The sequence below is a fragment of the Castor canadensis genome, chromosome 6 (genome assembly GCF_047511655.1).
Source record: "Castor canadensis chromosome 6, mCasCan1.hap1v2, whole genome shotgun sequence".
Taxonomy (NCBI): Eukaryota; Metazoa; Chordata; class Mammalia; order Rodentia; family Castoridae; genus Castor; species Castor canadensis.
The window spans coordinates 90,596,983-90,718,878 of NC_133391.1; the positions used below are offsets into that span (position 1 = coordinate 90,596,983).

The following is a 121,896-nucleotide window of genomic DNA, read 5'->3' on the forward strand; positions in this document are numbered from 1 at the left end:
ATTATTCATATGTGCATACAAGGCTTGGTTCATTTCTCCCCCCTGCCCCCACCCCCTCCCTTACCACCCACTCCACCCTCTCCCACTCACCCCCCTCAATACCCAGCAGAAACTATTTTGCCCTTATCTCCAATTTTGTTGTAGAGAGAGTATAAGCAATAATAGGAAGGAACAAGGGGTTTTGCTGGTTGAGATAAGGATAGCTCTACAGGGCATTGACTCACATTGATTTCCTGTGAGTGTGTGTTACCTTCTAGGTTCTTTTTTGATCTAACCTTAAATTTATACATTTTTCTGGATTTTTTGAAGCATTACATAATGATCCTCTGAATTTTGTTGGTATTTGTTGTAGTATCTCCTTTCTCATTTCTCATTTTATTCATTTTACTCTTCTCCCTCTTTTCTTTCAGTTACTTTTGCTAAGGGTTTACCAATCTTGTTTTATCTTTCAAAGGAATAATTTTTTGTTTCATTGATTCTTTGTATTGTTCTTTTATTTTTTAGTATCATATTATTGTACTGGGGGTACATTATGAGATTTACAAAAGTTCTTACAATATATCATAGATGGATTTACCCCCTTCATCATTCTCCTTTATCCCACCCCTATTCCTGGAATAGTTTCATTAATTTCTGTCCTGATTTTTATTATTTCTTTCTGTCTACTTCTTTAGGATTTGGCTTATACTTGTTTTTCTAAGCAATTAAGATGCATTCTTAGGTTATTTGGGATCTCTGTAATTTTTAAATGAAGACAGTCATTATAAATTTTCCTCTTAGCATTAACTTTGTTGTCTCCAAAAGGTTCTGGTAAGTTGCATTTTAATTTTCATTTGACTGTATGAATTTTTATATTTCCTCTCATTTCTTTGATTACCCACTGGTTATTTGAAATTGAGTTGTTCATTCTCCAAGTGCATATTTGCTATAGTTTCTCTTGTTATTGATTTATAATTTTATCCCACTGAAGTCTGATAAAATACTAGAAATAAGCTCAATTTTTCTTTCATTTATGAATACTTGCTCTATGTCCTAAGATATGATCTATTTTATGGAAGGTTCTGTGGGCTGCTGAGAAGAATGTATACCCTTCAGCTTTTTAGTGGAATATTCTGCAGATGTCTGTTATATTCACTTGATTATAGTGTTGTTTAACTCTGAACTTTGTTGTTTTCTATACTGCAAGAGTGATAGTAGTTTGTTAGGAAAGGAATTTAGTACAATAGGATAAAATTAGGGAGAAATGGAGCGTAGGAGAAGAGAAGCATTTCTTGTTCCTCATGCAGGAAATGGGAGTAGACTCTCTTGTCAGTTTTTGTACAGATGGCCTACACAATGTGTGTGGTAGTGGGGTTATTAAAGTTACTCACTATTATAGTGTTGAGTCCTACTGCTTTTTAATGTTCAGTAGTGTTTACACTGTGAAATTGAGTATGCTGATATTCAGTACATGTGCTTATAATTGTTATATCCTCTTGATGGATTGCTCCCTTCATCAATATGACCTCTTTATCTCTTCTAATTTTGATTAGAAGTCTGCTTTGTCAGATATGAGTGTAACTACTCCTGCTTGCTTTGAGGCTCCATTTGCTTCAAAACTTTTTTCCCATATTTTCACTCCAAGCCTATGTTTGTCTTTGCCTGTGAGGTGTTTCTTGTAGCAAAAAATGGCCAAGTCTTGTTTTTTAATCCAGTCTCCCAGTCTGTGTCTTTTGATTGGATACTTGAGACCATTAACATTCAGTTATTTTTAAAATATATGTAGTAATTTGTGGCATTTTATTTTCTAGTGTTTGATTCTTCCTTATTCCTCATTTGCTTATCTATTCATCCAGTGAGATTTATTATTGTCTGTATTTTCATGGTTCCATTTAGCTTCCTCTTTTGTGAGTATGATTTTTTAAAATATCTCTTGCAGCAATTGCGTAGAGGTCATGATTTGCTTTAGGTTTTGTTTTGTCATGGAAAGTTTTCATTTCTCCTTCAATTATGAAGGATAGTTTTGCTTGCTAGAGTAATCTAGGTTGGTGGTTATTTTCATTCAGGACTTGACACACATCATTCCATACTTTTCTTGCTTTTAATGTTTATGTTTAGAAACCTGGGGTTATTCTGATGGGTTTGCCTTTGTAAGCAATTTGGCACTTTTGTATGCCTAATGTTTTAACTATAATATAATATCAGAGGTTCTGGTCTTGTCTGTTTGAAGTCCTAAAAGTATACTGTACCTGAATGACCATTTCTTTCTCAAGTTTGGGGTGTGTTTTGCTATTGTTTTATTGAATATGTTTTCTATGCCTTTAGCACAGAAATGTTCTTTGTCTATGCTCATATTTCATACATTTGGTCTTTTAATGGTGTCTCAGAGGTCTTGCATGTTTCATTCAAATTTCTTTAGTTTTTTTTCTGTTCTCATCTGCATGTTCTAATAGATCTACCTTGTCTTTAAATCTTAATAGTCTATCTTCAATTTGATCACATCTTCTGTAGAGACTTTCGATTGAGTCTTTTATTTTTTTCAGTTTGTTTTTCAGATACGGTCTTGCACTAACTTTGTCCAGGCCAGTCTAGAACTGTGATCCTATTACCTCTGCCTTCTGATCATCTGATATCACAGGTGGGAACCACCATGCTCAAATTGTTTTTGGAATAGATTCTATCTTTTCTCTGGGCTTCCCTGGAACCATGATCCTACTTCCCAAGTAGCTGGAATTAAAGGCATGTGCCATACCTAGCCCAGAATTTTCTTAAATGGCCATATGAATGTCAATAATATACTAGAAAGGCTTCAAATATATTTGAAAAGGAAGATACCTTGCAATTGAGGAGAGGAATAATTATTTTATGGCAGCTTTTTGACACATTAATTATCCTTCCTTTCTCCTTTTATTCACTACTTCATTCTCCTACTTTTATTAATCCAAATTCCTAATGTTAGAACTCTACCATAAAGGGATGCCAAACATTAGGCAGAGTAGATATAAGTGGATAAAGGTCATGTACATTTTCTTTATTCCAACAGAAACACTGAGACATTCAGATGATTGCAAATACAACATATCACACAGACACATGTGAATTTGTGAGATTCTGCTCCCTTTCTCCCTATCAGAGTGAAGCAGAAAAAACCCTAGAACCTCTGTTATACTGCATTTCAGACAGGTGTTTTAGATGAGTGTTCATGTTGGGCCCTAGATCGTATTCTTAGCTTTATGAATCTTCCATGGGTAACTCTACTGAAAAAAGTAAAATATAATCTCAAGCAATTCAATTTTCTTTTAAGCATTTGATTATTGACTGCACACACACACACACACACACATATACACAGAGTTTGCAAAATTACTTCTTTTTTTAAAAATGCCTTTCCTTGGTAGGAAAATTTATAAATGCAATAGCTAGACAGAAAATCTGAGGACTTGCTAAATACTACCTTATACTAAACTTGGATTTAATACTATGATTTGTTTTTTTTTTTACAATTAGTGACATAGAATTTCTCAATGTTCTAACTGATGCACCATTGTACTTCAGAAAGACATATAGCATGTTGTAAGCTGCCACCCTTGAACTGTTTTCATAGTGAAAATATTTACTAAAGGCCAACTGTATCATTGGAGCAAATAACTCCTAAAAAATTGAAATTGCAAAAATGGCCATTCACTTTCTTCCTTGAGTTAACCTAAGTTGTACTCGTCACTTGTTCTGTGGTATTAAGGAAATAATAGTATTTTACTTTGGGCATGTGTTTTACAACTTACCAACAACTCTTCCACATATTATCTTATTGTTGCTTAGCACATGTGTGCATGTATGTGCTCACTCACATGCACAATCTGGCAAAGAAGGAAAAGTAGGTATTATTTCTAGCTTTACCAGTGAAGCAACTGAAGATAGAGGAAGGATGGCAAATGATCTGCCAGAGTCACACACAGTAGAGGATATGGAGAAGACAGATGGGTCTTTCAGGTTCTCATTCAGTCATACTCCCATAACCATACTAGGCAGAGTTGAGTTGTAAGCTGAATAAACTTTTTAAAATGAGCTATATTTCTTGAATGGAGACTCTTGGAACTCAGGCAAGCTGTCAGAATTTCTTTGAACTAATTAAAATACAACTAATTTTTAAAATATTTTTATTAGGATATATTCATTATACAAGGGGGTGCTTCATAGTGACAATTCCAATTAGACTTATATTGTACATTAGTTGCATTGCCCTTGTCATCTCTCCCTCTCAACCCTCTCTCCAACCCACTTAAAGCAATTGCAAGAGGTTTCTTAGTTCTATTTCATATAGGTATATGAAATCCATCAACCATATACCATCACCTTAATCTCCTGATTTATCATGCATTAATGAGGGTATTTCATTGTGATGATTATATACACGCATACAGTGTACATTGAGTAAGTTCACCCTCTCCATTATATTCCCATTTCCCCCTTCCTCTTCCCACTTCTTTCAAACAGAGTTGATTTACACTTCTTCAGCTAAATGTCCGAGTGGTCTGGCTGAGTTATAAAATAAGTCTACTTTTAGCTTTGTGAGGAATATCCATACTGATTTCCATGGTGGTTGCACTAAGTTTACATTCCCACTCACAGTGAAAATACTGCTTATTTGGAAAAATACATTTTAAACATTTACATCATGAATTACAAAAGCCAAATGATATCCCCTTAGAACTATACACACTTAGCAAGTTTAGGAAGTCAAAGAGAAAATAATAAGTTATGTATGTGAAAGAGTGAGCTAATTACTGAGAGATGTTTCTGTGTGGCAAAAGGCACAGGGGTTGAGCACCTGAATTCCTTTTCTAGCTTTGTCACTGACTTACAGTGTATCCTCTAGCAAACTCTCTGAGTAACAACTTCCATATCTGTCAAGTAAGAATAATGCTACATGCTTGCCTACCCTTCCAGGGCTCTTTGTAGAATTCAACAAAATAATTTGGGATGAAACTGAAAAGAATAAAAGGCCTGTAGTTGCATTACTTGGCTAGAGCTTTAGCTGTTTAAATATGTGAATAATAAAAAAGCTTAGGATATTTAATTGTGCATTTTATTTCAGTGAAAAATGCATGAAGTTCTGAAAATGAAATAATAATTTTGTGTTCCCTTCTGATATTCTAATGACTATACAAATCTGCTCAATGACTTTGCTTTTCTTTTTAATACAGAAAACATGAGAGGAAAGATTTATACTTGCAAACATATTTAATTTGAGAAGAATTAAGTAAAAATAAAAATTAGGGTAGGTTTCTGTCCAAACAGATTTTGTCGTATATTAGTCCCTTCAAACTGAAAACAGAAACAGAAAGGCTAGAATTCTGTGCAGTTTTGGAAGTCTGCTTTTTAGTAATACAAGTAGAACAATAAGTCAAGGAAACCATCCTCCCATTCATATGTAGTTTAAAGTCATTATCTAATAGCTGGCAAGATTCCAGAAAGGAATAACTTTGTATGTAGATTACAAAGAGCTGTTAGAGAACTCATTTTTATTATAATACCAATTGCTAAGCTCTAATTAGGTACAAAAAGCTCTGTTCAACCTTCAGATGCTTAACCTGATAAGTATATTGGCCAAATTTTCTTAAATTGCACAAAATTCAAAAATGCAGTGATTTCTGAACTCACAAAATTCTGTTACTTTAGTTTGATTCACTTAAATATTCCTCTAATTTATTCTGAATCTTCTCAAGATTAAAAGGGAATTCTTTTCTATTATGGAAAATAGAAAAAATATTAGCCATTACTAAAATTATGAAGTCATTTTTGTGGCCACCTTTTCAGCTCACTCAAACTTCACTTATGTTTAGAGATCTTGGCCTCTTGACCTATCAAGAAATCAAGAATCGAGTCCTTGTCCTGGCCAAGTGCTGTGAGTGCCTATTATAAGTCAGTCACTGTGCTAAGCCCCAATGATACAAATATGAAAAGTCCTCTTTCCATTTGTCAAGGAATTTACTTGAATGGATGCCATCCAAGTGGTCAAAAGCCATCATAAAGTCCAGGCAAAATGACATGGATAATTAGTTCTTTCATTCTAAGCACTTAGAAATTCTGGCTCAGGTATTTATTTTTGGAAATATAAATTATATCTGCTCAAAAACCAAAAAATGTAAAAGGCTTCAGAAATATAAAAGCAACAAATAGCTAAATCAAGATTAAAGGTAGTTCAACTCTTGGTATTTTAGGGATAATGGGGGATATAAATTGTAGCTATGGGAAGAGATAACAGGGGTTTAGGTATGGGTTATATGCATGGCAAGTCGCTAGACCTGGGTACAACTCATAAAGGATCTGCACTGTCCATGAACATAGCTGTAAATATCATGCCTGCTCATTATCTTGATGAGCCCTGTAGGTTCAAAAGAGGAGGAAAATGCCCAAACATACCATGGGAAAATGCTTACAATCCAGGGTATACACAATACCATAGGAAACCACATGAAAGAGAATCTCACAACTTAAAACAAAACAAAAACAAACTTGTAATTCCCACAAGAACATGTATTTTCTAAAATGTCATTTTCTAAATTGTACAAGATTTTTAAGATAAAATGATGTCAGGCTATGATCACAAAGGAAAAAATATCGAGTCATTTGTTATCCTATTAACCTAGTAAAATCTTTCATTTTTTCATATTCTCCTTCAGTTATTTTCCTGAGTCATCTTTATATAGTTGCAGTCATTGTACCATAAACATACAATTTTGTCTTTCCTAGGTTAATAACTCTACATGGGATGACATTGCCCAGGCTACAAAGTATTTACAATATTCAAAATTATCACCTTGCTACTTGACATTTTATTATAACTCTTATAATTAACATAATATGAGCACATAATCTATAAGGTCTAATGTTACTAAGAAATATATCAAGAGTTTCCAATTAAAAATCCTTTCTACTAGCTTTTTTGATAATATACAGTACATTATTTTGTTACCTATAGTTAGTTTCCTATGCAACAGAACACCAGAACATATTTCTCCTAACTTTGTACCCATGGAACAAACTTTTTACAACAAAGAAATGGTAAGTGTTTGAGAAGATAGGCTCACCTTGATTTGAACATTGCATAATATATACATATATTGAAACATCATATGGAAATCCTTAAGTATATATAATTTTATGTGTCACTTGATAAAAAAGCTTATTCCTTGATTTCTCTTTTCTTTGAACTTCACCCAATCCACTCCAAGTCCCATTTTTTAAAGAACTCTCCTTCCAAATCTGGCTTTTCTTCAGATACTTACCTCCACATTTCTATGTAGTAATCTTATATATGTATGCTTTGATCCATCAATATTTTTGGTGTTACTGCTAGACAAGTGATTTGATTCACCAAATTTTGACATTATCTATTGATTTCTTCTTATGGTAAGAATTTAATTTTGTAAATTCTACTTTTCTTCCCTTCTTCCAACATTATAATATTGTTAAATCATTAATTAGTGCTTTAAATATGGATGTGTAAATATTGCTTATTGCTGTGCCAAGTGGCACAATATTCATTTCTGCTTAGAATTGTTACATTGGTTTTCATTTAGTGTACATGTTTTAAGTTCTTCAGATTCATTGAAGATTCTGAAGAACAGAGTTCATTATTATTTTCAACATGACTGATAACCAATTAGTTCCACTTTTACTCCCTGAATAGTTCCTTCCTGTCACTTGTCAGTAGAATATCATTAGAAATTGGACCCAGAAAGTTAGAAAAAAACAATGGCAGATGTTCAAAAACCAATCCAATGTCATCTCATGATATTCTTAAGAGGTCCTACCTAAGAGGACTTACTAAGAAGGCAGAATTTATAATGAATGAAAGATTCATAAAATTCTGATTTTTAAAATAAAATTATATTTTTATAATTAGACAGGAGATATTTATACTTTAAGAAGGCCAAAGAAATCCAATAAATCATTTGGCCAATTAGATACAGGTGGTAGATTTGAAAAGTTATATAAGTAGACAGAAAGACTGATTACATATTCTGAACCTAAGGGATGCAAGTTGCAAAACAACCTTCTCCTTTGGACACAGTTTACACAGCAACCTAAAACAATGCATTTATAGTCTACACAGCAACATCCCCCCCCATAGAGATACCGGCTATAGATAACAATATTTTCTTGCAGCAGAAACATTTCTATAACTATATTTCATTTTATTTAGGCTAGTATTCTGTCAGTTTGCACTTACAATATCAACCTATATCCAGAACTGAATGCATTATGGGTAATAGTGAGAAGCTATTATGAAAATAAATTGAATCGTATTGATAACTTTCAACATTATCATTATAAATACTATAACACTAACTCATTAATTTAACCAAGTAAATTCCTTAAAAAAGCACTGGGGAGCCAGAGGGAGCGATAATGTAATAAGGACTATTACCTTTTAAAATATGCTTTGGACCTAAGTAAGTGTTCAAATGTCATTTGTTGGCAATATGAAAGAGGAAAATTGTGATAGCAGAAGGAATGGAAAAAAGTTCTTGAGTTCTGAGGAAGAAGAGTAGTAAGAACAAGTCATATAGATTTAGAAATGATGGAATCCCAGGCAATCCCTGTGGATCAGAGATAAAGAAGCTGGGGCCCACCAAAACATGGAGTATTCTAGGCTGTCCCAGATACACAGTTGTTAGAGCTGAGATCAAAACCATGGTCTTCTTTCTCCCTTTTCATTATTCTATTACAACAGACAACTGTGCTCTTTCCTGAAGAAACATTATTTTTTGTTTTCTCTCAAAATTTTCTTGTACTTTACCTATTTATTTTTATCATATTATTTTGTTCTAGGGGTACATTGTGATATCTACAAAAGTGCTCATAATATACCTTAGTTAAAATCACCCCTTCAAACATTCTCCTTTATTTCCCCTTCCCCCATTCCTGGGACAGTTTCAGTAAGTTTCACTTTTCCATTTATATACACAAGTACATAAAATTTCCACCATATTCATCCTCCTACAACCTTTCTTTATAACTCCCCCTTCCCACTGGTACCAATCCCCAGACAGGACCTGTTTTGCCTTCCAGTCCTCTATTTTAAAAAAAAAAAAAGACATTTCTGTTTAAGATATTTATACAGAGAGTTTCATTATGACATTTTCATGCATATATGTATTATATTCTGAATTGTTTCATCCCCTCCACTTTTTCCTTTCTGTCTGAGTCCTCTTATTATGGTGATTTCAACAAGTCTAAAAATTCCATATTCATTCTTGTATGGAAAGTACATCAACCTTGTTTATCTTCTTTACCTCCTTCTTTTATCCTCTCCCTTCTGTTAGTGTCCTCCCCTTAGCATGGCCTGTTTTTCATTCTTGTCCTTCATTGTTTAGGTGTGTTTGTTGTTCAGTGGACTTTTTGTCTATATATACCTGTACTTGCACTGTGCTTAAGTCAGTGTAACGCCCCCTCCACTGCACTTCCTTACCCTTTTCCCCCTATCCTGTGCTTAAGTTTTCAGCATATTTCCTTGTGTCTTGTTCCTACACAGATGTAATGTACTGTCTTGTTATTCACTATCTTCTTTTCCTCCTCCCTTGGTCTCCTCTATCAGGCCCACTTTTGGGTACATGCCCTGTATATATTTCTATGTATATATAATACTGTTCACATTTGTATTGGGTCTATATTCCACCTATGAGAGAAAATATGTGGCCATTGGCTTTCTGAACCTGGTTAATTAGATGATGTTCTCCAGTTCCATCCATTTACCTGCAAATGATAAAATTTCATTCTTCTTTGTGGCTGAATAAAATTCCACTGTATATAAACATCACATTTTTCTAATCCATTCATCAGTAGTGGCGCATCTTGACTGTTTCCATAGCTTAGCTATTGTGAATAATGCTGCAATAAACATGGGTGTGCAGGTCCCTTTATTGTAACCTTACAATCCTTTGGGTATATCCCTAGGTGTGGAATTGGGGGATCATATGGCAGTTCTATTTTTACTTTTTTCAGGAGCCTCCATACTGTTTTCCATATTGTGTATGAGGGTTTCTTTTCCCCTGCATCCTCACCAACATTTGTTGTTTGTGTTCTTGATGATAGCCATTCTAACAGGAGTGAGGTAGAATCGTAATTTGATTTGATTTGCATTTCCTTTATGCCAGAGATGGTAAGCATTCTTTCATGTGTTTTTTAGTCATTTAGACTTCTTTCTTTCAAAAGGCTCTGTTCAATTCATCTGCCCATTTCTTCATTGGGTCACTGATTTGGGGAGAGTTTACAGTTTTTTGAGCTCCCTGTGTTATGAATCCCTTCTCAGATGTATAGCTGTGAAAGATTTTCTCCCTTTCTGTGGGCAGCCTCTTCCATTTGGTGACAGTTTCTTTTGTTGTGCAGAAGCTTTTTAATTTCATGTAGACTTATTTGCCAATCCTTTCTCTTAGAGTTGAGCCAATTGAGTTCTACTTAGGAAGTTATTTCCTATGCCTACAAGTTCCAGTGTATTCCCTATTCTTTCCTGCACTAGCTTCAAAGTTTCTAATACTAAGGTCCTTAATCCACTTTGAGTTGTTATTTGTATGGTGAAAGAAAAAAAATAGAGGAAATCATCAGAGCCAAGCAGTTCAATATGAGTATTTTTACATTTATATATTTCACTGACAAAAATAGAAGTATCTATTCAGTGTTTTATTTTCTTGCCATGCTTGTGGAAAAAACATGGGAAGATTTTAGTCATATGATTTCCTTGAGTTTTGAACCTTTCAATTTTCACTTAAAAAAATGTATTTGCAGTTTCCCCAGGTGAAGCAGAGTCTGTTCTCTTCCAATAGCAGCACTATTGTGAGGTTCATTCTCTCTTTGTGGTTTCCCATCTATTCCATTGAGAAGCAAGTGTGGCAATGGTGCTTTTAAGGTTTCTGGATGATCAATAAAGAATCAGTTACACAAAATTGTCATAGAGGTAACCCCCAGATTTTCAAGTCTCATTTTGTCATGAATTTTGAGCATGGGTATTACAGAGCAAATAATAACTTCTGTGTAGAAAGAAAGACAGTCCTTCCTCACATCAGTAACGCTTTTTGATTAATAGTGGAGTTTGTGTTCTGTCATTCTGTCGAATCCATCTCACATTCTTTTGTCATTTTTCCATCCATCCATCCATCCACCCACCCACTTTTATCACTGAGCTTTTTATTCAGCATTGACTAGCTAAAGAAAATCAGCTTTTAAAAGCAGCAAAACACTTTCATAAGGAATATTTGTTCTTCGTTAAAAAATCATCCTTCCACATAGCAAGCACTCCTGAAGCACAATACATGGAATGACAAATAGTCTGCTAGCCTCCTCAAGTTACATCTTTCTAAGTGCTTTAAAATGGGTACCTAAAGTGTACATCCATTATCTCATGGAGTTGCACAATGGTGTCATTGACACTACAACGAGATTGGGAGTACACGCCAGCTTTACTTTGGGTGTGTGTGTGTGTGTGTGTGTGTGTGTGTGTGTGTGTGTGTGTGTGTGTGTGTGTTTTAAACACTGCTTTGAGAAGGACTAGATAATCTTAAAGATTTTTTTTAAAAGGAGAAGATGATCGGTTGGGAAGGGGGTCTCAGGTTGTTCCATTGGCAACACAGGCATTCATAGAGTTTGGGGAGCAATCTAGAATGTCCTTGGCTGTAAAAATGCTGAAATGACACTGAATAGAGAGGCTTCAGTGACATTTGGACAATATACAACTCTATTAAAAGAATACATACAATGCCTCAGATTTGTTCTTCACTATAGTTTACTAAATATAATTTTACTTGAATCTGACAATATACTACAGGTGGGAGTACCATTAATTTCACTACAAAAATGTAATTGTGATAAGCAATCTAGCCAAGCCTGGGCTTTGCCTTTTGTTCTTTATCCTCTGTTTCCTTCTTCCTGTCAAAGGATAGTAATAAAAAAAAAGCAATGCCCAGTTTGAAAATGGAGAAATAAGTTCTCAATGAAAACATTATCTCTGAATATGAAACAGAAATACAAAGTATCTTCAACAAAACTAGAAGGCACAGTGACCACAAATCGTCCTGAGAACGTACTGCCAAATGCTGTAAAGTTCAAACAGGAAGATGCCTGGAGAGAATGCTTACATCTTGTGATCTCCAGATCCCCAAAGTGATTAGATCAATACCCTCCAAAATAGATCAGTTCCTTCTCTGAAACCATGGAAATGGGTGAGGACAAATAGATTTCCTGAACACTCAAGGCCAAAGGAAATATAGTTATGCACACTAACAATGGGAATACATTCTGAAAAATGCATTGTGGGATGATTTCATCACTGTGTGAACATTATGAAGTACAATTACATAAACCTGGATGATATAGGTAAATCATTTGATGCAATCAAGAGACGTGATGAACATGAGATGTATGAAGCAACTGCTGGGGTAACACAGCATACTATTCTGAAATAAACTTTTTAAGTAGGACTACACTCTAAAATGGGTAAATACATAAGCCAGTAATAGCCATTTATTACCAAGTATTATGTAAATAATTGTATCTGCTATGCTTTAAGACTGGCAACTTAGTTGGGTTTATTAGCAGCACCATAGCAAGCACATGGATTATGCCATGCACTATGTCACTAAGTGGTAGGAATTTTTCAGCTCCATTATAATCTTGTGAACTACTATTGTGTATGTGGCAGGTTGTTGAGCAAAATGCTATCTTATGGTGCCTACCTTTGTCACATCTGCAGAAGCAGTCTGTAAATGAGACAGACAAGAGCAAAAAAAGTCTAAAGGTGAGTATCCCTGCAGTTCCACTCTGTTGTCTGAGGAGAGAACCACAATCCTGTCATAAGGAGCTTCACTGTAACCCAGGGAGCCCCACCACATGAATTCATATCAAACAGTAATAAATAAGAACGAAAATGCTGCAGTGTTCATACAAAAACACTCCAGGAAAAGAAAGGAAAGGAAGAAATGAGAGCAGATAAAAACCACTCACCAAATATACCGTCATATGCCAAAAAATGTAGGAAATTAAGAGTTCGTACAGATATTGGTAATCAGAAACAGCAGGCATTACACAAAGGAATCCATCATAAGCTAACAAAGTTCAGAAAAGAAATGGAAAGGAAAAAACTAAAGCCATTCCAGAAATAAGGCCATATTATAAGAAATACAGAGTAGGCAAACTAACAAAAGGCAAAGTGGAATGATTTCATCATCTTGATTAACTAGGGACTCAAAATACAGCATTTTAAATTATCAGCATGTAATAAAAGTATAAAAATATTTGTAGACACAAAAGTAAACACAAGAAGCAAGCAAATAACATAATAAACCAAAACTGTGCAGTAGTATACCAATTAGACATCGCTTATAGCAGGGAGTCAACAGATAGCATCTAAATTAAATATTTAATTCAAAATTAGAGTTAAGAAGAAAGCCACTAGTGGAACAAGCAAACTTATAGCAAAGATAAGATATGTAAGTGTGATTACTGTACACATTGGTGGTTACATGTCTATCTCCTCTTCTTTGCATTACTGATTTTGGTTACATATCCCTTTCTTCTCTATATAACCACGTGCTTTAGGGCAATGGTTCTTAACTAGAGAAAATTCTACCCTCAAGGAGACATTTGGTAATATCTGGAGACATTTTTTGACTGATACACAATTTGGGGGATGCAGCTAGCATTTATGGTGAAGGTTAGCGTGAGGAGACAACTCCAGCCCCAAAACCTATGTTTGGTCTTTTAGGCCCAACTACAGGCTTTGCCTTGATAAACTTCAAGGGCAAAGATGACATTTAAAGCATCACCAGTGCACAATAATCTGTGGAGAGACTGTAGACAAGGACTCAGGATCTTCTGAGGTGGTCGCGTGTCTTGCTGGATCCCTACCTCAGGTACCTCCACTCTGAGGTCTCCTTATGAGGAGGCCTTGACTCAGGTTTCTTTTCCACTTGAACATAAATTCTTTTGTATTCGCCTTCTTCCCAGGACACAAACTGGTAGGGACTTTTGTTCACTGCTCCTCAGCAATGGATTAATTTCCTGAGCCTGCACTGTATATGATGTGCTTGACCTGTGCCAATGTCTGTCCAGAGGGGTAAAAAAATGGGATGGAGGAACCTACACTACTTTCCTTTATGGTCTTTTGCTTATAATACAATCACAGTAAGTGAATGAAAACTTGACTGTTACTTTAATTTTGGCTCACTGTCCTAAGTTACCTCAGAGACAGATGGTGTTAAATATTTTGCAGTGCACAAGCCTCGCATGATGAAGAATTATCATCAGAACGAAGCCCATAATGTAAATATTGCTGAGGATTTTGGATAAACTGACCTGATCACCAGCTCCAGGGTCAGTAAGTTCATGGAATTCTCCTTGAATATTTTTTATGTAGATGGACAGATGACCAACTAAGTGGATGGAGCAAATCCCACCTTTTAGACCTTTAGAAATGGGTAATAAAAGTTTATGGTGTAAGCCAGTATTAATTGGTGTTTTCTTACTTGTAATAAAAAATACAGATGCAGAAAGATAAAAAAACTTAAAGGCAATAAAATACCCCAAGGCAATATACTAAATATTATACATAAATGTATATGAGTAGACTACACTATGAGTAGACTATAATTTAGTATTTAAATATTATTTAATACTAGAAGATTCATCATCGTATTTTAAAAGCTAAAACAGATAAGGAACAGAAATAAAAAATAATTTTAAGCCATTTAAGCCATTGATTCTAGAAAGAAAATACTTTAATTCAGTTCAACTTAAAAAATAAGTTTTCTTATCCCCATAATGAGCACATTAGCCACATTTTCACATATAGAAAACTTACATACATTCAACTGTTTACAAGACATATCACCATATAATACATTCATGAAGTATATGAACTTCCTTAATTGTATACATTTGTGAGTTCTGCATCTGATACCTTTTAAACTAACTTGTAATATAATTCCTAAAAGTCGTTCACATAAGATGATTTAAGATCAGAAGAGTCTCTTTTGAAGAATTATAGTAATTACATTCATACAGTGAAGCGCCAGTAAGTCTTCTAAACATAAGCTCCAAGACAAAGATTTACCAATTTCAGTTATGTAACTTATAATGCAGGAAAGTTTTAGCAGGTTACACTGTTTGGATTATTATTTAAGTCATTTCAAGTGGCTCACAATTATTTGTCCACTGGAGGCAAAAGCACCAAGGGATAATACATTTTTTTCACATCATAGATAAAGTCACAACACAATGACTTCACTTTCCCTTCAAAATCTAATCACTTGTAAAGAGCATATATTTCAAATACTCAATCTTTAAGTTTTCTCAATGAGGTCAATTGATACATCAACTGACATTAAGAATGGAAATGGTAAAAACAGATGCTACACAAACTACCTACTAGCTTAACGGAACTCAGTTTAACTGACAATTTCCATTTTTAAATTGAGTCTTTTAGATTTTAAAAAACTCTGAAAATAAGTATAACATTTACACACTTATTGGTTATATTTCTTAAAAAGAAACTCTAAAGCAATATGTAAAGCAAAAATTTTCTTGATGAACAAAGCACCTCTTCCAGGAAGGAAATATATAAAGAAAATATTTTATACAAATTAATATATAAGTTTATGTGAATAAAGGTATACTTCTCCCAACTGTATATGCTCTATTTTAAATAACTCATAATAAAAAATTTCAAAGCACTGATTGAAAAAATAACACATGTGCTTTACTCCAGTTTTTACATATTGCAGCATATATGTAACTGCAACAATTAAAAAAAATTTCTAATGTAAATGTTCAAGGAGATCCCTTTGGAAATACACATCTCAAAAAGTCCCCAATGTGTAATCTTTCCATCAAATATCACTATGCTAAAGGTTTTTATCACTAAGATACAATCTCATGAGAATACATATATGTACAGAGGTCACCCCATCAGACAGTACTTTGGTACACGCCAGCTGGGCTTTTATGCTCTTTTTCTTTACCAGAGGCACATAGAAGCATTACATGAACAATGACAGACCCTTATCACAAATTCTTCTACTCACAGAATGCTAATAAACATCATTTTAAACATTTCCGATCATGACAAAAGATCCTTACCTAAATAAAAAAAAATCCTTTAGATTTGAAAAATGTTTTTAAATGAATACAGAGAGGTATAAGAAACATAAATTACCTGCTTTGACAATTTTCAGCCTGTTTATTACATATCTGTTTCTACTGAACAAGTTTTTCTAAGTATCAGAAGTTCCAATTTCTGCTAAGCAGACTTCATTTTTTTTTCCCCGTGCTTTTCTTGTGTTCATCCACTTCTGTTTTGATAGTTATACTCTTTTTGCGAGATGAAGTATTAGTGACAACTGCACTAGAAAGTCCACTGGTAGCTATACAAATGAAAAATAGAAAAAACTTTTGCTTAGATTTACATAGCAATTAAAGTTCAAATACTGCTAGGTGACAGAATAATTCTTACAATAATAACAATAGGCTGTGTTCACAAAATAAATTTCTTACTCTGCTCTACATTCTTTCTGAGAAACTAAATTATATTTCATTTTTAAGTATTAGCATCATTATGCTAATTTCAAATTTATACTTGTGGTCCAGGGTTTTTCCCTTAACTCAAGATATGTATATACAGATGCCTACTTGTATTCTCTTTATAGATATCAGATATGAAATACAAATAACATGCTTAAAACTGAATTTGTCACTTTCCCTACCAACATCAATTTCCTCCTATGTCTTCCATCTCATTACTATCTAAAAAGCTAGGTTAGAAAGTTAAAAAGACTAAAAGCATTCTTGCCTTCTACACCCTCACCAACACCAAGATAAAATGGGTTATCAAGAAGCTATTCTAAGTGGAGTTGCATGTCTACTATGGGTAGGTATGTTCCTGTCAGATTAAGAGTTCAGCAGAAAACAAGTATACACTCTGCACAAACTACAAACAACTAACTAAAAACCCTAAAGAGTGACAAAATTAGGCAGTTTACTAGTTGTAAGAATAGAACAAGATGAAATATGAGTCTTCCCCTCTGTTTTTAAAGAGCTTTTAGCTTGAGAACAAGCCCTGATGTATACTATGTAGAATGACTAAAACTCTAACATAAAACCTAGTGTTACTAGCATGAGGAAGTAGATGACAAATACTGGGGAAAATACAGCTCACAGAAAGTAGGGTGAGAAATTCTAGAAAGGAAGAGACTATAATTCTACATATGAATCCTGATATATAAGGCATTAGTAGAGTAAGCTCAAAGCTGCCTCGCTAAGTCTACAATAAATAAACTGAAATTTGAGCTGTCAAGCCCTTTGAGGAACACAGGTTTGCAACTGCATTCAAGCAACATTAACTCTGCTTTAAAAATAAGCAAAACAATATTCTGTGGAGGAATATAATGGAAATAACAGAAGTCCAAGTTTCTACTACACATTATTCATAATGTCCCAAATTTACTCAATATATTAAGAAACAGGAAAATATCTTTCCTGTTAATAATGAGCAAACTGACAGAGACCAATCATTGGATAAGTCATTGACAGGCAAGATTTATTTATTTATTTTTGGCAATACTGGAGTTTGAACTCAGAGCCCTGTGCTTGTGAGGCAGGTTCTCTACCAGTTGAGCCATGGTCCCAGACAGGCAAGATTTTTAAAGCAGCAACTATTTGCTGCAGAAGGAAGGAAAATATGCATATAATGAGTAAAAAGTATAAGTTTCAACAAACTAAAGAATGGAATAAAATATTCGAAATAAAAACGGCTTAGCCTTAAAAGCTAAAGGAAGGGGGCAGGGAAAAGTGACCATTCAATAAGAATTATTACAAGAAAGAGAAAGAAAGATTTAGGCATACCATAATTGAACTGCTAAAAATGAAACATAAAAAGAAAATACTGAAATCAGGCAGTGAAAAATAAAGCATTGCACATATGGGAATGATTCAAATTAATTAAAACTTCTCATCAGAGACCTTGGGAACCAGAAGGCAATAGTGCATCTTTAAAACATGTGAAAGAAAAACAAAACAAACAAACAAAACAAAACAACCCCCAACTTTCTATCCAGAATTCTCTATCCAGCAAAGTTATCTTGCAAGAATGCAGAATAAAGACTTTTTCCATCACAACAAAATGAACAGAATGTGTTGCCAACAGCCCGGTAGTATAAGAAATCCTAAAGAACTTTTTGAAGGCAAATGAAATTAGATAGAAACATAAACTTTAAGAAAGGAATGAAGAACATCAAAAATGGCAAATGTGCAGATAAACACAGGACTTTTTTTCTCCTTTTCATTTCTTTAAAAGAGCTATGACTATTTAAAGCAAATATAACATTGTGTTTATAGTGTTTGTATGTAGAAGTAATACATACACATATGGACAACTATGTATAAAGGATAAAAAGGAAGACAGATGAACCTATAACTTCAAGCTTTTATTCCTTTAGGTGATACAAAATTAACTTTAAGTAGACCATGAAATGTTAAGAATATATATTTAAAGCAATCAATAAAATAATAAAAAAAAATTCATAGCAAAAAGCCAATGGACAAATTAAAATGGAATTCTAAAAAATGTAGAATACAAAATAAATCAGGAATGAATAAAGGAATAATAATTACAAGGAATAAACAAAGGATATAATAAAGTGACCTAATTCAAATATATCAATAATTACACTCATTGTTAATGGGCAATTATAAGCACTGCAATTATAAGGCAGATACTGTTAGAATAACTTTTTTAAATGCCAAATAAATGCTGTCTACAAAAATACACTTTAAATAAAAAGACACATTAATTACATACATTGAGCCTAAGAAAGTGAAACAGCTATACTCACATCAGCTAAAATAAACTTTAAGACAAAGCATTACGAGAAATCAAAGAGATAAATTTCAAGATGATAAATGAGTCAATACATCAGGAAGACCTAATAAATATGTATGAACTTAATAACACAGCTCCAACACACACAAAGCAAATTAAAAGAAAACTAAACAATTCCACAATTAAGATCATTCTTTATACAACTGAAAGAACAATTAGATCTTCTCCCTGTGCACAGTCCTACCAAGACATAGAGGATCTGAACGTTATCAACACTTTGAACTAATGAGTGATAAAATTATATCTATTTGGGTCAATGAACTATAGAGTAACTTTTTTTTTTTGGTGAGGCTGGGGATTGAACCTAGGATCCTGCACATGCTAGGTAAGTATTCTACCAGTGAGCTATATCCCCAGTCTCTAGAATATCTATTTTTTAAGTGTATGTGGAACAGTCAAGATATGCTTACTATAAAACAAGTTTCACATTTAAAAGAACCGAAAGCATAGAGTATATTTTATAATTATAATGAAATTAATGAGAAAAGGTAAAAATGATATCTACCCCCTAAGAAATTAGAAATAAAGGATAAAAATAAAAACCAAAGTAAGTAGAAGAGCAGAAATCATCAAAGAATACAACACAGAGAAAAACAATGAGATAAAGTAGGTCCTCTCCAAGGCAATACTGAGCAAAAAGATCAACACTTAGAGGTATCACAATATCTGACTTCAAATTATACTACAGAGCCATAGAGATAAAAACAGCATGGTACTGCCACAAAAACAGATATGAAAACCAGTGGAACAGAATAGAAGACCCAGATGTGACTCCACGCAGCTATGCCCAACGATTTTTGACCAGGGTGCTAAAACCACACGATGAAGACAGCCTCTTCAACAAATGTTGCTGGGAAAACTGGTTAATTTCAGAAAACTGAAATTAAACCTATGTACAAGTATCAACTCAAAGTGAATTAAGAACCTTAATATAAGGCCTGAACCTTTGAACCTAATGCAGGAAACAGCAGGGAATACACTGGAAGCAATAGCCATTGGCAATGACTTCCTCAGTAGAACTCAAATGGCTCAGCAACTAAGACAAAGGACTTAGTTGCTGTGACTAAGTCACAAATGGACTACATGAAATTAAAAAACTTCTGCACAACAAAAGAAATGGTTACTAAATTGAAGAGGCTGCCCACAGAATGGGAGAAAATCTTTGGCAGCTATACATCTGAGAAGGGATTAATATTCAGAATACAAAGGGAGCTCAAAAAATTAAACTCCCCCAAAATCAATGACCCAATGAAGAAAAGGGCAAATGAACCAAACAGAACTTTTCTAAAAGAAGAAGTCCAAATGGCCAAAAACACATGAAGAAATGCTCAACATCCCTAAAGAGAAAATGCAAATCAAAACCATGTTAAGATTCCACTTCACTCCTGTTAGAATATCTACCATCAAGAACACAAACAACAAATGTTGGTAGGGATGTGGGGGAAAAGAGTGAATATAGTGCAAATACTGTGTACACATGAGTATAAATGGAAAAATGAAACTTGTTGAAACTATTCCAGGAATAGAGGAGAGAGATGATAAAGGAGAATGATGGAGGCGGTGAATTCAAGCACTGTATATCTGATATATTGAAAGAACTTTTGTAAATGCCACAATGTACCCTGAGCACAACAATTTAAAAAAAAAAAAAGTAGGTCCTTTGAAAAAAGGCCAACAAAATGAATAAATCTCTAGTAAGAACGATCAAGAAAAAAAATAGAATACAAAATCTAGTATCATGAATGACATGTTATTAACACATTCGTTAAAAGAATTAGAAGTTGTCAACTTAGACAGAATGAGTAAACTCCTTGAAAAATACAAGTGGAGGCGTGGCTCTATCTGGTAAAGCACCGCCTAGCAAGTGAAAGCCCCTAGTTCAAACCCCCAGTACCACCAAAAGAAAAATAATTTTTAAAAAAAGCAAGTTGCCAAGTCTGTTATAAAAATGAAACAGAAAATTAATTATATTAAATATGTAAAGAAGAAATAAAAATCTTATAAGAACACATTTAGAAAACAGAAAGGAGGAAATGCTTCTCAAATCATTTTAGGAAAATAACACTACCCTCATATCAAAACCTAAAAAGGATGTTGCAAAAAAAGAAAACTACAGATTCATACCCTTCACAAAGAGACAAATAATAATTCTCAAAATTGAATCAAGTCCAGTTCATTTTTTTAGCAATTTTGAGGTGTGTCAAAGCACCTCAAGCAGGATAAGGTTCATCTTAGGAATGAATGATTGGCTATTTGAAAAGTCATTTAAAACATATAACATAATTTTAACTTTACTATTTAAAAATGCTCATGAAATAATGGGTTTATTATGTGTTTAAAATGTAAAGAATAACAATGTGCTACGATTCAAAGATACGGCTGGGGACATAGCTCAGTAGCAGAGCACTTGTGTAGCATGTGTAAGACCCTGGGATAAATCCTCAGAACCACAAAACACAAAACAAGAAAACAAACAACAAAACACTTTAGCTCAGACTGGCCTCAAACTCACTACCTAGCCCGGGCTGCCCCACTGTGTCTTGTTAAACTGTAGCTTTATATCCTGATTAGTTAGAATGTATAAGGTTCAAGTTCTTATTTTGATAATCACATAAGTACATCATCGATAGACATGCTGGGTGAGGTGTTTGAAGGATTGAAGAACTTAAGAATTTCAGGAGAAAAAAGAAGCATGAGCGCTAAGCAGATTTATTTGGGCAGAAGTAAGTAGTTTGGTGATAGTAAAACAGTAATATTAGTAGTTACCATTTAGTGAGTGTTTATAATGTGTGTCTAGTACTTTATATATCCTTGCATCCCCAATAACTTTATGAAGGAGGTACTATTAACTCTGATTTTATGAGTATGAGACTAAGGATTAGCGTAGTTAAGTAACTTACCCAAATTCATATTGCTAATAAGTAGCAGAGTTGATATTTTAATGTAGATGCCTGTGGTTCCAAAGTACAAACTCTTTATCAAAAGAACATCTGAATACATTAAAAGTAGGAAAATATGACAGCATCTCCCATGTGGTTACAGTGAAAAACACTGTAGCCATATGGAATTCTCTGAGGAAAAAGGACATAGGGCAAGAATATATGAATAGGGTTATAATATCCCTATCTGGGATAGGAAAGTAGAAAGAAGAAGGATCATCAAATAAAAAAAGAATTAGAGAAAAGTGGAAAGAACATCAAGATAGAGTAATATATTAGAAGTCAGGGTAAGAGAAGGCTCAATAATACAATCAAATGTGCCAAGAGGTTAAGATAAAAAATTCTGGTAAAAGACTGCTGAATTTGGTAGTTTTATCGACAGACTGAGAATGGACAGATTAAAATCTTTGGGAAACAAGAAAAAATGTTTCATATAAAAAGATGCCTTAGATTCAACAGAAAAGTAATTAAAGAAGAGAGTCTACAATCTGGTTTGGGGAAAAGTGTGAGTATGAAATATATTTCATTAACAAATGCAAGGGAGGGGAAATAATAGAGACAAAAATGGGGTGGGAGACAACAGAGACAAAAATATTCACAAATAGGTTATGATAATAGATTTTGAACTAGAAAGCACAAAAATGAACAGATCCTACTTAGAGATTTCACATTCAAAAAGCAAACTATTATCACTCCTGTAATTGCTGTGCAGAATCAGACACATAAATATATCCCTGACCTGGCTTGCTGTTTGCTTTAGTACTCTTTAAGGTAGCTGGTGGTGTTGGGAGGATCTTTGCAGGTGTATAGGTATTTAAAGAAACTTTTCTTCTCATTACTGGACTGGAACGTGAGGTTGTAAAAGCTGCAAAAAAAAAAAAAAAGGTAATTTATTAATTTTCTGCCAATTCTCTTATTATAACATAATCTAGTTATTAACATGCATAATACTTAATATAAACAGTAGTAGAAAATAGACATGGCAAGGTTAGAAGAGTAAATTCAGCAAAATTATCATTCTTATAAAAAGGGAGTTCTCTCGTGGTGATATCCAAACACATTCTTTTTATATTGTAAATACAAGCAATTTAACATTTTACACCAAAGGAATGCCAACAAGAATAGAGCAACAGAGTTAATATTATCCTGCCCTGATAGAAACTCAGGCACTTATAGGATGGCAAAGAGCTGATGGCATAGTTTTACTGCCTGTTAACAGTAATTTTTAAAACAAAGAGTCCCAACAACAAATGGAGATTCAAGGAATAATTGTCTACAAACACAATGGTCCACTAAACTATCAATTTAAGAATAAACTAACTAGATTATTAGCAGTTAAACAAATCAGATTGTTTTCCTATATTACCCAGCTGAGATTTATCTTCACAGAAGCAAGGGAATTTTGATGATGTTCCTCTTTCCCCCAGCCCACCTTTGTAATCAAGATGAGAGATTAGGTGGCAAAAAAGAAAATTAGAGAACTTAGTTCTTAAGTATATAGTCCTCTGGGGAAGGACAGGCCAAAGTGAGGGGAAGTACATGAAAGTCCTTGATATGAGCTTCTGAATTCTAAACAAAGGAAGATGGAAAGATTATAAGAGCCAGATTTGCAATTTTACAATTTGTGGAAAGGCTCTGATAGCGTGCTTTTGAAAAACAATGTGTGGACCAATTACAACAAATGTGCCAAGCAAATGAATGTAAAATGTCAATGGCAGAGCTCAAGGTAGTCACCAATGAAATTAATATAAGTAACAAATAAAGATGTCTGTAAAGCATCATGTAAAGCACTACATCCTTACTTAGCTCTTTCCTGTTTGCACACTTTTACCCTTTTGTAGTGTTAACCTCCATCACTAATAGTAAACTTCCCTGAAATAAAATCTTACATAAAAATGAATCAAAATAGATACTCTGGATGAAGCAGCTATAGAAGACAGCTCTTCATTCTAAGCAAGGTTAGCCAGGCTCAGAAGTCCAAAAATCGTATGTTCTCCCTCATATGTGGACATTAGATCTAGGGCAAAAGCAGCAATGTGGTTGGACTTGGATCACATGACAAGGAGAGAGCACACACAGGAAATATAGGAATAGGTAGAAAACCCAAAACATGAAAGCCTTGATGTCCCCACTCCAGAGGAACTAATACAGAAACCTTAAGATGACAGAGGTTATCATGAGCAGCGGATCAGGAACCAATGTAAAGATCACTGAGTTAGAGTTGAATCAACATGGGTCGTAACACATGGGTACATGACAGCAATAGTAGGAATCTCCCTGTATAGCTATCCCTAACTGAACTAGCAAAAAACGCATTGTCTTCCTTATTATGCTTATGTCATTTCTTCAACAAAATTAGTGATAAGGGGAGGTCAGGACCTGCCTGGAACTGAGGCGGGGAAGGGGGTAAGGGTGGGGAAGGGGGGCAGGATGGAGAAATGACCTAAACAATGTATGCACATGTGAATAAATGGGAAAAAAAAATAAATCAAACCGCTTTTGAAAAAAAAAAAAAAGAAGGAAACTAATATCCATTGCCTCAATATACCTCAATAATACACTCTGATGAATGAATTCACTAACCACAAAAATGTAGCTACCATAAAATAACTTTAAAAGATTACCCTTTTATAAATATCCCACTAAAATTCTTTTCAAAACAAACAGATGTCATTATTCTATTACTTTCAAGACATTCACTGCAAATCTTCTAAAATTAAATAGCACTGATATCTACTCTAAGTCCTTATTTACTTATTGGAATCTTTCTTTAATTTCTATTTCAAGATATTAAAGCCCCATCTCAGGGAAGCAATGAAACATCAAGAATAAGGTAAAGGTGCAAACTAGCACTGTCTATTCTGTTAAGTTAAAGACAACATAAAAGTAGATGAATTCCCTTTGTTTTCCTGACTGTCTTTATAGCTGCTATTTCATTTGGAGTATCATCAATGCTTGGAATCAAACACATTCATATACAAAATTTGAAATTAAAATCTACTTTCCAAAGCCATACCTAAAATGAAATATTTTAATCTCTTTTTTCTATTACTGACCTCTACTACCAGAAGTGGAAGAAAAGGGAAAAGCCACTCATTGCCTAATAGAAATGAAGGGGTACCAGTTAGAATAACACGTGAATTATGCTGTTGAATTATACAATGTGATAGCCCAGGAATAACAGCAACACATGAAAATGTCACTTATTCCAAGAACTATCATACTGCTTGGGCAAAATAAATATATTTTATAAAATGTATACAGCACCCCAGAAAAGAGAAAGCTATGTAAATAAAGTTTGTGGTTTCCTGAGGTATGGGTAGAAGAACAAGATTCTTATCTCTAAGAAGAATACTCTCTCCTAAGACTAATGTCTCCCACACTGCAAATTCCAACATACTTCTATTGCTGGGTCTTAGACATTTTTTTTCCTTTATGCAAGAAAAAGATTTTGGGGAGGAATCAAGAAAAGTTGTACATTACCCATTACACTAAAGAATTACTAATAATGTCACTTTATACATCTTTAGGTCCTAAAGTTCTATTCACTATTACTGCTACTTGAGTTTACATTTTTTATAATGTTTCTACTGCCCAAGAATTAAATATGAAGGTAAATTTTCCTACACATTTCAGGAATCTTGTCTAGAAGTTCACTGGATGGAGAAGCAATGGAAGCAAGAAAGTCATCCACTTGTTTTAAGGATAGGGCATTGTGAAGCGTTTCTAGAGGACAAATAGATGGTACCATGGAATACAGTTCAAAGCCTGCAAGAGAAAAAACAAAGACAAAGAAGTAAAGTTGGGTATTTTAAAAATTGATTATTAAAAAGGAAGACAATTGTTGTTTAGAACTGGAAAGTTTAAGTCTTTTCAATGTAACACATGCAAACACACACGATTTCTCAAGTCATGACACCAGATGCTATGCAATATGGAGTTGAAACAAGATGTGACAAAGATTTCATTTTAGATGTAATCACATAGCAGAGCATGCACATAATTTCCTTCTTTATTAGTAAAATGTAAGGATAAGACTTAAGAAAATCTGGGAGGGGAGGAAAAATACAATTTTTCTGTTTTCATTTTATTTATTTATTTATTTATTGGGACTGGGATTGAATCCAGCGGCCTTGCAAATACAGGCAAGCACTTCACCAATGAACCACATTCCCAGCCCTTTTGGTTTTATTTTATTTTTTATTATTGTTGTACTGGGGGTACATTGTGACATTTGCAAAAGTTCTAACAACATATCATAATTGAATTCACCCCCTCCATCATTTGCCTTTATCTCCCCCTCCCCCCATTCCTGGAATAGTTTCAACAGATCTCATTTCCCAGCTGATTTTGAAAGATTTTTTTATTTTGAGACAGGTTCTTGCTAAATTGCTCAAGTGGGTCCTGAACTCAATATGTAGCCAAAACAGATCTCAAGCTTGTGATCTTCCTGCCTCAGCCTCCTGAGTAGCTGGGATTACAGGCATTTACTATAATGCCTGGTTCAGTTTTATCATTTCAAGTCAGGTCTACTCAATAGATGAGTAACCTGAAGCCCTATGTATCCCTCATGCCAGGATGCTAAAGGTAATTTCTTATCAAAAAAAAAAAAAAACCAACAAAAAAACAGTCATATAATTAATTACATGTGAAGAATGAATTTAAAGAATTTTCTAGACATGCCAAGACAAAAACAATACTATCCTATGTGATCCTAAAACAACATTCATCCATAATGGACTTAAAATTCCAAAACATATTTAACCTACCTTTACTGAATTAACACCAATAATCTATTATTAGAAATCACTTGCTGATTGATTAGGACAATAAAAAGCAATACGAAATACAAATACATTTATGTTTAACAATGGCACAGAAATATAAAACTTTCAATGAAATAATCATGCAGCTATGTATTAATACTATCAATGAAACAAAAGCACTTAAACAGTTTTTTTATATAAATAAGAGACTTATTCACTATTAAGAAGAAATTCATTTAAACCTTATTCGACTGAATGGCTTTAAAAATTGCTTTCATATACTATTAAAAATATCAAGTCTTTCTGCATCCACTCTTCTAAAAACTCAGACTAATTCTCTTCCAAAAAATACTTTCAATACTTAATTAAGCTTATATAAAGTCCAATATCATTAGCTAAAAAGTAATTAATTAAACTCAGACTGCAAAATAGACTCTGCTTCAATAGGCATGTGATCACTTTTTAAGAATTCAGTGCTATTTGATTCATTTAAATATTGAGAAGAAATATTGATCCATGAATTGCTGAAATTTTCAGTTGTTATAGGGAAAAATCTGTGGTTAAAAGGGGATCTAATCTTTCTATGAAAATAACCAAAAGATTTAAAACTAGTATGTCTGATTTTTTAGGTACAAACCAAAACAGGATAGAACATTATTCATACTTCAAAACAAAACAAAAACTATAATGTCATAGTAGCAGTTAAAATACCTCAGTTAAGTACTAAAGGAATTAGACTTGTATAATTGTTACACTTTTTTTAAAGCACAAGATTCATGCAAATAAGCGCAAATCCTTTCTTTGCATTTCATTAATCTCAACAATGTTTTTCTCCTTTCCTCACGATGTTTGTCTTTTGTAAATAATGATTTTCTTTCACTTGCCTGCTAGATTTTATAACAAGCAAATGACAATAGTGAAGTTACTCTGTACTGCATTTTTTCCCCATTTATCTTTAATAAACTTTTAAATGCATAATGAAAGGGTTAGCGCAGCAATTAAAAAAGCCACCCTGCTGACACATTTAGAAGCTATAAAAACATACCACTGGAGCCTAGAAATTTCACAGAGGAAATGGACCAGCACCTATAGAGGTGTGGGTGTTCTGCACAGAGGCCCCAGAAAATAAGGTAAAGCACTGTCAGAAGATACTTGTTTCACCATGTTCCTTGAACTAAAGATGAAGGGAGGGGTAAGTTCATGATATGTGTTAAAGATGGAAATAACATGAAAGTTATAGGAAATAAAAAGTGGAAGAGTTAAGTGACAATTCATAGGACAGATAAAACAACACAGCATTAAAAAAAAAAGAAATCTTGAAAACACAAAGAAATATTTCTAGAATAGAAAGAAATGCATTAAGTTGTATAACATATGGATAAGCCACATTTTTAAAAAGGGCTAAACCAAAGGAATATAAAACTACCCTATTTTCTGTTAAATTTAACATATTTATTATTATTATTTTATCTTCAGTTAAATACAGACTTCTAGATAAAACCTGTAATACTAGCTTTAGACCTATAGTACTTGGTACAAAAACTTGCAATATCTCTTCTTAGAATGATATGACTTCTGTTTTTCTTCTTAGAGGTTCTTATGCATGTGGGATCTTTAGAAGCTGCAGTTGTATCAAGCAAGATCATTTTCTTCAAAAAGTAGCATTTAAATAGCCACAACTGAGGGAAAGCGTGCTATATTTTAAGGCTAAATTTCCACTTGAGGATGAGATCTTATTTCACCTTCAACAAGTATTAGTGCACTGTTATGGAGACATGTTGTTAAAGGCTCTAAAAAGAGGAAAATGACCACAAACCTGTACTGAATCCTTAGGTTTCATAAAAGTTTGAGTTTTTGAAAGACTTATTCACAGTTAAAAATAAAAAAGTTCCAGGGATAAAAGTACTTTTATTCAAAATAAGAGCAAAAGTCTGTGAAAATTCTTGGTCCTGAAGTATTTGAGAATGATCAGCAAATATTCAGCAGGAAGCTGTAATACTGCAGCAATTCAGCTTATAAATAATCGTTAAGAAACACTTTCTATTCAACCTTAAAGACTGAACACAACTGAATTGGGTATTCAGAGTTTAACTTGAGTCTTCTTCCTACCAGGAATCCTTCATAGTTTAAGAAAAAGCAGCGGTACCAGAAGGAATTGGTTGATAACAGCAAACCATATTGCCACTTGAGGACAAAGTAAATGCTGGACAGTTTCTGACCAAGTCCAGCACTGCTTTAGACAAACAGCAGGGATAAATGACATTACACAGAGGCCTATGTATCAGCAGGTTCCCTGGAACTTTTCAGACAGTTCTCATTTGGCTCTTTTACATGGGTCGCTCTGTATTTTGGTTAAATATCTCAGTAAAACAAACGTGATCAGGAAAGGAATTTGAAAGAAAAAAAACCCATTAAAATTATTAAGAATTAAGAGCAAATTAAAAATACTAAGTGTATTATAAAAAATTTTGCAAACTGATCACTTAAAAAATTAGAAAGGAGTTTTAGGTGTTAATTTGGATTAAAACTCATCATCACTGTAGTCATTTAAAAGTTTGACAAGTAATGTCAAATTATTATGTAAATTACAGCTGAAAAGGGAGCTAGACAGTATCAATAATTTGGTTGAATAATAAATTGGAATTATATGCCAATTAAAATTAAGGATGAAGAAATGAATGATACTGTATACCCCATATCTTGAAATAAAAGAAAAATTAAAAAGGGATGAAGCAGGGGAGTATCTTTTAAAATAAAAGCAAAACGTACCATTGGTTGGGTGTCGAGCAAATGAGATAGAAAACCTTTTAACAGCAGAACCACGTGTGGCGTCTGAGAAAGAGAAAAACAGGTACCTGAAATTTGTAATAGCTGCCAAAAGAAGAATACTTAAAAAAAAAATAAAAAAGAGGGGAAAAACGAATATATGAGGTTAGAATTAGGTGACATGCAGAAGGGATGAGAGAAGTAATACGCCAAATACTGGTTAAAAGCAGTAAACTGGCTCAAGGATAGAGGCAAAATGTTTAATGAAATATACAAAAGAAAGAAAGGCAGAATGAGTTGGCAATTCTGGTAATCCATGTTTTACTGACTAAATAAATTTGTGAACATATGAGCCAAAATTTTAAATGAAAATGCTAATTCTAAAAGAGCTAAAAAAAACCTTACTTTTAGGAAAAGGGACCACCTTCCATGAGTCTCAAAGGCATTCTGAGTATCAAAATTCAAAACTGAAGCTACATTAGCAGTAGCTGATTTCCCATCAGCTAGGAGTTCTAACATATCCTGTTCATTTATATTTGTCTATATTAACAAACATCTCATTTACTTTAGTTTGTCATTGTCAATAAATAAAATAAGGGTTAACAATAAACAATAATTTAAAAGATAAAAGAAAATTTATTTCTATAACATGGATTATTAGTTATCTAAAAGAATATGCATGATGCAGCACTAAATTTTCCATTTTAACAAACTATTTACTGCACAAGTACTACAAGTCTAACTATAATGAATTCCTTGATGAAACATGGAGCGAAGCTTTGGATAACAGAGAACACTGATAGTCATTTAGGAAAACTGTACTAAGATTCCACTTATGCCCTTTGGAGAAACATTGCTCATGGGTGTGTGCATGGGTGTAGGTATGAATCTGTGTGTGCAAGTGTGCACATACCATCTATGCAGCCAGAAGAAGTCAGCTTTTTACGATGAGTACGAGCATAATCCTGTAGGTTAGGTGCGCTTGAAGAACCCCCAAGCACTGAGGTGCTAAACAGGCCCGGACAGTGAGACCCTGATGGGAGTTAGAGAAAATATATACAACAACGGGAGTTCTTCCATTCACATTGGGAATTCATGCAGCATGCAATTAACATGGCTCTTACCAACACACAGGCAGCCTTTGGCAGTGCCTTGAACAGGCTTACAATATGCTTGTAAATTCCTAGTGGTACCATTTTTAATACAATGCTTCTAATAAACACCATCATTGATCAGTTGAACAAATGGGATAATTTACACTAAATAAAAATGTTATTACTGAGGAAATAAATATGCTCACATATTAACTAGACATATACATCCTAAAAGTACTAAAACCACCACCCATAAAAACAATTTAGGATGAGAAGGCATTCTGAAAATCAATTTGTTAAGAGCAAAGTTATATATAAAAAAAAAAACCCAAAAACTCCTAGCACAAATTAAGTTATGTTAAATTAATATTTTTAATGTATTCAGGTAAAAAACACTTTTCTGATACCCTGAATTAAGAACTGTCAATCATTCTTATAAAATAAAATATATTAAAGCTTATTTACTTGTGAAAACAGGCAAAATAACTTTTCAGTCACTCAAATTAATTCACTTTAAATTTCTAATACTTAACAAATAACTTAAGATCTTACTCCATAAGGCCGCCAATGAAGCACATTATCAACATGTAAAACAAGCCAGTATAAATTGATGCATAATTTATAGCAAAAGACTTTATATCCAAGCAAGAATTTCACCATCATGGTAAGAGTAAGTGAATTTCTAGCAAATATTCTATGACAATTCAATAAGAAGGGTTAAATATTTAAGTTTCCTTTAAAACGCTGGAGAAATATTAAAAACTATAAAAATATATATATGTAATTAGCTAAAGAAAGATCCTCAAATATGTAGGTATAAACAGTTCAAATACTTAGTATTAGAGACTGCAGTACATATATAATTGAACTTAGTGAAATTTATTTATGCTTTTATTAAACCTATTTTGACAACTATTTACAGAAAATATATGCCATTGCCTCATATATTTCATCAACCAGGAGCTTAAAACCAGTGAGTACGGAAATATGTTTTTCAATGTAACTCTGCTTCATTGAAAGAAGCAATTATGCTTACAGTTCAATAAAGAGTAAGGTTACCATTATACATTAGTTTTCCTAAGAGCTGCTCAAAAGGAAAATTAATAAACCTAGATAGGGTCTAAAACACTCCCTACTTGAAAGTCTTTTCAATCAGGAAAATAGAAGGTACTTTTTTGTATACAATAGCATCTTTCTGTCATGATCAATCAGGGAAATAAAGTTCTTCATAAATTAACTTAAAAGGAATAAGATTAAAACCCTCCATGGGTAAGTGGATTAAGTTATTACCACAGTAGGCATTCAAAGGGATACACAACAGAATTAAATGCTACTTCTTATATGACCAAAATTTTATTCAACATTTCTGAATCAATACACATTAAACGGAAACTGAAGCATAGCATTTGGTCATGCTTTTACCACTAAAGAATTTTACATGTGTGTACAACAGTCAGTTTAAGAAGGGAATATAAATTTCATTTATACCACATACCTACAGTAGGGTTCTGCTTCTGTTCCACAAGAGTTCTTGGTGTTCGAAGGTAATTAGCATTTTCAGATACAACCTGCATAAGGAAAGCAAAATAAGTGAAACAAATAGTAAAATAAACTCAAAAGACCATACTTCATATGCAGCCTGTTCCAGACAGACAAAGGTTAATAAGCTGTATGACAAATATTAGTAGAAATACACAAAACATAAAAGATCATGCAAGATCCCCTTCTGAAGGGAGTCCATTTCATATGAAGTCCTTGCAATGAAGTGGTGCGAAGCAGGCATTCAGAATGAAACATTAAGTGTGAAACAAGACAGATGAAAAGAAATAATTAAGACTGATATACTTTCACTCTCTTTTAAAAGAAGCCAAATGCCCACTCTTAAACAGCTCCTGTATTTGAAGGGGGAAAAAACAACAACAAACAAAAGAAAAGACAGACAGAGACTGTTGAGGTCACCATACAATTACTGATCCATGCATGGGCTTTATCAGAGTAACCTTTAAATATTCACAGCCTTAATGGATACCATAATCCCTTTTCCTATAATCAAATGCATTATATTTCCAAAAGGAAATTGCTGAAATTATCAAATAAGTCACATGTGACAGTAGATCTTCCAGTATAGCAAAAACCAGAGTACATTAAGTTTCCAAATGTCATCACAGAAAGTCCTTCTGAAGTCACTTTATTTTGAACCATATTGTTGATGAGCACATACACACTTGCCCCCGTTTAATATATACCTTGCTAATTAAAACCAGGCCACATAAACTTTGATATTTTTAAAAATGTTTACATTCTCAGAAAATTCCAAATGGAATTAAAGTTTTTCAATTATGAAGGGGGGAGTTAGCAATTTTCTTACCATCAACTTGGGTCATTTTGTTTCTGAAAGTTTTAAAGGACAACTAAAATCAAAGAAAGATTTCTTTCCATTTTAAATAATTTTATTAGTAAGCTAAAGATCCAGGAGCATAAAATTTATTGGCAATTTTTTAAATCCTGGATATTTAAAACTTTCCCAGTAAAAATGCTACACATGCAATGTAAGTGGTTTCTTTCCCTCAAATATTTTCAGCTATCATTAGTATTTTTAAATGAACTCAAAATTTAAAAACAGAAGGATTTACTCTGATGTAAATAAACTACAAGGGATTAGATGTCCTCAAAGACAGTTGTTTGTTGCTCTGAATGCGGGGAAGAAAAATGTTTAATGAAGTAAAGTTTAAAAACCTGTTGCCATGAGCCAAAAATACTGGATGTGAAAGCCAATGATTTGGGGGAGACAGGGGAAGAAGTGATTTGTTCCCCTGATCTGCGTCTTCGACGCCCAGTACCCACACCACTGGTATAATGCAGCCAGGTACCAGTACCCTCTGGGCTAGACACACTCAGGGGGCTCTCTTCCTGGAAGTGAGAAAGGGGGCAAAAACAAAACAAAATAAAACAAAAAAAAAAAAAGCAGAGCATGCAAAGTTAGATACAACAGAGCCAAATGATCAGAAAGAAAAAAAAATACAGTTTATTTGCATATGCTTATCAATTTCTTAAAAAAACTATTAAACAGTAATTTGGGAGCCAAATATTTTAATACGTGAGAATTTGATATGAATGACATATACATTTAATTTTATGTAATAACAATTCCAGAAATCTCTTATTGCCTTAAAATACACAAAATACTTATACTGCTTAATAGTTGAAACTTCTCTGTTAAAACTGGAAAGCTTATGTTTCTTTTTTATCAACTATTTAAATATAAGAGTTATGCTTAATTTTAGATATTCACGAGATTTTGTGCTATTTAGGGTGAATTTTTTAACTGAAAGCACAAATGATAGTGCAAGGGGTTAAAGAGGTTTCAATGTATATAATTTGAAAAAAAATCTGTCTACTAAACAGTAAAAAAAATTCAGAGTTAAGATGGACACAAATTGTACTTTTTTATACTTTCAATATATCTATTTATTTACCCCTCCCAAAGATTAGTTATAAAGTTTGGTAGGCAAAACATGCAGCAAACATTCTAAATTTTACATGTTTGCATGTTGAGGTTTCAGACAGTGAGGACAGAGTAAAATCTACTTGCACAAAATGAAGAGAATAGTCTTTTTCTCTGTGTGTCTTTTGGAAGTACAAACTTCTGATATCCATGGAGATGGCTGATGCTGGAAAAAGTCTTCAAGGTTTTACTGAATAATTTACCTTATGGAAGTAAAAGTTTAGCATGGCATAGAAATAATCTCTTGAAAGCAACTAGTTAAGTATTCATGACAAAAAGGTTTATAAATGTGTTCTGTGCTTTAAGAGTTAACAAGGGCAGTGATTTTGTTGAAGATTTTACAAATATAGATGAGTTGAAAAATGAAGACTCGATATATTTTGCAGTATTAGTATTACAAAGGCCTTTTGGAAGAAAGAGGAGAGGGTTTAATTGTGAAATTCTAAACAATCTGATTAACTATACATTGCCTGTTCAACAACACATCAAAACCACTGCCCTCATTGAAATGTTGGTTCACTTTATATCAATATATGTTTCTGGATTTTCTAAAATTAAGGAAATCTGGTAATAGCCCCAGATTTCTCACCTAAGCTATAATAGAGCAACTAATCTTAAGTAATTGTTAACCATCCTCTTTTTTAAAACACCAATCTCTATTATAACTAACTTCAAATACCTTCTTTAAGATAATCCTAATTAGTGTTTGAGTTATAATTTATCTAGCTTAAAAATTGATGATTCTTTGTAAATTCACTTTAACTTCCAGCTTTATATTTTTATTAGAACATTTAGAAAAGATTTACAAGTACTGACCTCAAACAGTGCTAGAAAAATCATCCTACAGAGAATACATAACTCAAAATAAAGGTTAGAGTATAAACTATATACAGATGTTAAAATTTTACTTAAGCTTCATTGACTGCAAAAATTAAGTTAATCTATTTATAGTTATAGATCTTAAAGGCAAATTTTTCAGTCATATCATCAAATTTTCAAATTCTTATGCAGGTTTTAATAATCAAACTAACAATTTGGAATTTCATAGCTTAACCTAGATTGTCAGTCATAGGTATTAGTTACTGTTGAAGCACCTCTGGCAATTCCTTACTACTTTAAACAAAAAATACTCCTGATATATTAAATCAGACTTTTAAAAAGTTCTTTATGGAATAATCTAACACAACAAGATTATGGATCAGTCTATCAAGATCTTAGAAAGGTCTTATTTTCACATTCATATTCAATTTTGTATTGAAAACTACACATAAAGCTCCAATTTTAAAAGTTCATATGTATGTTTTCTTATTGCCTGTTTTTTTTTAATTTGTTTGAAAAATAGACAAAAATGACCATTAAAAATTTGATAGGTTCCTATGTTCTATAATTAAAGCTGTATTTTCTTTTCAGTTTTATCAATAGTTAGTTTACTTATGAAAAGCAAGTACTGACAGATGTACTTACTTCACTTGCAGCCACCTTCCTAGATCTTGGAAGTGGGGACTTCCTGTGTATATGAATTGGGTCTGATACCATTGGTTTAAACATTATCACAGCTCGATCAGGCTCATCTCTTTTAGAAGTATGAGGTTCATCATCATTATCAATTTTAAAAGATCTCCGGCCTTCATTCTGTGAGGAAAGAATACAAAACACTTACAATTAGATTTTTTTAAAAAAAATCTCTCTGAATTGGATGCAGTGGTACATGGCTACAACCCTTGCACTCTAGAGACTGAGGTGGGAACAGTGTGATTTTGAGGTCAGCCTGGGGTCACATGGTGAGACCATGTCTCAAAAAACAAAACTAACAAAAAAACAACCAAACAAGCAAACCCCAACAGCTCTTCTGAAAAAGAAATTCAACAATTGATAAAATCACCATATGAAATTTGTCTTATCAAATGAATTAATATTAATGAACTCTTATAATAGCCAGGTATTATCCTGGGTATTGTGGGAGAAATGACTCTCCATTTCAGGAAACACAAGCATTCTATGGAGAAGCTAAACAACAACAAAAAAGACAATTAAAATCTATATATTGCTAGGCATGGTGGCAACCACAGGGATCATGTTTGAGACCAGCCTGGACAAATAGTTAACAAGACACTATCACAATCAATAAGCCAGGCCTGGCAGTTGGCACCTATGATTTCAGCTAGGCAAGACAGAGTAGGTAGGAGGATCACAGCCTGAGGCCAGCTCATGAATATTTTGCCTGGGTTGGCCTCAAAACATGGTCCTCTCCATCACAACCTTTCAAGTAGACTGGGTTATAGATGTGACCCGCAGAACCTGGCTTTCCCTACTTCTTTAGTGCACTGAACTTTCCTTGCTTTTTGGGTGTGTTTTGTATAATGTAGTCCAGATTTTTTTTCCCCTCCTGTATGGATAACTAGTTCAAGCATCATCATGTATTGAAGAGTTCATTTTATCCCTACTGCCTGCATTACTATCTGTGAAATTCCAAACATATGTTGTGTTCATATATTGTTAAGTTGGTTTCTGAACTCTTACATAGTATTATTCCACTGGTATATTTTGTCTTATATTGTTCTTCAAGATTTGCTAGGATATTTCAAGTTTCCTACATTTTCACATAAATTTTATAATCATCTTATAAATGTTCCAAAAAGAACTCTTTAGGGTTTTGATTAGAATTATAATAACTCTGCTGAATAATTTTTAGGAAAAAAAATCTTTTGCTATACTTCATCTTCTAGTATAAGGACTTGATGTATTTCTGAATTTATTTAGCTATATTTTGTATGTTTTGACAAAATTATGATATTTTATGAATATATTATACAAATTAATTCATAGGTTCTTTATGTTTTTGATGTCATAAGTGGTTTATTAAATTTCATTTTATGTTTGCAAGTGTCATATTGAATTTTAACTCGACATTTTATATAGATTTTATAACTAGCAAACTTGCTATGTGCTATTATTCATTCTAATAATTTGCCAAGAGTCATTTGGATTTTCTATGCCTCTGATCACATCATCAATGAATGGTGATGAATGTCTAGTAAAATTAATCGATTTAGTGATAGCGGGCATTCCCACCTTGATATTTTATTATTGACTGTGATGACTGCCTCAAGTTTTATACATTCCTGATATGGTTAAAAGAGTTCCATAATATTCTGTACAGCCCTTAGTTTGATGAGCTTGGCTTTGGGGGGCCAACATTATGAGATTCACTAATGCAACTGCATTTAATTATAGTTTGTCCATTCTTATTACTTTAAAACATGTGTTTTACTATATGACTGTTAGACAAGTTATCCATTCTATTATAGATACTTGGTATAAGAATTTTTAACTTTTCTTTATCTCTTACACTGTGATATTCTTGCAATCTGGAAGTGTATCTTATTTATCTATGTCCTAGGTAACCTATTGGAGGGTAGCAATTGGTGAACAGGAAAAGGAAATAAAGAACTACAGAAAATACATTCTTTTCATATACATGATACATATCAAGAATTAATTGTATGCAGGCCAATAAGGCAATTCTAAATACATTTAAGAGAAAAATCACACCTCACATATTATCAAACAAAGTTGAATGAAGCTAGACATCACTAATAAAAGCTCATATATATGTTCCACGTATTTGGAAATTAGGCCCTAAATCTCAAACCTACGAATCAAAGAAGAAAAATCACATAGAAATCATGAAGTATTTTGAGCTGAATGATAAAACATACCTAAAAATGACACAGCTAAAATGATAGTTAAAGGGAAACTTATGGCTCCAAACCAAATGTTAGAAAAATAAAACTGAAAATTACATGGTCTGGGTATCCATCAAAATAACTTAGAGATGCCAGGTGTGCTGGTGTATGCATGCCTATAACCCCAGGTACTTGGGAGGTGTAGAACCAGGAAAATTGTGGTTCGAGGCCAGCCCAGGCAAGAAGTTAGCAAGACTCCATGTCAATAAATAAGCTGGGTGTGGTAAATTATAGCTATAGTCCCAGCTATGCGGAAGGTATAATGAGGAGGATCACAATCCAAGGATGGCCCTGGGCAGAAAGTGAGAGACCCTATCTACAAATAACTAAATATCCAAGGATTGGCATATGGCTCAAGTAGTAGATCATTTGCCTAGCAAGCACAAAGTCCTGAGTTCAAAATCCCAGTACCACCAAAAAAAAAAAATAATGAAAAATAAGTTAGAGGTAGATCAAAAAAATAAATCCAAGGTAAGTAGGACTAAGCACACAGAAACTAACATCAGAGGTTAATGAAATAAAAGACAAATGTACAATAGAGAACAGGTAAGGGAATTTGTTGGTTCTTTGAAAAAAATTAAGAAATCATATATTCTTGCTAAGACTTGCTAAATGAATAAACACAAATAAAAAAATTACCATTATGAAGAAAGGGACAGCATTATAAGCCTTAGTGACATTAAAAGATAATATAGGATATTATGAACAACTATGCACCCTAAATTCGAAAATTTAGGAAAAATCTAAAAGTACATTGATTAAAGAAATTGAAGATATAACTTAAAATATTTCCAAATAATTTAAAATATTCCATATCTAGATAACTTCCAAACATCAAATTTTGACATATATTTAAGGGAAAAAAAATAACACCAAACTTCATACAATAAAGACAAAAATAGACTAACTCATGTCAGGTGCTTACTCCAGTGTTCAGCAGTAGTCCTCAAATAAAACAACAATAGAAAACAAAAATTACACTTGCCCATTCTAAACACTGCACTTAAAATCCAGTCTAAATAAAAGATAAAAATTCTGAGGTATTCTAATATGCATAAAAATGCTATTTACCCAAATCATATTTTTAAAAGTTTCATTTTTCTACTACTCAGTAGTAGATACTAATTTAAGGTAAGAATTATTTATAGTACATAATAGAAAACTGTTGCAGAATCCTCATGAAAATCTAGAACTATCTAGCACCAGTAGTTTCATCTTCATTACCTCTCTGGAAGCTGGTCTATACCCATAGCCAGATGGTAAATTTTTATCTTCTTCACAGCCTTTGGCTCCTGGACTAAAGTGTAATTCAACATGAAAGCGCTCCTCTGAGGAAAGATCCTAAAACATATGAAAGAATAGTTACAGTAAGGAACTTCAAGTATTCATTTACCTCTGGTAACTCATACAAATCAAGAGCTATTGTACCTTGTTAGGATCCTCATAAAGCATGATAACAATCTGAGTCATGTAGTTGAGTTCATTGACAACATTTAAATAATCCATAGCTCGTTTCCACTGTTCGTCCTTTGATTCCTGACCAAAAGGTATATGGTAAGTATTTTCTCGTACTGTATTACTTGAAAGTCACTTTATTGTCATTATGATAGCTTGTTTAATCCTGAGTGGTACCACAAATATAAGGGTGAAGAGTTACGTGCACCATCTTTCAAAAATAACTTCACTAAGTTTAAAAGTCATAGTAAGTTTCTTAAGGTTGTTTAAATAAATTATTTTAAAAGTCTCTCACTAGTAACATTACAGTTTAATGATGACTCTTATCAAAACAGTTTATACAAAGTTAAAAAAAAAAATCTTTTAAAATATGACACCCAGTACTGAATTCTGAGGGTAAAGTGCAGTATATAAACTTCTAAGTCTGAAAGTACCTAGTAAATTATCATACTTCATAACACCAAATATTATCCTGGAAAAGCATTTTCTCCCCAATATAATAAAGTCCATGTTTGTGGCACATAGCCCACGAGAAATGTTCCTGTGTACAATACATTGATTCTAAAACCTCAACAGGAGGAGGCATATGTAAGTTCTACTGATCTTACTTTTCTTCCCTCTTCATTGAGAGACTCATTGGTCTCTTAATTGTAATCAGAGAGCATTAGATCTGAAGGGACCTTAGAGAAATGTACTACAAACATTTAGTATAGAAAATTCTATTTGAAAAGGTAAACTACTCAAAGTACAAAGTTTACAGTTAATTGTCAGCAAGGTCTATGTAAACATTATATATATTCTGGATAATTTTCCTGCATTGTTTGTATGTCATGGATATTACAAATACATAAAAGTACTCAGTAATTTTTTGTTGTAAAGTATGGTTATAATGTGCCATGTTCTATGACATTATTAAGAATACCATCTGATTTCAGTGTGGCAGTTACAGATTTTGCTAGGTCTGCTCTAATAATATTCAGCAGTACCTTCTCAAACACAGTATGTAAGAAGCCACGACTATCTGGTTGTGGTGGGGCAAGGTCAAGTGAATTTTGCATGTGGAAGAATATGAATTATCATGGCCAAGGAGCACATTGTGGCAGATTGTGTTTTCCAAAAATGGGCACCAAATATTTAATCCTATATACTCATCTTACAACGTGACAATGATATTCCATTCATTTCTTTGAATCTGAATAGACCTCTATGATTATCTCAACTAACAGACCTCAGTAGAAGTGACACAACTTAATTTCAGAAAGTAGGTCATGGAAATGCCACACACCTGCACCTTGCTATCCTAGGAAGCTCACTCTTAGAACCCAACTGTGTTTTGAGGAAGCAGGTCATATGAAGGTGCAAGATGATGCTGTTCTGCTCAACAACCCCAGCTGATGTCCTAGTTAATAATCAGCATCAACCACTAGATATGAGAGAAGACCTCTGACATGATTTGAATTCCAGCCACTATCTGGATGTAACCTGATACAACCTTAAGTGAAACTGCCTAACTGAGTTTAGTCAATCACTCTGAACTGTCAGATAAAAACAAAATGATTATGTTGTTATATGACAGAAGTTAAGAGGCACAATGTCTAATCAAACACCGAGTTCTGTCAATTTAGACCCCTAAAATTACTTAAATTCATCAGTTTCCCTTTATCCCATTGCACTTGTTCATAACATCACCTAAAGCACATTATGCTATTGTTTGTGCAAATGGATCTTTCTTGAAGGAAGAAAAAAAGTTTCTATTCCCCAAATGTAGCAAAGTGCTTGGTATATAGTAAACCCTTAAAAAAATGATGGTAAATCATTACAATTAGAGGTGAATTCCTAAAATGTCACACAAAAAACAGCAGTTAATGATCTGTTTACAAATTCAAAGAAACATACTTGTCAGCTCGACTGGAATAACTTATTCTACTTACATCACATAAGGCACCATAGCGAAGAATAGACAGCAAAGAGTGTACATGACTTTCACTGGTAAAATATAATCTGGTACGAACATGACGTTCAGGAGACAGAACACCTCTGGAATACCTAAAGTTAGAATAGACAGTATTAAAACATAACCATATAATCAAAAAATTGCTAAGTATCACAATTATTTTATAAAATGGAATTCAATCTTATTAGAAGTAAAAGTTCACAACATATATAATCTATCATTCTTCCAACCACAACTGAGGAGTTATTTGCATAGATATTTTTCCAATATGAACTAACTTCTCTAATAGTAATGAGAGAGGCTATAGACCTAAATATGTTCAGACACTAATGTTGCTGTGAGGGGTATGCACTAATGATCCCATGTGAATGATAACACATACCCTCTCCCCATTCTCCTCAGTTTTTTTTCCAAAGTGGCATCAAAAAATCTTGGTTGAGCCAAGCGTAGTGACTCACATCTGTAATCCTAGCACTTCAATGACAGATGCAGTAGGATAGTGAATTCAAGGCCAGACTGGGCTACATAAGGAGTTCGAGGCCACCTTGAGTTGTATAGTAAGACCTGTCTCAAAAAGCCAAGGGCTGAGGAGGTAGCTCAGTGGTAGAGTGCTTGCATAGCATGTGCAAGGTCCTAAGTTCCACCTCCAACACCACAAAAAATAATAACAATAATAACGTCTTGGTTGACAGTTAACTAAAAGTTAATACCTAGTTAATTGTATTTTTACAATATACCAAATGATACTCCTGGTTTCTACATGGAAATATCAAAAAGTAATTTTATGTGCGGTATGCAAAAATAGATGCCTATAGATTTAAACAACTAGCACAATCTCTTACACAGGATGGAGTTTATTTACAGTATCATCATCTTGTGTCCTCTGAAGGTCTGAGCGAATTTTTCTAACTAGAGGAGTACAGTAGCCTTTGGCAATCTCCAGTTTTTCAGCTTTAGTTATACCATATTCCTGAGCAGAAAACACATCGTATTAGAAAACAGATAGGATAACAGAGCTCTGACAAATACGCTTCTGAATTAAACAATTCTAGTGAGACACAAATATTGTATAAAACCTTTTTGGAATATAGGCAACTCCTAACTTTTAATTTTTGCAACTGCAAATATACTATTTTCAAACCATTAACTATAACTGGAAGGACTTTTTGATGGAACTGAAAAAGCAAGCAACTGTGGAAGAGGGGAGGAAGAATGAATGAATGAAATCTTATGAATAATATTGACCTCAATCAGAAAGTTTAAAATGCAAAAATAACTCTATAAGAAAGATAGATGTCAGAAAACTAAAATATAGAATAGGCAATTAACATGAAAATAAATATAGATTAACATCATGATATTTTTGTCCATCCTAATGTCAGAGATTAAAAAGTCTACCATATTTTTTAAAAGCCTTTGGCTAATATTTTAAAGTTTTAACTAGTGGTAACCAAAGATGCCATAAAATTATCAAATTTGACATCTACAATCATTATGAGTTAATTAGAATTGTAAGAAGTTGATATAATGTGAAGTGTCAAAGAAATAGCATTTATAACATAACTGCAATGAAAATTATGCTTCAAAGTCACAGATTAGAAAAATAATTTATATTACAAAAAAAATGTGTGTGAATGGGAAGGGAAGAAGGCAAAAGGTCAAAGTAGAAGAGACAGAGGCAGGAAGGAAGGAGAATATGGTAGAAATAAGACATACACATACTCTCTCCAAGTTCATTCTGGGATACCTCTATTTAAAGGCTACCTCCTGCTAATAGGTAACTTTTACAGTATGAAAACTAAACTTCTTGGGATCAGTTATCTTAAACTAAAGTTTATTTTTCTAAATCTTGCCAATATAGATGACTGTGAATTGGGTACACATGAGATATGTATGCAATTGTGAATGTATGTGTAAACAAAAGAAAAGTGCTGGAATGATAAAATCATCAAGGGAGCATTTTCTTTAAATTTTGTTTTAGCAAGGTATAAGGAAATAGGTGTTCATACACTGCTGATCTGGGTAAAGATATATTAAAGAGTTCTGGAGCTACAGAAAACAGTTATCAAGTAAGTGGGAAGACCTGCAATGACAGTGAGAGAAATGAAAAGAATCTAGGTTTCCAAATACAAAGAATGGGTTAATTAGTTATTCTTTTATTCATACCATTCAGCCATGAACTCTGAATGATAATGATATCAGGTTTATCAGTGGTAACAAATACAGTACTCTGGTGGAGGATGATCAAAACAGAGGAGGAAAAGCTACATTTATACAGGGGCAGAAGTTATACAGAAAATCTGTGTACCTTCCACTCCATTTTCTGCAAACCTAAAATTACTCTAATAAATAAAATATACTTTAATAAAATGTCACTGTAATCAAACTGTTAGAAAATCAGTTAATGTGATTAGTATAAAGAATAAAATGCTTATAATATAAACTCATAATTACTTAACATAAACGTTAAGGGTTTTCTGGAGTCATGAAATCAACCATTTTTTTATTCAATGGTAAATATATTTAAGGTATCTATTTATATAATAGTATAAGAAAATTGATTTTTAAGAATTACTTACCTGAGGGATAACAATATCTGCTAATGCCTTGGAAAGCCTATATAATTCCATTGTATTTTCTAATTTCAAGGAACCATTATGCTGGACATCATATTTTATACAGTCATATATGTCAGGGATCTTACTAATATCGTATCTTCCATTCTTTGTTTTAAAGTCTTTTTCCAACTTGGACCACCTTCGTAACATAAGCTCCAATGTTTCACTATGGTAAAGCTGAATATCTAAAACAACATAACATTTTTTAGGGTATTCAACTTAAAAATCTGATTAAGAATACACATTAAAATGTTGATAAGTAGAATTTTTTGTTTCTTTCGTTGTGACAGGGTCTCAACATGTAGCCGGGTTTGGCCTCAAGTTTGCTTAGGTAGCCCAGGCTTGCCTTGAACTCTCTATCTCCTCCCTCAGCCTCCTAAGTGCTGGGATTGCAAGCCTATACTACTATGCCTGCCTCCCTATAATTTGATTTTTAAAGAGAAAAAGGTATACAAATAAGAAGCTATAGTTATTACCATAAATATGATATATAAATGTTATATATATATTATATATAATATATATAGCAAATTTGCTTTATTCAGATTTATTACACTTGGTTAAGACAAAATACGGCCAAAAAAATTTTTTTAATAAATAAATTTAATTCCCACTTGCATACTACATTACTGACAAGTTCCCAGTTAAGCTGTGCGATGCACTTTATTGTCAGTGGTGTTTAAAGCATTGTGTGATTTGCTGAGTGTTTCCCTGCTCTTAATTTTGTAAAAATATGCCTCCTAAGAAGGTGAAAGTTATAGTAATCCTCTCAAGCCAAGGAAGGCACATAATGTACTTAATTTAAGTGAAAATTTTAGATTTACTGAAAGGCAGCATGTCTTTAATGTTAGTTGGGTGGTGGTATGGGAAAAATGAATCAGGTGTCTGCAGTACAGTACTGAAGTCTGAATTCTGAGCACTCACTGTTTTCCTCAGTTGTGATCTCCTTGAAATCATATACATGTTATACCAAGGGTCTATGCAATATATATAATTTTTGTAATTGTATATATTATTTAATATATATTTATATACATACATATATATACATAGGCATATACCATTAGCACCTAAACATTTCTTTAAATTTGGATACATTCTTGGTATAAACACTTGAGTCAGGAACTTGCTTTATAAAAGATCTTTTCAATATATAACAAACTTTAATAGCAATGCAAAGAAAAACGACTATAACAAAATTCTTAAAATAATACATTTTCAATTCTGAATTTTAAGTACTGTCATTTTGCTAGATTCATAAAATTAACAGAATAACAGACTATCTTATCTTTAGCAGAAAAGAAACTCAGAAATTAAAAACAAATGACTCATTTGTACCAGTAAGAAACCCAAGATGTCAAAGTTTTCCAAGTTGTTAACCAAACTAGCTTCAGAACCAGAGTGAATATGCTACCTATTACTGCTTGACTACCTGGCAATGTTAAATAATTAGATAATCAAATGAGAATGTTTTATTTTCTTTTTCATGTTCTCACAGATAAAAAAAAAAACCAATTAGCTATTATTCCTTTGCTAAATACATATTAATTAACATTACATCTAGATTAAGCTTCAAGAAAGAGGCTTAATTTCTTAAAACAAGAAGATTGGCATACCTCACTTAAAAATATTTATACTAACTGGACAGCAGCTTTTGTATTATGCCCTAAGAAAAATATATTTACCTGATGATTTGGGGGAGAGGTTTTTTTTTTGTCTTTTCTTTTTTGGTGCTGGGATCGAACCCAGGGCCTCACGCATGCTAGGCAAGCGCTGTACCACCGAGCTACACCCCAACCCTTACCTGATGATTTGGGATCTTCCATTCGATGTCTGATTTGAGAAGTCAAACTTTGAATCAAGGAATAAACTTTGTCACAGGTCTTCACGGGATTTTTAATTAAATGCATTGATTTTATAAGAGAAATGCTTCCAGATGGAGTAAGCTACAAATGAGTAAAGTATATATTTTATATCTAGTTATGTCTAGTTATTTCAAAGAACAATATACCAAATTTTTCAGTAAGTAGAAAATAATTCCATTCCACAAATATAGACAACAGTCAACAAACATAGTAAGGTCGAGGGGGAAGTAAAAGTCTCAGAATTCCACGTCATAAAAATATCAAAAACTAGCTAACAACAGAATACCCAAAGAGAAAATTTAGCAGAAGTACTCCAACTTAAAGGATGAGATTTGATGAGAATTTGCTATTTTGCACATTACGTATAAATAGGGTTTTAACATGGAAGTCTGCCTACAGAACTGGTGCTCTTAACCACTATGCTACTGTGCCTTTACAATGAATTTTTTTCCAATTCAACAAAGGCCATCAATGATAACATAATTCTAAACTCCAGTTTTAACACTTAGCTTGGCAAGTTATTTAATCGCATGAAATACAAATGGCTAAGAAACATAAGAAGAAATGCTCAACATCCCTGGCCACGAAGGAAATGCAAATCAAAAAATGTTAAGATTCCACTTCACTCCTGTTAGAATAGCTATCATCAAGAACACAACAACAAATGTTGGCGAGGATGTGGGGAAAAAGGAACCCTCATAAGCTGCTGGTGGGAGTATAAATTAGTACAATCACTATAGAAAACAGTATGGAGGCTCCTCAAAAAACTAAAAAAAGAGAACTGTCATATGATCCAGCAATTCCACCCCTACAGATATACCCAAAGGAATGTAAGTCAGGTTACAACAAAGTTACCTGCACACCCATGTTTATTTACAGCATTACTCATAACTAAGCTATGGAAACGGCCAAGATGTCCCACTACTGATGAGTGGATTAAGAAAATGTGATGTTTATATACAATAGAATTTTATTCAGGCAGAGAGAAGAATGAAATTTTGTCATCTGCAGGTAAATGGAACTGGAGAACACCATCTTAAGTGAAGTTAGCCTGGTTTAGAAGGCGAAAAGCCACGTTTTCTCTCGTGTGGAGTACCTCATACTATGAAAAACAGGTCACACTAAGAGGAAGTCACATACAAGAGGGGAAGTGTAAAGGAAGGAAGATAAGAAGGTGAATATGGTTCATGTACTCTCAATATAAGAATGAATATAGAATTTTTTTTTTAAGGATTCAAAATTTTTATTTTTTTATTATTCATATGTGCACAGAATGCTTGGGTCATTTCTCCCCCCTCCCCACACCTCCTCCCTTTCCCCCCCACTCCCTCAATACCCAGCAGAAACTATTTTGCCCTTATCTCTAATTTTGTTGAAGAGAGAGTATAAGCAATAATAGGAAGGAACAAGGGTTTTTGCTAGTTGAGATAAGGATAGCTATACAGGGAGTTGACTCACATTAATTTCCTGTGCATGTGTGTTACCTTCTAGGTTAACTCTTTTTGATCTAACCTTTTCTTTAGTTCCTGGTCCCCTTCTCCTATTGGCCTCAGTTGCTTTTAAAGTATCTGCTTTAGTTTCTCTGCATTGAGGGCAACAAATGAATATAGAATTTTTAAATCTATTGAAACCACCATAAGAAAGGGACTAAGGTAGGAAGAAGAAAAATAGACATGAACCAAATTGGGCTACAATACATACGTACATGGAAGTGCCATAAGCTATCATAAATAAGCAAAAATGTCACTTTATTTTCTTTATTTCTTGTGCAAAATCAGAGAACAGGAGGACAGAACAGGTCCTGCCTGGAGGGTTGGTACTGATGGGGGGGGGAGAAGTGGGGAAATGGTGAAGGAGGGTAAATATGATACAAATACTGCGCACACATGTATGTAAATGCAAAAATGATACCTGCTGAAACTATACCAGGAATGAGGGAGGAGGAGGGATGAAGGAGAATGGTGAATGGGGTGAATTCAAGTATGATATAGTTGATATATTGTAGTTTCAGGACATAAGAAAACATGATATGAATGTCCATCAGCAGAATAGACAACATAAACAACCAAAGAGACTCAGGTACTAAGGATTACTGAATAGAAACAAAAAAGACTTCCTATGATCAAAATAAAGCATTGAAAATCATCAAAGATGGATTAAGAAAATGTGGTATCTATACACAATGGAATTTTATGCAGCCATGAAGAAGAACAAAATGTTATCATTCGCTGGTAAATGGATGGAATTGGAGAACATCATTCTGAGTGAGGTTAGCCTGGCCCAAAAGACCAAAAATCGTATGTTCTCCCTCATATGTGGACATTAGATCAAGGGCAAACACAACAAGGGGATTGGACTATGAGCACATGATAAAAGCGAGAGCACACAAGGGAGGGGTGAGGATAGGTAAGACACCTAAAAAACTAGCTAGCATTTGTTGCCCTTAATGCAGAGAAACTAAAGCAGATACCTTAAAGCAACTGAGGCCAATAGGAAAAGGGGATCAGGAACTAGAGAAAAGGTTAGATCAAAAAGAATTAACCTAGAAGGTAACACCCACGCACAGGAAATCAATGTGAGTTAATGCCCTGTATAGCTATCCTTATCTCAACCAGCAAAACCCCTTGTTCCTTCCTATTATTGCTTATACTCTCTCTACAACAAAATTAGAGATAAGGGCAAAATAGTTTCTGCTGGGTATTGAGGGGGGAGCGGGAGGGGGTGGAGTGGGTGGTAAGGGAGGGGGTGGGGGCAGGGGGGAGAAATGAACCAAGCCTTGTATGCACATATGAATAATAAAAGAAAAATGAAAAAAAAAAAGAAAATCATCAAAGATCTACAAATTATTTTCAAAAAGGCAACAAATTAAGGAAAAAAGCAAATAGAAATTCTAGAATGAAAAAAAAAAAAGTGGTTGAATTTAATACATACAGCATATAGTCAAAAACAAGTTTAGTAAACTGAAAGATGCATTAGAATATTATATGCAGAATAAAGCATAGAGAAGAAAGGATGAAAAATCCCCAAAGAACAGCTAAGACAAAGTGATATGCCCCTAACAAATGTATATTTGGAGATTTAGAAAAACAGATATGCAATATTTAAAAAAATCTTTCCAAAACTGAAGGATATCAACCCACACACCCAAGAATCCTAATAAAGCACTAGCAATATAAAAGTAATCTATAGGGCCTGAGGATATAGTTCAGAGGTAGAATAGTTGCCTAGCATGTACAAGGCTCTGGAGTTCAGTCCCTAGTGCCAAGAAGGAAGAAAAACACTGGTAATGAAACAATCTTCAATGCAATAAAAAAAAAAAAAATTGTGTTCCTAGAATTCTATACCCAGTAAAAATGTGAACAAGAAAAAAAATTGAAATAAAGACATCTTCATATAAACAAGCCAAAAACAAAACGAGAATTTACCAACAGCAGATTAATAACAGAACAATTAACAATGTAATACAAGGAACTAGAAAAGTAAGGACAAACAAAATCCAAAATTAGTAGACAAAGAAAATACAAAACTAGTACTAGAAATAATAAAGATCAGAGCTGCAATAAATGAAATAGACCTAAGGAAAAAAAACAAGATCAACAAAACAAAGAGTTGGGGATTTTTGAAAAGATAAAATCAACAAAACTTCCTAGCTTAACCAAAACAAAACAAAAAACTTAAGAATGTAAAGGAGACATTACCATTCAAACCACAGATAAAGAATCATTTGAGACTATTGGGAAAAATTACATGCACATGCCAAAAAACTGGAAAACTAAGAAGAAATGTGTTTCTAGGAACATATATCAAAATTGAACCACAAAGACATGGATAATCTGAACAGATCAGTAACAAGTAACAAGATTGAAACAGCAATAAAATGTCTCCCAACAAAAAAGAGCCCAGAACCAGATGTCTTCACTGCTGAGTAAGCTTTTAAAGAATACTAATTATCAAACTATACCAAATAATTGAAAAGGAGAGCACTCTTCCAAATTCATTCTACAAGACTAGCATTTACCTGATAAAAAAAACCAAAGACACAACAAAAAAAAGAAACCCGTAGGTCAATAACCTTGATGAATATAGATGCAAAAATCCTCAACAAAATGTTAGTTAAAAAAATATTCAATAAAATCTAATATCCCTTCATGATAAAATCACTTAACATCTTTTGGAGAGAAGGAACATATTTCAATTTATAATAAAGGCAATAAATGATAATCCACAGCCAACAGCATACTGAAAAGGGAAAAGCTTAAATTGTTTCCTCTAGAAACTAGAATAGGACAAGTATGTCCAGTTTTACCTCTCGTTTTCAACATCGTAATTGAAGTCTTAGCCACAGCAATTAAACAAAAGAAAAAAAAAAAAGGGGAGGAAGCCAAATTATCCTTGCTGTGGATTACATGATTCTATGTATAGAAAAATCTAAAGACTCTAACAACCCAGACACAGTGGCATATGTCTACAACCCCAGCTTCTAGAAGCTGAGGCAGGCTGATTGTGAGTTTGAGGCCAGCTGGAGAACCATAGAAAGACCTTATCTTTAAAAAAAAAAAAAAAAGAGGACTCCACTAAAAGATTATTTATAGTGATAAATTCAGTAAAGATACAAGAAACAGAGTTAATAAACAAAAGCCAGTAGCATTTTTATGTTATAGTGAATTTACCAAGAAAGAAACCAAGACAGCAACCCATTCCCAATAGCTACAAGTTAATACTACTATTACTAATAATAATGATAAACACAAGGAACAAATCTAAACAAGGAGGTGAATAATATCTACAATGAAAATTATGAAACACTCATGAAAAAGTTAATGACAAAAAAGTGGAAAGACCTTTCAAGTTCACGGACTAAACGTCCACACTGTATAACATAGTATACAGGTGCAATGCAATCCTGTAAAAATACTAATGGCATTTTTTACAGAAATAGAAAAAATATTCTTAAAATTCACATGGAACCACAAAAGGTAACAAACAGCCAAGTCTTGAGCAAAAAGAACAAAGTTAGAAACATCACAACGGCAGGTCTGCAGACACTACTACTGCAGTAACAAAGACAACGTGGTACTAGCATATAAACCAACAGAAAGACCAACCAGTGGAGCAGACCAGCAAGTCTAGAAATAAATCCATAAACCTACAGCCAACTGATTCTCATACAAACTTTATAAATCAGAGACAGAAAAGCCTCTTCAATAAATGGAGCTAAGAAAACTAGTTATCCACATTGGAAGAATAAAACTAGACCCCTTTCAACACATATAAAATTAACTCAAAATAGATCAAAGACCTAAGTAATAATAGCTAAAGGCTATAAAATTGTTGGAAGAAGACAGGAAAAACACTAAAGACTATGAAACTGTTGGGAGAAAATAGGAGAAAAAATTCAAGATAACAGTATAGGACAAGATCCAAAGAGCATAAGCAAGAAAACCAAAAATAAACAAGTGGTATTATATAATGCTAAGAAAAGTCTGAACAGTAAAGGAAACCTAGGTATGTTGAAGAGCCAACATACAGAATGGGGTATATTTTCAAGTTATCTGACAAGAGACTATTATCTAGAATATATATAAGGAACTCAAAACACTCAACAAAATACTAATCTAAGTTAAAGTGGGCAAATGATCTGAATGGACATTCTCAAAAGAAGATATACAAATGGCTCAATATCAACAGTCATAAAGGAAATACAAATAAAAACCACAATAAGAGATCAACTCACTCCAGTCAGAAAAAAAAAAGTTATCAAAAAAGTAAAAAGAAAAGCTGGGTGCCAGTGGCTCACGGCTACAACCCAAGTTACTCAGGAGGTGGAGATCAGGAGGATCACAGTTTGAAGCCAGTCGCCGGCAAATAGTTCCCGAGACCCTATCTCGAAAAGACCCAACATGAAAAAGGGCTGGTGGAGTGGCTCAAGGTGTAACAGGCCCTGAGTTCAAGCCCAATGCCATAGGAAAAAAAAAAAGACATGCTGATAAGAATGTGGAGAAAAGAACTCATACACTGCTGGGGGGAATGTAAATTAGTACACGCATTATGGAGAACACTGTAGACATTCTTCAAAAAACTAAAAATAGAACTTCTATCTGATATAACAATACAGAATATCATTTAGACATAAAAAAGAATGAAAACCTCAACATCAAGGCAAACTGGAAAGAAGTAGACATTATGTTAAATTAAATAAGCCAGACACAGAAATACAAACACCACACATTCATACGTAGGAAACTAAAAATGTTGATTTTAAACAAGAGGAGGACATTGATTAGTAGAGAACAGAAAGGGGAGAGAGGTATGTTGGGTAATATGTACCAAAATACAGTTACACAGGAGAAATACGTTCTAATGTTCTGCAACAGTTGGGTGACTACAGTTCACATCAATATATATTTTATAAATGACTAGGAAAGAAATTCAAAAGTTCCTAACAAAATGATAAAGAGGTATAAATATTATGTATCCTGATTTTACAGTTGTAGATTAAATGTATGTACTGAATTACCACAGTGTATTCAAAAAATGTATTAATTATGTGTAAAAATTTTTAAATGTAAAAAAATAATTTCAGAAAATAAAAATACAACAAATTAGTTGGTACATTTAAGTGAATATTGATTATATAAAAATAACAATGATGTATTATGAGGTTTAAAATATGCAGACTTAAAATAATATTAATAGCATGTAAGTTGCAAGCTGGTCAGAAATTACAATGATATTAGCTCTATCACTAATGTATAATCCATGGACTAGCATTGCTGGCATAAACAGGAAGCATATTAAGAATGTAGAATCCCAGGCCAAACTCAAGATTTAACAAGACCCCAAATCATGCTTGTGCAATTTAAAGTTTGAAAAGCACTTTTCTAGGGTCCTTGTGTTATTTAGGAAGAGAGTAAAAGCACACTGTAAGTCTCAGAAATAATAGGTACCTATTCTTACCTCTGGACTAGCCAAAAAATGAATAGTAGAACAGATATAATTTTCAAGTTAACAGGAAAAACAAAAGTAGTAAAAATTATTCATTCTAATAAAGCAAGAAAGGAGAGGTAATTTAGGTTGAATATTCTCTATCTGAAATGTTTGGACCAAGAAGTATTTCAAATTTTGAATTTTTCAGATTTTTTGGATTTGGGAATGTTTACATACACAGAAGTTAGCAATTGAACTCAAACCTTAACATGAGATTTGTTTATGCTTCATACGTACTGTATTAGCAACCATTCCATCACTGTGACAAATAACCTGACATAAACAACTTAAGAGGAAAGTATTTATTTTGCCTCATGGTTTCAGAAGTTTCAGTACAAGGTTACTTGGATCAATTGCTTTGGGCCTGAAATGAAGCAGAGTACCATGGCAGTAGGCTGTGTTGCAGAGGAGACTGCTCACCTCTTGAGAGCCAATAAAAGGGAGAGAGGGAAAGAACGAAGGAGAGGGAGGGAGACAGACAGAGAGAGAGAGAGAGAGGAAAGCAGACAGACATCAAGGGGCTAGGTACACCTTCAGTGACCTAGTTCCTCCAACTAGGCCCCACCTTCCAAACCTGGCAATAATGCCAAATTATGACTCCATCAATGGATTAACTCATTGATTAGGTCAGAGCTCTTATGATCCAATGGACTTTTCAATAATTGGATCTACCAGCTGGGGAGCAAGACTTCAACACACAAGTTTTTTGAGGGTCATTTCAAATCTAAACTATAACACACACCTTTTACCCACAACCCAAAGGTAAATTTCATACAGTACTTTTAGTGCATCAGTGTTTTGACTATTATTCATCACATGAGATCATGTGTGCTATTTTGCACTCCATGTCAGTGCTCAAAGCGTTTTCAATTATGGAGCATTTTGTATTTCAAATTTTTAGATCAATGAAGCTCAACCAATGCAAATCTGCAGCACTTAAAACTCTGAAGTCAAAAGTGCTATTAAAATATGTATCAACTTTAAATATACATAATATAGAATCAAAATATGTAAAGCAAGGATTAAGAGAATTACAAAGACAAGACAAATTCACAATTATAGTTAGAAATTTGAACACAAAACAGAAAGACAAAATAGAAAAAAATCAGGAAGTTTTTGTTTTTCTGAAATTGATATAAAACTAGAAAAGATAAAAACTTTAAGATGCCATGAGTTTGAAGGTTAAAGGTAGGCTCAGTGGCGAGTGTGTGCTTTGAATGGTACAGTACACCTGTGATACCTGCAATCAGGAGGCTGAGGCAGGGAGTTTGTGAGTTCCAGGCCAGCCTGACCTACATAGGGAGATTTTATCTCAAAAAAGTTTGGAAATTTAAAAAATGTAGTTCTAAATGAATATAAAAAGAAATCAAAGGGAATTTAGAAAATGTCAAAAACAGCAAAAATTTCAAAAGTAACGGTTATAATAAAAAAGTACATAAGATACAACCTAGAGTGTACATTTTATAAAAGACTGAACATTAGTGAGTTAATAACCATCAATCTAGTGTTAGTTTTTAAGAATCATAAAAAGAGTAAAAAAAACTACAGAAGAAGTAGAAGGAATAAAATGTTAAATAATAAAAATCAAATAAGAAACACATAATTCATAGGACCAAAAAATCCAAATAATCATTCTTTGAAAGAACTATTAAAACTGATCAATTATGGAAAAACTGCAAGTAAAAAGAAAGAAGGTATATGAAATCAAAAGGGACATTTTTATAGATTTGGCACATATTATAAAGAGCTTTGAGGATATTATAAACATATTTCTACAAGAATGTAACTCAACAATACTGATAGATATAACTGAGAAATATTAATCTACGTTTGGTTCCATCATTATGAACTTTCACACATATACACACACACACCCAGACACCTACCCACCCCCACACACTTCCCACATGATTTGCCAAAGTTAATTTACTAGTAAATTTTACCAAAAATTAATGAAATCTTTGTACACACAGTATTCCCCCCAAATAGGAATGACTCTAGCTAATTTTAGGAGTCTAGTATATTCCTGACACTATAAGTAAAGATATAACAGAATAAAGTCAATCAGCCTCATGAATGCAGATACAAAACTCCTAATCAAAAAAATTAACAAATTTAAATTAGTGATACGTAAAAAATATTTAAAAACTGACTTTATTCTAGGCCTAAGTTTAGTTTCATGTTTTGAAAATTATATGACACAAGAGATGAAAAGAAATATAAAAATTCCATAACTTTTCATGATAAAAACTCCTAGCAAAAGAGGAATAGAACAGAATTTCGGAAGCTTCACATTTAATGAGCAAGCAGTAAAATGTTTCTCTTGGAGAACATGGATAGGAAAAGAAATGAAAACTCTAAGTCATACATGGTGGTACACTCCCACAATCTCAGCAGTTGAGGATGAGGCAGGAGCACTGCACATCTGAGGCCAGCCTGAGTTGCACAGGAAGACCCTGTCTCAAAAGAAAATAAAAAAAGAGAAAGAAAAGAAATATTACTTCTATTTAGTATCACTTGGGGAATCTTAGGTATTGATATAAAGCAAGAAAAAGAATTAAAAAGCACACCAAGACTGGGAAATAAAAAACTCTGTGAATATGCTTTTAAAGAATCAAAAAGTTGAGACAGGGATGGTGGAGCACACCAGTAATCCTAGCACTTGAGACACCAAAGCAGGAGGATTAACAGTTTTAGGCCAGCCTGGGCTACATAGCGATTCAAACTTTGGTTACATAATGAGAACCTGACTCAAAAAACCAAAAAAGAATTGAAATATTTATATAAATTAATCAGAATAAGTTAACAAGTCAGATACGTATATTAGCAATATTTTAAAAAATTATATTTCTACATAGCAACAACAGGAATAAAAGTTTTAAAGGTGTACCATATACAATTACATTAAAAAAATTACTTCAGCTTAAATCTAACAGGGATGTATAAGATTTTTAAGCAGAAAATTGAAAAATCTTATTGAAAACATTAATCTTTAAGATATCCAAGAATATCTAAATTAGAGAGGCATACCACTCTCACATGTTGATGAAAGATGAGACAAAAGTATGTAAATTTGTACAAACTATAGTTTTCATGTACTGTAAATCAGAATCCCAACAGTATTCTTTATGAGCTTATTTTAAAATTTATATGGAAATGCAAGAAATGCCAACAGTTGAAGAAGTGTTCATGTAGGAGCTAGAACATTTCATTCACTGGCTCTTCAACAAGCAGAATATGAAATCCAGAAAGAAAGAAACTACACATAGCTGATAAAGATGGTTCTACAGAGAAGTCAGGAAGGACAGCCTTTTCAGGTAGTGCTGGGACACCTGGATGAACATATAGTTGCGAGAGGAAAAATCAATTTTGGTATCTTTATCTCATAGCATAGCCAAAAATCACTTTTGTCTGGACTATAGATTAATGTGAAGGGCAAAAAAGAAAAGATTATAGATTATATAGAAAAATATCACATGGACTTTGGCTAGAAAAAACATTTTAAACAACACATTAAAATGTACTCATCATAAAGGAAAAAACTGAGCTTAGAATTCATGAAAAATAAGGATGTCTGCTCATCAAAAGGCATCACTGAAGCTTAGAATAGTTAGTGTAACTAGGGCACGTATACCAAAGAATTCATATCCAGAATATGGAAGGAACTTCTACCACTCTGTAAGAAAAATTCAGACAGCATGAAGGAAAAGACGACAAAAGATCTAGAGAGAAGGCTTCAAGGAAGAAGATTTCTAAATTGTCAACTAACATTAAACCCACAATGAGTATATCTTACACACATCTACCATAATGACCAAAACTGAATAGTCTGAGAATCTCAAGAATGGAGAATTTGTAGAGCAGTGTAATTCTCATGGACTTCTGATTGGAGTGTAAATTGGTTCAATGACTTTGGAAAACAGTCTAACATTGAACTTAATTAAGCATATCATGGTTTATAACAATTCACTCCTTGACTCTACCTAAGAGAAACATGCTCATAGGAACCAGGATACAAGGATATTCATACAATGATTAATCATAATGAACCAAATTTGTAACAATAGTGTAAGGCAAATAAAAAGTGCAGAATGCTCATAAAGTAGAATACGGGTCAACAAACTACTGTCTTAAGGTCAAATGTGGCCTGTAGGATAGCCCATGAGCTAAGTATGGTTTTTACATTTTTAAAAGGTAGTCCAAAAAAGAACATACATTAGAGACCCTACTTGGCCCACAAAGTCTAACCACCTGATATTTTTCATAAAAAAATCTGCCAGTACCTGAAACAGAATACTACACAGTAATGATTATTAATTAACTATGGACACACCAACAATATGGATGAATTTCACAAACAATATTGAGCAAAAGAAATCAGATATAAAAGAAAATATATTCTATTATAACAAGCTTTAAGGAAAAATAGCATAAGTAAATTAATACAGCCATTATGGAAAACAGCATGGAAGTTACAAAAAAAAACTAAAAATATAACTACCATATGATCCAACAATCCCACTTCTAGGTATATATCTAAGGAAAAAAAAATAAGTATATTGAAGAAGCATCACACTTTCATATTCACCCCAGCACTGTTCACAACAGCAAAAATATGGACTCATCCTAATTGTCTGTCAGCAGATGAATGGATAAACAAAATACGACATTAAAACACAAAAACATTATTTGGTCTTAAAAAAGAAGGAAATCCTGTCATTTGCAACATTTTGAATGAACCTGGAGGACATTACAGTAAGCAAAATAAACCAGGCACAGAAAATACAATTAAGCATAATCTCATTTATGTGAGATCTAAAAATCTAAAAAAGTTGAACTCATACAACCATAAAGTAGAAAGGTAGTTACCAGGGGCTAGGCAGAGAACAGGTGTTGGTCAAAAAAAAACAATATTTCAGTTAAACAGGAGATCTACTGCATAATATGGTGACTACAGCTAATAACTTCAAAAAGATTTATTATATAATATGGTGACTGTAGCTAACAGAAACATATTTTACCCTTGAAAATCCTTAACAGAATTGTGAAGTGTTCTCACTACACAAAATGACAAGTACATGGGGCAAAGCATATGTTAATTAGCTTGTTTTACCCACTTCATAATATACACATTTCAAACTACTATGTTGTACAACATAAATATGTACAATCTTTGTCAATTAAATGAGACTGCAATAGTTAGACATGCAGATTAATTCTGTTAAGTATTGGGGATATGAAAAAGAACAACCGAAAGTCAGGTTAGTAGTTATTTCTAGGATATAGGAACAGGTTGTAACTGGAAAGGGAGGGAGAGACAGGACAGAGTTGTTCCAATATTCTATTTCTCTACCTAATGAGTACATAAGTATTTTTGTTATAGTACAAGTGCTACAGTTGTTTTATGTACTTTTCTGCATACAATATTTTCCAATGAGTTTGCTAAGACCCACCTTTTCATAATCTTCAGCAGTAAAATCTCTGTCTTTCTGAAGTATTTCATGAAGTCTTGCTTTCACACGTTGTTGACAACTGCTCAAAGAGTCACTATCACTATCCAAAAGACCATTCATGTTTGCACTTTTGACCATCTGGACAAGAATAGGTGTGAGCTCTCCTTCTAGAGCCAATAGCCCCTAAACATATCAAAAAAAGGCAACAATTTAAAAAGATGCAAAATAATAGGATAATCTTGCTATATCCTGAATTTCATAATATACAACCTAACTATTTACAACAAATAAACTATTAATAATGTAGTTCATCAGTATCAATGGCTTTAGTTAGAAGTTGCAAATTTTGAATTTTTAAATATTGCTTTAAGAAAGGGCTTTAAAACTATTTGATAAAAAATGCTAATAATTTTACAAACCATTTTTTAATACCTTTGCAAAAGCAGCTGCAGTCATCTGGACTCGTCCTTCATCAGAGGCATATATCTTGAGGTCATGTCGGTAGGTGCTGTGCAATCGAAGTAAACCACAACCAGGAAATCCTGCATAATCTCCTGAAAAGAAATCCTCAAATCACTTAAGCTATATTTTTATTTCATTGTATTTCTACATTTAATAACATCACATAGTAAATGACAATTTGAAATGTGTGAATTTAATTAATTTAATTCAAGAAATTCCAAGATTTACCTTGACCTCCAGGATACATACACCTAAAAGCTCTTCCAAGTTCTTCAGCCTGGACCCTGCCTGCAGGTGTTAATTCTCCTCCCCATTTTAGAACCAAAAGTAAGGATGGCTCTTCTCTTCGACTATCTAATACACATGAATGGATAAAACAAATGTTAAGATTGTTTCTTTAAACAGACATGCCTCAGTATTAATTTTTTCTCTGTGCTCTCCTCTGCAGTAGATTTTATTCTCTAAATGTACCTATCTTTGTAAGCTATTGCTTCCATCAGGAATGACCTTTGTTCTACCTGTGAAAATCTTTGTGAAATTTCAAAAAATCTTTCATACTTAGGAAGAAGACTCCCAATATTCTGCACAAAGTATCACTTCTCCTTCCCCAATCTCATGGTGATTTGCCCAATATAGTTAACTTATTGCTCTTTGTCTGCTAGATTGTGAGCTTTCTGAGACCAGAGTTCAGATCTCAGCTATCTACATCAAGTACCTTCTGGCAGCACTACCACATGAAACAAAATATATTAGCTGAAGTGAAGAAGATATATATGTTTTCATGATTAGCAGTTATTTACACGACATTTAGGAAGATGTGAGATGATAACCTAACATTTATTAAATTCAAATTTTATGCAATCTAATAGATTTTATGCAAACAGTGAAACCTAGGCAAGAACACCTTTTAAAGTTTAGAATTGTGTGGCTAGGTGCTGTTGCCTATACCTGTAAAGCTTTAAGATCTGTGTCTGTTGGGTTTCAGAAATAAAGATCATTTAAAATAAACATTATAAGCACTAAAAGAATTACTAATAACTCATTTAAAGGGATAGATCAACCTTTCCCCTGAGAATAGTAAGTAGCTATACAGATGCATTACTATGCAGGCAGGAAGATTAATTTATGGAAGAATAGTTATATTTGTTTGCAGGAAGTTTTTGATTATAAACATTGAATAGGAAATTAATCTGCGGTTCTCTTAATCAAGATGTGATAAATTCAATATATCAAATGTTAAAGTAAATACATAAAGACCAACATGTTCAAACTTATATTTATGCTTAACATAATCATTACTTCAATATTTGTTACTATAATAATTACACTAAGTATATCCCTCTGATCAATCTTTCTCTGAACACTTGATTACTTACTTAGGACAGATTCTTACAAGCAGAATTAAGGTCAAAGCAGAGGAACATTTTTTTTAAGTTTTTAAAATACATTGTCAAATTACTTTTTAAAATGTATCTCAATTTATACTTCTACCAGCAGAATAAAATCCTGTCATAGTGCATTCTCATCAGCATTCTTTATTACCAGTCTAACAACAGATAGGCAAAAGAGATTATTACAGGTTGTGTAAACCTAATCTAGAAATCTAAAATTCAAAATACTCTAAAATCTAATGCTTTTTCAGTGCCGACGTGATACCACAAATGAAAATCCTATACCATAAAAGCTTGCCTCCTATACAAAGTTATATAACATAACATAGACGTGGCATAGTTAACAAAAGTCCACTTTATTTATTTTTCATTCAGCATGCCAGTCCCAAAGCTATTAAGCAGAAGATCCAAAGGTAATCAACAATGTATAGTGAGTTACTACACATACTGTAAAACATAATGGCATTAAGAATGACATACCTTCTTCTTCACTAGATGTTTTAGGACAACCGTGAGGGAGATAGGTCAATTGGACCTTACGATTTATTCCAGAAAAATGGCCATACCTGAAAAATAAAATGGCAAGCACAATGGACAATATTCATGAAGTACTGATGTGACCCTCTAAAAAGACCTAAAATCTACATAGAGGAAAAATTAATTCTCACATATTAATACTACCTTCTACTTGTAAATACCTTGGTGAACTCTGAAATATCCTAGCAGAAAATTAGTACTACAGGTAGTCATTCTAACCCATTGAAAACAAAACATAAAAACTTTTTTTAAAACAAAAGTTACACAATTCTAAAGGAATGACAAGGTACAGAAATATGCAAAAATACAAATGTGTATATCGTTAAATAATAAAGGATATAAGGTTTTAAGTGGTTAGATATGTAAAGCTTTTAATGGGAATGTTGGGTGGGTATCACCTTTACTTGATTAAAATGTAGTTTAAAACTTTTTTATTTAAACAGCACTGAATCAGGGGTCAAGTTAGTAATAATATAGCCTTTATTCTAAGCAGTACTCCATGTAAGATCCAAATATCATGTCACTTTCAATCTTCCTACTGAAATTAAAAGTAAAATAAAACAATATAAAAATCTATTTTGTCAAATTAGATTTTCACTTCATTTCAGCTATAATGATAAAGAGCAAAAAGATCAAATGGAAGAAATTAAAATAGAAAATCACACACAAAAAAGGAGAATTATAAGCAGTTATCATAATCAAGAATTTCAAAAAAATACTCACATTTCTAGTACAGTTTTAAGTTGTTCAAGTTTTGGCTTGTTTTCTTCAATTTCAGAATCATTATTTTGTCCCAGCTCCGTTAGAAGTTGTCGCGCAATATCTAGCACTTCCTATAAAGTATGTTAATGAAAGATTTGAATTTCTATTTAATATCACCATTAAAAATTTAAAACTCAACATGAAAGCAAATGGACTTGCCTGCAATTGTTTTGGCTTCTTCAGTTTTAACTTCCCTGATTTATATCCATCACACTTCTCAAAAAGATCAAAGAATCTTATAAAAATAATAGGGCACTGTTAGTCACTTGTAATAATCAATATTATCACCAAATATTTAAACTAATAAAGTAATAAACATGGTGATAGAAGTGAAAAATCCTATAGATTTTAAGTACCATGTTTCCTCTTTCACTATACCTTATTGCTCCTCTACTGACCAGACAGGATCTTGCTATTTATTGCCTAGACTGGCCTCAACTCCCTGGCTGAAGTGATCTCCTGCCTCAGCTTCACAAGTAGTTGGGACTCATGGAACCCCACTATACACACCTTTGCTCCTTTACTTTTACCAATAAAACTTAATACTTTGCTAAACCACATCAAATTAATAGTTACAACACTACTTTTAAAAGCTTTCTCACTGTGGAACCTGAACATGGATTAAATACAAAATATTTTTATATTCTCTGAAGTCAGTGAATACATGTTAAAAAATAACTTTTGTTAACATATATTTAATGGCTGAGGTTTTCAAAGTTTGTCATTTCCAGATTAAACCCTGAATAGAAATAATAGAATATTTCCACTACTTTTCTTCTAGAAAATTGAGGAAGTTAATAATTCTCAGAATGCAATAGAATACTTTTATAACAATAAATGAAAGTCAGAAAACATTGATAATTTATGGATACTGCCATGATAATTTTCAGGTATCAACCTAATCCATTTAAATGTATGCATTCAGTGGTTTAAATATCAATGTCCAAGAAATAGGAGGTAAAAGTTTTTCTATTTGATGCATTAATCAAAAGAGCTTAACTCATCAAAAATTTTAAAATTATGAATGTTAAATTATTCTCTTGAAACATACTTTTGATGTCTCACTTCCATTTTCATTTTTTGTTTTGGTGTTCGATCCCCATGACGTATGACAGCTATGACACATCTAAGTTCCATCCTAAAATGAAAAAAAAAAAGCTCTCAATTCTCTAGCAAAGATTTCTGTTGTATAAAACAAATAGCATCCAATCATTTATTTAAGGCCCTCTTATTCCATTTCAAGACGTTCCCTATGAAGAGTACTACTTACAACAACTGAGTCTTAGTTTTATGAAATCAACTCCTAAAAAGAATTACAGATGCCAAAGAGGGTAATATTAAAATTATAAATATTTCCTTTTCTTTAAAGATGTCAGAGAGCATAAACTCTGGGATAAAAGTAAATGGACTCTGACTCCTGAACTGTATTAAATATCTGCTGTGTACCATTACACCATTAAAGATTGAAATTTCATTAAATCAAAACAAAATAAAGCTTCACCAGTTGCTATATTTATACATTTGCTATATTTTGTGTATGTACAAAAACCAAGTAATTAAACTCAAATTACTAGAAGACAAAAATGCTGCTAGTTAAATCATCTGGAAAAAAGTTTATGTTAAACGACTTTGGAAAATGCTGGTTTAAAAAGAAAATTAAATAGTTCTTCCTCCCAATCAGGACTTCTCAGAATATTGAACATGTCAATATAAATCTCTAGGCTGTGAATATGAAGCATTCAGTCAACTCACCTGACTTTTAATAAGTAATTTGCCTTACTGGAGTGTTATGAAAGACTTTGGAAACATTGGTCTAATAAATGTACCTCAAGATATAACTTGAAAGGGCCAAAGTTGTATGACCACTGTGAACCTTTGAGTGATATACCTATTGGCTCCTCTTTTATTGTTATGGCTTGATGTTTCAGGATTTTATTTATAACAATGTAAGAGCTTTAATTTAGTATACCCTTATAAAAACATATAATCTGTTTCTCTACTTCAAGCTGACTCATATGAAAGCACACATAAGTAAACTATTTAATAATCATTTAGAAACTGAATTTTTATTATCATAGCCCAGACTGATGTGGAAAACTCAAGGAATTTTTTTAACAAAAGTAATTCAGACTTACATAGTTCCAGATGTAGTTGGTACAATTGGAATATCTTCCGCTTCTAAGGGTATCGACCAGGGGATATGAAATTGTGGAGCAAGCTCTCGCATTACAGTATTTCTTCAAAATCAAAAGAAAAACATTTAAATTTTGTTCAAGTAAAACTGGGTATTTAAAGATGCTATGGTAGAGACCCATAGATGTCAAACAACTTAGACTTTTATAAGTCAAAATACTTAGGAACTACATTACATAAAAATTAACTCAAAGAATCAACCTAACCAAGAAAAATTAGGAAAGTAATTCTAAATCGAAGTATCAGGGTGGTCCAATGAAATGCCCCCCATTTGGAATTTAGTTTTAAAATATAAAGCATACTATATTTAAATAAACCATGATACATTTCTAATTAAACACATACTGAAATCCAAAATTGTCTTTTTTTTTTTAAAGCCATTATCAGTTTATTAAATACCTGTGAAGCTACTGTGCGCATTTGAGGGTTGCTGGAGATCAAATGAAGGGCCTTTGAGCATGCTAAGCAGACACTCTAACACTGAGCTATAGCCCCAGCCCATACAAAGCTATTCTAGATACATTAATTTTTAACAAATCTCTACTATACTTTACAAGTATGGGGAACAATGAAGGCATATTTAAATAACTATGCTTTTTGGTTCTGTTTAAATTTAGCATTTATCATGTTAAGGTTTAGTGAACTCCCCTCAATTTTACTTTAAGTTCAAAAATCTTTGAAACATACTATAATAACTAACTCCAATTATTAAATATCTTTGTATTAAATTTCTTATGGCTTTGACATATACACTTTAAAGTTTCTTACAAATAGTCCTTGCAGGTCAGAGAATATAAAAATGGCATTTCTATATGTAATAATGTCTTTTACATTCATTTGACAGTGTTATGAGAACACCTTCAAGTAAGGTACACATGTAGAAAAAATTGTCATTCAAAAGAATCCTGAGTTTAAAAAAATCTCTATTTTACTCAGGTTCAGGTTCAGGTTCAGGTTACTTAGTTCACAAATGTTAATTTTGTACCACTAAGTAGACCAAATATATAGGAAAAACAGAGGAATGTTCTGTTTAATAATCACCATGTTATAGCACTTATAGACCTATGAAATTAAAAACTTCAGCCCTTCCTTTTTACTGATCATTCATTTACTGTCTGTGATAAGCAAAAGTATAATTCAGGGCCTGGCAGTCTTTGGTGGTTATCATTTTATGAACAGTAAAATGATACTGAATTAAACCTTCATGGTTTAATGATTATGCAAACGTAAAAAAAAAAGAGATTAATAAATTCTTACCCAAGTATTTTTGCACAATCATCATAATACTTCATGGAATTTTTCACAAAACTGAATCCATTGACATCACAGACATAGGATTGTCCATTGGCCCGTAACAAATCAAAGCCACAAACTGTTTGCTATTTAAAATAAGTTATAAACTTTAAGGTTTCATTCAAATTATGCTTTGGTTTTCCAGTCTTATTAGATCATACCATATTTCATACACACCTAAAAGTATATTATTATATATTGGTTTACTCCATAAAAAGTAAGAAATTACTTATTTGTACTTGAACACATATTTCCATAAGATTATTTAAGTACTTTATCGTGTAGCAGATGTAGAATGATAATGCATAAGGGATTATTAGCAGCCAAAAAAAGAACATAGTGTATCAAAAAGTTCTTCAACATTTACATTTTAAACAGCAAATATTTTAAAGTTCACATAAATTTCACACTTGCAGAAATAAAAATAATTTTACTTGTTCCCCCCCAAAAAAGAAAATTAATTTAAGGCCACATCCCAAAGGAACTGTCCATCACCACTACAAGTCTTTAAAAACCCTGACCACCTTATTTTGTGAGCACCTGAAATACATTTGTTTTATCTGAAGAAGAAAATCACTGAAAAGTATAAATTTCCTGCTCAGGCTGTAAGAACATTTTTATCTTCTATATTTTAAGTTCAAATCATCATATATTGGTATAATATAATTTTCCATTTTGGAATTCTGACACAAGAGACTTCAAATTATTGTTAACACACAAATATTTCTTTGTTATTTAGTAAATGGTAATATACACTAGTCTTTAAGTTATAGATTGAAGACAGGATTCCAAGAAAGATAAAATCTATCCTTTATTTAATGCAGGTTATACTACTTCTATTTAAACCTTTACTATACTGTAAATAAGATAAAAACCTGACAGTCAAATGTCACAAATTATAAATTTCATGAACACATTTTATCATAGATTGAGCCAAAGGACTGATAGCCAATGAGGGAACACTAAGGATTTTTTTTTTTAAATCAATTCCATGAAAATAAGTAATACTTAGAAACAGTATTTAAAATAAGACCTGTTAAAACTATTTCAGGAATGGGGAAGGGGAGGATAAAGGAGAGTGATGGAGGGGATGAATTCAACTATGATACATTGTAAGAGCTTTTGTAAATGGCACAATGTACCCCCAGCAAAACAAAAAGAAAAAGAATAAAATGAGATGATAATTTCAAATAAAAATAAAAATAGATTAGGCAATACACGTAAATGCTAGTTAACTGAGTTATTCTGTAACTGTAATTTCTGAATAAATTAATAAGGCTTCTTCTTATGTAATACAGAAGCAATATCTTAGTACTACAAAAACACAATATATTAGCACTACAAGCACCTCCTGAAAAATACATGAAGAGTTCATATGTACTACTTACTTTCTCATCTTACTTTTCTTAATTATAAGTCCAAATAATGTCTCTTATTCAAAAAAGAAAATTAGAATTCCTATTACAAGAGCCTATATGGCTTGTATAACATCTTACCTTAAAAGCAAGGCAGACTTTCCAAGCAATTAATTTTTCTCGTGCATTGAGAATAACAGGGTATCTCACTTCTTTTCCTTCACTATCTCTCTCTACCTTGCCATCAAGTGCTGGAGATTTCCGAGCTTCTGCGTGAGCATAATCTGGACCCACTGTGTAAACCTTTCATGAACATTAAATATATATAATACATATCACTGGTTAAATATATAACCAGCAATAAAGTCACAGAAAAAAATTCAGACACATTTTTCTATTTCACATACCAAAATTCCTGATGCATTGGGAAAGATTATAATGCAAAACTTGTAAAGCGAGGTTTTGTGCGCTAGAAAATCATTACACTGAGAATTGCAGTCCTAAAATTTTTATGTTTAACATAGGAGAGAAGAAATAACTGCAAAATATTATGGAAGGAAAAAACTGCCAAAAGAAAGATTTTTAAAAGGGTGGGAATGACTCTGAATGTAGACAAGAAAAGGAAAGGGATTCTTTCTCCTTTTTCTTTTCTTTTTTGGTGATAATGGGGTTTGAACTCAGGGCCTTGTACTTGTTAAGCCAGTGCTCTACCACAGGAGCCATGCCACCATTCCTTTCTATTTTAGGGGTTTTTTCAGATAGGGTCTCCTATTTTCTTTGTCTTGACTGGCCTAGGCCCATGATTATGCCTCCAGGGTAACTGGTATTACAGAAATGTCCACAATACCTGGCCTGTTTTATTCAGATGGGGTCTCACTAACTTTTTGGATAGGCTGACCTGGAACTACAACCCTCCTGATCTCTACCTCCTGAGTAGCCAGGAAAGCTATCCTAAACAGAGGCAATAAGCGCACAGGACAGATGAATGAAACATGGGGTTATTCAGGTAAGTGAAACTTATTTAATGTAGTTTATACTATAAGATAGGAGATTGCTAAGACACAAGACAGACTGAACTATTTTGTATATTAATCTTATGAATCTGGGTATTATCCTGTGGCCAATGAGAATTTACCAGACAATTTTCAAGGACAGGTTCATGATCAAATTTCTTCTTTAAAAAAAAAAGAGTCTGGTTGGAGAAGACTGGAGGTAAAGCTGTTAAGAACACATTTGTCACCAATCAAAACCATGGACATTTTGACATCACGTTATAGTTGTCACGGATCTGAAAACACTATTTACATCATTACCACTTGAAAACAGGTGGGTATAGAACAGTTGTCCCTGACATTTTATTATTTCATACCTCTTTAAGGAATCGTATATATAATTTTTATATTAAAAAATTGAGTTTTAAGTATTTTAATAACTATATTTCAATAAAATTTGTCTACTTGCAATCCTGTGTATTTATTTTTAACATTTAAAAGAGACTATAGGCTTCCAACTTCCAAAGGTGTTCATGGTATAAAACAGATTAACAGTCCTTAAGCAAAAAGAAAGAAATCCGGAAAAGAAGTGAGACATGGCTACAGGGTTACATCTTTTTCTGGGATTACTGGCAAACTAAAAATACAAATTCAAAATCTACCTGGTTTCTGACTTAACATGAATTGAGTTATGAATTTTCCACTCAGTGCTAAATAATTCCCATTCAGTCAATGTGCTACTTTGAATTTTCAGAGTTGATGTCCTCTGAGTGAGTGGCATGATACTTTTTTTTTTTTTTCTCACAGTGGCTGTACCTTCTTTTTTTTTTATTTTTTTATTATTCATATGTGCATACGATGCTTGGGTCTTTTCTCCCCCCTGCCCCAAACCCCTCCCTTACAACCCACCCAGCCCCCTCCCTCTCCCTCAATACCCAGCAGAAACTATTTTGCCCTTATCTCTAATTTTGTTGTAGAGAGAGTATAAGCAATAATAGGAAGGAACAAGTGTTTTTGATGGTTGAAATAAGGATCGCTATACAGGGAGTTGACTCACATTAATTTCCTGTGTGTGTGTGTTACCTTCTAGGTTAATTCTTTTTGATATCACCTTTTCTCTAGTACCTGTTCCCCTTCTCCTATTGGCCTCAGTTGCTTTTAAGGTATCTTTTTTAGTTTCTATGCGTTGAGGGCAACAAATGCTAGCTAATTTTTTAGGTGTCTTACCTATCCTCATATCTCCCTTGTGTGTACTCACTTTTATCTTGTGATCAAAGTTCAATCCCCTTGTTGTGTTTGCCCTTGATCTAATGTCCGCATATGAGGGAGAACATAGGATTTTTGGTCTTTTGGGTCAGGCTGACCTCACTCAGAATGATGTTCTCCAATTCCATCCATTTACCAGCAAATGATAACATTTCATTCTTCTTCATGGCTGCATGAAATTCCATTGTGTATAGATACCACATTTTCTTGATCCATTCGTCATAGGTGGGGCATCTTGGCTGTTTCCATAACTTGGCTATTGTGAATAGTGCCGCAATAAACATGGGTGTGCAGGTGCCTCTGGAGTAACCTGTGTCACAGTCTTTTGGGTATATCCCCAAGAGTGGTATTGCTGGATCAAATGGTAGATCAATGTTTAGCTTTTTAAGTAGCCTCCAAATTTTTTTCCACAGTGGTTATACTAGTTTACATTCCCACCAACAGTGTAATCCTCGCCAACACCTGTTGTTGGTGGTGCTGCTAATGATGGCTATTCTAACAAGAGTAATGTGGAATCTTAGTGTAGTTTTAATTTACATTTCCTTTATTGCTAGAGATGGTGAGCATTTTTTCATGTGTTTTTTTGGCCATTTAAATTTCTTCTTTTGAGAAAGTTCTGCTTAGTTCACTTGCCCATTTCTTTATTGGTTCATTAGTTTTGGGAGAATTTAGTTTTTTAAGTTCCCTATATATTCTGGTTATCAGTCCTTTGTTTGATGTGTAGCTCGCAAATATTTTCTCCCAATCTGGGGGTGTTCTCTTCAGTTTACAGACCATTTCTTTTGTTGAGCAGAAGCTTTTTAGTTTTATGAAGTCCCATTTATCTATGCTATCTCTTAGTTGTTGTGCTGCTGGGGTTCCATTGAGAAAGTTCTTACCTATACCTACTAACTCCAGAGTATTTCCTACTCTTTCCTGTATCAACTTTAGAGTTTGTGGTCTGATATTAAGATCCTTGATCATTTTGAGTTAACATTGGTATAGGGTGATATACATGGATCTAGTTTCAGTTTTTTGCAGACTGCTAACCAGTTTTCCCAGCAGTTTTTGTTGAAGAGGCTGTTTTTCCTCCATCATGTATTTTTAGTGCCTTTGTCAAAGACAAGTTGGTTATAGTTGTGTGGCTTCATATTTGGGTCCTCTATTCTGTTCCACTGATCTTCATGTCTATTTTTGTGCCAGTAGATTACTTTTGGGAGTATAGACATTTTTACCATGTGGATTCTACCAATCCATGAGCATGGGAGATCGCTCCACTTTCTATAGTCTTCCTTAATCTCTTTCTTCAGAAGTTTATAGTTTTCCTTGTAGAGGTTGTTCACATCCTTTGTTAGGTTTACACCTAGGTATTTGATTTTTTTTGAGGCTATTGTAAATGGAATTGTTTTCATGTATTCTTTTCAGTTTGTTCATTATTAGTGTACAGAAATGCTAATGATTTTTCTATGTTGATTTTATATGCTACTACCTTGCTATAGCTCTTGATGGTGTCTAGGAGCTTCTGAGTAGAGTTTTTTGGGTCTTTAAGGTATATAGGATCATGTCATCTGGAAATAGGGATATTTTGACAGTTTCTTTACCTATTTGTATTCCTTTTATTCCTTCTTCTTGCCTAATTGCTCTGGCTAGGAATTCCAGTACTATGTTAAATAGGAGTGGAGATAGTGGGCAACCTTGTCTAGTTTCTGATTTTAGAGGGAATGGTTTCAGTTTTTCTCCATTAAGTATAATGCTGGCTGTAGGTTTGTAATATAAAGCTTTTATAATGTTGAGGTACTCTCCTTCTATTCCTAGTTTTCCTAGAGCTTGTATCATGAAATGGTGTTGGATCTTATCAAAGGCTTTTTCTGCATCTATTGAGATGATCAAGTGGTTTTTGTCTTTGCTTCTGTTAATGTGGTTTATTACATTTATTGATTTTCATATGTTGAACCACCCCTGCATTCCTGGGATGAAGCCTACTTGGTCGTGGTGAATAATCTTTCTGATGTATTGTTGAATTCGGTTTGCCATTATTTTGCTGAGGATTTTTGCATTAATGTTCATTAAGGAGATTGGCCTATAGTTCTCCTTTTTGGAGGTGTCTTTGCCTGGTTTTGGGATAAGTGTAATACTGGCTTCATAAAATGTGTTTGGCAGTTTTCCTTCCCTTTCTATTTCATGGAACAGTTTAAGGAGGGTTGGTATCAGTTCTTCTTTAAAGGTCTGATAGAATTCAGCAGAGAATCCATCAGGTCCTGGACTTTTCTTTTTGGGGAGACTTTTGATTGCTGCTTCAATTTCATTTTGTGTTATAGATCTTATCAGGTGATTAATTTCCTGTTGGTTCAGTTTTGGATGATCATATGTATCTAGAAATCTGTCCATTTCTTTAAGATTTTCAAATTTATTTGAATACAGGTTCTCAAAGTAGTCTCTGATGATTTCCTGGACTTCCATGGTGTTTGTTGTTATCTCCCCTTTTGCATTCCTGATTCTACTAATTTGGGTTTTTTCTCTTCTCATTTTAGTCAGGTTTGCCAGGGGTCTGTCGATCTTATTTATTTTTTCAAAGAACCAACTTTTTGTTTCATTAATTCTTTGTATGGTTTTTTTGGTTTCTATTTCATTGATTTCAGCTCTTATTTTTATTATTTCTCTCCTATTTGTTTTGGGATTTGCTTGTTCTTGTTTTTCTAGGAGTTTGAGATGTATCATTAGGTCATTGATTTGGGATCTTTCAGTCTTTTTTAATATATGCACTCATGGCTATAAACTTTCCTCTCAGGACTGCCTTTGCTGTGTCCCATAGGTTCCGGTAGGTGTGTTTTCATTTTCATTGACTTCCAGGAACTTTTTAATTTCCTCTTTTATTTTATCGATGACCCATTGTTCATTAAGTAATGAGTTATTCAGTTTCCAGCTGTTTGCATATTTTTTGTCTTTATTTTTTTGTTGAGTTCTAGTTTTACTGCATTGTGATCAGATAGTATACATGGTATAATTTCTATTTTCTTATATTTGCTGAGGCTTGCTTTGTGCCCTAAGATATGATCCATTTTGGAGAAGGTTCCATGGGCTGCTAAGAAGAATGTATATTGTGTAGAAGTTGGATAAAATGTTCTGTAGACATCAAGTAGGTCCATTTGATCTATTCTATGTTTTAGATCTAGGATTTCTTCATTGATTTTTTATTTAGATGACCAGTCTTGATGATGTTGAGGTTTTAAAGTCTAACTACTGTGTTGTAGTTAATATGTGCTTTTAGGTCCTTCAGGGTATGTTTGATGAAATTGGGTGTGCTAACATTGGGTGCATATAGGTTGATAATTATTATTTCCTTTTGGCCTATTTCCCCTTTTATTAGTATGGAATGTCCTTCTTTATCTCGTTTGATCAATGTAGGTTTGAAGTCTACTTTGTCAGAGATAAGTATTGCTACTCCTGCCTGTTTTCGGGGGCCATTGGCTTGGTAAATCTTCTTCCAGCCTTTCATCTAAGCCTATGCTTATTTCTGTCGGTGAGATGGGTCTCCTGTAAACAACAAATTGTTGGATCTTCCTTTTTAATCCATTTTGTCAAGCGGTGCCTTTTGATGGGTGAATTAAGTCCATTAACATTAAGCGTTAGTACTGATAGTTATGTGGTGATTCCAGTCATTTAGTTGTCTTAGTTGTTTGAAGCTTTGATTGTGTGTACCTAAGTTGAGGTTACTCTCTACTTTCTTGCTTTTTCTTTTCCTGTAGTTTGGTGCTGCCTGTCCTTTCATGGTTATGTTGGGTTTCACTTTCTGTGTGCAGAATCCCTTGAAGAATCTTTTGTAGTGGTGGCTTTGTGGTCACATACTGTTTTAGTTTCTGCTTATCATGGAAGACTTTTATTGTTCCATCTATTTTGAATGATAGTTTTGCTGGGTAGAGTATCCTGGGGTTGAAGTTATTTTCATTCAGTGCCCGGACGATCTCTCCCCAAGGTCTTCTTGCTTTTAATGTTTCTGTTGAGAAGTTCTGTGATTTTGATGGATTTGCCTTTGTATGTTATTTATTTTTCCTCTTACAGCCTTCAATATTCTTTCCCTAGTTTCTGAATTTGTTGTTTTAATGATGATATGTCGTGGGGTAGTTCTATTTTGATCTGGTCTGTTTGGTGTTCTGGAGGCGTCTTGCATTTGTATGGGAATATCTTTCTCTACATATGGGAAATTTTCTCTTATCATTTTGTTGAATATATTACGCATTCCCTTTGCTTGCACCTCTTCTCCTTCGATGCTCATGATTCTCAGGTTTGGGGCATGACACTTTCTTGACGCTAGTCAGGGGCCTGCACTATAGCCTCCAGTCAGCTACACATGCTCTATAGTGCACCAGGTTGATTTTCAATAGGTCATTAAGTGCTTTTGCAACTCACATTTTTTTCTTCTTCTTTTGAGGCTGGGTCTCATTTGTAGCCCAATCTTGCCTCAAGCTCAAGATCTTCCTGACTCAGTCATGCCACCAGAATGCAGATATTACAGATGTGCACTATCCTACCCAGCTAACTACAGTGTTTATCAAGATGTAACACCATCATAAATCAAGAAGCACTGTACTTTAATTCAGGTACCTTAACATCAGCACTACCCTAAATACAGAATTAAAATATACTTGATAAATCCTACCTTAACATCCGTACCATCTGTGGGCATAAACTCTTCATATATATATGAGCCTGTTTTTCGTACATTGCTTTCTGGGGAATATACACTACTTCTACTGCCAATCTGAAAGTAAAATATGTCCATCAATATAAAAACCAAATAATTTTCCTCATTCTTATAATATAACCCTTGTTAACCATCTATTTCCATACAGTGCTTATTATAAATTTTGGCACTGTATTATTCTTAACTGTATCTGTAACTCACATGTAAATTAAAGATATCCATGTTGCTACATGTAACACAGGCTATTCCTTTTCACTACTATAGAATTTTCTAATATGTAAGTAAACCAAAATTCATCCATTCAACTAATTAATGTGCATTTAGATTATTTTCTAAGTTTTGAGCATTACAAGTATGTTGCTTTAAACATAGTGTCAACACACCACATGTGTGCACTTTTGTTTCAAAACTGATAGGTGGCTCATGTTCAACTATTCATATCCTGCCAAAATCTTTGAAAACTTCTTTAACACTTATCAGCAATATATGAATCCAACTGTTCTACACTGTCAACATTTTTGTCTATACTTGATATTGTTAAACTCTTAAATATTTGCCATTATAATGGCTATTAAATTTTTTGTGTGTGTTATTAATTTGCATTTCCATGATTGGTTATAATGCATCTTAAATTCAGATACATTACTAAATTATGTTGATAAGAAGCTGCCAATGATGTTTGTGCCTGGACTACCAACTACCTCAATTATTATTTTTTCTATCTTTGTCAATACATAAAGTAATACAGTGCCATTGTATTTCAGATTTGACTTGCATTTATTTTATTATGGCTACATTAAGCATGCATTCATGTATGCAAATGTTATTGGCTTTTTTTTTCTTTGAACTAATTTTTCTAGGTTATATTTCTAAATGACTGCTTATCTGTTTTTTGGGGTGTTTTTGTGGTACAGGAATTTGAACTCAGGGCTTTGCACTTGCCAGGCTGTCATTCTACAGCCTGAGCCACACCTCCAAGATTGCTTATCTTTGGCCAAATTTCTAGTCTGACAGAAATACAAATGGGAGATAGAAGAAAAATCAAGTAACTTTCTTGGTACTCTTCAGGGAGGAATTTTGTTTCAAAACACTAAAAAACTACAATGATTCCTTGCTTTTCTAACAGAGTATGGCATCAATTTTATAAATTTACCTGTAAATGACACAATTTTTTTTTGTGTGTGTGGTGCTGGGGCTCAAACTCAAGGACTTCACCTTGTGCCACTCCACCAGCCTTTTTTTGTGATGGGTATTTTCGAGATAGGGTCTTGCCAACTATTTGCCCAGGCTGGCTTTGAACCGTGATCCTCCAGACCTCTGCCTCCTAAATAGCTAGGATTACAGGTGTGAGTGACCAGCACCCAGCAATACATTTTTGAAAGTTCAATATTTAGTCATAAAATCAAATAACTTGATCATAAATCAAATTACTCGATTACTTTACCTCTTTTTTCTTCTCGCAGCACTGGGGTTTGAACTTAGGGCCTCAAACTTGCTAAGCAGGCACTCTTACCACTTGAGCCATTCCATCAGCCCTAACTTGATTACATTTAATAAAATTTATACAACAATGAAGAACATTATTCATACAAAGGTCACAAAGATTTACCTTTCTAAAGAGTCTTTGACTTCCACCTCCAGCAGATGTTGGATAATAAATGTAAACATTGTGATCTTCTGCACTGACAGGCTTTTCTACAAATGGCTTTTGGAAAACCTCCCCGTTTACTTCTACATGATCTTCTCCTTCAATCAGATTGCACTCTAAAATTCAAATGCAATAACAAGAAAAATTACACTTTCATTACATTACTTAGATACCATTTTTTAATAATAAAAAGCAATAAAATTTATTATTCTAACTTCCAGTTTTGCTCTACCAGCAAGAGCGAATTTATTGGTGGAGATATAGCTCAGTGGCATAACAAGCATAGGCCCTAGGTTAGATACTTAGCACCAAAGGAAAAAAAAAACAACACAGCAATCCTACCTTATTTAATAACATTCATAAGACTAAGAAATGGTTGCAGCAAGGATTCTTAACTCTAGCTTCATGCTATAATCATTTACTCTGGGAAGCTTTTGAAAAATGACTGATACAAAATCTCAGGGATTAGGGTGTAACATATTTTTAAAAAGCTCCTTTTGTGATTTTGATTTGCAGCCAAGGCTAAAATCCTGTTCTTTTAATCCACCAAAGTCTAATGCCATCTCACAGCAATCTTCATCATTAAGATATTTCTTATTGTACATCTACATTAATGAGAGTCTTGACTACGATAGCTTACATCCTAAAAACAAAAGGATTATAGAAACAGATGCATAGAACAGAACCTGTAGGGAAGCAGAGTTAGCATAACAAATTACAGAATTCCATCAACATTTATGTAATATATGATGGTCTAGTACGACATTATTAACTGCAATTTTAAGTGTTTTATTTGAGTATACAAAACTTTCATTCCAAAATTAGTACCTTGTAACTTGATATATGAATTCTAGTTCTGAAAGTTCTTTTTCCTTTGTTTTATAATTTTTTTTAATTTAAATTGCTTACGATTATGGAGGACTTTTTTTTTTACTACAAGAGAGATCAAGAAGAAAAATAAACTTGAATAAAATACTTGCTTGATTTTAATTGAAGATATTTACACAAACAACATACACCAACATCTGTGGCATAAATGACACAAAGAACTGTTCCTTCCTCTGAATATTACGGACTTGCCATTTCACGTCACTGTGACACAGGATTCAAAGTCAGACATGAAATGATGTCATCAAAAGAGACTGAGATGTTAACTCCAGGATGGTACCATCTTCTAGAAAATGTATAGGATTATTCATATCCCAGATACCACAAACATTGAAATTATTCAACTTTGAAAAGTAACTCATACATAGAGTAAGCAATCCATTCAGGAAGTTAATTTTTCACCTCTAGAAAAGTGAGAAAGTTCCCTGTGTCAGATGATAAATATTGTATCTCATTTTTAATAAAAATTGCTTGCAGGTAAATTGTCAAAATTTCCCATAACACTATTGCCAGAATATTAACTCTTAAGACAAACATTAGTCTAAGATATGCAAAGCTTAACTTAGTATTAGATACTTGGTATGTATTAGATAACCAGGAAAAAAGGAGAACCAGGTGCTTTAAAGTACAGTATTATTTTAAAATTCCTTATCATTAGATATTTAATCATGGCATTGTAGCATAAAGTTTCTAAGTCATGGATGAATCACTTTGTTTTTCCTAATCAATACAAATTTACCAACAATAAAATTTCAAAATTCATCTTGAAATTATTAGTTAGAATTTTAGTTCACAGTATTGCTTTTTGTTTTGTTTTGTTTTTGAAATAGGAACTTGCTGGGTAGCTCAGCTACCTGTATCCAGGCTGATCTCAAATTCCCAATCCTCCTACTTCAGCCTCTGTGTTGGAATTTCAGGAGTATGCCACCATGCTGGGCTCAGTATCACATTTTAACAGCATATATGCTTATTTGTTTAGATAATTAAACAAAACTATTAAATGGAATTCTATGAATTCTCAAGTTCCTTCTACTTAATGTAGGGAAGTGGCCAAAAGTATGCCAAACAGCAAAAGGCAACATAAGTAAATCTTACTCTTACCTTTGGGATTATTTGGATCACGGTTCAAAATTGCATAACGAGGAAGTAAAATACCTTCAGCTTGAAGAATACTATATACTTCTCTCCTAAAGAAAAAGAAAAATATCGTTATTTTACTGCTCTTTTTCATATGAGTATACTGTTGTACAACTATAGTCTTACTCTTCACTACTAAAAAGGGTATGTATATCAATTCATTTTATTTTTTTAAATAAACATATCATTTTGAATACTGAAGAAATGGCTTCTAAAGAAAAGTATGCACCATACTAAAATAAGAATGCAAATGTACCAAAAGAAATGGTTAAATAAAGTTGATATATCATGATGGAATATAACCTAACTACCAAAAATGTAGTTAATATTGAAAACGTATTAATAAGTAAAATTGTATTATGCTAATTAACACATATAAAAAGTGTATTATGTTACTATTTAATGATATGGGGAAATATTTACAGTATGCCAAGAGAAAATGGCTCGAGTTTTGTAAGATGTGAGTGTATATACATACTGCTTTCTATATGAAAAATATGGTAGATACAGTGACATGATCAAATAGTTTTCTTTCTGCTTTTATTTTTTTAAACTTCATGCATTTTTAAATACATAGATAATATGTATAAGACTCATTACTATGTAAACCAAAGACATTTAAAATTTAAAATTTTTAGATAATACTACTATTCTCGAAGAATAAAAAATAGAAAAACAAAAACTACAGGGTGTTATACTTTTATAAAGTATTTTCGTGTGAGTAATCTTGTAATATTAACAGAAAAGAAAATAGAATGCTGGTGAAATTATGAGTAGCTATCAGAATGAAATACCAATTAAATGAAATAGATAAATATACTCATATTTTATAATAGCTTTTAGAAATCTACACTTTTAGGTTCTTCAATGAATGCTAAGATATACAGTAATTTTTTTTTCTAATGGGTATACTGTAATGTTAGTTATAGGACTGGGAGTGGGGCTCAAATGATAGAGTGCCTGCCTAGCAGTGTGAGGTCCTGAGTTCAAACCCCAGTACTGAAAAAAAAGCAACAAAGACACACACACACCCAAAAAGTCTAGTTATAATAAGTAAATCCTAGTTTCATCATCCAAGGGTTTAGTAGGATTTGGAAATTTAATTCCTTATCTCACTACTTGGAAACTAATAATTTTGGACAAATCAAATGATTTGCCTGATTCTCAAGTTTCCACATTTGTAAAATTAGCTAACAAATACCTATTTCTGAGTAGTACTTTAAGGATACAGTGAATTAATGCATGTGAAAACACCTGATGCCGTATCAGTGCATAGCAGGTACTAAATAAATTTTAATTTTCCTTTCCTTAATTCAGCCAACTTTACCACTCACCTATCTTGTATGAGATACTGCATATTCAAGTCATTGATTACAAATGGATTCCTGAGTTTTGCATAGGCAACTGCTTTGTCCAGTGGAAATCCTAAGAACACATATTATTAACATATTCTGTACAATCTCAAAATAAGTTGATGTCTATAAATTTAGCAACTTGATTCAATGCCACAACCCATAAAAGAATAATTTCATTATCCACATTTCTACTTTCTATAAAAGACATGGAATAATGCAAACTCTAACTTATAAATTTTACTCTTTCCTAATTAATGCCATTGAAAAGGCACACCAAGTGACTATATTATTAAATTAAAGCACTGACAGGTTAGTAAATGTCTGATTATTCAAAATCTTAACTGATGAAGGTAAAATTTCCTCACAAAGAAAAATCTATAATCTAAAGTAATCTAAAGCATCACAATCACTTGGTGATTTTTTAAAAATGCACTGTATATACAACTCCTTTTTAATTTGATATTTTAATGCTAACACATAAATTTGCTGATATTCAAAAAACTTATGTACTTTTAAAAATAGCAGCAAAAGGGAAAAAATGAATGCACATACAACACATAATGCTCAAAATACAAATGTATGAGCAGAATCATGCTGCTGGCAGGTCAATGTTAAGATATCAAAAATTAAATTTCTAGATTTTGGTAAAATTACTAGTTGAAGTGAAAATGAATAAAATACAGATATGGTAAAGAGACCAAAAAAAATCCTAAAGAATTTTAATGATTATATTTTACTCTAATTGACACTGTCTTTAATTTTACCCATCAATACACATTATTAAGAAAGGCAATACACTATAGCAGTTAAGAGTATGAACCAGTGTTCAAGTACTGCCTCCATCTTTCACTAGCTACATAATCTTGTGAATAGTTATTAAATATCTCTAATCTATGACCTTAGCTGTAAATGAGCACTACATTGGTCTTACCTAGTGGGATTTTTTAGGAATTAAATAAAAGAGTATATATAAAACACTTAGCATAGAATCAGGCACAGTAAGTGCTCAAAAAAAAAAAAATACTACCTGTTATTATTCTGTGACAATATATTAATGAATATCTCTCTTATCTATGGAAAAGGAAAAACATTGGCAAGCATGCACAACTTTAGAATTTTACCACTGAATTCAAAGTATATCGGTGAAGACACTGCATTTCTGCAGCATTTTGAAAAGTTAGAAAAGTATTAAAGCACATTGAAATTATAATAAAAAGTTATGTCCAGTTAAACAAGATTTATTCCTAAATTATCTTTAGGTTTTAAATTTTAAAAACAGACACTCTCTATCATAATCAGCTCTGGACACCAGTTACAAATCCTTCAAGTTTTATAAATACTCTCAGAATTCATCACTTGTGAAGATGTCTTAGTGTCTATGGTTTGAAATCTCCTCCTGGAAGTCAGCGAACAGAAAACACCTCCAATCAGTTCCCCGCTTCTGTCATTAAAGAGGAAGTTTTTCCTTACTAAAAGATGTATATGGGACATGACTTTAGACATAGCACCTAGTTTTTAGAGGCAAATATGGCTCTCTTTGAAATAATGAAAATCAATTTGTACTGTGGGAGCACAAAAAACCTCAACCCTTCCCCATCTTCTTCCAGTTGAAGTGACACTTTAGCACAGGTCAGCACTAAGTTATTTTGGTAAAAGATCATGGTTAAAAATGGATACATTCATAATTAAGAACACATTTTTAAAATTATAGTTCTTAGTAGAAAATTCAATTAAATCACAGGTGTTTATTATAAACTTTCAGATGTATATTTAGCAATAATTTCGATTAGTGGATTTTACTATAAAATACTTAAGCTTTAATGGTAATTGTTTGATTAAAAAATAGTGATTTTTAAATATTAAATTTTTTAAATAAGACAGACATAGTGTTTTTTTCTAGTTTGAGATAAAGATAGCTATACAGAGAGATTCCTAGCATTGATTCCATGCACTTGTGAATTTCAACCACATTGGTTAATCTCTACCAGACCTCTTAAGAAAAAAGTATGCATACATATGTAAGGAATGATAGATTGTTTCCTATGTGGTAACAACATAGGGCTTAAAATTTCAATAATTCAAGAATTTATCTAATGTATATAACGCAAATGCAAACAAAGATATACATTCAAAGAACTGATCTCAACCTTATTCTTAATAGCAAAAAGTGGAAATCTTCTAAGTGTTTGGATATTAAATATGTTACACTACATCTACACAATAATACACTATACCATCTAAAACTCAGGTTACATGTTTTATATATATGTAGATATATACATATGTATGTAGAGGGAAAAAATCTCTTGATAGAACAGTGAAAAAAGTTAAATATAAACATACATCAATATGACACTAAGTTTAAAAAATATACAAAGAAGAAAAAAACTAGGAAGAAATATTTCAAAATGTTACTGTGAATGGGTTAGCTTGATTTTATTTTCCTGTTTTAGCCAATATTCTACAATTAATATGTATTAGTTCTATAATCAGAGAAGATAAAGGAGGGGGTCCCTCTTTTTAATACCTTTAGAATGGAAAGAAATAAGACAATCACATAAAGGCCAGTTTTCCACTGGTTCATTCAAAATAACTTCCTCTTCAAATACTACTACTGTGATGTATTTAAATAAGGAGATCCGTTCCAGAATTTCCTTCATTGGTTTAGATTTGGATTTCTTTGCCATGGAACATATTCCAACCACAATCTGTCTTTCTGGTGGCTAAAAAGAAATTTAAAAAAAAAAAATCAGGTTGGATTAACAAGAATTACAAAATATAGCTATCTTAATTTCTTTTAAGAAGTAGGTAAGGCAATATGATGAATCAATAAAAGTGGCATTAACAAAAGTATTACAACTTATATCGATGTTATATTAAATACATTATATATAATTTTCTACAAAGCCCTAGGAAAAAAAAAACACTTTCAGCATATTATTACTATTTTTAGTCAAATATAAAACGTAAATACCCCTTCTTCAAATGCTTATAGCATTTATTTATCTTCCACATGGCAGAAAATGGCAAAGAGCCAAAGTGCATCCAATCCAAGTACAAAGACCAATGGGAATGAAACAAAGAATTTTCTTGCCTAAAATAAGATACGTTTCCAACTACAAATATTATGTGGTCAACAATGATAACTTGGCATGGAATTTTAGAGAAAGCCACACTGCTAACAGAATTGTTAATAGTCTTTAACATCTCACTCTTCATACTCAATATTCCTACTTCACAGTTTTGCTAACTGCAGTATTTTAGACTTTTAAACCATGATTAGGTTTAAGCTAAAAAGGCAGACTACATAAATAGTAATTTAATGAGTAGCTCACAGAGTCATAAAATTACTCAAAATCCATTCTTGAATATTTGCATTAATCTGAGGTCTTAAAACTTTTAGGTGCAACTTACATAGAGCTGTGTCTAGTTTAATCATTTCAATTGTTTTTTCTATTATTTTTATACATTTCATATGACATTAAAATCTGTGCTCAAAAGTGGCTTACCAGACTTACTATAATCTAAAACTAAAACTGCATAGCATCATAATTAAACTATTCTTCTTTATGCCTAAAGACATGGTTGCATACAGCTTCTTCTAACTCAGGAAAGTTAAAGTTAAAATTGGTATTGGATTTTATTATAAATCATCTAGATTATAAATTGTAACATCCTGGGGACCTGCTACCTTTATGTCTTCTGATCACCCATTTTTAAGTTCCCTTATTCAATTTTTTCCTGATCAAAAGCTACGATAATAGTTTGTTATATGTTTCTAAAACAGCTATTCCAAGACATCAAAAATATTCAAGTTACTTTTCTCATAACCACGACAAAATACTTGAAAGAAACTACTTAAAGGAAGAAGGGTTTATTTTGGCTAATGTTCCAGAAGGTTCATTCCATGGTTCCTTGGCTCTATGTGCTTGGGCAGAATATCACCATTGCAAGTTTGTGTGGCATAAGAGGTTCTACCTCATGGGGACAGAGTGGGAAGTTGGTATAACCCCCAATGACTTATTTCCTCCAGCCAGTCCTTATCTCCCAAAATTTCTACAATCTCCCAAAATAAAATCACCAGCCGTGGACAAGCACTCAAAACATGAGACTGTGGGGGACATTTCATATTCAAATCGCAACATCAACCTAACATTTCACACTGCTTTACTCTAAAAAAAAAAAAAAAAACCATTTATGTTGCATTGTTTTGTTATAGACCAATTTAATGAATATCACACTAATCAGAACTCCAGAGAAAAAGGGGAAGACTAGTAGAGGCTAAGTCAGTAATCCTTTCAAGCCTAACTGAGTCAGAGAAGCTTTGCTTCCATTTTTTATGTACAGGACTTCTAGTAAGACTTCAGAATTTTGGTGGAGGGTAAGAAAGAAAGAAACTTGAAAATCATTCCCTCCACCCCACAAGAACAGAGTGGGAGAGGTGCTCTGCCTTGAAAGTTTTAAATAAGGGACAGGCCAATTTGTATTTCAGATTTGTATAACTTCACTGTGAACGATGTTGACATGATGGGAAAGGATTTAAAGAATTATGTAATAGCTACTTTTGGGTTATTTTACTACTTTTACCAAGAATGACAAGGTTTTCTTTTAAAATAAAATTCTGCTTCCAATTTGAAATATAAGAAAAATAAACACTTGTTGTACGACTGTATTTTAAATCAGTTCTCAGAATAAACTAATCTTTGCTTGTAAAAAAAATATATATATCAAGGACAAGAAAAATATTTGACTGATATAACTAGAAAAACGAACATAACAGATGTGTCTCATTCCAAAAATGCAGTATGGTTGTAACATTCTAATCTATCCAAAAGAAAATAAGATACACACACACTCTCTCACACATACACAGTCACTCTTGTGTACACACACTCACATAGAAGTTTGAGGTAGTCTCTCCTAGCTACTTAGTTTTTAGACTTTTGAATAGTTAACAGAGATATCTTCAGTTTAATACTCGTTAGTAGCTTTAAGATTATTTCCTTCTGCTTCTTTATCTTGATATATTTGTTATACATTAGTAAAAATTCTATATTGTGTCAGTCTCTCACAGAAAAAGAAATAAAACTCACAGATTCATCCTCTTCCTCTTCCTCTTCGTCTGCATGGTGGAAGAAATGTCGATAATTTCCAGGATTTATTTCTGTATCTTCAGGCCCAACAAAGAATCTGGGGGCTTCACTCATTTTTATTTCATTTGACAAAAATATAATTTATATGATCTGTATTAAAACTGCTTCTAAATATAGCACATCAGAAGAAAGCATTCTTCCTGTACTGGCTGACACAGAGTTCTGCTGCAGTTTGTTTCTTCTGATACAATCACTTGAAATTGTGATGACAGTTAGCTGGCGAATACTCCTTTGTTCTCAGATATTATTGCTTCATTGTTGCTATCAAAATTGCTGCTGCAGTTTAAAATACAAAAACAGTGAGGCTACTGCTCCTCTGAGTTACCTAAAATGTAATGGAAAAGTTAATTTGCAGAGGGTACATCAAAAACATTCATGTAAAAATAATTTTAAATTATAATGTAAACTCAGCACCAATAACTTAATGAAGTTTGTCAAAATGAAAATGTGTTTTCTTCTTAAAAATTAAGAAATTAAGATTATAGTCTTCAGTAAAATATATACTAGGAATTTGGTAAGACAATACTACATAATGAAAAGACTACAGACTAAGTCCAAATATATCTAACAAATTAGGAGAAAATTATTCAAATTAAAACAAAATTATGTTAAAAGTTAGAACCCTCAGCATACAGTTCAGAAGGACCTGAATGGAATGGAAAAGAACAGATAAAATATAATGAGCATTGAAAAACCACTAAACATTAATCTGAAATGACATTAAATCAATTTGCAAAAGTGCAGTTTGAAAAAGGGGCTTTGTTAGGGAAACTAATTTTATTCTGCATTCTGGTCTCATACATAATCAACAACAACCCCAAAAAAAAACAAAAAGAAAGAAAAAAAACTAGAGTAAAAACAAGATTTTATTCAAATAACAGCTCTTAAACTTGTAGCAGTTAAAAACCTCTTTAGCAATCTAATAATATCTACAACCTCTCCCCAAATGTGTATGTTTACTAAAGTTTGCAAGAAATTTTATGTGATTCAATGACAATCAAACACTTCCATATAATCAGGTACCAATAAAAATCAGTTAATTATCACACAATAATGGTGTAATTTCAAAATACCCCTTACCAAAGTTGTTTACATACTTGCACCCCAGTAATATTAAAATTAATTATCTACCAACATGAAACTACCTATCAAATGCTTCTTTTGATGACTAGTAATATAAGAAATTAATTGATCAGATAAATCTTAAGGAGGGTTGAACAGTATGGAGAATAAAGACAGAATTGCAAAATACAACTCCAAAGTCACAGTCCTAAAGGTCTAATTCAAGTTTAACTTGTGACTGCCTAGGAAACATTAAAATTAATTTACTATGTCAGCCTTCACCTTACCTATCTTGAAATTACAGTGTTATGAAATATAAAACAATTTGTGACTAAAAATGAAAGAAGGAATTATTTACTTTACAAAGAATACTACTTTGTTTCTATTCTTTCTCCCCACTGCTTACCATTTACAAATGTTAGCTGATTGAAAAAAAAAAAAAAAAGATTTCAATTGCTGTAAAACTTGACTGCAGTGGCAAATTAATTCCAGCTCTGCTCTATACTAAATAGCAAACATCCCGAGGTTTCTTTTCTCTGTTCTTACTCTTCCCATTTAAACACAGTTGAAGCATTTTACTAGTGCAAAATGTGTGTTCTGGAGTCAAATATACCTGTTTCAGTCTGTCAGAAAATAACTAGCAACTTATGCTACCTTCTCTGAATCTCCATTAACATACCCTGTAACTCTTCAAAGACTAAGTCAGGAAGCATAAGTGCTTGACACATACTACTCAATGAACCTCAGTGTCTATAAGCACTTCCATAAATCAAGCTCCTATTGTTCATTATTTGTTGAAATGAATATATTTATTCAAAAAATACCGCTTACTTATTTTAGAAGGAATTAAGTGTTGACACACTCCTAATCTAGGTGTTTTAACAAAAATGGTAAAAATTTATTTTAAAGGGAGAACTGAAAATTAATTTTTAAAAATTATAATTACAAGTATTCATTGTGAAAGGTCTGGAAATAAACATGAAATTTTTTAAGTCAGTTAGTAATCCCATGACCACAGTGGCAGAAATAATGGTTGTAGTTCTTGGTTGTGGAATTACTGGGTTGTATCTTTTTTACTAGTCTTTTCAATATACATTTTCACACATTTTTTAGATACTTTACAAAAATGTGTATTTGTGTGAGTAGAAATGAACTTTGTTGGGGGAGGGGAGTGTGTATTCCATTTATTTTTTTCAAAAATGTGAATTAAATAACTGATTTGTTTCCCCCACACACACTTTTTTCACCTACTCAGATTTCATTTAGGACTTTAATTCTGCCTCACATGTACAGGTACATGTGCCTCATATAATAATAAGCTTAGATATAAAACAATGTCTTATTCATTCATTAGGAGAAAGGCAATAGATAAATCAACAAATAAATATGTTAGGAGGCCCTCAAACAGGCATGTGTTTGACATATTTTTATGTTCAAAGAATATGAAGAAGGCTGGAGCAGAGCAGGCAAGCAAAGAAAAAATGGAGAAAATTATGTTGGAGAAGTAGCTAAGATGTATACAGAGCAGTAAGAAAAAATTCTATTTTATTGGACTACATTAGAGAATGGGAGGAGAGGACAGGTTATGCAGACAACACTTTTGAAGGATTTTGTTACAAAGGTGGGCTGAACAATTGGGCCTCAGAAGAACATAGGGTTAAGGAAAGCTTTCTTTTTTGTTTTTTGAGCCCATCATTCCATTTCAATATATGAAAAATATTTACAGATATTATAGAAAGGACTGACTAGGTTAATGGTTAAGAGGATGGATTCAGGAACCCAAAATGCCTGGGCTGGAATCTTGACCCAAATAACTGTTTGACCTTGAGCAATCTCTCAGGCCTCAATTTCCTCATCTTCAAATTGCACATTATCTTACAGCCTTTTACAAGGAATAAATATAATACAATACAAAGTGCTTATGCCCCAATTTCTATGCCATACTCCATAGCAATTAAATCAGAATGTTTGAGTAGGATTCAGGTATTTTTTAAGGTTTCCCAGATGGTCCCAATGAACAACCAAATTTGAGAACTCATGTACTACCCAAAAAAAGAAGAATGAAAAAAAGAAGAATGAAAGCACCCAGTAAGGAAAACATGTGATTACTATTGTTGACAGAATGCTATTAGTATAGGATGAAGCAGAATGTTTTTCTTCTTCCTGGTACCTGGTACATCCAAGAAACCAGTAAGTATTCCTCTATAGAACTTCCTTAACAATTTTCAAGAATTTTTCCCTACAGCATTCATTTTGACTTTTAGCCACCTACAACCTTATCATTATTTAACAGTTTGGGTTTGTGTTTCTCTCTCTACAATATAAACCTCAAGGGAATAAAAATTCATTAAACATTGTTATCCACTAAGCAATTAATTTGTGAATCTTGGTCTTCCTAGCATGTTGCTTATCTCACCATGAATGAGCTATAGGTATACCAAGAAACTGATGTGTCAACTATTTGGACATTACCCAGTTGCCTCCAGCAGCTCTTCAGTTTCCCCAGGATACATTATAAATACTATCATTTCCTATGTATGCCTTAATGTAAAAAAACTGCTAAGAAGCACTCAATTACTATTTTGTGATTTAACAATCTCACAACCATCCTTGGATTAGGGATATTTTCCTCATTTTATAAATGCTTGAAATGTATAGCTATATGTCCATCATTTTACTATAAATGAACACTTAAGGCTCAAGAATTCAAATACTTTGAACTTTATCAAATCAATCAATGATCAGTTAATAAGGGTTGCAAATGCCAGGTTTTTGGTTTTTTTTTTTAAACCAAAAGCCACTAATACTCACTTAGGAGCAAAATAAATCAGAACTCCATAGTTCTTACTACATTTTTGCAAATGTTTAATGAATTCTTATAAATCTTTTTCTCTCACCCATGCAGCATGTATTCTGATACAAAGTGAAATTTTAATGAGAATCCAGGACATTCTGAATTATTTCCACTTTAGACTCTAACAATTGAACCAATTATAATTTATGCACACAGCATTTCCACATCATTAAGCACTACCTTTCAGTCATGAACTCCAAAGAATATTAACTGGTCTTAAAGCCACACATGTTAAAATGTTGGAATTGATCATTTCCTTATTTTTAAGGTTCCTTCTGTAGCAATGGCCCTGAATGGACTGAATGAACTGTAAAAGCACAAGTTACTGGTCCTACCACAAATTTTCTTAAGCAGTAATTCTTAACTAAACAATCTATATTTTAAAATTGGATGAGCAGCCAGGTTTCAGAATCTCACATCTGTGCAAAAGAGAAATACAACTTAACCCTGATTTCTAAATTTGAAATAGCTGCCATCTTACTAAAAGTTTCAATCCTCCAAGCCACAGTTCTGATACTTAGCATACATTAGAATCAGATGGAGTGCTTGCTAAACTTCTAAACTAAAAACTCTGGGGGTGGGACCAATATTCTAACAAGTCCCAAGGTGATGCTGATGCTGCTTGACTTGGAAATATACTCTCAGAACAATTGCTCAAAACTGACAAAACTGGGTTTCAATGCTTTTTTCTGAAATTTGCTCAGCCTGTGTCCTTAACCAAGTTATTGAAACTCTCTAGCCATCATTGGTAAAATGGTATTAAAAATCTCCTTTTTCTTGGCAGTACTTGAATTTTGAACTCAGGGTCTCGTTCAAGTGCTCTACCACTTGAGCTATGCTCCTGGCCCTTTTTTGCTTTAGTTATTTTTCACATAAAGTCTCATGCTTTTTTTTGCCCGGGCTGCACTGGACTTCAACTCTCTTACCTAACCATTCCTAGTAGCTGTATTATAGCTATAACCTACCAAAGCCTGAATTTCTGAGATATGGTCTCAATAACTTTTTTTTACCTGGGCAGGTCTGGAGCTATGATCCTCCTATCTCTGCCTTCCAAGTAGCTGGGATTACAGGTATGAGCCACTGTGCCTGGCTTCATATATTGTTTTGAAGATTAAATGACAGTGTAGATGTCACATGCATTTGTTAACACTCAGTAAATGTTACCTGTTTCTATATTTTGTTAACTGTTGTTATAAATAAGACAGAAATTTCTGACCCTAATTTAACTGCAAAGAACAAATAAAATACCTCAACTTATAATGTACCAACTTAGCTTCTAGCTAATGAAGCCACAGCAACTCCTCTGCCTCTGCTGCTACTAGAGACCTCATTACATCTTTTCCATTCTTACCACACTGCTTGAGACTAACATAAACACTACTGCCTGGAATACACAATCTTCCTTTTTATACCTTTACAGATCCTGGCCAGAGCTACCTAGTTCTTAAGATAACACTTTGGGTAATCCATCAGTTCTATGCAGTATTTCCTTAGCTGGGCTTAAAAATCTTTCCAAGCCATCACTGTATCCCCTCACATAGATTCCCCCCTCAAAAAAAAAAAATCAAAGGAAATGGGAGCTCCAGTTCCTGCTACTCAACCTGAACACAGACACATAACCAGTTTTCCTGAAATAAAGCATTCTCCAGTAGAAACATTGCTATAAATGGATAAATTCCATGGCACTAATAAGTTACACAAGAGGGTATAAATACACTTTTGCAGGCTGGCAAAGGCAAATTAGCATCATTTATAAGATTATTTAAAATAAGCCTATTCCAAGTGCTACACAAACTTCACAATGATTTTTCTTCTTCAAGTATTTAGACAATACTTTTTTTGCTAAGCCCACACTTCTTGTGTCTGGAATTCAATGCTCACCTTGGACGTTCCTATTCCTCTTTAAATAACCAACTGGAAGGCTTTAAGACATGCTTTCCTGAAAATTATCATGCCTTTGTCAGGCCCCGAATACACATTGGAACCCTGTCCCATCCTCTATGCTCCACAGTATTTTTAGATCTATCATAATTATCTGTTTCCATCAGAGCTGGGCTTTTTCCTCCCCCTTTTTTTTTTTGTTACAAGAAATTTTAAATATTCAGAAAGGTTTAAACAGTTCACTAAACATCTATATGCCCACCATTAGACTCAGAATGGCAAATATTTTGCCATATATACCTTTATTTATATGCACATATACATGCATTTGCTGTACATTTAAAGTAACTCATAGGCACCAATATGTCATATCTAAATATTATTAGTATCCATCTCCAGAACATAAGTACATCCTCCCACATAACCACAATACCATTTCCACCTAAGAAAATAGTTACATAACCTTACCTGCATGTAGTTGCATTGAAATTGTTGGAGAACAAAGGCTTCATCTATACATTCCCAGTATTTAACCTGGCACACAGCACTTCTTTGGGTGATCAATCAATGTTGTACCAACTGTCCAATTTAATACTCTCCCAACTATTTTACAAGTCACATGAATTTAAAATTTAAGTGCAACTCTGAACCTTCTGCAATCAGTTTAATTGCTTGCTTAAAATAAGCCTGTGCTGCAGTAAGTGGTTGAGATTCTGAACTACTTAGTTCTGTATCACAGTACTTAAATTCTAGGAAGGCAGAGGTTATGTCTGTCTAACATAAGGAGGCACATTCAATTTTTTTAATGAATGAAAGAATATTTTTTAGCCACTGAAACTGTTAGTGAAGAAATTGTAATCATGGAAAAATAAGGGTAGGACAATAAAGATTTCTGGCGTCAGATCAGGTTTCTAGTACAGATTCAAAAGTTTACTACTGGCAAAAGTTTATTAGGACGAGTTACTTGACTATTTCTCCCTCTGAAAAATGAGGCTAATAATCTAATATAGATCTCATGGAATTGCTGAGAGAAACCATGCGACATATATTAGATTATTAGTACTCTCAGGAGTAACTGGCACCGTGACCCATGAATGAGAGCTATCTTCGTTGAGAATAAAGCAACTGGCACAGTGACTCATCGATGGCAGCTATCTTCATTATTTTATCTGTCTGAAAATACAAACTATTTCAGCGATGACTTTGTAGCAGCAAAACCGGTGTAGCGCTCAGAAGCTTGGTGCTAAAAGCAGCCATTCTTCCTCCTCCTAAGGCTAAGCCTCCCAGCAGGTTAAAGCAAGATAACTATTACCTACAGGACTCCAGGGTGGCCAATCCCGGGAAGTTGTCCAGCACTTGGGAGCGCGGTGCAAAGGTCGGCGCGAGGATGCAACCCCATGCAATCTCCAACAACGCGCGGGGCTTTTGTCCTTTCCAAGTGGGCGTGGAAGCCAGAACACGCCGCGGGACGAGGACTAAGGGATGGAAATTAAAACCGCCACCTCCACCCTCGCAGTCCCCAAGTCGGGGTGGCAGGAGGAGACGCAGCTCGAAAGCGTTCCTTCTCGCCGAGCTGCAATTTCTGGTGTAACAAACCCCAGCACAAGAAGAACAATCGATAAGGAAGGAAGAAGAGGAACCAGGGCGCGAAAGGACCGACCCCGGGACCGAGCTGTCACCGCTCAAGCAGCACGTGTCTGGAGCCCGCAAAGCTCAGTCCGGGACAAAGACAATAATGCCCGGCGGCGGCTTCAGCTCTCCACCGACTCCGGGCCTCACCTGCCACGGCTGCGGTCGTCACGCGAGCTGTTGGGGATGGCCGAGCCCATCCAGATTCGGGTTCTCCTCTCTTTAATTCCGAGAACCGGGATGAGGTGTTTGTCAAGAGACTGCAGTTGTAGCCGCAAGCGAGGGCTTTCTCCCTTCAGTGGCGGCTGGACAGCCACATGAAGGTACCTCGGGCGTTACTACACCTCAGGAGCGGCGGGCACGCCTCTTGCCCCGCCCGCCTTGGGTCTCTCACGGAAAAGCCACCGTCTGGAACAATTTCCGGTAATAGCAACAAGGATCAGCCCTCATCTTTCCTAAGCAAGGTTCCACAGCCCACAGGAGGCCTCCCTACTTAACGGCCCGGGTAGTTCCGTTTCCGGCAGCACCAGATAAATCGCGAAAGGAGACTCAAATCCTGTTGTTTGCATTTGGGACCACTTCGGTGAGTGGTCCTTCTGGTGTGCTTTGTTATCGGTACTGCTCTTTTGAGTGAGGTGTAATCTGACAATAATTTCAAAAAAATTCCTTTTGACTGGCCTAAGAAAGTGTGGGGATTTTGCGCAGGCGCCGTTAGGGCGGGAGGGCCTGAGCGTTGCGACATCCCGCGCGAGGGAGTGCGAGTGCGGTGGCGGGGTTCGGGGAGGAACGGCGGGTGTGACCGCTGCTGATGAGTTTAGCTGGACTTTGCCTAAAAACAAAAAACAGTGGTGAAAACGCTCAGGAAACGCTTCCTGCGGGTTAGGTAGCGTTGGAAACGCTGAGCACTGGAGTGAACTCAATGCCAGGGATGTTTGACGACGTTAGAGAATGCTCACCCTTTATAATGGTTGTCATTTAATCTGAAAATGTGGCCCAGATCTTTTCCGGAGGGAGAAACGTAAGCTCTTTGCACGTGTTTTCAAAGGGAAGGTATACATTTTATCTGCTTTACGTTGGCATTTCTGAACCAAAGTAGAGAAGTTTCAAAATGAAGATGATTTTATCTGTTTGAAATGAAGATGAGTTTATGTATCATGTGGTTAAAAGCACTTCTTGCTGAATGAATTTGCACACTTAAATAGATGAGGAAGAGTTGCTTGGTGTCTTCATTTCCCAGTCTATGAAAAACTGAGCTGGTCCATTTGTTAGAAATGTAAACAGAATAATTCAAAAGTCAGGATTCTGATCCGCAGTTAACGTGTTTATTGAAACATTGCAAGTTTAACATTTTTCAGTTGGAATACAAGCTTACTGTAAGTTTTCAGAGGCTGAAGTTGGCAGCTTGGTGGGTTTTACCCTTGGTGAAACACACCTCTTAACTTTATTTAAAGTGATAGTTAGCTTTATTGGGCACACACGATACCACTTGTCAAAGGAATTGAGCAATAAGAACCCACCCAAGTATTTGTTGATTTTATTTGATGTTGTACAGGATATAGTGTGAAAAGATCAACCAGATATCCTAACGTTCCTCTTGCAAAACCAGAAGTTGTGATCAGCCACCTTCTCCACCTTTTCTACTTCCTAAAGGCTTGAAAATAGGAGCATATCCGGTGAAACCCGAAAATAATCTCCACTTATGTAATTCAAACCTCTTAGTTCTCTTTTGTCTTAGTTCCCTTTTGTTTGTCCAGAATATTACAGTTTAAAACTATTTTCTCATATTAGCTGTTTCTGTAATAGATGGCTTGTAAGGAGCAGATGGTAAATAGAAAAGAAAAAAAAAAAACTACTGGTTCCTTAAGTTAATACTAGTAACAGCACTTTTAACCATTCACTTTAAAAAAAGATGCTTTCTGTGGTCTGAGTTTTCTTCTTATTTAGTTTCTGTTTTTCCTTGTCATCTGTCTGTACCCTCGGAATCGGCAGTGTGTAAACTACATTAAACTATATTGTCATTATAAAATATACACCTCCTGCATCTTCTGAGTTTTGCTATAGCTGTAAAAATGGCTCTAAAATAGTAACCACCATTAATGCAAGCGATTTAAAAAATCTATTTCCTTACAAAGATTTTGAGAAAGGATTTTCTGTTATTTCAAACAATCTGATATAAATGATAAGTTATAATACTTATATATTAGTATAGTATTTGTAAAGGACTTTTCAAATTATCTCATTAGTCCTCAGAATTGTGAAAAACAAGGGATAGTTATTATGTTCTTTTTCCAAACATGGATACTGAGGTCTGCCTAAATGTCACACATCTGAAATTTCTTTTTCTTTTGTTTGTTTCTGGCAAACATCTGATATTCTTACTCCTCACAGTCCCCACCTTCCTAGGCACACCCTACCTATAATGCATACGTAGTCCCACCAACACTGCACTGCCTTTTTGGTGTTACTTAGTATTCTTCGGTTTTTGTTTTATCTTTGTTGTTTTATGGTGGTATCCTTTGTGACTTTATTTAGCATTTTTCATTGTCTAATGATGTTGAGCATTTTTCAGTTATTTATTTACTTAACCATATCTCTTTGCCTGTGTGGTTTTTTTTTTTTCTTTTTTTCTTTTTTTTTTTTTTGTGACTCTGGAGTTTGACCTTAGGACATTCTACCACTTGAGCCACGCCCCCAGCACTTTTTTGCTTTAGTTTGTTTCTGCATTGAGTCTCCTGCTTTTGCCTGTGTTGCCTCAGGTTGCAGTCTTCCTATTTCTGCCTACCAATAGCTGGGATTTACATATGGTAAGGCATATGAATTGAAATTCATCTTTTCTCATGGATGTTTAGTTGTTCCAGATTTATTAAAAACATTCTTCATTCAATTACTTTGGTGCCTTTGTTGGAAATCAGTTTACTATATTTGACTACTTCTGGACACTATTCTGTTCTGATCAATGGCTATCATTTTGCCAATACTACACAGTCTTGATTATCATAGCATTTAGGAAGTCTTAAAATCAACTAGTGTGAAATTCCTTACATTCATTTTTCAAAGTTGTTTTACCTGTTCTAAGTCCTTTGATTTTCCTTATCGACTTTAGAATCAGCTTATCAGTTTCTACAAAAGAGCTTTGTGTTTCTTATTTCAGTTCCATCGAATCTATAAATAAATTCGGGGGGGGGGGGGAACTGGCAACTTACTGTTATTACTTATTTTTCCTCATTGTTAGGATGTGAGTAACTGTACAGCTTTCTACATTCTAGACAAAAACCTTTGTAGGAATTTTTAATGGTATTTCGGAAAGAGAAATTTAGTTTCCTTTTTGTTCATTGCAATGTTATTATCGGGAGAGATTGCAAGACTAATCCTTGGTGAATTGGTTGCTATCGCCTACTGCCCTCTAAAGAGCCATCAGTCATATAATTTTCCTTTCTGTGTCCAATGGTCTTTAGAAACCCTTTCCTTAAAATTAAATTTTTTGAGTTTTCCCTCCCTGAAAGCCAAACAATCTGTCTTTAAATTTTTTATATTTTCAAAAATTATAATAAAATACACATGATATGAAATCTACCATCTTAATGATTTTAAGTATAAACTTCATCAGTGACAGTAACTACGTTCATATTCATGTGTAGCTATCACCACTCATCCATCTCCAGAATTCTTTTCACCTTATATAAATGAAACACTGTTCCCATTAGGCAATAATTTCCCTATTCCATTCCCTCCTGCCCCTCAAGTCACTGGAAACTATTCTACTTCTGTCTCTCTGAATCGGACAGTATTTATCATTTTAAGACTTTTAAATTTCACTTAGCATAATGTTCTTGATTCATCCATAGAATCTGCTCCCTTTTTAAGGCTGCATAATATTTCACTATGTATAGACCATGTGTTGTTTATCCATTTATCTGTCATTGGACACTTTAGCTCCTACCTTTTAGCTATTGTGAACAGTACTATGAATGTGGCCATCAAACAATTGTTGACTCCTTACTTGAACATAAACTCTCTGAAGATAAAGAGGATATACTCCAGTGTTGTGTCTCCCATATAGCAGGTGCTCCATAGTTTTTTGGTTTTTTTTTTTTTTTTTTTTTTGGGTCAATGAGAGAACATCAGATCTCTCTCTAACAACTGTCTTGTAGCTAAGATGCAGGTTAACTGAAACCACTTTCTCCGTGTCTACTCATTCCGTATTTCACTGCAGTCTGCTTTCCACCTGCCCCTCTCTATTTGACTATCACCAGCATCATCGGATACATTTTCATTCTTTATCACTTACCCTCTCCTAAGAGGAGAGAAGGCTGTAAATGCCAGGTATATACAGTGTAAGCTAGTCCTTCATTAGGTATATAGTAAGCCTGTTATTCCTGAATTTATTCCATGAATTTCTGACCAAGAGCAGTTGAGCCAGAAAAGCTCTCAGTCCTGTGTTCCTATCAGTTGTGTTTAAATTCTGTGCTTCCCAAGCATTCATTTGCTGTTTTTTCCTCAGTGCTGATCTCTTTGTAAACAAGTATCTGCGGATACTAAGGATCTACTGTATTTATTCAAGATTTCAAGGTGTCTTCTCCCAGTCTGTGGCATAACTTTTCATTTTCTTTTTTAGTGGAAAGTACTGGGGTTAAAATCAGGACCTTCCCCTTACCAGGCATGTGCTCTACCACTTGCGCCATGCCCCCAGCCCTAACCTTTTCACTTTCTTAATGGTTTCTTCTGATGAACAGAAGGCTTTATTTTGATAATGTCCTATTACAATTTTTCTTTTATAGATAGTGTTTTGTGTGTGTGTGTGTGTGTGTGTGTGTGTTCTGCTTAAGAAATATTTGCTTACCCCCAAAGCTTTGAAGTTTTTTTTTTTCCTCCCGGAAGTTTTGTCATTTGTCTTTCACATTTGTGATTCATCTGGAATTAATTCTTCTAGAAGCTCTGCAGTAGGCAATTGAGGTTTATTTTTTGCTTATCCATTTGTTCCAGCTTATTTATTGTAAAGACCCTATCTTCCTCCACTGTATTGAAGTCTTTACTGTAAATTGGCATGTATATATGGATGTATTGCTGGGCCCCTGTTCTGTTCCAGTGATGTATTTGGCTATTTTTTTTTAATTGAGAAAGAATTGAAATATTTATTTCACATGTGAAAATTGTGTTAGCATATGTTAATTGTACAAAGTACAGGAATTTCATTATGGCATATTCATAGCTGTGTACAATATACTTTTTAAAATGCCAATACTATACTCTCTTGTTTACCTTGTTTTCATAAAATGTTTTAATCTAAGGGCTTGGTACATTCCTGTACATTTTGCACAGGTGGTACATTCCTGTGGTACCACCTACTCGGGGTAGAGTTTGAGACCAGCCTGGGCAAAAAGTTAAGGGGAGAGACCTAATCTCAACAAGTAAACTGGGCATGATGGCAATGTACCTGTAATCCTAGTAGGTGAGATGCATAAACCACCATCCATTCATTTTTGAGATATTTTAGAAACTGTATTTGTTTGATTATAAAATGAAGTATTACATTTATGTAATTGAAAATTAATTAAGGCTGGGTGTGGTGGTACATGCCTGTAATCCCAGCATTCAGGAGGGAAGGACAGGATCATGAACAGTTCCAGGGCTGCTGGGCTACATTGTGAGACCCTGTCTCAAAATGGAGGGAGGTGGAGAAGGAAGGAGAAAAGAAGGTTAGGAAAAACTAATTGATCATACTTTATAGAGAAAATTATCTGTTTTTTAGTTTATTAATGGGACTGTCTTAGCATTGTAGAAGCTTTACTTTTAAAGTGGTTTACACTTTATGCTAATCTAAGATTAAAGGATGTTACATGTGCACTGGTATTATCTCTGGGATTTTTACATAGATCAGAAGGTGGTTATTGAATGTTCAATGAATTGTATCATAGAGAAATAGATTTGATAGACCATCTAAGCCATGGTTCATAGCATTGTCTCTAGTGATCAGTAAACATTCATATTGTTTTTAAAATTTTAAAATTATTAGCATCAGTCATAGTCCTATTAGGAACCAGAAAATATACTCTCCTGATATTAAAAAAAAATTAATGACGCTTCTATTTTTGGAGGTATGGATAATGAAAGAAGCCTGGAGATTAGCAGCAGCAGGAAATGCTTGCCACCTCTAGGGCTGAAGTGTCAAGGAGAAGAAATGATGTTGATTTCCAGTGAGAACTAGACAGGGAAGAGAGGCTCCCTAGAGGAGTTTTGTGTAAAGGGTTGCAACTTTATCTAGTGAAAGAGCCGGGAAATAAATGTCCTCACCTCTTTCTTCTGCATTCTGATTTGCCTTGCCAGCACTTCCTGTTGAACAATCTAATCAGAAAACTAAGTGCAGTCTGCAGGATCAGTCTTCAAGGCTACAATAGCCTAGCGAGAAAGGCCAAAGATAAATATGGAGGGTTGAGTGATGGTAAACAGATACCAACACAGAATAGTTCCTTTCCGCTGTAAATATGAAATTAAAAAGTTTTTTTTAAAGGTTCCCAATATTTCTGATACTCTATAATAGAAAAAAGTTTTGTTTTGTTTTTGCCTTTCAGCTAAATTTTTCTTCACAGTGTTGACAAAATATACGCAGGATCAAAAATCATTTTGTTCAAGAAAAGCTAGTTTACATGTAGTGCAGAATAAGGTGTGAGTCAAGCTGTTAAATATCTTCTCTATCATCTATCATTTGAATATGTACAAAATATATCTAACATATTTGAGTAGGGCTTTTCTTGTACTTTGCAATGATTGTAAAATATTTAGAAGTAATACAAAATTATTTTTTCTCTCTTTATGACCTATTTATTTAAATGTCACATAACAGAATCAACCTACGCTAGTAATATTTCAGTTAATGTCAGTGAGACTTTAAGCAAACTTTTGAAGTGTACTTGGTCATTTCCTTTTTTTGTTTCCAGTGTGTAGAAGATGAAAGGGGATAAGATAATTTGTCATGATGTATCTCAAAAATAGCACTTGAAAATTTTAATTCCTGTGCATCACTGTTTCTTTTCTGTAGTGCGGTTATCTCCCTCTCTGATAATATTCTGGGAATGCTCAATTCATACATAAATAGAAATGTGACAGAAGCCTGAACTGAAATAGCAGTGATTTATCTTGTCACTTAAGTAATGTCTTTAAATACCTTAGGTTCCCAATGGTTCGTAGTGGAAAAAATGGTGACCTTCATCTTAAACAGATTGCATATTATAAGCGAACAGGTGAGTATCATCCAACTACTCTGCCAAGTGAGAGAAGTGGCATAAGAAGAGCAGCAAAAAAGTTTGTCTTCAAAGGTAAAAATTAATGTTCAGTATCTTGAGTAATAACACATTGTTCTCCACCTGTGTTCTTTGTGGGAACCTAAGAATTTCTATCTTACTGGTTCTTGCTAAGCAATTATCAGTTAAATTGATGATGCTATTCAGTCAAAAGCAAAATAAAAATTACTGAAGGCCAGTAAACATGAAAAGGGCCTTTTAAATTACAGACCAAAAGAGATACCATGAAAAAAAAATTACCTAAATAAACTTCCCCTGCTTTTACCCTTCACTGATTCTTATTCAGGCGGTGCACTCAAGCAGATGCCATCCTCAGTGAGGAGCTTATCTGATGCTTGGTATGAAAATGTTAGTAAAGTTCACTACTTTGTTTACTAAAATAAAAAACAGAATAAACTATTCATTTCTGTTGCTCCTCCCTCCCTCTACCATTAAATATTCTTAGAATTGCATTTATTTTTGGATTCTGACTCCCCTGAATTGAATAAATATTTGAAAGGCAGTGGGATATTTACTTGAAAACTCATAACAGTTTTTCGCTCTCTCCCCTCCTTCCTTCAAAGGGAAAGAGAAATGAGTTAAACAGAAAGTATAGTGGGCAAATAAGTATATGAATGTTTGTGCTGTTAATGGGACTTTTGTCTGTAGTTACAGAATTAGGCTTTTCCCAAAATAGGTCAAGAAAATTGATAATGATGTATCTCAAAAATAGCATTCAAATATTTTAATTCATACATACCACTCTGTTCCTGATCATTTCTCCCTGTCTACAACCTTACCAATAACTTCTTATACTTAAGAACATGCAGACCCATTACCTCTTAGACTAAACAGAGGAGTCATTCATTTATTTAATCATTTACATAAAATATGTTAACTGAATTCCTACTGTGTGCCAATCACACTGTAAGTCTTAAAGGTATATTGATGAGTTAAATAGACAGGACTCCTGTCCTCAGGTTGCTTACCTTATAATTTAAGTAAGGAATGTTCTACTCAGCACATGCTTAAGCACATTAGTGTCTTAGTGGTATAGTCTAGAGTTTGAATAGCTATGCCATCCACACTGGAGAAGCAATGCTTCTTCCTATCCCCTGGTTGCTTCCTAGCTGCAGATTTTTTAGTATCCTCTTAAGGAAAACAGAATTTGAGGATTAAGTTTCTCCTACTGTTTCTCAAGTCTAGAGAGATGCTTGCTTATTAAAAAAAAATGTAGTTATGAAATATTTGGAAAATTCTGTTCCAGGAAGTTGTTCCAGGAATTATGAATGTACATAATTCACTTGTTATGCGATTTTTAGGAATCATCTGCAAGTATTTTCTTAGTTGGAGTACTCCTGTAGAATGATAATTTCCTAGTCCCATAGTTACCACATGCTTTAGTGAATAGGCTAGCTCTTCTTGTATTAATAGCTACAAAATTTTAGCAGCTAGTGCTCCTCCTAGATATCTAGTAAGTATAGTAGCTGAGGACCTTACAGATTGCATGGTAGCAAGTTTTAAATAGTTTTTAAAAGTTTTAAATAGTTTTAAATTGAGAAAGACTTTGTAAAAGTAAAATTTTAAATCCTCATGGTTTGAAGGTAAGGTTGTGATTATTACAGCTGTATTTTCTGATATCATTTATTTCAGAAAAAAAGCTATTTTATGTTGGAAAAGAAAGAAAACAAAATCGTTTGGTAATTGTTTCAGAAGAGGAAAAAAAGAAAGCACTACGAGAATGCCATGAAAATGACACTGGAGTTCATCATGGCATATCCAGAACACTCACTCTAGTAGAATCCAATTACTATTGGACTTCAGTGACCAATGATGTCAAACAGTGGGTATGGCTTTTATATGTAGAATATTTTGAATAATGTTTTTCTAATAAATGTTCAAAATTCATTCTTGCTCCAAATTTACTCTGGGTATCATCTTTCATTAGGTGCTTTTAATACAGTTTTTGGTACAAAAAGCTTCTAAATTAAAGGGGGGTTATATCGCTTCATCATTTTTGTATAACTAAAGTATAATTTGACCTAGAAAAAGTATTACATAAACATTTGAAAATACCACATTTAGAAAGATACTTTAGAACTAGATTTTCATCACTGAACTCCTTTTTTTAGTCAGACTGTAATTGAGACTGGAATCCCTTTGACTAAACCTCTTTAATGCCAGTCACATGGAACTTTCTCTATGGAAGAGAATAAAACTGTTCATAATAGTCAAACCCAGTGTGGGCTGTCAGATTTTGTGCCTGTTCCATCTTTAGATAGAAGATGTCAAATATAGGGCTGGTAGAATGGCTCAGGTGGTAGAGCACTTGCCTAGCAAGTGTGAGACCCTGAGTTCAAACCCCAGAACTGCCAAAAAAAAAAAAGAAATGTCAAACATAATGGTTGGGGACATGACTGACTCCTCAGTGGTAGAGTGCTTGCCTAGCAAGCAAAGGTCCTAAATTCAAACTCCAGTACCACTCAAAAGAAGGAAGGAAAGATGAAGGAAAGAGAGAGAGGAAGGGGAGGAGGGAGGAAAAACTCAAACCTGGCAGAAACCCCAAAACTTAAATTTTCCTTGCATTCCTTTATGACATTTAGTGAAATCTTTGTCAAATCTTTATCATTTTGGAATGGATATGATTTTTTGAAATAATGTTATTTGTGATTACATTTGATAAATTATTTGAAAAATGAAAAATTTGCTCAAAACTTAACTATAAGATGTTATTTAAAATTTTCAAGTTTTTCTTCAGAAGTTAGTTTTAAAGTAGTTTCCAAAGTGAAATTTCATAATTATATTGAGAAATGGCACCATCTATACCTTGGTTAATTTATCTCTTCTCACTTCACTCAAATGAAAGTTACGTGATAGCATGGAGTTCATTTTTGTTCCCCCCTTCCCAGGACCTAAAAAAATGTCTGGCTTAAAAATATTGTTTGATTGAAATTATACTCCATAAAATAGCAATGGAATAAATAAATGAATGAGCTTTACTTATAAAGTTGTGAGTAATAACTTTATAAGGAAATAGCTTTTATATAAAAGAATTACTATATACTCACACTGGTTTAAAATAGAAAATGAAACATCAGATGGTGCCCCATAAATATGTCCATTTTTGTTGCTTTACAATAATAGCTTACTTTACTATTTATTTAATAAATATTTATTGAATGTGAACCAGAATTACATTCCATGTGAATAAGACCCCATAAGATAGTTATTTAGTAGAAATAGCAACTAATATTTGCCTGTTGTTTTTAATAAAAAGCTTAACCCATGATGTTCTTAGTTCAAAAGTTTCTTCAGTAGACAAAGTACCTATTAAGCATTTAAATATTCTTATTTATAAGACTGCTTTATATGGAGTATTTTAACATTTGTCTGTATTTTCTTTATTATTTGCCTCTTTATAGGTATATGCTTGTCAACATTGCCAAGTGGCAAAAAATACAGTTATTCTAGCACCTAAACAGCACCTTCTCAAGGTGGAAAATCCATGGAGTATAGTTACTGTTGATCTGATGGGACCTTTTCATACAAGCAACAGAAGTCATGTATATGCTATAATCGTGACAGATTTGTTCACAAAGTGGGTCACAATTTTACCTCTACATGCTATTTCAGTATCAGAAATTTCTAAAGCCATTATCAATGTATTTTTTTTATATGGGCCTCCTCAGAAAATAATAATGGACCAAAGAGATGAATTCATTCAGCAGGTAAGACAAACTGCTTAGTCTGGGAGCAAATATGACAACCTCTCAGAGTTCAGCACACAGTGCCCTGTGCATTATAGGGTACTATAATAGATTCAGATAAATTGCTATAGGTATAGAGGTGTATAACATATAAGGGTAGTTGGACTGGAAATTAGACTAGGTTTTAATACTTCTGTGCTACTAAGTAATTTGGGTGTCCTCAAACTAAAACGAGAAGGTTGATCCAAATAGTATTTGTTCACTTATAGCTTAAAACTTTTATAATTGGCAGATAAAAAGGTCTTAACTAAATGCAAAAATACTTCCTGTTCACAAATGAGACTATTCAATATTTGAAAATATTTTTCCCTTGCCCTGTCCTTTTCCAGATTAAAGTTAAACTGAAGGAATAAGCACACAAGAATAATATATGAAAAGTCTAAAAAAATGTAGCATGTCTTTAAGACATATTTAAGAATTTTATAATTGACAGGGTACTATATAAGAATGATCAGATAATCAGATTTTCTTGGTCCATAGTAATTTTGATGTCTCTGTTCTAGAGAAATACCTAAAGTTATTAAGACTTGTGTTAGGGGTCCCTATGACTGTCCTCTGGTTCCATGATTCATTAAGAGGACACACATGTAATCATACTCAATGGCTAAGATTTGCTAGTGAAAAGATACAAAGCAGAATCACAAAGACAAAAGGTATATGGGTAGAAATCCAGAAAAAAATCAAATGCAAGCTTCTAGTGGAGTTACACAGAACATGCTTAATTTCACCAGTGGTGAATTACTCCAACCATGTGAAATGTTGCCTACCAAGGAAACTCATTAGAAACTCACTACCTGTGGTTTTTGTTGGGGGTCTGTTCACACAAGCACCCTCTGCCTAACATGTACTAAAATCCCAGACTCTTAGAAGGAAAAGTGTTTAGTATAGGCAGCATTATTTATATAAACTGTTAGCTACCCTTATTAGTTAGAGAATGGTTGGAAATGCCAGTGGTTGAAAGAAACCATAATGTTCTTTAAGGTCTTTAACACCAGCCAAGGGCCACTCTCATAATTAGGCCCTTCAAAGGGTAGCAGTTTCAGACCTGTTATGTCAGCTCTTACCTGCACAGGTCCATCCAAATAACTTAACACATTTACATCCTAACCAATTTAGTAGCTATTTCAAAATATAATAGTTTGGGTCAGGAGTGTAGCTCAGTTTTAAAGCACATATTTAGGATATGTGAAGTCCTGGGTTTGTTCAATCCCCAGCACCAAATAAAGAAATAAAATATACCTATATGTGTGTCATAAGTGGAAAAAAAAGTGTCTTTCATTGTTAAATAACCGTTTTCTTGCTCTTAAGTACTTGTTGACCGTTGTTTAACTTCTCAAACCTTGGTATCATATTGAAACTACCATCATTTCCTGTTTCACATTGATTTTTGCATAGTAATTTTTCACAGCATCTCAACTACCAATTTTGAAAAATATGACATCAAAAGAATGACTTGATATAATATTGAGACAGTGAGCTACACTAAACTAGTAGTTTTCATGGAGTACATCAGTTAACGGCATCTTGACAGAGTTTGTAATTGGTCGAAATGATAAAATGGTGTCACGAGTGAGTGGAGTAAGGAAGGGTTATGTAATAAGCTACCAGTTTAGTAACAATTTGAAATTACTTCTGCAATATGGTTTTAGAATTAAATATAGCAAAATTATTTTCAGGTAAATTTAAGCAAATCCAGTGGAAAAGTGCTAAACAAACTAATAAATTTAGTCGAAAGCATAATTTTCAATAGGGAATAAAAATTATAAACATGGAGAAAATGTTCAAACCCAATAGTAATATAATACATGATGATGCTTTTATATATTAAAAAAAAAATAGGAGTAATACCAACAGACTAAGTAGAATAATCCGACCTTAAATTGCTGGTAGCATCACAACTTGAAACTGTTTTGTAAAGCAGTTTGCCAAAGGTCTGTGAAAAGCCCTAAATATAATTTGTTCTTTAGTTAACAATCCTTTTTAAAGAATTTACTCTAATTAAATAATCCAAATTCAGAAATAGCTCTTGGGCCAAGGGTGTAGCACAGTGGTAGAATGCTTACCTAGCATGCTTGAGGCCTTGATTTTGATTCCTAGCACCAGAAGAAGAAAAAACAGCTGTTTTATAATATTTACCACAGCACTGTTTATATTTGTGAGAGACGGAAAACATCCTAAATATCCAAAAAATGTGTTTCAGAAAAATGTCTAGCCACATAATGCAATATTTTAATGTAGCCATAATGAAATTTACAAAGAAACAAATACATATATTAATATATATTTTAAAGCAGACATTAAAAATGATATTAACAAAGAAAAATGATAGAACGTGCTTATATAATGTTAAAATAAAAAATCCAGGAAAAGAATTTATTACGTGTACATATATATTTATGTAGATAACTAAAAGATAGGTATAAAAAACTAAAATCTAAAGTTAATTGGAGATTTTTCCATTTTTTTTGTGGTATGAAGTTTGAACTCAGGGCCTTGTGCTTGCTAGGTAAGTGTTCTACCACTTAAGCCAAGCATCCAGTCAATTCAAGTTATTTTTAATTTTAGAGTGATGGGATTACAGATTTCTTAATTTATTAGTTTATAGGAAGTATAATTATATTGCTTTTATAATTTCTAATGATTAACATATAGAATCAAAAATTGCATTTGTGATTTAAAAAGTTACTAAAGTTTAGTTCTTTCCCTCCAAATGTGGAAGCCTGTCTAACCTCTTACAGGTGGGAAAGCTCAAGTAAATACTTTTGGCCAAAGAAATGAAGTAGATGACTATGTGTTACTTTTAGCCAGAAGCAGTAAAAGCCTCATCTTTAATTCCTTTATCTCCCAGTCTTATCTTTCTTTGAACAATTGATTAATATTCCAGATACTACACTCTAGATTGGTAACACTTTTCTCATTGGAGATGGGTGATTAAGTTACTTAATGGAAAATATCTGCCTTGTAAAGACACCCAGACCGCTGACCAGTTTTGCACTAGTACTAAGTAAGACTTTGCTGTTAAGCCATCCACCAAGACATGCAAGTGTTTTTATAATTGCAGCATAACTTTGCCTACCTAGATTGATACAGCAGTGGTCTGTGTAACAGAATATGTAAGACAATACATTTTTGGGAAAGACTAGTAGAACTACTTTTTTAATCTTAAAAAAAAATTAGAACAATATACAATATGGGAAGTTTATTATACAGTTGGATAGAAATAGAGATATTTCTAACAGCATAGGGTATTTGCTAGAATTATTTCAATACAAAGAATAAAGGATTATTTGTAGTCCTATAAAGAAAAGAGAATAAACATTTCAATGAGAAAATTTCTTTAATTTTTAAAAAACATGGAAAATTAAAATTACAATGATGGAAAATCTAGTTTGATAGTGGGGGAAAAGGCTGTTGGAGATAAAGATATTAAGATAGTCTTTCTCAGATGGATTCACTCAATCATTTCTAGGCAACCTCTTGAAAGAAAAAAGTTAAAGCCTTTTCCATGAGTCATTTAAAAGCATTGAGCAAGACCTCAGATTAAAGTTGACTCCATTGATACTTACTCTGGAATTTCTTTCTAACTACTTTTGAATTAAAAGGCAGCTTGAATTAGTACATATATTGGTGAGGAATTGTGTGTTCAGGTACAAATAACGCTCCTCTCCTTTCCCAATGTATAAATAAAAAATTATGTGTAAATTTTGGGGTTTATTTTATTCTCAAGTAAAAGAAGTCCAGGTAGAATGGTAGCCATGAACACCATGGGAACTAATGCTCCTAGCTTTTATTTCCATGATCTTTAGGATTTAACACTCAATCTTGTGCTAACAATATGGCTGTCAAAGCCCACATCACAGTGTCTATGTTATAGTCAGAAAGGAAACGACAATGAAGTCATGTCCTTTCCAAAAAATCATGCTGAGTTCATGCAACACCTTTAACCTATATCTTTTTCTCCCATAACTCAATCACTCCTACCTTCCAGGGAGCTTGGAAAATACAGTTTTGTTTTTGTTAGCTTTACCTTTTTTAGTTATTCTACTAATACTAGTCTGAAATAACTCTTCTTCTAAAAAATGTGTCAAAAATAATAATAATTGGAAAAAGAGTAATTTTACACTTGACAGACTCACCGTTACAAGTTTTCTAAACCTAATTTTAAATTCTTTAATACTCTGCACATAGTAATTGTAGTAATAATAATAGTACCAGTTAAAAGTTATAAAATGCTACTTGACGAGTACTGTTTTAAATATTTTACAAACATAAACATTTAATCCTCAAAAGAGTTATGGGTAAGATTTTCTTCATTTTATAGATGCATACAGAGGTTCAGTCACACATTAGTGACCTGGATTATGCAACCTAGTATTTGTTTTTGTTTAAGAGACTGCTGAATTACAAAATTACTGGAACACAGAGGTAATGTTAACTTCTGTCTTTCCATTTCCTTATTGTATGTGTGTATTTGATGAGGCACCTAATCTCCAAAGCTTCAGCTTTTCGTTTTTAAAACAGAGTTAATAGTACCTCTTAAAACCACCATTAAGTTTTTTTTCTTCACCACAAAGTTTAACGATAATAAGGTAAAGCATCCAGTGTGTTGACCAGCACATAGTAAGGACTCAATCAGTAGTAACTATTATAACAAATTATGGATTTTTTTAAATGGATGTAGTCAGTTAAAAAAGATTCGAGTTCTTTCAAAGCTTTTTTTTTTAATTAATGGAAAAATACAAATTTTAAAAAGTCATTTTGTATTTTTCAGATCAATGTTGAACTCTATGGACTGTTTGGTACAAAACAGATTGTAATTTCTCATGCTTCTGGAACTGTTAATACATCTGAAAGTACATCTAGCACAATCAAAACATTTCTTTCCAAACACTGTGCTGACTACCCTAACAACTGGGATGACCACCTATCAGCAGTTTCATTTGCCTTCAATGTGACTCACTTGGTATGTGCCTTTTTATCAATCCTATACTTGGTAGGATAGCTAGACAAATGTTTTATCACAAAATTTGCTGTTTATTTTTCTTAAAATAGGAGTCTACTAAAAATACACCATATTTTCAAATGTTTAATCGAAATCCTTATATGCCAGAGACTTCAGATGATCTTCATGAAGTGGATGGTGATAATGCAAGTATGTTTGCCAGAATTCTAGATGCAATTAAAGAAGCTGAAACTACTAAAATAGTGGAGAAAAATACATCATCAGTGGGCCAGGTGATTCTATTTAATACAAAAACTGTAAAATTCTATAAAGCGATAGTTACTTTTTAAATGCATGCATATTTACATAATATACCTTTAAAGAAAAAAGTGTTTTTATCAAGTTCTGCTTATCTTGGTTAAATAGTATGCTTTATGAAATTCTGAGGCAATAATAAAAAAAAAAAACTTTGGATTTAAGTAGAGCTGAATTCGTATCTGTATTCTTCCTACTTTCTAATAGTTTGACTTTGGAAAATTACTATGTTAGTTTGCCTTCTGTGTAAAATAGGGGTGGTAATACTAAGTTTTAAAATGGTGTTTTAGAAATTAAATAGGACTTATGCCTACCTTTTAGTAGTACCTCAATAAATAACCATTTTGTTATATTATTTGTATTTACTTTTAGAAATAACTCTTTGATCTCTTTATTCTTTTTTGTACTTATAGGTGGAGGACAACAATTTGGATGAACTGAATAAAAGGAAGATTGTTGTTAAAAAGAAACCAAAGCAATTAAATCCATTTCATTTAAAAGTGGGTCATGAAGTTTTAAGACAGAGGAAAAATTGGTGGAAAGATGGTCGTTTCCAGTCTGAATGGGTTGGTCCTTGTGTCATAGACTATATTACAGAAAGTGGATGTGCTGTCCTGAGAGACAATACTGGGACAAGACTCAAAAGACCTATCAAAATGTCTCACCTTAAGCCTTACGTAAGAGAATCCAGTGAACAAGGTAAATAGCTTACTTTCTATGAGTGAGGAGGGAAATTAAAAATGCCAGAAATCTTTCTTCCCTCATTTTGTTAGAGTTTCTTTTCTCTTGTAGTTCTTAAAAAATTTGGTATAGTTTTAGATATCCCAAGTAGTCTGTTCTATTATGATGTATGTGGAACTGATTTTATTTTGATTTCTAGTGTGTTTTTCATAGTTTACATGGAAAACACTGAACCTGTTTCCCAGAAGGACGGATTGCATCTTCTCTATTCACTTGCATGATATATTAGTCACTCTATTTCTCATTTTAGTGTGGAAAAACAAAAAATAAGATCATTAATGCCTAAAACAAACATATGGCCCAGAATCTAGTTATGAGATAAATAAATTAGGGAACTTTAAGAATGTCATTAATTTTTAATGTTGCTTCATGGGTAAGCCACCAGTAGGAACAGATACAAGTGTAGACTAGGGTATACTGAGAATGCTATATGGTGCTAGAAGAAGAGTTGATAGCCCTCTACACAAAGTTGCCCAAAATATAATTGCCCCAAAATATGACTTGTTTTAATAGTATATACTGATCTCTGCAACCTTTCTTACATAGACTAAATGATATGTTTACTGTGGCTTTCAGATTAAGTCCCGTACTTTATGAAAACCTTTAATTTGTCCTGGCATATCTATTCCCTAGAACTTCTCAGAGGCAGATAACTGAGAGCAAGTTAATTGATACCTTGTTCGGTAATTGTGCTCTTTCTATAGAGCATTATTATTTAAATATAAATATCACCTAATGGATGATACTATGTGGTATATTTTTTAACAACATAAGTTATTTAACAAACGTAAATAACAATAAGAGCAGCAACAACAAATAACCTACTCTTGTCCTATTACATTTTTTAGATATAAAGCCCTTTGGGGGGTTACTCACTAATAATAACTCAACTCTGCTTCTGATCTGAGCCACAACTCTTGTGTTAAAAGCTCTTGAGTACTTTGTTTCTTGTGACAGACCCAGTTACACTAACTTTATCCTTATCTTGGAGTATGTTCTAATTCTGAAACTTACAAGTACTTATATTCTCTGTTAGAAGATAAGTGCTGTTAGTCCTTGTTCTTACCCTTTAAATTTCTCTCTTCCAGAAGTTAAATAGAAAGAAAGATTATACAGACACATGTCCTTTCTTTTATAGCAGGATTTCCTCCTTAATCTTTGGCAATCAGGAGTTGCTCCCCTCAAATGCGTTAACTTTCCTTTATATAAAACTTATATTTCAAATGTTGTGGTACCAGGATCTGTTTCTACACTGTGCATTTCATTCTACCAAACACTGATAAAAAGTAGGTCAGATATTTTGCTGCTTCTGACTATTTCAGAACCAAATGGAGAACAGAAGATTCTAAATAGAAGCAGTGCAGTTTTTGCCTCATGGTTGAATTCTCTACAGATACATCTTCCATTAATATAAGAAAATTGCAGTATTACTGCAATTGATAGATTGATAGGTGAATTTGCTTAAGTTTTTCCTGTGAATCAGAGGATGTGCTGATTACTATTTGGTCCTTTTTTGTGTATTTCTTTCATTTGCAAAAGCATTATTTATGATTTATACCATCTTTTTTCTCAGTATCATTATTTTCCCAAAAATGTTTGCATCATAGTCATAAATTTGGATAACCTATATCCGAAAGAACTAGAAATTTGTCTCTCTACATTTGTCATTGTTACTCTTTGCCCGTCTTGAGTTTCCATAGCTATAAAGACTTTTGTCTTAAGCAGATACACTTCTATTGCCAACTTATCCATTCTTATCTAGAACATAATACAGAGTTACACATTTAGTATGAGATCTACTTTATATATCATGGCTATTTTAAGCAGGCCTAATTGTTATTTTGTCTAGTTCAATGCCACACAGTTTTTTAAACTAATTATTTTGACAAGAAATTTTAAAACATACCAGTGTTTCTTATAAGTGAAATGATCTCTTTTAAAAGGAAAAGTAATGTTATTGATCCACTATTCCATCCAAGACAGATTTTGAGTAGTTTTTAATTTATTTTGTTTGTGATAGCTTTGGATCTGCCTTACCCAAAAGTTTTAGTCTCGTTTTTTCTCTATGGTTGAAATCCCCCATTTTTAAATGACTTTTATTATTTAAGTTTTCTATTACTACCATAACAAATTATAAGTTTAGTGTCTTGAAACAACATAGATTTATTATCTTTAAGTTCTGTAAGTTAGAGGCCTACATACGCTAAAATCAAGGGGTTAACAGTGCTGTGTTCCTTTCTAGTTTCTAGTGCTACCTTCATTCCTTAATTTGGTCCTTTTCTTCTGTCTTCAAAGCCAGCAGCGGCTCCACCTCCTTTAGAGGACCTTGTCCTTAGACCACCTAAGTAATCTAGGATAGTTTTCCCATTTTAAGATCAGATAATTAGCAACCGTAATTCCATCACTGTCTTAATTCTCATTTTGTCATGTAAGGTTCATATTCACAGGTTTCAAGAATTAGTATGTGGACATCTTTGGGAAGCCCATTATTCTGCCTACCACAATTATGGTCTGCAAAGCTTAGTCTCTATGACATTAAGCCTTTGGGCTCTACATTATTATTAATAGAGTTTCTCTCATACTGAGAAAAGCCTTAATTTCTAATCCAAGCTCTCTGCTGGTAGCATTAGTTATTATGATAATGATACGGTATCAAGTTATTTATTATTTTTCCATAAGAAAGGATATACTAGAATGACAACATATTGTAAAAGTTTGAGGATTAGTCAACCCATATCTATGGTTAGTTTAGGCACCTTTCTTAAGAATAAGAAAATTAAATAGTACATATATTTTTCTTCCTATTTGAGGAATTAACCCACCCAAATCATTTAGGTATTTTCAGTGTATTTATTTTAATGTTTTTTCTACTTAGAGAAATTTAAAAGTCAATTTTTTTCCTGGTTTGAACTCAGGGCCTTGCACTTGCTAGGCAAGCACTCTATCACTTGAGCCAAACCCGTCCTTTTTGCTCCATTTATTTTTCAGATAGGGTCTTGAGCTTTCTCCTAGGGCCATCCTTGGACCGAAATCTTCCTTTATCTGCCTCCTGCATAACTGGGATTCTAGGCATGTGCTGCTACTCCAGCTTGTTTCACTAACTTTGCCCATGCTGGTCTTGAACCTCAATCCTCCTATCGCCACCTTCTGTGTAGCTAGGATTACAGATGTGCACTAACACACTTGACCTAAAAATCAATTATTTTTAATATTGTTTTATTCCTTAAAATTACATGAGGAAAATTACATCAAAATTGCTGATAACATCTTCCTGAAGCATACTGAAAATACCTCAGTTTCAAAAAAAAAACTAGACTTACTTATTCAGTCTGGTCAAAACTGCCCACAACCTGCATGAGTGTGCTGCGTGAACCTGACTAAGAGTGGCAGGGAATGAGAAATAAGACACACACAGACATACAGACATAAAACAGAAAGCTAGGATCGGGAGGGCTGCAGGTTCTTGATGGGAAACGTGAGTGCCTACCTGAGCCAGAGTGTTTATTTTATAGGTCAGTACAAGGAAAAGACTCAGGTAAAAATCAAGCTTTAACAATTCTTGATTCAAGGTAAAAGGAATGAGGTTTGGTGGGCTAATTTTCCTAAGGCTGATGAAGCTTAATTACAGCACATTAGTTCTGGAATCATCAGGGCACACAGAACACCTTATCTAGGTACTGATTAATCTGGCATCAGGGAATCTCCTAACATTTCTGGTACTTTATCTAGTTTTGCATCAGAGGGCTGGTATGCAGACACAGCAGGTTGTATTCTTCAAGGAGATGTGAGAACAAAGGTCAAGACTCCAGGTGCTGGGCAAATCATGGTAGAAGAGGCTGTGCAAACTTCTACCATGAAGAGGCTGTGCAAACTCCTACATGGAGAGGCTGTGCAGATTCCATTATTCCCAGTCCAGGCTTCATGCCTGGTCACCAACAAAAACTAAAATGATACTTTCATCAACTAGAGCTCATAATCATAATTGAATTAGTACAATAACAAGAGAAGAATAGTCTAGTCTGTTGTGCAGTGTAACTCAGTAAATATGTTTATCTCTATTTTGATGGCAAAAACTTCAGCATGTTCATTTTCTATATTCCTAACTCAGGATTATTCTAGATCAGCATTGTTCAACAGATACATGATACAAAAACTATGTGACATGTATATAAATTTTCTATTAGCACAATTTTAAAAAGTTCAAAGTGGTAGGTGAAAATAATTTTAATATTATATTTTCTAATACTCAGCATTTCCAAAATATCATTATTTCAACATACATGGTCCCCAAGAATCTCTTCCTTGATAGTCTTTATTGAACTTAAAGAGCATTTATATTGACTCCGGTAGATTTAGACTATAGTAAGAGTTGAAACATATTTTGTCTTTGTAAATGTTTTTTTTCCCCACACAAACAGGCCCATGACATCCTCAGTTTGTTTTCCTTTGTATATAAGTGACTTGTGTAGAATTTGCTGAGTGTAATCCTTCCTCTCTACACTTGTGTTACAATAAGGTTTATACTTATTTAAAGAAAAAAGATGTGTATTTGTATATTATTTGCATTAAGTACACATAGAAACTTTCTTCTTACCAATAGATGATGTTCGTAAAATCCATTCACTTCTAAGTCCAGTATAGCTAAGATGTGCTTAAACTCTAGTTCTCAGAATACATATCCAGGAAATTAAAGTGGTAACTTCTAAGAGCTTTAAATCTAGGAATATTTTTCTGCATTGATGTATACTTGACATATTTTCTAAAATATACAGCTTGCTCATCTGTATGGAAAAACATTCAGACAGAAATCCTACTTCATCAGAGATCTCTGAAAGTGTCTTTGCAAATTCCTTAAATGATATGGTATCACTGATAACCACACAGTGTGGAGGCCTTGAACCTATGGAATTCTCCATGGCTTTTAAATTCATCAACAAGCCGTTTTATATTTTTAATTTTTTATCATACCTGACCTTTTCAGTTCTCTTTTAGACTGCTACCTGGCCCTCTCCAGTATGAAGAGTAAGCTAGTAAGCAAACTTCCATGTTGAACTGCTAACAACACACTCAAAACATTTGTTTTGTTGATCATTTTTTTCTTTTATCTTGCCACTTTTAGTCAAAGCACTTCTCATGTATTGCATGATTTATATTTTGTCTTTCAGATTTATTCCTCTTGTCCAACTAGCATTCAGAAATTATTTTCTTACCACTTTCAATTATCCATACTTTAATTCCATCATAAATAGTGTATCTTCTTAATGTTATTTTCAGTCTAATCACTACTTTGAATTAATAAGAATTGGTGAGATTAAACTTGAAAACTTCTCAAAACTAAAATACCAAGCACACTTTACCTAATAAAGAGCTAAGTGTGAAATGTAAGACCATATAAGCCCAAGCCCACTTAGGCTATCTGTTGTTAGAAGTTATGGATTTGTATGACCTATCAAAGTTTGTGAATTGAAGTTCTTAAATACATGAACTTCTGGAGTTGAAATAGGCTCAGTTACAAGGATGAGTAGAGTAGGATCATTTTCCTTGATATACTGACAGATTTTTCTTCTTTGAGAAACTTTCATCAATTCCTAATCTAAATTTTTTTTTTTTTTTGCTATTTCTTGATAAAATTTAAGAACTCGTTAAGCTGTTAAATCTTTAAGAGCATGTGTGAAGGTTTTGAGAGAAGATCCAGAAAGAAAAGGGTCAGGAAGTTAATCATCTATGGTGGAGAAGAGTTCCCTTTTGTAATGAATTGAAGTATCAGATAGGGAGGAATCATTTTCCATCTATTAGTCCTTATAGTAAAAGATGCTGCTGCTTTGCCATCAGTTTAACATTCATGTTACATACTTTTTTCTTGTGGATAATGATAAATTTGATAAAAATGTAACAAAATGCTGATAAGGGAAGATTCCTTGTCAGTGTTTCAGTGAGGACTAGGTAGACCTTAAAAGTTTGTAAGAATTTTTGGTATTAAATTAAACTTCAATTATTTAAGCTTTTAACCTGCTTCATTTAAGCCTGTCTCCTTACACATTCCTGTCACATAATACCAACTTTGACTACTTTATCACTTAGTTTATTACTTCATATTATAACAATTTGGTATTATCTTCTTAAGATGGGTTCTGTGAAGATTGGATAATCATTAAAATTATAAATATGAGATTTAACAATTCCATTTGTCAAAATATCTTTGTTGAACCTATTAATTTACCCAGAAATGCTTTGTAAAAGCAAATTGAGGATATCATAATTGTCAAAATATAATTTGGTAATTTTGTTTTTTTTAATCTAAACCACTCCTACCACCTAATCCTCAACATAAATATCTACCAAAGAAAAGTCAAGGGAATAGTAAAATTTGTTTTAAAATCCATGGTATCCCTATATTCCTGCACTCTACGTGTATGAACTGTCATCTATATATATAAAAAATTTTATCCAGTCTTTGACATGTATATTTATTTAATAGATAAGGGAATTCCCCAGAAGTTAATCTTAATAGTTAATTTTTATTACTTTGGGTTTTGTTCCTCATTTAACAGTGTATAATTTTTAAATGATGTTCAGTTATAATTCTAAAAAGCACCTTCCATGTCTCCTCTTTCAGACAGTCTTTATCTCCTGCAAGGTTCCGTAGTGGCAGATCATGACTACATTGGATTACCTGAAATTCCAGTTGGCGCATACCAAACAAATATTCTGGTAGAAGATGCGACTATAGGTGTAGTCGATAATGAACTCTTGACATCAAGCAAGGATCGTGAACTATTGGAATATAGAAATGCCAAAATCTCGCCATTGATAGAAGATCATGGTACTCTTGAAAAGCAGACTTTCAGTCTGTTGGACTCTTCAAACCAAGTACTTGAGTACTTAAGTTAGCAAAAAAACCCTTGAGTCTTGGTATCTTAGCTGTTAAAATTGGTTATATAGAAGTGTTTCCGTGCACTGTTAATGACTAAATCCTATAGGTTTATTTTATTACTGTTGTACCACATTGGAATGTGAGTATATGTATATTATATATATGTATGTTAAGGAATTATATAATATATAGAATGCAGTTTTTCTTCTAAACAGAACAGGCAAAGTACTTTTGCTTCTTAGGAAATAAATTCTAACACAAAACTGAAACATTTGTCTGCTATCAATATCACATTTTTATTTCTAGTTTTTCTGGAATAATTCCTCATTGAAAATAAATTTAAACTACTGGAGTGGGATTAGTAAATCTTGAATGAAGTTTAACAGGAATGATAGGAAACTTCTTTCTGTGTCAGGATCTTAAGACACAATAGTGTAGGAAATACTTTAGGATTGCTTAATGGGTTTTTATAGAATATTGATAATTTCATATTTGATTTATAAGATAGGTTCAATATTATGGTCAGAAACTATTTGTTGGTTTGAAAACCTTTGGGTTTCTCCCATATTATATATTAAAACCAAACACATCAATTAATAAGATTTTTTTTCTGCAATCTAAAAAACTAGTGATGTAACAGCTAATATCAAAGATTTCAAGCTGTAGTTTCTATGATTATATAACTTTATTCAACAAATTTTATAAAGCACTATGGGAAAATTAAAAGGTGAATCGGATGTATACCTCATGCTCATAAGGCAAATACTGGCTTAAGGAATATAGACCATATCAGTCATATACAACACAAATTAAAAGTTAGGACATGCTAAATTCCAGGAGACAAGTACAAAGAATGTACTAAGAGAAGCAAAAAAGAGATGTTCCTGTATAGGAAACTTAGATTCATCCTTATAGAAAAGGGGTCATTTAAGCTTGACCTTAAAAAATGTATAGGAATTGGTGAGTGGGCATGAAAGAAGTAAGGGAGAAGAAATGCACAGACAGAATAGTAGTATAATTCACAGAAGGGGTCTTTTTGTTGTTTTCACTACCTGGAGTATAAAAGTAGCAAGATAAGGAGGGAATTACACTGAAAAATTAACTAGGAACCCAGTGGGGAACTTTGGATGTTGTTAAGGCCCCTCCCAAAATTGATCTGTTGAAGTTTTAACCTCCATAACTCTAGAATGTGACCTTATATGGAAATAGATTTTTTTTTTAGATGTAATTACTTCACATGAAATTTACTGGAATAAAATGGGCTCTAATCCTAAATGACTGGTATCCTTATAAGAGGAGGAAATTTGGACACAGATTCAGGATTAATGTCATATAAAATGAAGCAGAAGTCAGGTGCCAGTGGCTCACACCAGTAATCCTAGCTACTCAGGAGGCAAAGATCAGGAGGATCGCAGTTTGAAGCCAGTCCAGGCAAATAGTTTGTAAGACCCTCATCTCAGAAATAGCCAACACAAAAAAATGGGCTGCCGGAGTGGCTCAAATGATAGAGAATGCCTACCTAGCAAGTGTGATGTCCTGAGTTTAAACCTCAGTACCACACATACACACACAAAAGATGAAGCAGAGATTAGGTGATGTTTCTATAAGCCAAGAAATGCCAAAGATTGCCGGCAAATCAGCATAGGACAAGTTCTCCACACAGTTCTCAGTAGGAACAACCTCATCTCAGACTTCCTCCAGAACTGGAAGACAGTAAAATTCTGTTGTTTAAATCACCCAGTTTGTGGTATTTTGTTACAGTAGCCCTAGCAAACTAATATAAATGCCTTGCTTAATTATTTTCTAAGAGCAAAAACTACATGAAGGTCTTCATATATGGAAATGTCATGATCAGAACAGTGTTTTAGAAAGTTTAAACTTCAAGGTTGTAAAGACTAGAGGAAAAAAGAAAGATATGTGATAGGATTTTGCTATAAAGATAAGTAGTAAATTCCTAAACTAGACCTATAGCATTGGCAATGAAGCCTTAATTTCATTATGGAATATCTCATATTATTCATCAACATAGTGAATAATGGCTACATGATACTGAAGATTTAATTATGTTTAATATAGGTGAGAGGATAAGCGAAAGGGAAAAAATCGGTCTAAGGCCTCATCTTATGTTGCAGACCAAATAAATTCCAGGAAAAATTCCAGAAAGAAACCTTAAGGAAACATAATTTATCAAACCTGTCCTCCCATCAGCAGAACAAAGCTCATGATGGAATCACAGGGAGGCATTCCTTGGTAAATATAAGTGGTGTGTCCTCAGAGCAGATGAGTTGACTTTCCTCCAATGATCACCTGACTTAAAATCAGCCTCTTTTACTTTCTATTTTAAGAAGACAATTAGCATTCAGAGTCATTTCTGAATTGCAAATTCTTAGTAGTTAAAAAAATTCTACCTAAATAATTTCTCATCAAACTTTTTTTTTTCCTCTGCATGAGTCATGTTAGGCTAGGTATTCTGTATCTGCAAATCATCCCCAAATCTTAGTGGTTTAAGTCAAAAAGCTTCATTTCTTGGCTATCCCACATGTCCCTTTTGGTTCATCAAGGACCTGGTTCCATTTCGTCCTCACTCCACCCCTGGAATAATGCTGTAAATGGCAAAGGGGAGATGATGAACTGAGCACTAAATCATAAAAGACTTTGTGATGCTATATACATTCTTATAATGGTCACACCTTGTCATTTGCTGCTGATGAGTATAGAATTTCTTTTTGTGTTAAGATCCTGTTGTAAAATTAGTAGTGCTTTTATTACCATGTGAATATACCAAAATCCACTGAACTGTACAATTCTTTTTTATTTTATCACAGTACTGGAGATTGAATTCAGGGCCTATGCTTTCTAGGCAAGCACTCCACTGCTTGAGCCATGCCCCACAGTCCTTTTGCTTTTAGTGTGCTCTTTCTGAGAGGGTATCACAGTAACTTTGCCTGGGTTGGCCTCAAATCATGATCCTCCTACCTCTACCTCCCAAGTAGCTGGCAAACCACAGGTGCGTGCCACCACAACCAGCTTGTTCTTGAGGCAGGATCTTGCTAACTTCTGCAGTTTGCAGGCTGGCCTCAAACTGACCCTTCTGTATCTTCCTCCTAAACAGCTGGGATTGCAGGTATGCACTGAGTTGTATAATTTACAAGGGTGCTCCAGATTACCTCCCACAGCTGAAGATACAGGTCTTCCCCAGGAGACACTGGCACCAGACTGACCCTGTGGAGCCAGGCCAGCCCACCTTAGAATCCAACTAGATGGCCCATGCAGATCCTCTGCATGGTCAGACTAGTGAAGGCCTTTCCCTGACAAAATAATCTATAAAGACTGGAAGAGGCCAAAAATAGTGACTCATATCTGTAATCTCAGATATTTGGGACATGCAGATTGGAAAGGTCATGCTTGGTGGACAGCCCAGGCAAAAAGTTAGACTCTATCATCAACCAACAAGCCAAGTGTGTTGGTGTGTGCCCATAATCACAGTCTGAGGCCAGCCCTGAGCAAAAATGTAAGATCCTATCCCCCTATCCAAAAAATAAGTGATATGGTACTTGCCTACCAAACATAAGGCCCTGAGTTCAAACTGCAATACCATCAAAAAAATTGTACAAAAATATTAACAATTTTATTCATCAGTTATACCTCAAAGCTGGCAAATAAGTGGGGAGTAAAAGTAATGGAAGTAAAGTAATTATGGATTCAATGCAAGTTACTGAAAAAAAAGCTATAGAAATAGCTTCAAAGTTGATCTCATTATTTATCTGAACAGCATTATATCCAAATCATAGTTGATGTTTATTCATGTGGCAGGAAGTTTTTATAGTACATAGATTACATCCCAAAATCTGTTACAGAGTCTAGACCACAGATTTCAAGACCAAAGTAGCCACATAGTGACACATAATTCTAAAGCAGAGTTAAGTACAGTCTTCCATATTCCTGGGAAGAGGAGAACCAGAATATTAGTGGATAACATCAATTGTTATCACACACATCTTTTTGTTTTGCAATTTCTATTATTTATGATCAAAGTTATTTTTACTCCTGGATATGTAGCTAACACAACCTATTCAAAGTGTTGATTTTATAATTGAAATTCAGAATTCTTATGCAGAGATTTCTAGTACAGATTTTAAATAAATATGCACAGAAAATACCCCAGTTTTACTCATAACATCTTATTTGCAATGTTTGCAAGCCATGTCAAGAGTAAAAATGGGGATCCACATATGTAACTATTTAGAAGGTATAAATTAAGCTAGCTATTCTCACTTCACAAATTCATCTTAAGGTTCCTAGAATTCTTGGACTCCTGATTGTCCCACACTAGAGAATGACAACCCAGGGAAAGCTGGTCTCAGAGAGCCTTCATTCTCTCAACACTGTCTTCTAAGGACAATTGTCCCCAGCTCCTACAGAGGCACCCCATCCCCAACCCAGACCTTTGAACCAAAGGTTCCAGTTGTTTTTCTTCTAGGAACAGACCAGGAAGGGCCTGGAAGTGACAGTTCTGAGAAAAGAGACTTCAGGAGTTGAAGTAGAGAACACAGAAAACTCTAAAGAAAAGTGGTCCTTCCCCTGCACTACTTTCATATAGTGGTGGAGAGGAAAATACTAAATGTAATGTTTCTGATCCTTCCATATCATGTTGTCTTATTATTACACAGAAATATGTAATTTAGCAGCCTTGGGTTTCTGGGCATTATTTCATTCTGCGTTTTTGCTCTGTCCATTTAGAATTCTGTTCTTACACATATATGCCTATGTGTTCACTTTTCAGTTTTGTGCACTGAATAAAAGTAGTGATAATCATAGTGATTTTTGTGAACTGCTTCACAAATCAGTGACAAATTTGTCTGGATTTTGTAAATAGGACTTTCAGTCAGTCTTCTGTTGATCTACTGATTGCTAAATATGTTTAATAATCATTTTACTTGAGGTAGTTACAGCAAGCGTCATGGTTTTCTTTTAATGTAATGTGAAAATGCATAATATACAAAATATATAAAGAGCTATAACACAAAACACAAAAAGGTAACTCAGTTTTAGAATGAGGAAAGGACTTCATTAGATATTTCTCCAAAAAAAAGGAAAATGGCCAATAGGCACTTGTGAAAAGATGCTCGACATTCTTAATCATAAGGAAAAAGCATATTAAAAAGTACAATGAAATACCACTTCACATGTACTAGAATGGCTATAAAAATCTCAAAAACCAAAAAAGGAAAATAAGTATTCTTGACTAGGTTGTAGAGAAATTGGATCCCTTATACATTGATTGCTGAGAGAAATTTAAAATGGTGTGGGTGCTATAGAAAACAGTTTGACTATTCCTTTAAAAGTTACACAGGGATAGAGTGCCATTAAAAAAAAGAGAGAGTGAGACTTACATATGACCAAGGAATTCCACTCCTGGTTATGTATCCAAAAGAATTGAAAACAGGGACTTCAACAGATACTTATATATCAAGGTTTACTACAGTATTATTCACAATCACCAAAAGATGAAAACAACCCAAGTGTCTATCAATAGATGAAGGGATAAACAAAACAGAGCATTATTGTTCAGTTATGAAAAGGAATGAGGTTCTGACACACGCTACAACATGGATGAGCCTCGGACACATGCTGAGTGAAATGATGCACTCACCAAAAACAAATAGGATTCTACTTACATGAAATATCTAGAATAGGCAAATTCATTAGCAGTAAACAGGGATGGGAGATGAGAGGATGAGGTGTTAATGGTCATTTCTGTTTGGAGAAATGGAAATAAATAGTGGTGATGTGTGCATAACATTGAGAATGTAGTTAATTTAGAACTGTCCACTTTAAATGATTAAGATGCTAACTTTACTTTAGAAATTTTTCCATAATTTTTAAAAATGTATTATAAACTAAGTCAATGAATTATATGCTTTAAATGGGTGAATAGTATATAGTACATGAATTATATCTAAATAAAGCTGTTTTAAAGTTATTTCAAGAAGCAGCTAAAAGTGCTTAGAGGAAATTGTATTATTTATGTGTATGTATTGGGGAAAAAAAGAGAAGGATAAAAAGTAATGAGCTAGGCATCCAACTTAATGTGGTACAAAAGAAGAAGTAAATCCAGCAAAAGAAAGCAAGAAGTTTTGAAATAATGAAGATAATAAGAAATAGAATAAAAAATAAAAATACAATGACTGGATGAATTGAGCCTAAACTGGGTTCTTCACAAGCAATAATAAAGTGAAAAAAATCTGGCAAAATTAATAAAACAGAAATGAATGAAAGTCTGGATAATCTATAAATAAATAATATTGTGATATAAAACATGTTATGCCTACATATGATGTAAATATTTAAAAGATAACCTGTGTGGTGGTACACATCTGTAATTCCAACCCTTGGGAAGATGAGGAAGGAGTATTCAAAGTTTAAGGCCAGCCTGGGCTACAAAGTGAGACCCTGTCTCAAATAATACCCCACGCAAAAATAAAGAGGATATGACAACTTTATTCCAAATACCCTTAATAAAATGAATAAATTCCAGAAGACATTTCACATTCATAAATAGTTCAAGAAAAATAATCCATATTATTTTATCAAATATGCATAAGTAAATTTTAATCTTATGCAAATTATTCATAGTGTAAATACAGGAAAAACACTCCTTAACTCATGTCATGAGGATAGTGTAATATTAGTATCAAAATATGAAAAGAACAGAATGAGAAAGAAAATTTCATTCTCTCATGAGCACAAATAGAAAGATACAAACAAAACAATACGCATTAAGGCCAAATTGAAGGACTTCCCAAAATGTCAGATTCATTTAATATTAGAAAATACATTAATACAATTTAATTAATCACTAGTTATTTTCTTTTTCTTTTTTAATTAGGGTCTTGCTATATAGCTCAAGCTGGCCTCAAACTCATGATCTCCTGCCTTACCCTCCCAAGTGCTAAGATTACAGGCTTGCACACCACACCAAGTTAATTACTAAAGTTTTTTAAGAGACCTGGCAAGAAAGAGCTGAAACACATATCATGATTTTAACTGAAGAACATTTAAAAATGGTTCAAAAGGAACCCAAAGAGAGCCTATAAGAGACATCTGTGACCAGCAATAACCAGAATCCTCTGGGACTGAAAGAGCACATTGAGGAAATGCCCACTAAGTGATGGATGGAGTTAGGGGAGAAGGTTCAACCACACCAAAACCTTAAGTGAGAGCTGTGACAACTACTATTGAAACCATGATCCATATAGTATCACCTCCTTAGCTCCTGCCATTGCCTTATTTGTCAGTCCCCACAGGAAGACAAGTATAGAGAATGGATTTGGGGTGGGCAAGTTAAGATTAAACAGCAAAATCACATGAACAGATTAACAA

At 33.5% G+C, this 121,896-nt stretch overlaps 2 protein-coding genes across 23 annotated transcripts; one reads left to right on the forward strand and one right to left on the reverse strand.

Moving 5' to 3' along the window:
• Positions 1–11,440: 11,440 nt before the first annotated feature.
• Positions 11,441–90,886, reverse strand: Ppip5k2 (diphosphoinositol pentakisphosphate kinase 2). Of its 18 annotated transcripts, XR_012449081.1 has the most exons (32): positions 90,748–90,885; positions 83,112–83,496; positions 80,546–80,741; positions 77,998–78,088; positions 76,628–76,713; positions 74,600–74,754; positions 72,946–73,047; positions 66,193–66,354; positions 64,661–64,782; positions 63,346–63,447; positions 62,262–62,348; positions 61,370–61,445; positions 61,172–61,281; positions 60,392–60,477; positions 58,749–58,874; positions 58,491–58,612; positions 58,059–58,241; positions 45,558–45,699; positions 43,715–43,938; positions 41,978–42,105; positions 41,113–41,227; positions 39,155–39,262; positions 38,951–39,067; positions 35,445–35,612; positions 33,212–33,385; positions 31,971–32,043; positions 30,295–30,414; positions 29,385–29,447; positions 25,477–25,617; positions 22,589–22,714; positions 16,190–16,397; positions 11,441–14,441 (listed from the first exon to the last, which is right to left on the reverse strand). XR_012449081.1 is itself a non-coding variant. In XM_074077013.1 (31 exons), the coding sequence occupies exons 2-31, from the start codon at positions 83,223–83,225 to the stop codon at positions 16,285–16,287; spliced, it is 3,732 nt and encodes a 1,243-aa protein (XP_073933114.1). In that variant the 5' UTR covers positions 83,226–83,447; positions 90,748–90,886; the 3' UTR covers positions 14,732–16,284. The 18 variants fall into 18 exon arrangements, 17 of the variants coding, with proteins under 17 accessions (XP_073933114.1, XP_073933115.1, XP_073933108.1 ...); XM_074077013.1 differs by lacking the exon at positions 11,441–14,441 and having other exon boundaries at positions 14,732–16,397; positions 83,112–83,447; positions 90,748–90,886; XM_074077014.1 differs by lacking the exon at positions 11,441–14,441 and having other exon boundaries at positions 14,732–16,397; positions 58,491–58,609.
• A 156-nt stretch (positions 90,887–91,042) lies between these two features.
• Gin1 (gypsy retrotransposon integrase 1) lies at positions 91,043–119,634 on the forward strand. Of its 5 annotated transcripts, none has more exons than XM_020167857.2 (8): positions 91,043–91,180; positions 97,765–97,910; positions 99,528–99,721; positions 101,297–101,602; positions 106,413–106,604; positions 106,694–106,876; positions 107,312–107,597; positions 114,256–119,634. In XM_020167857.2, exons 2-8 carry the CDS (start codon positions 97,772–97,774, stop codon positions 114,528–114,530), a joined length of 1,575 nt encoding a protein of 524 aa, XP_020023446.1. In that variant the 5' UTR covers positions 91,043–91,180; positions 97,765–97,771; the 3' UTR covers positions 114,531–119,634. The 5 variants fall into 5 exon arrangements, with proteins under 5 accessions (XP_020023446.1, XP_073933127.1, XP_073933126.1 ...); XM_074077026.1 differs by lacking the exon at positions 91,043–91,180 and adding an exon at positions 91,357–91,647; XM_074077025.1 differs by lacking the exon at positions 91,043–91,180 and adding an exon at positions 91,357–91,615.
• Positions 119,635–121,896: the final 2,262 nt, after the last annotated feature.

Bases quoted from the DNA above. Each gene is read 5' to 3' on its own strand.
- Ppip5k2 (XM_074077013.1), bottom strand. From the start codon at position 83,225: ATGAGTGAAGCCCCCAGATTCTTTGTTGGGCCTGAAGATACAGAAATA. The intron at 42,106-43,714 runs GTAAGTAATTCT...TTTTCTGCTCAG, and splicing joins CAGATATTGTTATCCCTCAG to GAATATGGTATAACTAAAGC. The intron at 29,448-30,294 runs GTATGTGCACAC...TCTCTTTCTCAG, and splicing joins TTCTTCTGGCTGCATAGATG to ACGCCACACGTGGTTCTGCT.
- Gin1 (XM_074077025.1), top strand. From the start codon at position 91,584: ATGTGGCCCAGATCTTTTCCGGAGGGAGAAAC. The intron at 106,877-107,311 runs GTGATTCTATTT...TTGTACTTATAG, and splicing joins ATACATCATCAGTGGGCCAG to GTGGAGGACAACAATTTGGA. The intron at 107,598-114,255 runs GTAAATAGCTTA...CTCCTCTTTCAG, and splicing joins AAGAGAATCCAGTGAACAAG to ACAGTCTTTATCTCCTGCAA.